Below are 102,215 nucleotides of genomic sequence, written 5' to 3' on the forward strand. Positions count from 1 at the left end.
AGAATTAGGCCATATCTCTCACTCTCATATACTGTGGCTTCCTCGTGGGCTTGTGAATACCCAGGTTAAGAAATGTATGGTATGAATCAAGATCTACAAAGCATTTTTAGGAACAGGGAGCATGGCTCCCAATCTGCATATTGCAAGCAAAATGAAAGCTTTAATGGATTAATCAACAAAAGGATTAATTGCAGATTAAAGTTTAGGGTCTGCCCCTCCCATCTGCCCTGATTAAACAGTGAGGCTGACAACATGCAGAGTCTGACTTGAATCTCTTAAATAAACTGCCACTGGGCGGGCCACACAGCTGTGCAGTCTGTCCTCCTTGCACTAGATATGATGAAAATAAAGATGATATCCCCTACAATTTTATGTACACAACTCTTCTAAAGCATCTCTCTGTCTCTAGTCTTCTTCAAACCCTAGTTCAAAAAAGTGTTACAGGCTTCATCTTAAAGTGAAACAAAACCTAAGCAGTGTCAATGCATTTGTTCATATTAATCCTTTGGTACCTTAGCCTTTCCCTTAGATCAGGGGTGCCAAACTCAATTGTTACAAGGACGGGGTATGACATAAATGTCACTTCGTCAGGCCGGGCCATGCCTCCCCAGACCAGATCGAGAACGGGGGGGGGGGGAGCTGTCTCAGCTGACTCTCTGGCTGGATAAGAGCTCTCAAGGGGCCGGATCTGGCCCTTGGGCCCTATGATTGATACTCCTGCCTTAGATTCTACCTCCATTGTCATACTGGCGCACACCAACATTGTGATGTGATCCAATGAAGATATTACAAATTGGAAACCAGGGTGAATGTTCCCATAGCATGATCAAGGTTCGAAGTCTCTGCATCAGAAACATCAATGACACATTAACAGTGACACGTTAAGCAATACTGGTATACAGCCACAAAAACAAACATCTCTATTCATATATTTCCTGCCGCTATTTGTAACCTACTTCGCTTTTTAAAGAGACCTATACAGTAAATGAAACATTCCTTTGATTTTTAAACATTTTTAAACATTAAGTGCTAATGGAGGAGAAGGGGGAAACAGGGGGGCAGGAGGAGCAAGGTAAAGAGCAAGAATTACTTCTTCCTTTTGACATTCTATTTTACCGTTCACCTATGCTTCTTTGCCCTTATCCAAACAAGAAGACCACCTGCAAAAGCAGCCTTCCGATTCAGGGACTTCTGAAACAAGGAATCAAAATAAGCATCCCCCAGGATGTAATGGAGTGAAGAAGGATCACATCCACACTCATATATAGGCCTATCCCCTGTTCCTGATCCAGCAAGCAATCCATAGAGGAGGATTTTCTTCCTTGCATCGTGCTACCTTGCTCTATGGATCCAGTGCTAGAAACAGCTCACGCAACAGAACAGCTGTGGCAGATTTTCTCACAAAAAGGGCTTGAGGTTCAGCTGCTACTTCAAGGGCTCCTTTGCCACAGGAAGGTCCTGACTCTAGAAGAGAGCTCTAGCCACAACTATAAAGCGATGGTTTCAGAGGAGAGAGGAAGAGAACTTGAGCCCTCTCTTTCAGGTTTGAAGCCATGACAGAGGAGTGTCTTGATCTCAGCCAAAGATATGTTTATCCCTGAGCACAGGATGCTTATACCCCTGCAATAGGGTCAAGAGGAAGAGAGAGTTCCTCTCTTCCCCCATCAGGCTTGAAGTCACCACACTTGGCCATGGAACACTCACCTACACCAAGGTTAATGCCTTTGCCCATTTTGTTAAACTGCAGAGGTATCGCCCGGCTCACACTGCAAAGGACTCTTTGTGCAGTGTGTGAACAGGACAACGAGCTTCCCCTTCAGTATAACTCCCAGTCCTCACTGGTGGAGAACAGGTTAACAATCCCTAGAAGCAGGAGCAGCCAACAGCCCCCACCCCGGCTACTTTTGGAATGGGAGTCTTTTTTCAAAGCCAGATATCAACAAGGAAGTAGGTTCTACTTCTGTCTTCTCCCTCGGCCATTTGCACATCTTTTCCTTTTACAGTTTTACCCTTCCCTTCTGCCAAACAGTTCAGCACAGCAGACACTGTTCTCTCTGCTTCAATTTTAACCACACAACAAGCCAGGGTGATAGGTTAGAGAGAATATTTAAGCCAAAGATCATCGAGACAGATGTGAATCCACAGTCCTCCTAACCCATCACTCCAACAACTATACTGTACTGGAATATCAATTTATTAATAGGAGAAACAAACAATTTCTTCCTAGACACTAGGGATATTGCTTTAAAAATGAATGTCTGACATGCTGCAATATAACATACATAAAATATATACCAATATAAGTTAATTCTACTGACTATAATTAGTAGAATGAAGTTTATTTCTTTATTTTTACTGCTGCATACTGATGGAGATTTTCTCAGGTTTGTACAGTATTTTAAAGACCCATCACATTGCACAAAAAAACTGCAGATTTATTTTCTCTCCTCAAAAAGGTTTCTAGTTAAATTATCATATTGTACGGGGCAAATTCCCTTATAAATTCTGCATGTTATTATTATGAATGACAAAATTAGAATGATGCAAAGTATCACCATCTTATTATGAAGCTCTTTTACATGACAAACAATACCCTAGACACATCAAAGCCCTATTAAATGTAAACATTCAGGGCCACTGAACACACAACAAACAGATCCTCTCTTCAAGGGTGTCTTGAGGCCTAGGCAGCAAAGCAAACAGGATGCTCCACAGCCAGCATTTTTATAAGGGCAGAAAGAGAATCATTCAATTCTTGGCCAAGGCCAAAACCGCCCGGCTTTCCCGGAAGCAAATAAAAATGTATACATAAAATGAGCATGCTCTGTATTACACTTAGTTAAATAGCAGGAAACTAATTAATCCTTTTTGAACAGCAAATAGTGCTTTACAACAGATCACAGTTAAATGGCACTAAAACAGATCACAAAGCAATTAAAGAAGCCAAGTTAAATGGCATAATAGTATCCTTAATTATAAACCCTATCTGGAGTATTTCCTACATTTGATAGATGCAGGAGCCATGCGTGTTACTTGTGGGACAAACTTGTCTTGCCCAATAAATTAATCACATATAGTGGCTGACAGCCCAAAGGCTGCACTGGAGGACCAGCTTTGCACATTTAAGCTGTTTACTTAAGGCCATTAAAGATAAATATTTCTTTTCGAATTAGATAGCAATAGACAATATTCCAAACTTGATTGTTAAATATATTATCACCCTCTCAATACAAACAATTCTTCCTTTTAAATTCACTGGGCATGTTTCCTAAAATGTTGCTGTGGAATTTTCATTCTCTGAGCATTTATTAGACTAGCAAAGCAAGCATGAATGGAATCAAAAGGTTGTTACAAAGTAAGGCACAACTAATGTATTGATAACAAGAGGAAAAACATGAAAGCGTGAAGCTGGGACATCACCACATCGTTCTGCTCATGTTTCATCAGGTATTAAATAAGATTAGACACAGTTTTCAAACATCTGAGCAAGATGTCTTGAGATTTCTTATTCCAAGGAATCTCAGCACGCTATCTGTCCATAGTGGAAAGGTTAGGAAGAAGTTAAAAAAGGGGGGGGGGACAACTCGAGAATAAAGATTTGAAAATAATCTGGTGACATCCTCCTAAAAGAACCGCAAACTATCATTCTCAAAAAAGCGCTTCTTGCATCCACACATAAGCACACCATTTCAACTTATTACAACGCTGAGATGACCTGTGAACAGATGCGGAGAGCTGTAAAGGTTATCCTGGGGTTTCCGGGTCAGAGAATAAAGCAGGCAGAAAAGCAAGCATAAACCCTTTTTCCAAGAGACAGCAGTCATGTTAAAGCATGACTAGGTCCCTAATTTACAGGTCTACAACTGACCCTTTTCACTACTAAGGAAATGCCCTGCCTATTTATTTATTTTTAAGAGTAATTACCAGTTTATTTGCTAGTTCTGAAGGTCTTCCCTAGTGGCCGCATCTTTCCTGCAAAGATGTTACATTTTCCCAACACTTGGCTCACAATATTTTGACAGGAAAATGGGTTATTCTCTCCTCCCCCATCCCAATAGCATAAAAACAGAGAGTGAGTTGCAGAGCCTGGTTGAGGGACACAACTGGCATTTATTGGTTGAATGCCTGAAACATTAACGTAATTCATATTCCTAGAGATTCTGCTATCTCTTTCCAAGACCTGGTGGGGTACAGTGATAAGAGAACCATAGGATTAAGGGAAATGGAGGGGTTAAAGTTCCCCCTTTGCCTGGAAGCCTTTGGTCAGCCATTCTCCCTCCACCTAACAGACATTACAGGGTGGGTGTGAGGATAACATGGGGAGGAAAGACCCACATCTGTCACCCTGAACTCTTAAGATTTATGACACAAAAAAAATGCATGGCACATAATCCTATCAAGCTTGCCCTGTCGTGTCAGACAAAACAATGGCTTCTCTAAATTCAACCCTCCTTTGATATGCCATTATATGTAGATGACAGTTCTCTCCTGGGCTTCAAGCAGATCCCAGGGAGGCCGTGGAAACTATGAACAGGCTTTCCTGCCTAGAGGCAGTTTTGGGATGGATGATGGTTAACGAGCTGAAATTTCATCTTGACAAAACAGAGGTACTACTCTGGGAGGGGGGAGAAGCTATGATCCAGGAAATAGGATGTCACCTGTTCTAGATGGGGCTGCACTCCCCCTAAAGGAGTAGGTTTGTAGCTTGAAGGAGCTGCTGGATTTCCTGTAAGATAGCCACCTTTCACCATCTTTGCCAAGTGAACCAGCTGCGGCCCTTCATGTGAAGCTGCCTTATACTAAAGCAGACCCTTGGTCCATCAAAGTCACTATTGTCTACTCAGACTGGAAGCGGCTCACCAGGGTCTCAGGCAGGGGTCTTTCTCATCACATACCTGCCTAGGCCCTTTCACTGGAGATGGCAGAAATTGAACCTGGGACCTTCTGCATGCCAAGCAGATGATCTACCACTGAGCCACAGCCTCTCCCATCCTGGACAGGAAAGGTCTTGCCACTGTGCTGTATGCCCTGGTAACATCTAGACAGGATTACTGCACTGTGCTCTATGTTGGGCTGCCCTTGAAGACTGTCCAGAAGCTACAGTTGGTATACAATGCTGTGATCAGAATGCTGACTGCAGTGGGTTGTATGGACCATATCTTGTCCCACCTACACTGACTCCAAATTTGCTTCTGGGCCCAATTCAAGGCACTCATATTGACTTTTAAAGCCCTACACTGCTTGAGGCCAGCACACCTTAACGACCACTCATTACCAACCTACCTGACCTTTCTGGTCATCTTTGGAGGCTCTGGTTTGGGTGGCCCTGCCATCTAAGGCTGCAACCTGAGAAAGGGCCTTTTCAGTCTTTGGTACAAAAACTTTGGAACTCCCTTCCCAGCTAGATTAGTCTGTGTCCCTCCATCATTGTCTTCTAACAGCACGTGAAGACTTTTTTTGTGTTGTTTGGCAGACCCCCACTAACTCTCATTAGCCCCCTCCCTGGTTGTGTGTTTGTGTTTTTTTTTAAACTGTTTTAAATATTCTACAAATATTGATTTTACACAATTTCAATACTTTCATCGTTTGCTGCCTTGGGGACCCTACACTTTGCAAAAAGATGACATAATACTGAAACATGGCAAGTTAAAGACTGCATGATAAAATGGATGCAAAACTTTGGAGGAAGTATAAATATGAGTCAGTGGGAGAATCTACACGCTAAAGAAATTAAATACACAGAATGTCAAATATTAAGAGAGAATTGGTATAAAATGTTTTTCAGATGGTATATCACACCTAAAGATGTAGCAAAAGCTAACAAAGACTTGAATGGGAAATGATGGAATAGTCAGAACACAGACGCAAGATTTTATCATATGTGTGGACATGTATTATCCAACATTTTCTTGCTTTCTTACATGATGAAATGCAAACGATAATTTTGCGTTGGATCAAAAAAATGTTACTAAATATCTTGCCAAGCAACATTTCAAAAATACATAATGAGTTATTGAAGTACATGGTGACAGCTGCAAGAACAATATACACAGCAAAATGGAAAGCAGAGAAATACCCAGATATGACTGAATGGATGAGTAAACTAACAGAATATGCAACTATGGCAAAACTAACATACATACAAAACTAAGATACATAACTGATTTCAGAATTTCAAGAAAAATGTAATGGTTTTTTAAAATTATATAACTAAAAATTAAGAATATAATTAAATCAAAACAGAATATAAAAATCTAGGTAATACATGTTTAAGAATAACTATATTATCAGATATGAAAACATATTGAGAACATAGAAGTGTAATTCAAAGAAGTTAATAATTGAAATGTAATTTCAAAGTTCCATACATAATGTAATAACTTGATTGTTTTTGTGTTTAAAAATAAAATTCTATTAAAAAAGCAAAGGCGGCATAAAATGTTTTAAACAAATAAAATATGTAGCACAATGAATATTAATAACTGAGACAGAAAGATCAGAAATGTCCTCATTCAGTTAACAGAAATCCTTAAAGACAACTTGTAAACAGCTTCATTTTGACTGTAAGATGAAAAACTTGAAACTATCTGTTTAAAAGGCAAAATCATTTATATCAAATGGTATGGTTGTTTTCATGATTCCATTATCCTTTCCACTGTTTCATGATATAATTCCTTGTCTTTCCTTTTACCAGAGTCTCATAAGAATTGCCTTGCCCTGCACTTTGGTCAGGATTTAACTGCAGATCATCTTCAAGGTAAAGTTCAGTGGAGAATGTTGCTTAAGTACCTGTCTGAGTCCAACATAAGGTAATGGTTAACAAAATGGATTACCACCAGGAGTAAGCCAACTGAGTGTATCGTGACAAATGGCTCCCTTTACAAAGGGAAGAAACTTTGTCCGACTAAGCACAAATGCAAAAATTACCAAGGGTATGCAATTGTGAAACTCACTTTAAAAGATTAAAAATGAAACATTCAAGTCAGATTGCATAACAATCCTCAAGCATAAGCACTAAAAAAAAGAGAACAGAAGTACTGCTGAGTTAGCTCTCTGAACATCCTTCCTCACAGTGGATTTTAGTACTGGAGACCAGGGCAGATCATTTCTCCACAGCATCTTACAGAGATCTAAAAGGACAACATATACCAGGGCTCTCTAGTACTAGAGGGGGATGACAACACATTACTCATTACTCAGGAGCACTGAGCATTTTTTGCAGGTTACTGTATATAGCAAGGGTCCTCAGTGTGTCACCTGCTGATATCTTTCCTGGCACCCACCAAATATTTTTAGAAAGTGGGTAGGTCCAGGTGAAAGCTTTTGCCCAGCAGGGCTTCTGATTAACTCCACAGATTTTTAAAAAGTTACTTCAGCAGCAGCTCCCACCATGGAACATGGATCTTCACTGTGTGTATATGCAAGGAAATATTTTAAAATATGTTCTTTTTTCAACGCATCCAGTTAAACAGTAACTTCTGCCTGAAATGTTGAAGAGTTACTATTAGAGTTAAGCACTTTCTAAGCACATGTAAAAGGCCTTTTTCTCACCACTAAATAAGCACAGCTTGTCCATGCACACTCAATATTATGGGAGGACTTGCAAGGGAGGTGTTATCATTCTCTGTAGGCTTGGGCCCTTGTATCTCTCTAAATATGCATATATAGTGCTCATTGTCTACTTTAGACTATTTTATTACCAACTAGTTGCTCAAATGTTCCTGATCATAGACTAAAAAGATCTCCACTGGCAAAGCATGTTACTGGGCAAGCCCCCTTGAATGGTCTACTGACCAGTTGAAGACACAATAATCAGGTACTATTAGGTGAAGTGATGAGCACAGAAAACTACTTTCTTCCCTTTTCTCATAATACACTATAGTACAGAAAATGGCTGCTGTCAACTGATATATTAACGACTGCTAACTCTGATGTAGTCACAGCCATGACTAAATGACCACAGCCATCTGACAATGACAGGAATGGAACATATGAGAGAAAACAGTAGCAAACTAACCCCCCTACCTCCCCTCAAAAAGGAACTGAATTATACAAGACTTTTCTGCCATATATATTCTCATTTAAAATGGTTTTGGCATAAGAAACGTTTGCATACATCTATATCCTAATCATCACAATTTTAGTCATTATTACCAATGTATTTTGTTCATTCCACAATGTGGCATTGTCTGTAAAGGTCTCTAAAAGTCCAAAGAGTTATGTCAGTCTAAACCCACTGAAATCAACAAGTAATTCTTCACAGGCTTGTACTGTAAGAAACTGTCACCTCTTGTGATATTAACCAACATGGAAATAATTACATCTTTGTGGAATGTTCCATGCTCCATTTCACTTCTATTTTCCAAGGAAAATTTTGAAGGAAAATGAACTTTGATTACATCAAAGTTAACACAGTCATTGCCTAGGAAAAAGTAGTATTAGCAGCTTACAGCCCATTCCTGAAGAGGGGGCAGTTAGGCAGCGGCTGGAAGCAGCGCAGCCACTCCGGCTCCATAGAGGCTTCCTGACCCCAAAAAGAAAATAAAAGGAATTTTAAATTTAAAGGAAGGAAAATGCTCCCCATTGAAAACAGTGAGGCATGGCACATAATCTCGGGGCGAAAGGGGTTAGGAAGCTGTAGCTCCGTATCCAGGAATACCCCACCCTCCATGCTGGCACAGGCTTTCCCTGCAGGCGTGGCTGCGCTGGCGGTGGAGGCCAACACAGCTCCACGGCTCCCTGACACTGGCGTGTTTGCCCCCTGGGTGGTGTAAGTGCCCCTTATCCTGGGTTAAAGGGCACTTATACCAGTGCGGGGCCATGCCAGCTCCTAAGGAGCTTCACACCCTCCCTTCAGGATTGCATCCTTAGAAAACCAAGCAAAGGCACAACCTATACCACAAGCGGTTTAACAGCAATGGTAATGAGAAGCAATACACTAACTGAACTACTGAAATGTTCTTTGTGTGGGATCATCCTTGATGACAGCTGATAATCCTAAACAGGTGAAAAATGTTATTTTTGTGTGTGTTTTACAGATGCAAATGCCATCTGATGGAATTTCCTCTCCTTAGAAATTTGCTATAAGTTTAGTCTCAGTATCTTCCATAAACTATGTGAGTAATTTTTGTTCATTCACTTTTGGTGGCCAGGGACAGGGGTGAGACATGGACTTATTAACTGCAATTGGGATTTTAGAATGAACTAGGGTGGATAAAAATCAATTATTATTTTTAAACCAAAATTAATTTTTAAATTTAAATCAGATTTTTTAAAATAAAAAGCTTTTTGATAAAAAAAAATCTATCTAAATATAAATAGTTTAAAATACATTATGCTCCAAAGGTTATTCACCATGAAATAAGGATTCATTTTTAATTATGTAGCATGAGGCTGTATATTCATGTCTAATTTTTTTGGTAAATGAATTCTATTAATCCATTCACAATGTCATGCTCTACCAGAGGTTTTTGTAAGATTATTTTGGGCAACTTTTCCTATCTAGAAGATATTATCACAGATGCCTGGTTCTGTACTTCTCAAAACTGTGAATTTGTGTCTGCAGAGATAACATGCCTCTTCTTTACAGAAAAATGTTGTAAAATAAACATACAGAGTTGAGAAAAAGACCTTAATCCCATTGTTCCTTTGCAAATCTGTGTACACAGAATCAACTCCTTACCTCTTAAGTGCTAAGTTTCAAGAAGTCAATGAATGGAAGATTGTTTGGAGTGGAATAGATCTGCACAAGAAGCTATGTGTGAGGAGGGAGGGGAAAGCAGTAAAACTGAAAGTGAAACCTTTTGAGCAAGATACTCCACAAGTCTTGGAAACATTGTGTCTATAGCCTGAGGTTTATCATGTCAAGCAGGCTGTCAAACAAACCCGGGTAAGGCAAGCATGTGTGCACAATGCAAACACTGCAACAAAGAAATGCACGGTCTGGTGGCATGAATAAAACTGGAGATAAATAATTATGAAATTATTGCAAGGTGAACGATTTATGTATTTCTAATAGTATAACCAAATCTGTAATTTTGATATAACTGTAGAACTAACCTGAAAAGTTATTATTCTAAAAAATAAAACCTTCATCTGGTTGTAAATATTAAGATTATATCAGCAATAATGAGTCTTTATTTAGAAAACCATAATTTAAATCTAGTCTTAATGACTAGTGATTTAAATCAACGAATGATTTAAATCAAATCCACCCTGTGATGAACATACCATTACATACACTTAGCTCCTGGGATAATAAAGGAAGCACTTGTGCTGGCAATACTATTGACACCAAGTCAGATAATAGACATAAGGTATGGGAAAGGGGGAACCCAGTAGAAAACTGAAGAACAAATGCATTATCAGAAACTATTTTGACCTATCTAGCTATTTTTCCAATCAACTCTGCCTTTTTCAAGAGATTTATGACTCAGGGTTGAAATCCTATGTATTACTGAAACAGCACAGTTAGGAGGTAGCACGCAGATGTAACCCTAAAATGAATCATAAGCACAAATACAGAGTTCGCTAACTAAAATATTACATCCCATGCAATCATTGAACACACACTACTTCCTGCATCTGACACTGTACAGTGACTCAATGACTCAAAAAAGTTACTCTCCATCATCTAGTTCAGTGGTTTCCAAACTTTTCGGGCCACTGCCCCGTTGGTTCCACAAACTCAACTCCAGTGCCCCCTATCCAACAACACAGTTGAAGGGGCCCACCTCTAGCGCCCCCCTGCTGCCCCCTTACCTCTTAGTGCCCGCCTAGGTAATCCCACCGCCCCCCAGCGGGTGGTGCTCTCTTTGAGTCAAGTTCCTACACATACATTGAGAATTACAGCAGTATATAAAACAAGTCGATTACAGCAAAAGCTGTCAAAACATACTAAAAGGAGCTAATGTGTTTGGGGGCCCTAACCTGGTGAACCCCACGATTACCACCTCACCCACTCCAGTCTCGGGGGACAACTTCATACACTTTGTGTATAAGTGTATAAGACTGAACCTTAGCAGCAGCATCCTAAAATAGTAATCTTTTCTCTATTAGCTGTCAAGTCAGTTACAACCCTGCTGGAATTACTGTATAAGTACAAGTGGGACACCCATAAGGACTTGCAGGGGACACAACCTTTTCCCATACTCTGCTATTTCCTCTACCCCTTCCCTGAAAGCCCCCAAATCCTCTCTCCCTTTTCCTGCTTCCTTCTCTCCTTCCCACCCACCAGGCAACCTACCTTTATCTGCTCCCCTGACTTCAGTGTTCCCTACTTCCCTCCCCCTGGCAGCCTTTACCTGGGAAAAGTATAGCCCAGTTGCATGGTAGGGAAACCACAAGAATTTGTGGGGAGCACCCCACTTTCCTCTGTATCCCCCTCCCCACACTATTTCCTCTTTCCCTTCTATTGACAACACCCAGATTATCTCCCCTCTCTTTCCCACCCACTAATCAATCTTTTATCTGCTACCCTTCTTTAGCTATTTTGATATTTATTTACTCATTTATACCCCACCTTTCTCCATAGTGAGGACCCAAAGCAGTATACATAACTCTCTTCTCCATTTTATTTTCACAACAACCCTGTGAAGTAGGTTACGCTGCATGTGACTGGCCCAAGGCCACCCAGTGAGCACTATGTAGGGTTGCCAGCCACCAGATGGGGCCTGGTAATCTCCCAGAATTACAACTGATCTCCCAATGACAGAGATCAGCCTCCCTGAAGAAAATGGCTGCTTCAGAGGGTGGACTCTGTGGCATCATTCCCTTTTGAGGTCCATTCCACAACCCTGCCGTCTCCAGCCTCCACCCCTGAATCTCCAAATATTTGCCAACCAAGAACTGACAACCTCTGCATCATGGCAGAATGAAAATTCAAACCTGGGTCTCCCAGATCATAGTCTGAAACTCTAACCACTGCACCACACTGGCTTTTGTATGGAGGCTGCTGTTGACCAGTAGCAAGCAGCTGGAACTGGGTGAATTATGCAAGCTGTTTGGTAACAAGTCACTTTGTGGTTGTTGCCAAGACATGATCCCAATGAGTCCTCCCTCAAAGGCTGAAGCAACACAAGAAAGGGCCCTGCCACCCCTGCCTTTTACTGACAGAAACCAAAGCTTGAGGGCTGACAATACTGTTATGGCTTGCTAGCAATGGCCACTGAGGGTGCACATTTCTTAAAGCTACAAGGGCTGCTTCTATCATTTCAGAGAGTTTTAAACCTCTCCAATGTACTTCTAAAAAAGATTTCAAATTTTTCTGCAAACCTGGGGCTTTTCAGGTTTGTAGAAAGCTCTGTCTTGTCCATTGATGGCTCCAATCTCTGAATTTAGGCATCCATAGATTGGGCCCTGTTAAGAATTAGACATATATGCCAAGTATATAGAAAACAGCTTTGAATTCCAACAGAGCGTTTCAGGTCATAGCACTGAACTGGTGCAGCAGATACTGTGTCAGTCTCATTCTATGAGGCACAATCTAAAAACCTTTCTGTTCTAGTTTTGAGGCAAACTGATTATTCTGCCATTTCAGTTATTAATGGTACTGAATGTTAACATTTTACATATTCTTGGAATACAAAAAAACCTCTGCTTTTATAAATTGCCTTGAACCCCTCTTTTGTCCAGAATGTTGGAACGTAAGATTTTAAATAAATCAACTGGCTAATAACAACTCATACCATCTGGCCTTATTATCTCATCACTGGACAGCGCAAGCCTTTCTGCAAATACTACTTCCTTTGTTCATATCCACCACAACAATTATCAGGTGCACAGACCAAATTTAAATTATAGACCACTTTAAACCATGTGGGTACAATACACCCATAGTTATTAACTTCTATCTACCCCCAAGAAAGATAATTAAAACAACCAAACAGATGAAATAAGGCACTCTGAGAGGCCATGGAGCTGTGAAAACCCAAACCTACCAATTTTAACAAGATTGTAAAGTTAAATATACAGATTTTTAAATGCCAGTAAGTCCAGGGAGACCGTTATGGCAGTATCAAAGAGAGAAAATGTGGAAATGGCTCTGTGAACAAATGGCTTTCTGGGACCTGGGCCATAATGTAAGTGACTTTGGTCCATGATATACCAGCAATGAGTCCTCCAGGTTGTCAAACACAGAAGCCAGTCAGACCCTTTGTACACAGTTCTAAATCCAGGATAATCACAAAGGCTGCAGTCCTGTGCCTACTTACTTGAAAGTAAGCTCCATTGGACCCAGTGGGCTTTACTTCTGAGTCAACATATATAGGATGATCAGTTTGGAAATCTTGGCAGGGTTATAGGAAAGCTATTTGCTATGCAGTATCCAAAAGCTACCTACTGGTAATACATGAAAGAAGTGCCACTATACAGAGCAAGGAAAGCATTTCTACTCTGTTTGCTTTTGATGCACTGCAAATTCTAATTAACATTTTCCATTCAGAAAAAAACATCAAAAGTGAAAACAGAGAACAGTAGAGGCACACAGGACATCTAGCTGAGCCAGAAAGAGGTAGAAAGCCACTCAGTTAGGACTTGAATCTTAACAGAAAATCATTACTAACAAGACAAGATTTGCAACAACACTGACACCTGCACACCTGTACAAAGGCATTCCTAAAATGCTAACCAACAAGATAGGTGAGATTGTATTCTTCAATCATTCTGCGTACGACCTTGAGGGCAAGGCACTCACCTTTGCTTGTTGTACCTGTTTTACCAGGAAGTAAATTAAGCTCACCTAATTCTCATAAATAATTCACAGTGGGTCGCCGTGTTAGTCTGTCTGCAGTAGTAGAAAAGGGCCAGAGTCCAGTAGCACCTTAAAGACTAACAAAAATATTTTCTGGTAGGGTATGAGCTTTCGTGAGCCACAGCTGAAGAAGTGAGCTGTGGCTCACGAAAGCTCACACCCTACCAGAAAATATTGTTGTTAGTCTTTAAGGTGCTACTGGACTCTGGCCCTTTTCTACTAATTCTCATAGAGAGACTTCACCTTTTTTCGTGACAGTCAGGGGGGGGATTGTGTGTTAGGGTGGATTAAGGCATATCACCATCAAGGCATCGCAGAGCCTACAAAATTATAGACTCGATGGTGAGAAGTGAAAGCAATGAGGAAGAGGAGCAGAAACCCACTTGCAACTTACTGCATGCGACACTGAAAACATAGCAAGACTTAAAAAGAAAAAAGCATCGATAACAATACATGTAAGATAATTCACAGTGGGTCGCCGTGTTAGCCTGTCTGAAGTAGTAGAAAAGAGCAAGAGGTCCAGTAGCACCTTAAAGACTAACAAGAATATTTGCTGGCAGGGTGTGAGCTTTCGTGAGCCACAGCTCTGTTAGCCTGTCTGCAGTTGTAGAAAAGAGCAAGAGTCCAGTAGCCCCTTAAAGACTACCAAGAATATTTGCTGGCAGGGTGTGAGCTTTCGTGAGCCACAGCTCACTTCTTCAGATACAGATATGAGAAAGCTCCTACCCTGCCAGAAAATATTTTTGTTAGTCTTTAAGGGGCTACTGGACCCTTGCTCTTTTCTACTAGTACATGTAAGAAAAGAAGCCATTGAGACAAAATCCGCTGAGCGAGACCAGCGTTTTCTGCCTAGTAACAGGTCCCCCTCGCGCCTCTCTCAGCCTACTCCAGGCATTAAATCGACATTCCTCGAGGTGAAAAACCACCAGAGCCGTACCTTTTCCTGACCCGGGAAGCTCTTACCAGTGTATGAGGAAGCTGGGAGCCAGAGCATCAGTTGCGGTAGCAGCTACTCCCCATCGCTTACAGCGACCAGAGCGAGCGACGGGCATCGCTCTCCAGCCTCTCTCCTGCTCCCGCAGCAAAACCCCTCAAGAGGGATTGAAAGCTGACACATCAACAAAGATGGCCGCCGCAGACACCACAGCGGTTTCAACTCGGAGGAGGAGGAGCCGAGGCGGAGCTAGACCTGACGACCAGCCCGCAAGGGAGCGGGGGAGAGCAGGCTGGGGTGATTCTCCAGCGCGAGGGGGGGGGGGGAGGTGGCTCCCTCGCTCACCTTTGCGTCGCATCGCCCAGCGCTTCGAGTCACAAGCCCTCACCTTTATTGTTCATCGTTATGACTCATATAAGAGCCGTAGTCAACCAGAAGAAGGGGGGGGTGCCTCCTTGCGGTAATGCCTGGGTATGGAGAGTCAGGATCTTTACCACATAGAAAAGGGCCAGAGTCCAGTAGCACCTTAAAGACTAACAAAAATATTTTCTGGTAGGGTAGGAGCTTTTGTGAGCCACAGGGGGGTGCTACTGGACTCTGGCCCTTTTCTATGTGGTAAAGATCCTGACTCACGAAAGCTCCTACCCTACCAGAAAATATTTTTGTGAGTCTTTAAGGTGCTACTGGACTCTGGCCCTTTTCTACTACTGCAGGCAGTAGTAGTACTTAAGACGGACAGTGGAAGTACTTAATATTGACTTTAGAAAAGTGCCAGTTGATAGATTTCATAGACTTTAGAATATGCGCTAATACACATTTCATATGGCCTGAAAATGCCCCTGTAATTGGTCAGTTTTCAAAATTTCCTCGGGGGTTTGCAGCGCTCGAACCCCCAGCTGTAAGGGCTCGCTGAGCTCGCCAGAATCGTTCGGGCAGCTGGATCCTCGAATCCTTTGTTGGTGCACAGCTTAATAGTTCTGTGGTTTCATTTCATCACTGTATGGCCCATTTTCAAGGACTCCACCCCACCACCCTGTTCTCCACCATTTGGGCCTCCAAGTCCTTGCAAGGGCATCAAGGCCCTTTGGACCTTGTTGGATGTTGCCCTATTGTTGTTGGTTGCGAAGGGGCCCCCATAACAGTTCAAGCTTCAAGCCCCAAAAATGTAGGTCCGCCACTGGTTACTATTACTATTTGGAAAACCAATCAGTAAACTGTTCCCTGCTTTATCGGCGAAGGCTTTCACGGTCAGAGTTCATTGGTTCTTGTAGGTTATCCGGGCTGTGTAACCGTGGCCTTGGTATTTTCTTTCCTGACGTTTCGCCAGCAGCTGTGGCAGGCATCTTCAGAGGAGTAACACTGAAGGACAGTGTCTCTCAGTGTCAAGTGTGTAGGAAGAGTAATATATAGTCAGAAAGGGGTTGGGTTTGAGCTGAATCATTTTCCTGCAAAAAGTAACAAAGGTAATGTACTAACCATTGTCCTGTAAGTATCCAGATAATGTGCTAATGAGGGTGTGGTATGTTAATAGGGAACCATTGTATCCTGAAGTGATCTGTTAATGTGTGATATCCAAAGCTAATCTGCATGGCTATTGTTGACTGTAGTCTTTGTTAGTCTGGAGGTTTTCTGACTATATATTACTCTTCCTACACACTTGACACTGAGAGACACTGTCCTTCAGTGTTACTCCTCTGAAGATGCCTGCCACAGCTGCTGGCGAAATGTCAGGAAAGAAAATACCAAGACCACGGTTACACAGCCCGGATAACCTACAAGAACCAATGTTCCCTGCTTTGCACCGCTTTTGGGGCGGGGGTAGCCTTGAAATCATCTGTTTAATTTCACAGGGTTGATGCAGTGACAAACTACCGCTCTGAGCCTTATAGAAGGTAAAAAGCAAGAGAGACCAAATGTGCCACAGCCTTCCACATTTCAGCCACTATCTGAAACATGCCCATGTGTCGAAGGTAGCACTAGTTGGTTTCTCCAACAGTTAAGAAAACTGGGGCTGGCGGGGGCTGGAGCCCGCATGATCCCTAACCAAATTAAGCATTGACGAGGTCACGAGAACCAGCAATTCACATCTCACACAGGATGGTGAAAGTCTTGCGACTAGGATGTGGGAGACCCAGGTTCAAATCCCCACTGAACCACGATGACGCTTATTGTGTGACCACGGGGTAGTCATTCTCACACCAAACAAATCCTAACCTACCTCACAGGGTTGTTGCGATGGCAAAATTGAGGGGAAACCGATCCCTGGAGAAAGGATGGGGAAAATGAACTAAATAAATTACAAGGAGATGCATCGGGGTTCCCAGGTTTTGATGGGTCTCTGGATGCTTTGTATTCTATGGGTACGTTCGATGGATAACGTGTTTTCAATGCATCCTCGAAAACATGTTGTTGCTATACAACACCTTGCAAGCGCCGGCATGCACACAAACTTGTGTTATCACACGGGTATATAATTGCAGTAGGTGTGGTAAAATGCAGTTCGACCACTCGAAGAGAGCATCTCCTGCAACATACAGGCACGCAACGCCGATCCCTACTATGCATATACCAGCATATCCTGAACACTGTGCCCACCTATCCGGAAAACAGAATGGGCTACAAACAGGGTATGCGCGCACGTATTTGTGCGTGCGGAAGGCACCATAATTACGCATTTCTCCTCGTTCAATGTTTCTGAACAGCCCACCCGGACGCCAAGACTAGCGGGCGCATGCGTGCTTACAGATACGCGGTTTCACGGGGGGGGAGGAGGAAGGAGCCCTAGAGCGCGCATGCGCGGCACGAGGAAGTGGCGCGGGAGTTAAGTGAACAGAGCGGTTGAAGGCAGTCGCGTGGCTCTCGTTCGTTGGGGTGGTGGTGGAGAAAGTGGGCTTCCGGTTAAGCCGCTGGTGGGTGAGAAGCACGGTTGTAAAGTACCCGGCTCTCAGTTTTCCTTTCCTGTATCCCTCCGCCCTAGGTGTTTGGGTGGCGTATGTAGGCTGTTGGGGGGGGGTCCACTGAGGCAAGCGCTCTTCCGCGAGAAAGTGGGACGGGCTCGCCTGCGGGTTGCTAAGTACGGCGCAGGGCCCGTGTAAACCTCTGTATGCTTACTCGAGAGGAAGTCCTCTGCAGTCCCGGGGGCGGGGGGACTGTTTTCTGTGTAAACCGTACTTCGGTTTGGGCTGTAAACTCTTGGTGTGGATTTTCGTAGCCCACCAGGGGAAAGCACAGTTTGGGCTGGGGTTTCTAAGTGGGGTGGGGGGAGGAAGCTCGTGTGGCTTCAACGGTAACTTGATGTGCAGGAATTGACAGGTCAGTGATGTGGAGGAAACCATTATCACCTGTTAATGGTTGCAGATTAAATGACTTAAAAGAGAACTAGTCGGTGTTATGGAGGAGAGGTTTATCAGTGACCAACAGCTGCCAGAACAAAATGAGATCTGCTAGTTGATGGGTTCAGTAGTGCACTCTTATGGGTCTTCTGGGGCAACTGGTTGGTTGCTGTGGGAAAGAGAATGCTAAACTAGATGCACCTTTGGGCTGATCCAGTAGGGTTTCTTTTGTGCTTTTTAAAGCCTTGCTATAGGCGCTATTTAGAAGTTGGCAGTCCTAGTTTGTCTACATGTGATCAAATGCAGATCAGCCTAATTCTCTTCTCCGAAGAGCTCTCTCTTGCGTTTTCATTTGTCATACAGTTGTTTCAGGTACATGAGCCTTACAAGAAAAACAAGTGGCTCCTGTCGAGGCTTTAATATACTTTAATCAGTGCATCCCACCTCCTGGAATCCACGCAACTACTCTATTGGCCCCTCCTTAGCCCACGTAGTAAGAGACAGTAAAAGCTGGTTTAGTAGGTGAGATGGTGGCAATGTTGACAACATACTGCAGTACCTCCTTTTTATATTGTGTTCCTTATGCTTAGCTGAGTTAGTACATGATCAACACATGAACCTCTTTCAGTGTTCAAGGTCATGAGGCGTGATTGTTTTGTTGATGTAAACAAGGCTAGTGGTTGTATTTCTAATGTTCTTTGAAGCTGGTGGGAATTACTAGTAGCATCTTCACTAAATTACACATTCCAGGGTTCTTTGGAGGAAGACCTGTCTTTTTAAGTTGGTTGACGATCAGTATCTGTAGAATGACTTTCCAGTTTTCTTTTTAATACTAAGGAATGCAGGAAACTGAACAACATTAGATTGATTTAAATATTTGTATCCTGTATTTTTGCAGGGTTCAGTGAGTAACAAAATGCCAACCTGAAAAAATACAATAACAATATATAAAATAACAATAATACAGCTCACAGAAAATAGGTTTTCCCATTCAGCTTGTCAACTGGCATAGTGTGGATTGAACAGTACTGAATCTCTGTTTTCATTTTTCCCCAAATCATATTTTTCTGCATATGAAGGGATTCCTGTTGGTATATAGAACATTCCCTCTCTCTTGTGTTTGGGTCTGTTGTGTTGCTTTCATTACTTGTCATGGGGGTTAGGCATTTTATTGTTAGAAGGAAAAATGGGGGTCTGGGGAAGAACACTAATGAAGAACCTAATGATAGCACATTATAAAAGAGTACGGTGTTTTAGTGTTATAAAGTTTACCTTAATATCCAGCTATGCAACCTGTTGTGAGTATATGAGAGTGTTTCAGTTTAATAATATATTTTTGTCTGTTACATAATTTGTTTTCTAGCTTCAATTTTAATTTTTCAACCACTCAGACGGCCAAAATTAAGGTACGTGTGCTGTGGTAGCATAGATTGCAGCAGTTTGCAAGTCTTGAAATTTTTCTTTCAGAAAATTAAAATATTTATACCCTTAAATTCCATAAATATATCAAATAATACAATTTATAATCTAACCAAGTTATAAATGATCCACTGTATGTTGTTAAAGAAGTTTAGGTTTGATGGGAATATAAATATTGCATATATTTCAGTCCCCCCCCCCAAATTTCCATTTAAAAAACCTGTGGAAAATGCTCTTTTCCATGGCTTCAGAATTTCAAGAAATATTAGTTTTATCTAAAACCATCCAAATTCTTAATTTAATGAATGAAAAAATTAAATGGAATTGTTACAACTATAAAAGTGGATTGTATTAATACAATCTTACGTAAAAGTACAGATCTAGTAATGTTTAGAGTCTGGTTAGTTGACTGACAGCCTGTGGTCTAGCATTGAATGAATTTTGTTTTGCACAATCTTTTTTCAGCTGTTATTTTTTTTTTCCTGTTTGTGCTTGGTGAGCAATAGCCTTAAAAGTGGCAGGAAATGGTTCTGATCTGAATATTTACATGATGGCACGAAGATTTCATATAAAGTATAATGAATCATTGAGAAGCCCGTACACAATTCCCACAGTCAGAAGCTCTTCATTTGAAGATAAAACAACAACACTATCCAAGAACTTCTTATTTTGTGAGCAGACTAAAGAATTCTTTACAAATCGTGACAATGGTTCAAGTGGAAGTAGTCATGTTGGGTACTGTGGTGGCTTTACCAAGCAAGCGATTGGATCAAGTGTGAATGTTCAGGAGCTGACAGGTGAGGAAAAGGCACCTCATTTTAAAATACTTTGTGTTAATGTTATGTAACTGTGCCACAAAAACAAATAAGTGGGTTCTAGATCAAATCAAGCTTTAACTGTCCCTAGAAGCTAAAATGGCTAAACTGAGGCCATCATACTTTGGTCACATTATGAGAAGACAAGAGTCACTAGAAAAGACAATCATGCTAGGAAAAGTCGAAGGCAGCAGGAAAAGAGGAAGTCCCAATGTGAGATGGATTGACTCTATAAAGGAAGCCACTGCTCTCAGTTTGCAAGACCAGAGCAAGGCTGTTAATGTTAGGATGTTTTGGAGGATATTGATTCATAGGGTCGCCATGAACCAAAGTGACTTGACAGCACTTCACAAACACACACACATACAACTGTTGCCTTTCTATGCTGTCTTATGAGCCAACTCAGGGTCCCCAAGGCGGCAGACATTAAAACATGTCAAACATTAAGATATTTCAAATATTTAAAATACAAATATATATAAAATGTTCAGAACAGTTAAACTAAACACAGTGGCTAGGGTGTCAGGCTGGGATCTGGGAGACCCAGGTTCGAATCCCCACTCCCCCATGAAAGCTTGCTGGGTGACCTTGGGCCAGTCACGCACTTTCAACCCAACCTACCTCACAAGGATAGAATGGAGGAGAGGAGACTGATATAAGACACTTTGGGTCCCCAATGGGGAGAAAGACAGGATATAAATGAAACAAATAATATAAAGATGCAAACAGGGAGGAGGGCTAATAATACTTAATGAGGGAATACCAACCAAAAAATCTTCACCTGGGGGCAACAAAAACAAGATACAGATTAATTTCCCTTGGGTGGAAATTCCAAAGTTTTGGCACCACAACCAAGAAGGCCCTTTTTCTGGATACCACCCATCTAGCCTCAGATTGCAGGTGCACCTGAACCATGGCCTCTGATGATGGAGAGGTTGGATAGATTCATATAGAAGTAGGTAGTCCTTAAGGTATTCTGGTACTAGGTTGTATAGGGCTTTAATGGTCAACACCAGTACCTGGAATTGGGCCTGGAAGCAAACTGGGATCTAGGGTAAACAGAACAAGATGAGCGATATGGTCCCTATGACCCACTCCAGCTAACATTCTGGCTGCATCATTCTTTACTGTCTAAGGCTTCCGGACAGTCTTTAAGGGCAGACCTATGCAGAGCACATTGCTGTAATGCAGTCTAGATGTTAGTAGGGCATACAACACCATCACAAGTTGTTTCCTGCTCAGGAGGGGGTGCAGCTTCCTCACCAGCTGAAATTGGAAAAAGGCACCTCTGGCCACTGTTACCACCTGTTTTCTCACAGGAGACCTGGACCTGCATGTACCCCCAAGCTATTAATGTCCTTTGTGGGGGGAGTGCAACCCCATCCAGAACAGGAGACATCCCAGTTCCTGGCTCAGACCTTGTTAGGATTGAGTTTCAGCTTGTTAGCTCTCATTCATCCCAAAAATGCCTGCAGACATCTGCTCACAGTTTACCCAGCCTCCCTGGGAGCTGCTGGAAGCACAACATAGAGCTGAGTGGTGTAGTGGTTAAGAGCAGTGGTTTGGAGCGGTGGACTCTGATCTGGAGAACCGGGTTTGATTCCCTACTCCTCCACATGAGCTGCAGAGGCTAATCTGGTGAACTCGATGTGTTTTTGCACTCCTACACACAAAGCTAGCTGAGTGACCTTGGGCATGTTACAGCTCTGTTAGAGCTCTCTCAGCCTCACCTACCTCACAGGGGAGGGGAAGGTAAGGTGATTGTTGTGGGGAGGGGAAGGTGATTGTAAGCCGGTTTGAGTCTCACTTAAGTGGTAGAGGAAGTCGGCATATAAAAACCAACTCTTCTTCTTTTTCTGAGTGTTGTCAACAGTGAGTGTCATCGATGGCAGCTCAGTGCAAATCTCCAGAAGTTTTCTGGTAACTTCACATAGATTTTAAAAAGCATTTTGAAAGAATGGGAAAGCAGAGTTTTAAAAATGCATCATTATGTATTGTGGTGTGCGAATAGACATATTTTAGAAATGGACATATTTTCATTTTAATTAAAATTATAGGCTTGTTTTTGTTTTACAGGTATTGTATCGTATGAACAACCTAGATCAGATTCTCAACCACTTGCTACTCACTGCCAACCCAGCCAGTTACCACTGATGAAGTGCAGCAATCCAAAAAGTAAGTTGTGTTTGTTTGGAAAATCAGCTCATCTGTAGAAAAACTGAAATATTGTGAATCATATTATGGCCCCGTGATGTAGTAGTTAAGAGAACCAGCATGGTGTTGTGGTTAAGAGTGGTGGACTCTAATCTGGAGAATTGGGTTTGATTCCCCTCTCTACATGAGTGGCGGACTCTAATCTGGTGAACTGGGTTGGTTTCCCTACACACGAAGCCAGCTGAGTGACCTTGGGCTAGTCACAGTTCTCTCCAAACTCTCAGCCCCATTTACCTCACAAGGTGTCTATTGTGGGAAGAAGGGAAGGACATTGTAAGGTGGTTTGATTCTCCTTAAAAGGTAGAGAAAGTTGGCATACCAACTCTTCTTTTTCCCTTTCATGTGTCAAGATGAATGTGAGTAGAAAGAAAATGTTCTATGTTTTACAATCCATTTAGAATCTTAGATTTTTATTTTAATCCTAAACAAATCTCTTTTATTTCAGTGGGATTTACTCACAAGAAAGTGCACATAGGATTTCAGCTCCAGTTTATTATCTAGAACCAAAGATAATAAATTGTGTTCATGATTAAAAATGTGTTACAGTGTTAATATCTTTTATATCGTTAATATTTTTATATCTTTTATATCTTTAAACTTTTTTATATCTTTAAATATTTCCATTTTGTATTCTAGTGAATCCGGAACATTTGAAAGGAGCAAGCAACTTGTTATCAACCTCAGTAAAGGAAACAAATGCTGTGAGTTACAAAGATTTTTCCCCCCTTCCCTTCCATCATAAAAACAATGGTGATTGTTTTCTGCTTTCTGTTAGCAGCAGGCTGTACTTAATAAACTTGCATTTTAAAATTAAATTAAAATGTAGAAGTTTTAACATGGTATTTTTTCATTTTTGAGCTCCTTATTATATGAAATCTTTAGATTAACTCAGTCTGGTCACCACTGTTCATATTGACCTTAATTGTTGTATGTTGAGTGTGTTGTTTCTTTCGGTGTGTGTGTCAAGAAAAGCTGGTGCAGTGTGCCCGACACCAAACGGGGTGATGTCCCTGGTTAAGGGTCCACTTTTGTGACTTGTTGCTAGGAAATGAATACATTAATGAAGTTGTGATTACCCCTGCAATGTTCACATTTTTTGAACAAGTGTTGTCTTCTGTAAGCTTTCTCCTTAAAGTCTGTGTTGGGGGGAGTATTAATAGGAAGATCTGTTTGAGCTGTAGCCTGTTTCATGGCTGCTACTCCTTTAAGAGTGGAGTTTCTGGTGCATGTATTGATTCCTGTATGTTGGAATTATGAAGTCCAAATCTGTCACAGCTTTCATTAGAATTTGATAGAATTAAGAATGTCCTAAGGTGTTGCTCCCCCCTCTCCCCCCCACCCCGGGTTTTGTCCAGTCTACAATATGTATTTTAAGATACAAGTATGTTTAAACCTGTCAAAATATGTATTATAGGTGTCAGATTCAGCTTTGGTCCATGTAAAGCAAAAAAAGTTCCAGAATTCTCCTGAGCATGTTTTATCTATGGGCTGTGAACCACAGTTGTTTAATTCAGTAAATTCTTTCCATCAGCCCACATGCCATTTCTGTGGATTGTCTGGTAAGTTTCTATTACCCCTTCTGGGGTGGGGGCTGTTATGTGCTGACAAGTCGCTTTCAACTCATCGTGACCCTATAAATCAGTGTCCTCCAAAATGTCCTATCGTTAACAGCCTTGTTCAGGTCTTGCAAACTGAGGTCTGTGGCTTCCTTTATAGAGTCGATCAATCGCGTATTGGGACTTCCTCTTTTCCTACTGCCTTCACCTAGCATTATTGTCTCTTTCAGTGACTCTTGCCATCTCACAATGTGACCAAAGTATGATAGCCTCAGTTCAGTCATTTTAGCTTCTAGAGACAGTTCAGGCTTGATTTGATCTTTGTCTTTTTGGTGGTCCACGGTATATGTAACACTTTCCTCAACACCACATTTCAAAGGATACTTTCTTCCTGTCAGCTTTCTTCATTGTCCAACTTTCATACCCATACATGGTAATAGGGAATACTACTTCATGAATTGACTTGATCTTGGTTTCCAGTGAGACATCCTTACACTTAAGAATCTTTTCTAGCTCCTTTATGGCTGCGCTTCCCAATCTCAATCTCCTTCTGATTTCTTGGTTGCAGTCTCCCTTTTGGTTGATGATGGAGCCAAGTAATAGAAAATCTTAAACAATTTCAATTTCTTCATTGTCCATCTTAAAGTTGAGTAATTCCCCAGTTCCTTCTGTGGTAGGACAACATAAGCATTAAATTGTAACTGAAGAAAATCAGATCACATGAACCCCTACACATGCCTTACCCTGATGGTCTGTTAAGGTCGGTATTATCGGTCTGACTAGCAGCAGCTCTTCAGGATCTTAAGTAGAGGTCTTTCACATCACATGCAGCCTGATCCTAACTGGAGGTGCCAGGTACCTTTTACATGGAAAGCTGGCACTCTACTGCTGAACTGTGATCCATCCCCAAAAGATCAAAGTATTATTTCTTGCCTCACTTAACTCTGAAGGAAATTAGTACAGTGCGAGCCAGGAAGCTCCTGACGCATATCTTACTTGCATTAAGAATTGAAGGCCTCAGGCAAGCTGCTATCTCCTGACTTCCATCTCATCACAACATGAGGAAAAGGAAATACTGGTGTATTTTATTGTTACAGTAGGGCTGCTGGAGTGCTTTCAGTTTGAGCTGTAGGAATGTTTAGATTACTTACATTTTCTTTCAGAGACCAGTGTAAGGCTGCCTCCTACATTTTGAATAAATTATTGCCATGAACAACAAAGGTTTTATTTGAATCATCCTCTAGGATTCAAAAAGGTATTAAAAACTGGATGTTCGATAGTATCACAAAATATATTTGAAGTTGTATGAGGAATTACGTATTTAATGTTAAAAGGTGGTATTAGATGTTTCTTATAGTCAGAAAAGAAACTAAAATACTGAGTAATACTGTAGATTAATAAAACCTTTTTTTACCTCTTCAGGGTCCTTGAGATGTACACAATGTAAGCATGTATATTATTGTTCTGTGGACTGTCAGAGGAAAGACTGGCAAGAACATAGTGTTGGGTGTAAACCATTTAATCGCAAGTAAGTTAATAGGTAACACAGTTGATTTTTTTTAAATCCACATCCAGAAAATCCTTTTAATTTAGTTTTTTTGCCTTACTTGGCTGATGGTTAATTGATGTGTTGGAATATGTAATGGAATAATATTTTGGTATGGCAGGCCCTAGTAGAATTTCCTTAATGCCTAATGATTGCTTTGCTCCAGCATAATGAATCTGTGTAATCCCTATAAATACCCTTTCATTAGTGTTAGGATGTACTCTTAGATGCACATGTGTAACATGATGTGGATGAGCATGCACATAAATTCTGGGCGGAAAGGTATTGGCTGGATATTAGGAATTTTTTCTTACAGTAAGAATAGTTCAGCAGTGGACAGTCTTCAAGCAGCAGTTGGACAAACACTTGTCAGGGATGCTTTAGACTGATTCTGCATTGAGCAGGGGATTGGACTAGATGGCCTGTATGACCTTTTCTAACTCTATGATTCTGTGCAGCCAGCAGTTATGTGTGATCAGTTGTCTGTGACCACAAAACTATCTCATAACCAGCTAGTGTGGTAGGTTGGTTTGAAAGGGGGGAAATGATAATTCTTGTCTAGACTATCTTATTTATTTATTTTAAAAAAATATATGCTGCCTTTCTACCTCGATGGATTCCCCACACAAAACCGCAACCAGGGAATAGGGCCAATAACAGTAATTGGGGATATGCCAAACAAAACAAAAATGTCTTCACCAGCTGTTGGAAGACAACAATAGAGGGAGACAAATGAGTGTCCCCGGGGAGGCAGTTCCAAAGTTTTGGCACCACGACCAAGAAGGCCCTTCTTTGGGTTGCCACCTGTCTAGCACCAGATGGCAAGGGAATCCAAAGACCGACCTCCAAAGATGACCAGAGTGGACAAGCAGCTTTATATGGGAGAAGGTGATCCTTCAAGTATACTAGCCACAAACCCCATAGCTCTTTAAAGATCAATAATAACACCTTGAATTGGGCTTTGAAGCAGATTGAGAGCCAGTATAGATGCAACAAGACTGGAGTGACACGCTCCCTATGACCCATTCCAATCTGTATTCTGGCTGCAGCATTCTGTACCATCTGTAGTTTCTGGACAGTCTTCAGTGGCAGTCCCACATAGAGTGCATTGCAATAATCTAATCTAAACATTACCCAGCATGTGCCACAGTGGCAAAATCTTACCCACCCAGGAAGGGCCATAGCTGGCTCACCAGCCAAAGCTGGTGAAAGGCACTGCTGCCACCTGTTTATCCATGGGGGAAGAAGGCAGCATTGTGGGTGGGAAAGGAAGTGAGAATGAGAGGGTGGGGGGAAAGGGTAGTGGTGGAGCCAGCAGGTGGGTGCAATTTCCCCTTCCTTGCAGGTCTCCCACTTGTACATTCTGTTTTTCATAGGTTGTTGCCTCCGGTTGTAGTTACATATGTAGTATTTAAAATTTATGAATTTCATTGAATCTCTGACTTAGATTTTTCAGCAAGGAAGAGTGGTCCTTCTGGAGACAATTTTTTTTTAACCAATCAGAAGAAAAGGATTTAAAATCGGTATTAGTTTAGACCATTTCTTAAAGGGTGTAAATATTTGTTTTTCAGAGGTCAGATGATGGCCAGTTTTGTGTATATGTTCAAAACAGGTGCTTTATAGACCAGTTAGGCTAATAGCCAACCATTGTTTTTAGTACAGATATAGCTGAAGATAATGAAAAATCGTCGGATGAAATCATGATAAAGGTATGGTTAGAGTTTCATGGCAAAATAAAACATTATGTGCCAATGGTAGTGTTTATCAAATTATCTATTAGTATGTACAGTGAATTATTGGAAGTTCCCTTGCTGATAATATAGCACTGGGAAATATTTCAAGTGTTCAGTATCCTGGAATAAGCTGAGATCTGTTGCCCCTTTGCATGTAAGGGTTGTTTCAGCATTCATAGCAACATTTGAGGAGGTTCACAGGGCTGGATGAGGAAGTTAAGTATTTTTGTTATTTATTTATTTAGTTTTATGCTCCGCCCTCACTCCCCAGCAACAGATTATTTTATTAAGTTCAAATTCTGGACTTTTGAAGATCAGTTAATGCTCTCCAAACTTAAAGTTCTATGACACAATGCAGCCTGCTTATCCAGCAGAGGAAAATTGTTATCTTCAATGACTGACAAATACCACTTACGTTGTTGTAGCTCAATACCATTTGCTTGTACCATAGTGCTGCATTTCTGATTTTTTTTTCCGATGATGGTCCACTATACCATCAAAGTTAGGGATGAGCAACATGACCTTCAGGGCAAAAAGGGGTTTACAGTATTACTCAGCCCTCAGATAGCCCACCCTAATTTGGACCTTTCTTTCATTTAGCATGAGAGTATTTTGAATAGTACTGCACAATGAAGTTATGAATAAGTAAATATTAGGTTGGATCCCATCTAAAATTTCCATTAACAGAATGTCTTCCATGCGTAGAAGTGCATCTTTCTTGCCTTTCCCCTTCCATTACACTCTGAAATGCTGCTGTTGGGGGAGTTGTATGGCTGCTGAAGAAGGGGGGAGTGATTGATAAAAATTGCCTCCTAACTGCATGGTTGGGTCTTTTGGCAGAATCCTACCACTTCTGGAAGTTAGCCTGTGAAATGTTTAAATGTCTCAGTGAGAACTTCCTCTTTTGCATTCTGTTCTTTAGTTATAGATTGCTTTAAGTGGCTAAAAAAAGCAGGTATAACTCAAGTTACAGTAATTATTATATGTTTGATTAAAATGGGAATCAACATATTTTAAGTGATGTTCATCTTTGCATATATGGGATTTGTGATAATAGTTTATTATCCATGGGTAAAATCGCATTGAGTCATATATGTATACATATGTGTATGTTAAACCTGGTGGTCTAAAGCAAATAGACCATAAAAATCTAAACAAAATAAATATCCTTTATATACAGAAAAGATCAAAAATATTTCAGGTGTCATAACATCTATAAAATTTTCCTTTCTTTGCAAACTTAAATCAGATCTACATGTTGGTTTTATGTTCCCTTTTTTGATGCCATACATTAAAAAGGAATTGTTAATGGGAACACCACCATGATTTCCTTAACTTGCGACTAAAAATCTGGCTGCGGATGAACTTTCTTTTAAATTTCATATATAAAATAAATATAATTTGCATAATCCAACTGCTTGCTTATGGCAATGTGAAATAGTCCAGTTGTGTACTTGGCGCTTGAAAAGGACCCTTTTGAACTGGGAACTACTGTGCAAGTAAATATTGGGAATATGTATGAGTTACTATAGCAGACTGGTACAGTCATAGAAGCATGGTATTGCATGCAGTAAATAAACTCCAAAGAAATACATTCCAAAAAGGAAAAACTTGCATTTGAGCTAGATTCATTTCACATCCATGTTGCAGTCAAAAGGAAACAGAGAAGCCTATTCTAAATCTTATTACAAGTGGCCAGCTACTGTGACATGTAGGGTTGCCAGCCCTGAGTTGGGAAATACCTGGAGATTTTGGTGGTGAAGCCAGAGGAGGGTGGGGTTTAGGGAAGGGAGGGACTTCAGTGGGGTATAATGCCGTAGAGTCCACCTTCCAAAGCAGCCATTTTCTCCAGGTGAACTGATGCCTGTTGCCTGGAGATCAGTTGTAACAGCTGGAGATCTTCAGCCACCACCTGGAAGTTGGCAACCTTAGTGACGTGTATGCAAGTAAGATGGCATACTTTCTACAAAAGAGACCTGTAGATGCATCCTGTTCTTTGCAGAGCCAGGCAGGGAGAGAGACAACACAAAGTGCACAGGAAGAGAAGGAAGAGTCAGAGAGAAGCTCCCAGGTTAAGACAAAGAGAGTAATCTCATTAAGCAAATAATATGCATATCTAAAGCAATGTCATGCCCCCCCTCCCAATGTCCAGGCATGCTGTGTCACCGTACTCCGACAGTAAATTAAAACATAAGCTCTATTCCCCAGCGTGTCTGAATCAATCCTAAAAGTACATGTGATGACGGTACATGTAAATTTTGAAATCAAGTTGGAGTAATTAAAGGCTGCACTTCTGGTCACTCTTCTCTGGAAGTATGTTCCAGTTAATGCAGTGGGTCTTCTGAGTAAACATGCAAACAATTTATAAATTTGAATTAATAAACTAGCTTTAATCATCTATGTTCTAATAGGAAAATTTATTATCTATGGATAATAGTGCAGCAGAAGATGAAGGCAAGAAAATAACATTCCTTGAGTTAAGTACATTGGGACTCAAGAAAAACATGAAAATAGAGGTAAGGTCATTCTTGAATTTCTCAACTCACCATGCTGCTAAATAATGCTGTGGGGTTTGCTTTCATTGGTTACATTGTTTTTTCTGATTTGAAAAAGATGTTCCATTGTGATATCTTTGTTTCCTTCTCTGCCTAATTAGAGTGTAAACAAAGGAGCTCTGTGCTGTAGTTACTGTATGCCTAGCAATATCAAAGATTATTGCTGCCAGAAATAATGTGTATCTAATTCTATGAATAAAAAAGTTTACAATATTCATTGTTTTATACACTAAGCTAGGGGTCCCCAACCTTTTCGAGCTACTGCAGCTTACCTTCAGTCACACAGTAAAGATCCTTGTGCTGTGGTGGCAAAGCAAAATTTTTAAAAATCTGCACAGCCAATCAGATGCTTTGCTGGGGCAAAATCCCCACCTAGCCCTGCCCACTTTCTAAAAACACTTGATGGGCACCAGGAAAGGTATTAGCAAGCACCACGTTGGGGACCCCTGCACTAAGCAGTACTGATCACATCTGTTATTGGAGACAAACCTTCTACAGTATGACTTTCTTTCTAGGGTACAGTAACTGTGTTCAACAATCCTAATGATTTCTATGTACAAGTAAACTCACCAGAGGTTCTGAGTAATATTAACAAACTTAGTGTGAAGTTGAAAGACTACGATGGAGTCACTCAAGAGGAATACATTCCTTCCAAAGGAGAAGTTTGTGTTGCAAAATATTCCTTGGATCAGGTGACCAATTTTCTATTTGTGTGTTCAAAAAAATTCCAGTGCTAGTTGATTTTCTTGGTAGTCAGTCAAGCATATGTTAGCATGACAGAGGGAGCTATTTAAAATAATAAAATGGTCAGATATTTGGCACTCGATAGGCTTTTTGAAATACAACTTTAAAATAGTTTTATTTGTCTCTTTTTGTGGGGTTTTAAAAGTCAGATTAGCAATTCTTCATAACAGAAATGTAGACTATAACAAAATAATAGAATTAAGAAGTTTGAGATGGTTTAGTTTGAGTATTATGTTGTACTTCCAAATGTATCAAGGTAGTTCACATACAAGTGTTTAAACTTTTATTTCTACTGAGCGTGATTTTTTTCGTAGCAGTCACTGGTATGTTGCTTAAGCTTCTTTTACACTGAACCACTGTGTAAAAGAAAGAAGCTTAAGTTGATTTAGTTGTAGAAGTTAGGAACATTAACACACTTACCCAATTTCTCAAAGTGGCCTGAGATCACTTGTATCACAAGAGATATTTCCCATTAAACTATTAGGAATCGTTCTATAAACCTTTGGGCTATTTTCCCTAGATAACTGTTTATGTCCTTATCCAAACCCCTAAAATATGTTCCTTTTCACTCCTGAGAAGAATCCTCCACCAGACATCTTATAACTCACACAGCTGTTTCCAAGCTCTCTATTAACTTCTTCCACAGTCAGCTCTTAACTGTTAGTTTTCTGGCACTCTCAGAATTCTGTTCAAAATCTGTTAATCATGGGGTTTTATGTTTGGGGCAACTCTTTAGAATGCAGCTGTTCATCACAGTTAGCAACAGCATTGTTGTCTTACAGAAAACATTGACTTTAGCAGACAAAGGAAATTGCATATTTGTCCCATTTACAATTTGTGAGATTTAAGCATATATAGCTATAGAATAGACGGAGGCCTGTAACTTAGCCAAGGTTAGAAATGGCTTGAAATATAATTTTCTGTGCTTGTTTGCTCTGGACATCTTCACTAGATAAACTTGGAGGGAAGTGTTAGGACACTTAGAACAATTTAATTATTTATGCCTGAGAATTTCCATCTGGACAGTATAGTTGCCTAGTACATTGATTAATTTTTTAAAAACGAATTGTGTTGGCTAAAATCTAATAAGTGTCTGTAAGCTTTGTTTGCCTTCAGTAAATCTTTACTACAAATAAAAGTGCAGTTCAATGCTGTAGGATTGTGCAGTAACTTTCAAACTAAAATTCTTACAAACATCACTAAAGACAAGATGGAAAGGATAGAGACGCAAAAGGAGTAGCTTGCAATGACCTTTTATTTATTTATTTAATTTATGTTATTTATAGTTTGCCTTTCTCACAGGGTCTTAAGGTAGATTACACATAGTGAGTCAGTGCAGTCAACAAAATAGGACGTTCAATAAACAATGCGTTAGGATTGTAGAAGTTTGGAACCAACCAGAAAGAACTGAAGCATAGCATGAGTATTAACATGACACATTAAGTGGTGCAAAATTTTCAGGCTGTAATAAGTTGCAGGGTTAGTGAGGGCACAGTAGATTACTTCAGCTCAAGAGAGAGCTTCTCAAAGCAGAAGGCTGCATTCAGACAGTGGCAACTTTTACAAGACCAAACCTTGGATACCTTTGGACTTGACTACTCTGTGCTCCCTGCTCTTCGTTCCTTCTTGTGTAGCTTGGAGACCAAAGATTTCTGGTTTCTAATAAACCATAGTTTGTTTCATCTGCTGTAGTTGTCACAACAAACTCTTTAGGAATCTGAAAATCTTCAGTCATGTACAAGGAGACAAGGGAAATTAATGATGCAAACCCAAGGACTTCCAAAGCTCAGCCATGTTTTTGTGTGTTTGGATAGAGCCAGTGTTTGAATAGTTAGTGGCTGAACGAGAAGTTATCAGTGTGGTGATTTGCCTTGAGTTCTGAATGTTGTTACTAATTTAAGCACTAAAAGTGTCACTGGAGATTCTGGAATAAAACTTGTCATTATAATTTCTAATATCTAAACCAAAAATGCATTTTTAGTTTTTAGAAAAGTTACAATTTATGTTTACAAAAATTCACCTGAAATAATTTGTTCTCATCCAGACCTGGCACAGAGTGCTAATAAAAGATGTGGATATCCTTAAGAAGAGAGCTCAAGTGCTATACATAGACTATGGAAATGGAGAAAACACACCATTTTGTAGAATTAAACGTTTGCACAAAGATATTGCTGTCTTTCCACCCTGTGTAAGTATATACTTTAATATCTAAAGAACTAGTAAAAAAGCTAACTGTGAAAGAACAGAAAGGAATGTACAAATATGCCCTTTGATTTTTTTACTTCATTAATATCCCACTTTTCTCTCCAATGGGGACAGACCCAAATGGGCTTGCATCATTCTCCCCTCCTGCACTGTATCCTCACAGCAGCCCTAGGCTGAGATTATGTGACTAGCCCAAGGTGACCCAGCAAACTTCCATGACACAGTGGGTATTTGAACCTTGGTCTCTCAGATCATAATTCATCACTGTAACCACTAAACCAGTTGGATAGTCTCTACTATACCTAGAGGTAGCAGTGCCAGTGGGAAACTCAGAAATCATGCCTCATGGAATTATACCTGCTCTACAGGGTGAAACACTTCCTTTTATACCTTGTGTTTCTAAAAGAGCATGTTTGGTTAAATGCATAATTGTTTAGTTGCTGACACATAGCAGTCATACTTCTGATGTTATTACCAGTGCAGTCCTATTTAGAGTTAAGTCCAATCCGAAGGCATTGATTTCAGTGGGCTTAGATGAGTAAGGATTGCACGATCCTTGACTTAAATGTTTGCCATTTGAAAACCTTTTACTATTGACATTTTAAGCACTCTTAATAGCTAGTAATACTGACTTATTATGAAGGATACTTTGATTTGGTTTTAGGCCGTTAAGTGCTGTGTAGCTACTGTCATCACAGCTACTAAAGAATGGGATGCAAATTGCAGCAGTGCCGTTGCTGCATTTCTTATGGGCAAATGTTGTTCATTGACCATTGTCAATGTTCTGATGGGTGAGATGACATCGTTTGGTGTAGATGTTGTCCTACTTGATTCTGGTAAGTTTAATTGTTCAGTCTTAATCATTTTCTAGTGGTTTTTGTTGAAGAAATTTTCTATTCAGTTAACATGAGCGTCATACCTGTAAAATTACTAGTAAACTCACTGCTAGTGAGATATGAAACTTAGGGATGGATGTCTTGTTAGACAGAGGGCTTAGTTTTGTGATAGATTTGCATGTAGAAGGTGCCAGATCATTTTTGGTTAAAGATGTTCACAATTTCCTTCTAGGCTTTTCGTCAACTTGATAGCTATATTATTACTTAATGTATCTCGTAATTCCCCCCCCCCCCCCAATCAGGTGGATGCACAGAATTATTGCACACAGGCATGTGATTAGGCTGCTTCTGTGTGTAAGACTGTATGAACTGGGGCATTAATTCAACACTGGTATTAGAAAACTACAGAAGGGCATTCTGATTTCCTCCTTTAAAAATTAAGAAGGGGTAGAGTTATTGGGGCCAGAAGTTCTCAGATTTCATGCTACTTTGACGCCTCCATAGTTAGCATAGTAGTTATAGTGGCTACGACACTGAACTTCAAGAAAAATGCTTCTTAATCTTTCTGCTGCAGGGAGTCTCTTCTCTCCCTTCCCCAGAGGTGGTAGAGCTGGTGCGCAGGTTGAGGACTAGTGCATTAGAAATGCAGATTAGTATAACACTGGCTGCCATGACTCATGTAAAACAAAGAGGTTGTCTTCCTTAAAAAAACCTATTTTGATATAATATTACGCATTTATACCTATCTATTTTGATTCCTAAAGTAACATGTTTTATGAAAGCTGTGCATTTCAAGTAGTGCTGATCTGGAAAAAATAAAAATTGCCATTTTAAATCAATTATTTTGTTGCTGCCTATGTATGAATATTCATGAATATATCTTTTAGGTAAGCACTTAATTGAAATACTGTTGGAAATGGGACAAAGTTCAATGGATTCGAATAACAAAGAAAGTTCAGCTGCTGGTGGGTATTTAAGTGGTTGTTGCTGTTTTGTTCCTTTTTGGTTTTATTAGGGCTTGTATGAAAGCAGACAGTTACCCCTAAGAAGTATGCCCTTATCTATTGTAATAGATTTAATTCTTGATGCCGCATTGACTGCTAGACTTGCAGTAGTATCCATGCAAACACTAGAACAAGTTATAATGTAAATGACGACTTTGCTATAATCAGGAGAGTTGAGTTGCCAGAATCCTGGTTGCACACTGGCATAAATGTTTGGGGAGCCGTCTTTTCTTGTCAGAAATGCAGCCACTGAGTGATTTGGAAGAATTAACTGGTTTATTTCGACTATCTTATGAGTTTCTAGCTTTGGCTTAGTATGAGAATCTAGTAAGATTGACTTATACTTGTCAGCCCATAATCCACTCTTTCCCACTATTTCCTTAACCTTTGCATGCTCCTTTTCTCTAGGCCATTCGGGCACTAGTATCATAACTCAGTTCCCTCAAGGGGGATTATTGGTTCTGGGCTCTTTTATGCTTGTCAGCTGTTGTCTGTACCATGCTTGTGAATTCCACTGAGCATTGTGTTCTAACACAAGTATAACAAGTGGGAACGCACAAGAACTTGAGGGAGGTCTCTCATTTCCCCCTCCTCCACTATTTCCTCTTTCCTGAAAGCCCCCATAGCTCTCCCCCATTTTCTTGCTTCCTTTTTAGGATTGCCAGCTCCAGGTTGAGAAATTCCTAGAGATTTGGGCAGTTAAGAATTGGGAAGAAACGTTGTGGGGTGGGGGAAGCTTCCTTGGTAGGATATAATTCCATAGAACATCCTCCAAAGCAGCCATTATATCCAGGGGAAGTGATCTCTGTCATCTAGAGATAAATTGTAATTCTGCGTGATCTCCCGCTCCAATCTGGAGGTTGGGAACCCCTTTTCCCATGGAGGAAATGGCTGCTTTGGAGGGTGGACTCCATGGCATTGTATCCCACTGAGGCCCTTGTCCTCCCCAGGCTCCATCCCCAAGTCTCCAGGAATATCGCAACCTGGATCTGGCATCCCTACTCCCCACCCCTTGCCAGGGGAACCAGGCAACACGAGAGCCTGTGGCATTATATCCTTCCGAGGTGCCTCTCCTCAAACCTCACTCACCCCATGCTCCCCTCCAAATCTCCAGGTGTTGGAATTGGTAACCCTGCCTCCCACCCACTAGCCAACCTACCTTTATCTGCCCCTCTGTCTTTCTGCTCCCCCCCCAGCAGTCTCTACTTAGGAAAACTGTGGCCCAGTTATGTGGAGCTGGCCATTGAGCTAGGCCCACTTGCATGGTAGGGAACCCTCAATGACTTGCGGGGTAGCTCCTCACTTTCTCCTCTATCCTGCTCCCCACATTATTTCTTCCTTCCCCTGCCTCATTCTTTCCTCAGCCGTTTACCAATCTACCTTTTATCTACCTCCCATCTGCAGTTATATTTATTATTTATTTACTTCATTTTTACCCCACTTTTCTTCACAGTGGAGATCTCCCCAGAATTACAACTGAACTCCAGACAACAGAGAACTGTCTATTCCATGCACAGGGCCTTCTGGACAGGTGCAGGATTAGGGTTCTCAATCATGGATGAGATGATGGTGGGATGACAGTTTTAGATTGGTTCAGCACTGGTGAATATCTTGGGAAAAACTGACCCTGCACAAAAAAGTTGGTTTCCAGTTAAACTCAAATGGACCGAGACTGCTGGTCCTTAACTATCAGTCTCAGAGCAGTGCTTAAATTGGATGGGGGATGGTGGTGTCAGAAATGTGGGGAACATCCTAAACATCTGGGGAACTCATTCCTAAAGGATGATAGATCGACTGATCCAGGGCACCTAAATAGAAGTGGGCTTAGAATTTGACCATGAGTGTGTGTCAGGAAATGGTAGCCATGTTAAGTAGGTGAAAGGGCAGCAGGGGGACCTGTTCATGCTGTATAGAGAAGGAAACAAATAGGTATTTATTTGCAAATACTAAAAGATTCTGAGCTAAGGTGGGAGAGCTGGAATACTTGGTGTTAATTTTTATAATTCACATATAGTGGGCATTTCAGAAACCTGATGGGACATGGATAGTCCTGCCTATCAGTTAGAAGCAGTACAGGAAGGAGGAGGAGACCTATGTGTTAGAGCATTGAGTTCAATACACTAGAAAACTTCAGCGGAGTAGCTGCCCTTGACGAACTGCTTCATTTGTTATGGATAGAAATGCAAGGCTCTAAAGGTAACAATTCTGGAACATGCTACTGCCTGCCTGACCACAACTGAAAGGGATCTTGAAATGAAAAAAGAAATAACGAATGCAACCAAAGGGCAAAGTAGTCATAATGGGTAACTTCAACTGCCCTCATATTGATTGGGTGAAAACGTGTTCAGCATGAAAGAGACTATCTTCTAGATATTGTAAATGATTGGAGTTACTCCACAGAACTGATTAGAGGAGAGGTGATCAAGGGCTTGATCTGGGTTATCACTCAGGGACTGGTGTGAGACGCATGTGTTGTTGCACTAGCTGTGAAGAGTGATCAGAGTACTCTTAAATTCAATATTTATGTAAATGGAAGGAGCCCAGAAAGTGCAGCTCAACCAAATTTGATTTCAGAAGAGGAAACATGGGGAAATGATGGGATTGGTCAAAAGAAACCTGCTAGGAAGTGTGAAGTGGATCCGATCATCTCAGGATGCTTGGAAATGAAGTATACTTGAGGCTAGGTAAGGTGCAGCCAGATCTAAGAGGATCCCAACATGATTAATCAGTAAAGTCAAAAAATAAAGAGAAGACCAGAAAACTTGTCTTTAAAAGTGCCCAAACAAGTGAACAAGAAGGAGCACAGCTTCTGGCTAAACAAATGTAAATTGACAATAAGGTAGATAAAGAAAATATAAAGAGTATATTGCTAAAAAATTAGGACAAACCAGAATTTCTTTAACGTCATCAGAATCAGGAAACTCACCAGGAAGGTGAAAAGGATCACTGAAGAAGACAGATTGCAGAAAAGCAGAATAACTGGTCTAATCTAGCATGGATACTTTTTGCATATTCTTATGAGGTTGGAGACAGTAGACTACTGCTTGCTCATTAGCAGAGCCTTTCAACTTTAATTGCTATTAAAAACCAATAGAATCTACAAATTGAATTTGCTACAGATTCTTTTGTTATCTTTTTTAAAAATTAGGTCCAACCAAGGAGAAAAGCTCCACTCAGGAAAAGACAGAAGAGGGTAGAGATGTGGTTCATAATGGTTGTCTAATCCCACAGATTAATTCACTGTCTGTAGGAGATGCATTCTTTGGTATGGTTGCCCATATACAGACTCCAGGATACTTTTTTTGTCAACTCCTAGAAAATGGCCGTAAGTCCTCATTGATTTATTTATGATGTAGACATTTTGTGTATAGTGGTAACAAGGCAGGAAGTCCTAGAACGTCTAGACAAACTGCAAACTAACTAGTCACAGGGACCAGATGGTATTCATCCTAGAATTGTTCAAGAACTCAAATGGGAAATCGCTGAACTTCTAACAAAGATATGTAATATGTCCCTTCGATCAGCCTCTGTACCAGAGGACTGGAGAATGGCCAATGTAACACCCATTTATAAAAAAGGTTCCAGGGGGGTCCCAGGAAATTACAGGCCAGTTAGCTTAATGTCTGTTCTGTGTAAATTAGTGGAAAGCATAGTGGAAAGTGGGGTATAATGATAATGAAACTAAGACTCAAGTCTTTATTGATAGAGACATTTCTGTATGATAAAATCTTAGCTGATACATGAATTGTACTATGCTTTTAATATATAACATTTTCATATAAGTACCTGTGTTGTAAGCAGACAAACTTGCTGAGCTTCAAACATCCCTAAGGGAATACTGTGACAAAATCTCTGCTGACCCTGACTTCCGTCCAGCAGTAGGAGACCCATGCTGTGCCCAGTTCACAGGTACGGGAGAAAATGTCTGTCTTGTAGATGTAGACAAGTGCCTGCATAAAATTAATTTCTCAAATACTAAAGCAGTTAGACATCGCTAGCCTTTGATTGTGTGTGTGCGCTTGCACGTGTACACTATGGATGGCAGGTTGGATCTGAGGAGCTAAATGCAAGAGCAGGATCAATTATTAGAAGGCTCTCTACCTTATCCCTGATAATCCGGCAGTGCTGAGCTATCTGTCTGCTTTAGCCCTGAACCTCATTCTAGCGTTACTCTAGAGTACTACTTTCCATGCAGGAAGCTGCTCATCTGGCCCTGAATCCAAGCTGTACAATACAGAAAGGGAAGGTATTTTAACCTTGCTGCTTCTCCTTGCATACTGTATGGGATAGTTGAGGAAAGAGGGAATAGAATTCAGGAATGCACATATGGGCCCTAATTTCACCCCTTCAAAGGAAACTATGATGTTAGGAGTTGTACTCCCTATGCACTTGGAGTTGGGGACGAGGGCTTTGCCTAAGTATAATACTACTGTCTAGCTGCTTAATTAAAATACGATCTAAGATGCCAATTTCAAAGGTAAACCTTGCTCTTCTGGAGTGTTCTTATCTCAATTTGGGGGGAGGGTCTGTGGCTCAGTAATTAAGTACCTGTTCTGCATGCCAACAAATTCTGACCCCATCTCTAGCTAAGGGATTTTGGGTAACAGATATTGGAGCAGAGAATATGCTTATCTTGATTTTTGCTTCTACTCGTTTTCCAACTGTGGCCCAGCCCATGAGGTGATCTCCATTCACAAGGAAGAAGGCTCTGTTTTTCATGTGAGGTCCCTCCCATATCCTCTTCAGAGCTAGTCATTACTACTGAAGGTCCTTGAATGAAGTTGCCTTATACTGAATCAGACCAGTGGTCCATCAAGTTCAGTATTGTCTAGTCAGATTGTCATCGGCTTTCTGGAGTCTAAGGTAGAGGTCTTGCACATCACCTTGCTACCAGAATCTTTCAACTGGAACCTGGGACATTCTGCATGCGAAGCAAATGCTCTACTATTGAGCCACAGCCCTTTAGAGAAGGTTTTGGAGGCCCATTAACTTTTATATGATGCTCAAAACCTTAGTTACATGGCCATTGCTCCTGTTGATCCAAACAACTGTTTCTGCCCTTCCTGCTGTGAAATTGTTCATCCTAGGACAGTTAAAATTTCTTATAAGGAAACAGTAGGGTTCTCGTCTTCTAGCGGAGCAACCCATCGTACCAAAGAGGCCAGTGAAGATCTACATTGATGGCATGGTTTGGATTTTTGTGTGTTATATAGACGTATAAATTAGAACTGTCTAGCTCTATTCTGCTTGACTAGTGGTGAATCAGACTTGGTGGAAATAGCTTGTATTATTCTAATAAAAGGTGGTTTATGCAGTTGTAATGTTAGTAAGAATAATCACTAAACTGCAGGCTTTATTTTTATTTTCCAGAAGACAATCAGTGGTATCGTGCATCTGTTTTGTCTAATGAATCTGAGAAAACTGTTCTGGTGGGTTATATAGATTTTGGGAACTTTGAAGTCCTTCATTTAAGTAGACTTCGTCCAATAATTCCCAAATTAGTGGAGTTACCGATGCAGGCTATGAAGTGTACATTAGCAGGTATGAGACAGAATGAATATCCACATAAATAAATAGCTTTCATGTGCTTCTCATTTGGATTTGTGGCTCATTTTTAATTGTATGGAGTATGTGTAGTCCCACTCAAGGGGGAACCCCTCCTCTTTGCATTAGGTAACAAGAATGGGTTCTACCTCTTAAATGTATGTGTTTTTATTTCATTCTTCAGATAAATTTGGCTTCCTGAATAAGTCTCAGAAATATAAAACCTTTAAGTTGTAATTAAAATTCAGCAAAAATGTTTATTGGAAAGTAGATTTTTAGCTGAATTGATTCTAAGAGTGATGGAGGGGTGTTTGCCTGTCGAGTTCCTTCCTTCTGATGTTCCCATTGATGTTTGCTTGGTTGGAGACAATATCTCACTGCAAAACTGCCCTGCCACCAGCAAAGGCAGAGCCGGAAAAATCCCTTGATAATTAATGTTTAATTGTCAAGCTATGTATGTTTCTAGTGGGAGGTAAAAATCATGTGGTTATATTTTTGTGATTTGTGTACTTGCCATTTGCTTTTCTAAAATCATTGCGCAAAGTGGCATTATAAAAGAAACTAAACAGGCAATAATACACTTAACAAGATAAGACCCTTAAGTAACTTAATTAAAACAAAAGCAGCAGTAAAAATTAGCTGCTTTGGGTTTCCATTGGGGAGGAAGGAGGGGAGTATAAATGAAGTAAATAAATACATTACTGTGTGAACTTTCTAACAAACCGACCATTAAAGGATTGGGCTTTTTTTATAGAAGAACAATCTGAACAAAATCATGTATTAATCTGAGGGTAAAATAGGGCAGTGAAAAAAGTCAAAGCCCTGCCTCAAGTCTTAGCGGATAAAACAACTGAGAGAGCATCTGTGGACTTCAAGGAACAGAAAGCAATATATGGAGGAGATTCCTGAAATACATTGGGCCCAGTTGTCAAGGGCTTGAAATGTAATCAGCTGCATCTTCATTTGGGGCCCAGAAACAGGTGAAAAGCTAAGCCAAGGTGGGGATTAGTCACCAAGTTTGAACCATATGGCATTAGCTGCAACTTCCAGACTTAGGATTTCAAGGTGCCATGCTGTATTTTGTGCATATGAAAATCTATATGTGATCTAAATGTTGGGGAAACACTGTAGCTTTGTATAAGGAAAATGCCCAGAATGTACCATCTGGCTGTGGAAAAGCATAGCTTTTAAAGGGTGTGTGTGTTGTTTTCCTGTTTTCCAGGTGTAAAACCAATATCTGAAACTTGGTCCACAGAAGCAACTACTTCCATGAAATCACTGGTACAAAATAAAGTGGTCACCATAACAGTAATGGATAAAAATGAGAACACTTTTGCAGTAGAACTTATAGATGCATCAGTGACTCCAACTATAAATGTGCGTGAAAGCCTTTTAGAGTCTGGATGTGCAGTGAAAGTAGATGCCGCCATCTTGACAGTGCTTGAGAGAAGCACTGGAATATTGCAAGAGGTGAATGGTAAGTGGAAAATTGCTGAAGAACATATTACGTATGCAGAGAGCATAAAAGCTGCCAATTTAACTGTGTACTAGCTTTAGCCATATGTGTTGTTAAGGGGGAAGGAGAGTGTCTTTGGGGTGTTTTTGAGGAAATTTAAGAATGTTTTGATTAGGAATATATCATACTGCAATGTGGTTTACAACTATAAAAATATTTTTAAAAGACACACACCAGTGAAGCTCATGCAGTGAGCTCAAGCCATTCCTCGCAGATGTAGTTGCTGAGCGGCTTCTGCAGCTGATGTCAGCAGTAATGCGGAGGGCATAATGAGGCTTCTCTGGACACAGTTGAGCATCACTGTCTGTCAGACTCCTGCTGCATTATCACAAAGATGACAAAGTTCCTCAATCCACCCTTTAATGTACCATTTACACAATGGTGGACTTTTTTTTGTCTTTGCCTATAGATCAAAAGCCGAACAAAGTTGATTGGGCCTGGGTCACATTAACACCTAAAGAGGTGGTAGATGTCATGGTGTGTATGCTATACAGCCCTGGAGAGTTCTATTGCCAGATATTAAGCAACCACGGTACATTTTATTACTAAGTTTTTAAGGGTGGTTTTGGTGGGGGGGATGATTCCTCTCTGTATGTTGGTATCACATTGAGAAGATGCATGGCACCACTTCAGGCATTCATTTAACTGAAGCCTGTCATTTTTCATGCCTAGACAGCTGGTTCAGTTATGATTGATCCAGGAACCTAACAGGTATCCAATGTTTGCTTTTTAGTCACATCCATTTATGCAAATAATGGACATGGACCAGAATGCTTCTGACTTGTTGTGAGGCGTGTATTTTCCGCAGAAGAGAATTGAAAGTGTGTGCATGCTTCTATTTGTTGCATTAAAAATTAGGGATTATTTATTTAGCAAATTTATGCCATCTGTTTGAGGCAGCTTGCAATTAAAACAATAAAGAAAACCCATTAAAACAAAGCAATTAAGGAACAAGCCAGGCCATAAACCCGACATAACACACACATCGGGCAGCCTAAAAGGATATAAATAACCGTTCTCAGCACAAAAGCAGACCATAAGAGAGAGAAAAGGATGACTTTAAAATCTGACTAGATCAGGTTTTGCAGTTGACTCGGAGTCCCCACACTGCGCTGCTCAGCAGTCTGACCAGTGTTCAGATGTGAGGCTCAGAACTGAACTAAATGTGACATCTGCAGATGACCACCATGGGGACTGGCAGTCAAATTGAAGTCCACCCTAGGGGTCTGATACGGATTGGGACCATGGCGTGGCATGGAGATGCTTCAGCCTCCCCCCTCTTGTCATTTTCCTGAGCTGAAAATGGCCCTTGGGGCTGTTACCCCACTAGGGGGCTGCACATGTTATATTACCCAGTGAGGCAAGAAAAGCACCCCAGAGCCCTTTATTCTCAGGGAAAGAGTGTGAGGGTGGGGAGGATAACCTCCTTCCCCCATGTCACAGCCCCAGTGTGAATCAGAATCCTGTGGTGCTTTGGAATGGAGTTCCTAGAGGGAACTTGCAGAGACGGTGTGACTGCCAGTCCCTGTGGCAATAACACAGTAGATGTCATGCCCTCAGTCCTGGCATTTAAATTAAGGTACTGCTCTCTCAGAATTAATCTAGGCACTTGGAGAACCACACTTAATTTCCTGGATTACCTCTGTGAGCCCAGAAATTTCATTGTGTCTAAAGAAGCATTCTGGCAGTTATGGAACCATCTCTCAGGTACCAGGGTAGGGTTTTTTCCCATTGTGATGCCAGCCACCACAGACACTAGAGGGTGTGTGTATGAGTTAAGCAATATAGACAATTCCCCATCTGCTTCAAGAGGTATGCTTCATCAACATGGTACACTTTGGAAGATCTTCAGATTGAATCTCCAGGAATGGGGAGAGATTGAACTCTTAATGAAACAGAACTGCAGAAATCTGCTTATCCCTATTAAAAACTTAGGAAAATAAAGTAAATAAATAATAGAAAGGGTGGTTTAAAGTAGAAAAAGTGTGTATATAACTCGAGTTACAGAAACTAACAGTAACTCTAGTTGCCTACAGGCTTTTTCTTCTTTGCAGCTGTATATTTATAAACAGTTTTCAAATTCTCCAGTTATTGAATTACTTTGAACAGCCCTTTCTATGGTTATTGTAATAATGCAGTGACATTGCTGCTTCATAACATTCTTCATATTGGCTGAATGAACAATAAATTGGAGTAACTGAGGAGCAATACTGTTCTGTTGAAAATGTTTATCCTATATAACTACCATAAATTATGGGTAAAGAATTTTATGTGCTAATCTTACTATTACAGACCTGAAGGTTCTAGAAGAACTCAATATATCCTTAGCAGAATATTGCCAGAAAACAGCTCCTAGTGTTTCTAAAATAGCAAAGGGAAAGCCATGCTGTGCATATTTCTCTGGTAAGTGAGTTTGCTTCCTGTTCTTTCTTGTACAGACCATATTCACCTGCTATTTCCAGAGACTTGGGGGTGCAGTTACAGAACTCAGCTGTGAATCAACTCTGTAAGAAGTCACACAATGTTTTCTGGATTGTGCATGAAAAAAGGGTATGCTAGCAGGGAAGTTTGAGGGGGAGCAAGAGAGAATTCCAGAGACCAACTGAAAAAGGACATCCAAGTAGATTCTGAATTGGTTCAGCATCTGGAGAGGAAAGTAGGGGTGCTATGCATTATTCTCAGTACAGGAATCTGTATAATTTCAGGTATACATACTGTCTTTAGCGTTAACAGCCTTAAACAGCAAAAATAGTCGTAAAGATAGAAAAACTGGGGGCAGGGAGTTGCTGTTCAGTGTTGTTCAGAGAGAGTATTTATCTGCCCGTTGGACAGAGGTTGTGGGTGTTTGTTTGATGCATTTTAACTTTTGGCTCTTAAAGAGAAGGTCCTCTTATGGATTGAGAACTGGCTGAAAAATAGGAAGCAGAGAGTAGTAATCAATGGTCAGTTCTCCCAATGGCGGGATGTGAGCAGTGGGGTGCCTCAGGGATCTGTGTTGGGACCGGTGCTTTTCAACCTGTTCATCAATGACATGGAGTTGGGGTTAAACAGTGAAGTAGCCAAGTTTGCAGATGACACCAAATTATTTAGGGTGGTTAAAACAAAATCGGACTGTGAAGAGCTCCAGAAGGATCTCTGCATACTGGAAGAATGGGCATTAAAATGGCAAATGAGATTCAATGTGAGTAAGTGTAAAGTGATGCATATTGGGACAAAAAATCGCAACTTCACATATACACTGATGGGATCTGTGTTGGCAGCAACAGACCAAGAAAGGGATCTTGGGATGGTAGTGGATAGCTCAACGAAGATGTCAACCCAGTGTGCGGCTGCTGTAAAAAAGGCAGATTCCATGCTGGCCATAATTAGACGAGGAATAGAGAATAAAACTGCTGATATCATACTGCCCTTGTACAAATCTATGGTGAGACCACACTTGGAATACTGTGTACAGTTCTGGTCACCACATCTAAAAAAGGATATTACAGAGCTTGAGAAGGTGCAGAAAAGAGCAACCAAAATGATTAGGGGACTAGAGCAACTGTCCTATGGGGAGCTGTTAAGACGCTTAGAACTGTTTAGCTTGGAAAGTAGGCTGCTAAGGGGAGACATGATAGAGGTCTATAAAATTATGCATGGTTTGGAGAGAGTGGACAGGGAGAAACTTTTCTCCCTCTCCCATAATACTAGAACACGGGGTCATCTGCTAAAGCTGGAGGGTGAGAGATTCAAAACAGATAAAAGTGTTTTTTCACACAACGCATAGTTAAATTGTGGAACTCCCTGCCCCAGGATGTGGTGATGGCTGCCAGCTTGGAAGGCTTTAAGAGGGGAGTGGACATATTCATGGAGGAGAGGGGTATTCATGGCTGTTAGTTAGAATGGATACTAGTCATGCTGCATACCTATTCTCTCTAGTATCAGAGGAGCATGCCTATTATTTTGGGTGCGGTGGAACACAGGCAGGATGGTGCTGCTAAACTAGTCTTGTTTGTGGCTTCCTAGAGGCACCTGGTTGGCCACTGTGTGAACAGACTGCTGGACTTGATGGGCCTTGGTCTGATCCAGCAGGGCCTTTCTTATGTTCTTTTGTAAGGTTCATTCCCTCAAGGCTGTGGTTAATCTGGCGAAGCTAGAAGAGACAGAGAGGTAGCTGGGTGAGGCCTTCAGGGACCTGCTAGAACTATCCTGCCTTTGTGTTGATGGCTCCTCTGCTATTGTGGAGATTGAGGATCTTGAGCTAGGAGGCAGCAAGTTGAAGAAGGGAAAATTATGCCTTAGAAGGGGTTATTAGGAAAGGGATTGAAAATACAATGGCAGATCCTGTAACACTCTTGTATAGATCTGTGGTGTGACTTCATTTGGAATACCGTGTACAGTTTTGATTTCTGTATCTCAAAAAAAGATATTGCAGAACTGGCAAAAGAAATGACCCAAGGTGATTAAGGGGTTGAAGTATCTTTCCTGTGAGGCAATGCAAGAGTCTGGGGCTTTCCAGTTTAGAAAAAACACTAAGAAGGGGACATGGTAGACATTTAAAAGATTATGCATGGGGTGGAGAAAGTGGATAACACTAGAATGTTGAGGTACCCAATGAAGTGGATGAGCAATAGGTTCAGGACGGACAGAAGGAAGGACTGATTTACTTAATGAGTAACTGAATTGTGGATTTCACTGCCAGTACATGTAGTGATGGCCACAAGCATAGGGGGCTTTAAAAGGGAGTTAGACGGATTCATGGATGGTAGGTCTATCATTGGCTATTAGCCATGGTGACTAGAAGGAAGCTCCCACATCCAGAAGCAGTAAACTCAAATACCTAGGAAACAACATCAAGAGAAGGCCTTGGCCTGTATGCCCTGTATGTTGGCATGCCAGGATGATCAGTTGGCCACTCTGCGGAACGGTGTTGGGTTTGATGGACCACCAATCTGATCAATCAGGGCTGCTCTTCTGTAAGAATCATGTATCTCTCTCTACCCAACAGCACATTCAATGTTGGTTGTATGACTTCGTAAAGGTTCTTTTGTAGAAAGATTCCTAAATGAATTCTAGATTTCAGTATATTGCTGAAAGCACCTGAATCCAGATAGTTTCATTAAAACAGCAGTAAAATAGTCCCACGATATCTGCTTTCACAATACTAAGATTAATAATGTATGGAAAGTACTGTTTCACCATTTTCTGTAGGATATTAGTATGTTACTTGCATTACTACAGATTAATTTTAATTTGTTTTAAAATGCCTTCACTGTGAAATGGAATGGCATGCATTTATTTAATTGCATTATTTAGTTTGCCTTAAGAACAATGCAACAATAATGTATCAGTGGTGTTGTGTACACCTAACATAGAGATGAAGCAAAAAGTCTAATTCTTATTTGTACACTGAATATATAATAATTTTTGTATGTGTGTTTTAGGTGATGGTAGATGGTATCGTGCTTTGGTAGAAGAGTCCACTTCAGATCAGACCTGTAAAGTTCAATTTGTGGATTATGGAAACATTGAAGTGGTTACTCTGGATAAACTGAGACAGATTTCATCCAAATTTTTGAAACTTCCATTTCAAGCAATCAGATGTTGGTTGTCAGGTGAAACTTTTCCTTTTTCAATAATGACAGGATCAAATGACAAATAAGATAGGAAGTCAAAGTGTAAATAACCATCTCTGGTCTTTAGATTGAATGAAAATTTGATGTGGAAAGAGCTTAAACTATGAGCTTAAACTTTACAAAGTTAACTTTGCTGTTAAATCATATTTCCAAACCAGAACTCCAAAATATTTCGATGCTGCTCCTCTCATTCTACGTTATTTTTCTAGAGCACATGTTTTGGGAAAGAAGCAAGTTTCTGCAAGACTGCTAGTTTATTGTAAAGATCAGTGCCCAAGATAAGAGACCGAAAGCTAAACTACATATTACTCTTTTCACAAGTTAGCCTTGGGGACTTGCAGTCCTGACTGCTGCAGCAAGTCCCCATGACAACTTCCTGATAATTAATAAGTCAGTTCCAGAACTTAATACTGCTACCATTCAGAGGGATGAGATCGTTGATCATGGCTTATTGTCATTAAGATCAGTCACACACACGCACAGAAGACACAAGTTGTCTGTCTTAGTTTAAAAACAATCTTTGCTACATTAAACTCAAGGGTAGGGTTCACTGGGAGATAAAACAAATAATCCTTTCTACATAGCTAAATTACCTATCCTTGCCAGAAGCCTCTGGCAGGTGCTAAGCTTTCTCTCGAGTAGGCATTCTTAAAAGACAAGATTGCCTTTCCATCCTTCTAGGCTGGCATCGAAACTCAAACCGGGTACTGCTTTCACTTCTAAACAAAGGAAAGCAGTAAACATGCAGATTGCTTGTGTACGTGACTAACAAACACGTTTGCAGTGGATACTGTGCTGACCACATGGTTAATTAACACATTACATCATTTCCTTGAACTGGTCAGTATCTATACATTCAATATTAACTCTTGACTGTCTGACATGAAACGAAAGCTCGCCACTAAATACCCAACACTTCCACCTCCCCCCACCCCAACACTTGTGATTTTGGCTGCTGAAAGTGTTGTGGGGAGAAAGACAGGAGCTCCTCTTCCCCCTATGTTAGGTAGAGTGACTGAAGGTTTCTTAAATGTTGTTTTTCCTTAGGTGTCAGGCCCATAAACAAGGAATGGACCACAGAAGCTGTATTGGCGCTTCAGATGTGCACAGCTGGGAAGAAGCTTCAAGCCAGAGTAGTTTCTCTAACCACAGATGGTGCTGAAGTAGAGCTTATTGACAATTCTGCTGGCAGTCCCATAATGTTCAGTGAAGTTTTAATTAATGAATGTTTGGCTTTAAAAATGGAAACACTGTCAAATCGGAATATGCTGCTGGGTGAATTGCCAGCCACTGATTTCCAAGGTGACTAATACTTTCAGTGACATGAGGCTTATATGACAGTTATGTGCTAACGGGGTTGTACTTCAGGAAATGTCTTGAAAATTCTTGTGATTTAGTAGTAAATGTCAGGAAATACTGCTTCATGGGTATGCCTTGGTAAATGATGGAAATAAGAATGCAATTATGTATTTCTTGATAAGCTGAAGACATGAGACCAATAATGCATTTCAGTAATAATACAAAATCAGAATGGAAAGCAAATGTTACAGAACTCCTTAAGAGTTGCCACACTCATGAGACTATATTGCTTTGTACAGAATTACACTGATTTTTGGCCAAAGCATCTATAATTGGGCAACTTTAAAAAGTAATTTTCATGTCTGCAATACTCACTACACATCCAATATTATATATCCCAATGTAGCATGAGACAGCGGGAAAAAAAATCCCTCAGCTTCTTAAAAGTAATATTGCAATACATAACGCAGTAAATGTTTGGAACGATTGGCTCCACAAATAGCCTGAACGTGCTTTACAATTGAAAGGAGCCATACAGGCCATCCATTCTAGCTTGTGCAGTACAGGAATTCCTAAACTAAAACATTCCTGACCGATGGCTACTAAGCCTTTGCTTGAAGACCCTTAGCAAGGGAGATCCCCCTCTGTTGGTTCCATTGTTGAACTGCTCTTACCAAAATTTCCCATCCTTTAACATAAACCCATCTGATCTAATCTTAACTTCTAGAGGAGCAGAGAATAAGTCTTTGTCCCTTTTCATGTAGCTGAAGAGCATAATCATGGGTACCATTAGTCTGCTTTGAGCCAGGTTGAACATATCTCGTTCCCCCAGCCTTGTATCATAACTTGTTTTCCAGACTCCTTGTCATCTTCGTTGCCCTCTTCTGTAACTTGTATTTTCAAGTGAATGCTTGCTACGCATATAACCGTGGCAAATGTTTTTAAACTTTTTACTTGTCTAATATTTCAGAAATGTCTATATACACACAGTGGACAACAGAAGAATTTCCAGTTAATGAAACCGTGTCTGTCCGTGTGTTAGAAGTGATCAACCCTGGCTTATTTTATGTAGTACCAATGAAAGCCAAAGGTAGGATCCCAAGTATACTATGTTGACAAAGGCATTATCTTCATAATGTGATTGTCTTCAGTTTCAAGACCCAAGCAGTTCTGCATCTGTGCTGAATTTGAGCAAATCTCTTCCCCAAAGGTCCTGGGCCTTTCAGCAGCTTCTGATATGTCAGCTGAGGTATCCTTCTGAATTGGTTGGCTGATATGTGGGTTGGAGCTTCATGCTCTGGTTCAGAAGCTGTGTGGTGACCCAGAAGGTGGTACTGAAAGACTGCTTCTTAGTCTTTTATTAAAAGTTTCCTGCTGGGTTCCATCTTGTCCCCCATGCTGTTTAACTTTTATGTCAAACTGCCGGAGGGCTTTTCTGGAGAACTGGAGTGATCTACCCTCATTATGCAGAGAACCACCCAACTCTTATTATTTTCAGAAGCGTGGGGTGAGGTAAGAGACACTAACAGTTGTCTGGAGGTGGTAATGGGTTGGATAAAGGCCAACAAACTGAAGATGGGTTGAGATAAGGCTGAGATGCTCTTGGTGAATAATTGGACCAGTTGAACTGCTGGAATTGAACATTGTGCTACACCAAAAGTAGCAAAAGTAGCTTGTGGGTGTCTTGATGGACACTTAAGTCTCATCTATGAGCTTTGGCTGGTATGCCAGTTGCATCCTTTCCTTGAAGGGCATGCTTTGTCCACAGCTATCCCTACTTTCATTGCATCCGCTTTAGATCATTGCAATGCACTCTATGTGGGGTTGCCCTTGAAACAATTTGGAAATTTCAGTTGGTGCTAAATATCACAGCAAGACAACTAGCTGGCATTAATTATGGGGGACACATCCTACTAATGTTGAAAGAGCTGCAGTGGTTTGTTTCTGAGCCCACATTAAAGTGCTTGTCTCTGCTCAGCAATTAAGATCTACATTGCTCTGTGTTCTCTAGCCCTTAGAAGCAAGGAGGATCGCCACTAAAGAGAAATGCCTCTTCCATTGTTACACCTTGCTCATGGAATACCTTCCTCATAATCATCTGCCTGGCACTGAATTTGATGAGCTTGTGGTATTTACAAATGGGGTGGGGTGGCCTAGGTTTTCTGTTGATTTTTTAATTTTTTGTAGCTGTTCTTTTGTTTTGACTTTCTAGCTTTAAAACTGGCTGTAGTTTTTAATTTTTCATGCTGTTACTTTTATACTGTTTCATTATTGCTGATGTTTTAAAATGTATTATACTTGCTGATCCCCTCAGAAATGTATTGGCAGCGTACAAATGTATTAAGATCCTTTAGGAATACAGTGTGCTTCATTATGTATGTGTTTCTAAAACAATACGGTTGGTTGGTTGGTTTGTTGCTTCTGAATGCTGTAAAAGTGTATTTTGTCATAGAAGGCCTTGATAGGGGTGTGCAGTGGAATGTGTAAAATTTCAAACATTGCTCCCATTTTAGTAGATCCACAGAAGCTGCATGGACTAATGCTTCAACTTGCTGATTACTGCACCTCTCAAAACAATCATGTCTTCAAACCAAAAGCTGGTGAAGCCTGTTGTGCCAAATTCTCAGGTAAGAAATGAAACTTAAATCTATTAAGAAAAATAATTGTGTTGAACTTGTGGCCTGTCAATGGGAGTATGAGCCAGTAGGAAGACATGGCTCAGTCAAAAGCTAAGTCATTATCTGCTAGTGGAGAATGGTATTCTCCCATTTGTTTTACATGTGTGTTTGATTTTGCCATCAAGCCACAGCTGACTTATGGTGATCCTGTAGGGTTTTTCAAGGCAAGAAATGTTCAGAGGTTGTTTGCCATTGCCTGCCTCAACGTGGGCTTAGAGAGTTCTGAGAGAACTGTGACTGGCCCAAGGTCACCCAGCAAGCTTCATGTGGAGGAGTGGGGAATCGAACACAATTCTCCAGATCAGAGTCCGCCGCTCTTAACCACTACACCATGCTGGCATGTAGACCTATATACAGTAGAAATGCTTTCCATCTCTTATATCAGGAGGAGCCCTCTTCCCTCAGCCCCAGGCATGCTTGCTTCTGTCAGGGGAATAATTTCTCAACAATCTACATAATCTCTCTCTCTCTCTTTCTCTCCCCACTTCAGCTTTCCAAAGCCACATCTAGTATTGTTCTAGGTTCCCACATCACCTGGTCAGTTTTTTCCTAAAAAGCCATAAATTGCCTATTTCTTCCAGTTAAAACTCTTCCCCCTGTAGTATCGGTTGTTTCATCCGTGCCAATGATCAAACCCTTGGAACCACTTGACACATGCAATTTCAGACTCTTAACCTGCGAAACAGCAGTCTTAGTTGTTTTTGTTTTTATGTACTTCAGTTATGCCCCACCTTTTTGCCCAGTGCGGACCTAAGGCAGCTTACATTGCTCTCCTGCTGTTTATCCTCACAACAGCCCTGTGAGGTAGACTGGGCTGAGAGAGAGCGCCTGGCTCAGGGTCACTCAACAAGCTTCCAAAGCAAAGTGGGAATTCAAGCCTGGGCTTCCCAGATCCTAGTCTGCCACTCCAACCACTACACCACATTGGCCCTCAGTACATATTGTACCCTGAGGCTTGGTCCTCCTTTCAGTGTTTTCCATCAAAATAAAGTTGTTCTCCCCTCTGACCTCACCATTCTACCTAAAATTGTTGCCTTGCTTCTCCTTCAGGAAGTTATATTACGCGTGTTTCACCCACAGCCAAAAGACAAGACTCAACAAATGCTGTAAATCCTTTATGTTAAGAGAGCACCTTTGTTCTGCATTGCTCAAACGAAAGACTTTTGTAAGGAGTATATTCTGTTCCATTGTCAACAGTAGTTCTCAAAAAGGCAAAAAAAAGTGTCACCTAAAAGATTTGCAAAGTGGATAGCTTCCAACTTCTTTAAGTGCTACCAGCTGGGAATGCAGCTGCTTCCACCATGTATCAATATGACGTACAGGTTAGAATGTTGGATTAGGATCAGGAAGATGGGAGTTGAAACCACTGCTTCCAAGAAAACTTAACGAGTGACCTTTGGCTCGTCATTCTCAGCCTAACCCATCCCACAGGGATGTTAGGAGATTATAATGTAATTACATCATCCTGATGTCTTGCCCGGCCTTACTCCATCGTCAGTAAGAAGAACCATTCATGGTAAGTCCAACATTCCTTTTCATGCGGTCCTATTTATCCAGACCTCCTGTTGGATAAATAGGTGGCAGTGGTGGCCAGGGACGCCTGTCACCAGTTTCGGCTGGTGAGCCAGATATTACCCTTCCTGGGTGGAAAGGATCTTGCCACTATGGTGCATTCCCTGGTAACATCAAGATTAGATTACTACAGTGTGCTCTGCATAGGGTTGCCCTTGAAGACTGTCCTTGAAGCTACAGTTGGTACAGAATGCGGCCAGAGTGTTCACTGGAGTGGGTCATGGGGGCCATATCGCTCCAGTCTTGTTCCACCTACACTGACTTCCAGTTTGCTTCCTGGCTCAATTCAAGGCACTGGTATTGATTCTGTATGGTCTGGGACCAATATATCTTGAGGACCATCTTCCCCATACAAACCTACCCTGCTCACTCCAGTCATCTTCGGAGTTACTTTGGTTGCCACTGTCATCTAAGGCTAGAAGGGTGGTGACCTGAGAAAGGCTTTCTCAGTAGTGGCTTCAAAACTTAGGAATTCCTTCCCCAGGGAGATTCTTTTGCCTCCCTCTATCAGTGTTTTCTGCCAGTGGGTAAAGACTTTTTGTTTCATTTGACATACCCCAATGACAGGTATTGGCCTTCCTCTACATTGTTTAAGTGATTTTATTGAATTATTTTATAATTTTAAATGTTTTTAGTTGGTCAGATGTTTTAATGTTTTTTACGTGCACCACCTCAAGGACCCTGATCGGGTGGAAAGGCAACATAAAAACGGTTTAAATAAAATAATCAAATATGACAACTGCAAGTTTTGTATGGTAGCTTCATTATTATGTACATGGTATTTTTTGATTCTTGTACAGATTCTCTTCTCAGGCCATAAAGTCATTTAACATTGATTTTATTTTATTGGAGCATTTCTGTGGTACATTTCTCCCTGGAGGGACTCAAACCAGCCTACAGAAAATCCCAAATTACAAAACTGTTCATAAGACAAATTGAGCAGGCTGGTCCTGGTCCACCAAGCTGCCTATTGCAGTCTCACAGTGGAGAGCCAAGATCTCTTTGGCTTTTGTCCTTTGGTTCGCACTTCTGCCTCCACCAGGTCCTAGGGTAAGCATTTGAAAGAAGAGAACGAACTCACCCCAGATGGACCTCAGCTGCTGTTAACTTGCTGCAAGCAAACAAGCCGGATACTTACTTCTTTTTCATAGTTGAATATACCCAGCTGCTGCTTATGGACCCACTGATCTGATTGCTTCCTTAACAGGAAGAGAGCTTAGACCCTGGACCACTTGGTTCTATTGGCACACAAGTAGGGTCTCTTTCAGTAGCTGTGATACGGCATCTGTTTCATCCTGATGGTGTTGGCCCAGGGGTACAACCTATAAGAAGAGTGACAACTTTTTCCTCACTGTGGTCTCTGTTGACAGTGCCTGTCTTTTTTAATCTGAATAGCAGCTCCCACAGATATTGCAGTCTAGCTTGTGTCAGTGGCTCTAACAGTTCTGTGTTCCAGTGATGCTTGCCTGCTTCTGACTGGGTCTGGGAGAATGGGTTATACATTTAGCAGTCTCTTAATTCTGCTTCAGTCAAGTGGTGTAAGGTTCTGCAGGTAAATTCAGCAGATGTATCAACCAAAACAGTTGCCAAAAGGTAGGAGTCAAGTGGTGATATAATACCTAAGGAAAGTTTATTGAGCTACATATTCTACTATAGTTGTGAATGTAGCTTATTAGGGAAAATATTGGTTGAGGAGTTCATCGCTTACTAGTTGGAGGACATTTAAGAGGTTTCAAATAGCAAGGAAAGTCAATTGGGTACTTTTATACATATGGTGAGATGCTCAAATTGAACATTGACAGTTTTTAAATTCCTTTTCAGGTGATGACCGTTGGTACCGTGCTGTTGTTTTGGAAGTTTTTGTGTCAGAAGTGAAAGTGGCATATGCAGATTATGGAAATGTGGAGATATTACCGCTTTCTAGGCTGCTACCTATAACTGCCCCCTACTTGGAACTACCTTTTCAAATATTTAAGTGCTCCCTTGCAGGTAGTAAACTACCCAGTGCAATTCCTCAAATAACAAGATTCTATATGTACATGCCTATGTAGTTTTCTAGGTATGTTAATACTAAGCCTCAGTGTGCTAATATGTAGTGTTATCCTTATCTCTTGAACAAAAGTAATAGCTAGTAAGGTTTTTTTAATACATGTGGGCAATCTTGCAGAAATATTAAATTTTCTTAGTGTTTACTAAAATAAATTGAATTACGTTTGAGTGCATTTTCCAGATTGCCGTGCTTAAAGCATCATTGTAATAGCCCACTGTAATTTTTCAGAGGCAGGAGACTAGAGAACTAAAATGTCCTTAGGTACACCCAGTTGCTTAATCATGATATTGTTCCCAATTTTCCTTTGAAAGCAATTTTCATTCACGTTTCTAAAGCTTGAGGCCATCAGATATTTATTTACTGATTTATTACATTTATATTGCCCCTCCTTTTCTTCATGGATCACAAGGGGGCATACGTAACATCCCCTGGAAATCTCCCTCCTTTTCCTCTAGAACAAGCCAAAGAAATCCCCTCTTTCTGAAAATGGGACCTTGGTATAATAATGACTACAGATCCACAAGCTATATGCCTCTAGAGATAATAAAAACATTTCAGTTACACATTGGATACATTTTAACACAAAGGACTTAGAACAGGTTTTTTGTATAATGTAAACAGGACAAGTTGCTCAATAGCTAGTGATTGGCACCTGGCCAGGAGCTGTGGGATCTTACCTAAAAAGGGGGGCGGGGGTTGCAGTTTGGCTGAGAACAATGACAAATGGATATAAAGGATATCTATGAGATAGGGACAAAGAAAGCTGGGTAAAGTCCTCACAGGCTAGAGATAATATGAATTTGTGCTGTTGGTTGGCAGGGCGGGAAGAGGTCAGGTAAGAGCTCTGATACATGTGATCAGCAGACCAAAATATGCAGAGAGGTGGGAACTTGGATTTGAAATGACCAGTCCTTTGGGTTGGACCCAATCTCATAAGAACATAAGAAAAGCCATGCTGGATCAGACCAAGGTCCATCAAGTCCAGCAGTCTGTTCACACAGTGGCCAACCAGGTGCCTCTAGGAAGCCCACAAACAAGACGACTGCAGCAGCATTCTCCTGCCTGTGTTCCAAAGCACCTCATATAATAGGCATGCTGCTCTGATACTGAAGATAACAAGTATGCATCATGACCAGTAGCCATGGATAGCCCTATCCTCCATGACAAAGTAAAGGTACATACAGTTGTCTGTATCTCTGCTATCCGTACCCCTGAGTGTTGTTCTGGGATAGCCTATTCACACTTAAAGTTAACAGAAAAACATATACACACACACCATTTCTACACTTGAAAAGGCATTGGTGGGGGAGCTCCTGGGGCCCCCACTCCGGATCAGGACTTTGCAGCAATTTTAAAAAAACTACAGACGCCTTTAAAATGTCATTAGTGGTCATGGGATGGACCTGTGGCCTCTGTCCTTTGCATTTTGGCCCTCAGTCGGTTTCAGATAGGATGTTCTAGAAACAACTCATGAACAGAAACCTAGAGCTGCGGCAGTCACTACTTCAGTCCACCTTCCACATTTTCCACTGTAGTTTTAAATTAAGAGCATGGTAAACAGTTCCAATAATTCAGTAAGCCAAAGTGGAATTATCTGTTTTCTAGGAATTATGGAACTGGATGGAAAGTGGTCTATATCTGCGACAGAGAGGCTAAAGGCTGTCATACTGAATGAGTGTGTGATTGTAATGGTGACAGGAGTTGCTGAAAATATTCATGCAGTAACAGTGAATAAACATTGTGAAAATAATATTCTGAATGTCGCTGACCAGCTGGTAATTGAAAACCTGGCAAAACATAGCAACAGTGAGAATCGTAAGTACTTGTGCAGTGTCGTTTATGAATTCATCATAAACATTTATGTATTTCCTGTTTAGATTGGAATGTTACCTGTTAAAATACACGCGCATGCTGCCAATATTGTGATTCATAAAACTGGACACTTGTCCCAGTGTTTATCCTCAGTGCTTCTCACTGGAGCAGTAAGAATCTAGATATATTAACCTAATTACATTTGTTTCTTTGTAGAGTGTGCAAAGAAGACCAAATGTTGTTGTACAGAATTAAAGAAGCAAGTAAGTTTCAGTCCAGAGCAAGTCCAGTTTGTTTCCTTATTGATTGATTGCTTAGCCAGTGAAGATGGTTTTAACAGTGCACGCATCTGCAAAATGTACATTCATGTTTATACTTTATAACTTATTGCTGCAAAATGAGACATTGCGGTAGAAAAAATAACTATCTTGTCTAGCTCACCTCCATTTGCCCAAGCGAAGCTTGAATGTTACATTGTCTCCTTGAGTACCAATTTGCTGGTGTGAGAGGTAAGGCCCTGCTTGTGAATTTTCTGGAGGCATCTTGTTGGACACTGAAAACCAGGTCCTGGACAATTAGTCTGAGCCAACTGGGCTCTCAAGTTCTTAATACTGCTTCGAGTTTTGTGGGAACAAAACAAGCCCTTAGTGATCTCTGTGCAGGCATACAGCTGAGTCCTGTGCTTGTACAAAGCTACATTCAGAATCCTTGGTAGCGAAGCCAGAAACAATTTTGGTGGTCATCTCCACCCCTTAAAAAGAAAAGGTGCCACTCCGTATGCCTCAGTAAGTAGGGCCATACCTTCACTCTCATTTCTTGATGGTGGAGGCTGAAATTCTGCTGCTCAGCTAAATCTGGCCTTGCGGCCTACTACCAATATTAGCTGTGGAAAAAGATCTTCTGCTGGATCATATTGAAGACAGGAAGGTCGTTGCTACTGTTTCCTAAAGTAAGGCTGTTTGGCTCAGAAAATAATGTCTAAACACATCACTGACTATGGCATAAAGGTCCTGTGCAGGTATACCTAGCATTGCTCTACTGTCTTAACCTCCAAGAGAAATAATAGTGAGGGTTTATTTCACATCAAAATGGATGATACAGGACCAGAAATTAATCTGATGCATGTAGGAATGACTCCAGGCAGTAGTTGCATCAGGACCGTATTTCAAAGCTTACATCAGCCATTCTGCACCTCAAAACCATCCGTGAGCATATTCTATACTTCCTGTTTCTGCAAATCAATTTATCTAATTCTAAACATGACCCCAGAATGTGTATCAAAAAGTCCACATGATGGGGACAGTGTACAGAGAAGGGATTTTCAGCAAACCCTAGGGTACCCCCCAGGTTTGCACAAAAATCTAAAATAAAAAAGTTAAGGGGAACGAATGTTACGGGGGGGAAGGGTTCTTGTGACGTCATGAGATCTCTGCCACCATGCTGTCAGCAGTGCTGCAGCATGTTGCAGAAGTAGCTGGAGGGCACTGAAGCAGGACAGGTGAGGAGAGAGACACTGGTGGCAAGGAGTCAGGTGGTGATGGGGAGGGTTCGGAAAGAAGTCTATTATCCTCTCCGTAGTTCCTGCCTTCTCTCTGTCTGCCCCCCCATGCCCCAGTCTTCCAGCCTCTTGCTACCCCACCCACTTCTTGGGATGTCTGGGGCTTGAGGGTCTTTCCTTCTCAACCACAACCCAATCAGCTGGCCTACAACAGTGGCAGCCTGGAGCACAGAGCTTCCAGGACAAACTTCTCACTCTGCGTCTTGTGCCCTCTCTGTCCCAAGTCTTTGTCTACCAAGGAAGAGTGAGAAAGCAGCGACAAGGGAGGGGAAACAGAGAAAGCAGAGAGGGCAAGAAATGAGGGTGGAATGGAATCGGAGGCTCCCATCTCTCTGCTGAGACTCCTAGCAGACATCAAAGCTCTTTGGACTTTGACACAAGTCCATTTGGCACAAACGATATGTCTACAAAATATTACATAAACATGGAGGAAAGGATTCACAGATACCGTCACCTGTCCTGTTGTGTGTATGTGTGGGTGATGCATGTAATGTTCCTCCATTGTTTGCAACAGTTGTATCTTTGGACAACTGTGTTCTAGGGTATACTGAGTAGGAAGGCATGGCTCTGCCTATTGAGGTATGCATGGTGGCACTCTCTGCCTCAAAGTGGGTGAAGCCACTATAAACATGTTTAGCTTAGATGTTTAGCTTAGAAGGTTCTGAACAGTACTCTGATGTGCGGAACCCAGTAGTATGCCTGAACAAATAACTGTTCTCATAACACCAGTTATAGATTCTTACTCTGTGTGTTCCATCAACTAATTCGAAAATAGCTTGTACTACTTGTGAAGTAGTTGGATTGGGCTGTTGATAAAAAAAATTAGCATGATGTCTGTGATGAATGGGTGAAGTAACTTAGCTTAAAGAAGTAAACCTCCAAAATGGAACAGAGATTTCTGTCTGTGAGTCTAGAAGAGTTTGTATGCACCAAAAGGGAAGGTGCATACAGTGATAAAACAAAATACAGTGTAAGTTTGCCACCACCACATGTGACTTTTCTGTAGTGGAATGTGTGAAAAACTGTTGATCTGAGCATATCTTAAAGTACCATTATAACTGCTAGAATTCTTTGTCCTCCCCTAGGTTGCAAGGCTTGAAGGGATCCTCTCTTTTCTTCTGAAAGATCATTTTGGTGAAGATAAAGTTCCTGAGATTACTCTGTTGGGGAGCTAGAACTCTGCTGCAAAGCATGACATTATAGACTTTTTAACATTCATAGTATCACAGAAGTCACTGACTTAAGCCGTTGCAAATAATCACTGCAATCAATAAAGCAGCATTTGATCGTCATGAATAAACTTGATTTTATTCATGGCATGGTTTATTTTCAGGCTTATGCACTCTTTTCTGTTTTGTGCAGTGCTGATATTGAAGATGACTTGGTTTAGGAGGACTTGGATCTAACCAGATTTTATGGTGGGCTCTGTATTCAGGCAATTCAGCAAATTCAAGTTTTCTGGCCCACAAAAAGACTCTGAACTATGATTTAATCTTTGTGTTCAGTCCCAGTTTGTGGACTAGAAAACTTCGTTTTGTTGAAGTGCCCCAATTAGATGTTGCCACAAACTGGTTTCATCAGAGTTTCCCTTAACCATAAAGTCATCTATCAGTACTCCATGCATGACGGCGAGGAATTGTCTACACCAGCTAAACAAAATAAGGTTTTTTGTTACAGTGAACAAACTTTAGCTTGTTCATGTCAACTAAAGGCAGCCTCCAGTTAAAAAAAATATGTTTAGGGCAAATGCCAGAGACATATCAAAGCCACTGAAATGTGAGAGTTTTGCCATTGACTTCAATAGAATATTTAAGGCTGTTAGAAAATTGAAGTGCTTAACATTTAGTTTCCACAAAAGAAGAACTGTACAGAGCAGGGTCTGGTTATAAAAGTGTCAGAACATGATGACTTCTTGATTTTACTATCTGTTATAAAGTAAGTTCTTATATATATATATAGAGAGAGAGAGAGAGAGAGAGCACTTTGAAGCACAACAGTAGCTTTCAGAAGTCAGTCAATGCAAGTGATTTTTCCTAATTTCTTATTGTAATCCTTTCAACAGCTTGTTACAAAATCAGCTATATCAGTGTTCATATGCTGAGCAAAACTGAAAGATGTGATGACTTCTAGATGTAAGGAATTATATTCTGTACTGTAGCAAAATGGCAATTAACGTGAAGCTGCTTTTTCTGTTTTTGTTAAAATGCATGAGGCCATAAAGATTTGATTTCAGATTCTGTATTTAAGTCCTGTAGTGTATCTGTCTAATTTGGAACTTTGAATGGTTACTTTTTTGTATAGTAGTGGAACTTGTTGAAAGCAATACTGCAATTTGATCACCATAGCTAATAAAACAATTTCCTGCAAATTTGCCTTTTTGTGGAACTGCAAATTAAACCTCTTATGTATTTTAAATTATCTTTACAAGTTTTACTCTTGAAATTGTTTACACACATCCTTTGGTCACAACTAGAATTTGGCACTTGGATGAAAATGTGTGAAAATGTGTGAAAATGTCATACAGTGCATATTATAGAGAGGTTATTAGCAAATATTAGATTTTAAATGAGATTAATAGAGGTATACTTCAGAATTGATAGAATAGAGACCCAAAGGGTAAGCTTACCATGCCACCTCTTAAAATGTCACCCAAGCACAAGTTTAGACTTGTTGGCTAGAGAAGACGATAATCTTAGCATACCCTCGCTAGCAGATTTATTGTGATACAGGCTTTTATAGACTAGAGCCCACTTTGTCACAAGCATTAAGTAATTAGCAGGTTTGTCGGCTCAAAGGAAACATTTAAAAAATAGAGTGGACTAAAAGACAGTGGAATTCAGTAGATCGCAGAAGTTTAGACTCCTATACAGAGTCCAAACGAGCACAAGAAAAGAACAGGATGACAGTTTGCAACCTGGTGTTCATTGGTGTTAATACTGTCTTTCTATACTAATTTATCACCTTTAGTAAGGAAGAAACTTCGGGCCTGGATTAAGTCCAAAGTAAATATAATCAGTTTACTGCTAAGCACTAGTTATGAAACTTAGCATATTTCCAGTGGCAGGCTTCTGCAATGGAGGCTTCCCCCTGAAATGAACATGACAGAGACAGTAGGCAAGAAGATATCAAGAGAGGAATAAGCAGCCACTAATCAAGCCCAAATACATTGCGGGGTCTGTTCTGTTCTTCGCCTTTGACAAAGAAATAGCATGTTTAGTATTCTTGTCACTGAAACAAGTAACTACCCTGGACATCAGTGTGTAAGTATACATGGTTAGGAGTTTAGATCAGCAATAGCAAAATGGCTCCAGATTTGTCGTCTTGTAGCGGTTCTACAGTATTATTAAATAGACGTGGGTTGAAAGGGCTCCTGTGGAATGTGGTATGATGGTGATCGTCACTTTGTGCAAATACTAAGCATATGAGATTGCACAAAACATGAGGCTTCCTGAAACAGGACTTGCATTCCTATTGTGTGTGTTAAGTGACAGATACCAATAGGTGAGGCTATTAGGAGCTGGGAAGCTTTACCAGCAATTCTTGGCTCTTAATGCAGCATATGCAGTGTACTGTACCTTGGGGCTTTCTCATCCATAGAGAGAAATAGAGGGCCTTGTTGAAAACAGGGCAACAGACAATGTAAAGGTGGTTGTGGGAAGAAACAACTATATTACTTGCTGTGGCTAGAGTGGTGGTGTCAGCAGCAAATACAAATAAAGTGTTCAGACTCATACATGTGTTCCTGTGAACCATATTTTTGTCACAGACATGTGCATGATATTCACACTATGCAGAGCAATAACAGTGGTGTGGCGTAATGGCCTGATCAGTGCTTGAGGTGTGGACTTGCTATATGGAACAATGGGTCAGTTATATCAGAGACCTCCAGCAACTAATTATATAGGGGCATAGGTGATGGATGAGGTCTATTAAACACAGCCAAACCAAAAGGTGTATGCTTTCACTGGGGGAAATACCTAAACCTAGCCTTGCTGAAGAGTAAGAAGGATGGTTTTGTCACAAAAACAGCCTCCTCTGCCCTTCGCTCTGACCCCAGTGTGTAATTGCTTGTTGACATTCCTTTCTTGCATTCCACACTTTAAAGGTACATACCTCTGGATTGAAAAGCTCCCCGCCTGCTTGGGAGTGTCTCCTGAATTTAATTGGAGCTGTTTGCATTTTCAAATAGTGGCTTAAGTTCTGTCTTGCAGAACTTAAGGCTGGCTGGGAAGATCAAAGTGGTTTGATGGGCAAGGTACCAACTTTGCTGGCACCTTCTCAAATGTTTATATAATGGAGGAGGTGAAGCAGTGGTTATTTTGGGAAGGGATTTATTTGCGGGTGTTTTGCTTCACCCTCCAGATTCAGAATTGGTTGCAACCCAGTGATGAGAAGGGTTAAAAGTACTTTTGACTTGGGAGCAGCTCTCTGAATGCCTCATGGGAGGAGGTAATGTCCCTCACTGTCCTGGGGCAACCCACCAGTACAAGAGCTGTCTACGCTGCAGCTCCTTTTGTGCCTCTGAAAGAAAATGGGATAGGCAAAGGGAGCAGAAGGAAACTATTGCCACTGCCTTCCCGCTTCCCCTCCCTCCCTCCTCTTCCTTCTCCTCCTCCTGCTGGAAATATTATTCCACATTTCACTTGCTCTCTACCATTAAGCCTGGCAAAGAGTCTGGGGATCTGCAAAAGAATTGGACTTGGTAAGTCACAAATGCTTCATTTGCAATTTTCTCCCTTAAGTCAAAGCAGCATGACGTGTTTCAGAGCAGGAAAGCTGTTGGGGGCAAGAAAGAGAAGAGCCCCAAGAAAGCTAGAAACGGCAGTCTTGGCTAATAGCTGGCTGCAGGAACAGAGCAACTTCACAGCTTTGCATGTTTGGACTTACTGCAGTTTTATCACCTTGCAGAGGATCTCTGTTGTAATTTTTGCCAGAAACACAGCGGACAGGGCTTTCTGCCAAAGATAAAATCCCCAAACCTATTTTATGTTCAGTACTAAGCATCTCCCTGTATGTTTCTATGCGCCAACTACATTCTTCAGACAGCATTCTTTTGATGGTGCCCTCTCTTTGGACCTCTCTTTGGACTATCTTTACAGCAGCACCTAGGTCATCGACTTTGTTCAAGGTAACATGGCTTTCCAGAGGGGTGAGGTGGGTGCTTACAGTCACTTCATTTAAAAAAGGCAGTTTATGCAGATTTGGCTCTGTGTTTTTTGTTTTGTTTAATCTGCAATTTTTAATCATATTAATGCACTGTTATGTTTTGAGTCCTTACAACTTTGTGTTGTACAAGTGAGGAGATAAGGCAGAATGTAACTTTTAAATAAGCAAGCCCAGGCAGAAGAGGTTTTTTTCTTTAATTGCCAAAGAGATATACTTGGGGTTAGGAAACAGGTTTTCTTTCAGGGTTTCATGTTTGAGTTGTGGTATCTTTCATTTTAATCTGTTTGGATATGGACCATTTGGGGGCACAGAATGACTTTTTGCAATGAAGATGTGGAGTATTTCTGAATTTCACAGTAATCAAAACAACAGCAGTTCCAAAATGTGTGAATTTGGGGAAAAAATAATGGGAATGTAGTCTTTAATTTTCACTCTGCGGGATATCTATCTGCCACAGAATTAATTACTTGTCCCTTCCATCCCCATGCTTCTGTAGCCTTGGGGGATCTTACTGCACACACCAGCATATATTAATGGTATTTTCCATAGCACTGCCACACTTCATTAACTAGTATTTTTCAGTACTGAGTAAACTGCCAGTGATTACAACTTCCTTAGTTACCTTCTTGTGCAGTTACTGAAAGAAGGCAACTGCAGTGTATAAAAATCAAAGGGGTTTTATATGTACTTGCATGGTTGTTTGAAAACAGTCTTCATTCGGCGCTGCAAGACTGAGAGATAGCTCTCTCTTTGTCTAAGTACCTTTGGAACCATGCCAGCTTCCTGGAATCATACCTGTGTACTTGAGATGTTAAGTAAAATGGATAGTTTTTCTGAGTTCAGCTGCTGCCTCATCTAGTCACTGACATGAGCTCATCTGCTTTCCTGAGAGAATTGCAGAAGTAGTTTCCCTGAAATGCTGAAGAACTCGGTTCCAGTTTTTAAAAGTAGCAATGAATGAGGAGGAAAAAGCAAACAAAAACACTGCTGCTGCAAACGAGGACTGTAGCTCAATTGCGTGCGTAAAATCCCAGATTCAACCGGTGACAATTTCTTTTAAAGGATCTCAGGCAGGGCTATGGGAGGCTGCCTTGAGATGGTGGAATGCTGCTGTCTGTCAGAGAAGATAGTATTGGACTAAATGGGACAATCATCTGTCTGTATATCAGGCACTTCCATGTATTCAAGGATGGCTCTTTTCTCTTGACCATTAGGGGAGACTATAATAAACCTATATGCCAGCCCTACCAAATGCAAACTTTACTTTTTAATGAAGGGAAAAGTAAATGTAGCACATTCTCCTACCTACCAAGACAGAAGGTATCCAGCTTTCTATTATTGTCTAGCTCACTTTATTTTCTCTGTTAGCCTTTGATCTACTTGAAGATTGCTGATTTGATATAATGTTGTAATAATACACATTTCAGAATTCTGTGGCATAAGCTTTCAAGGACAAATGCATGAAGTGTGTCCCCAGTTGGTTGGGAGGGGGCATAGACAAAAAAAAGTCAATGGATGTTTAAGAAATAATCTGTTAAAGGCAGACTAGACTAGATGGAGAGCATGGCACAGGGCAAAGCAAGTTAATCCATTATCTCACACAGCTACCACTTTCTGGATGCAAATTAGCCTCACTTCCATGCTGTTTGTACCAACAGAAACAGATGTTTCCCACCACCAGCACAGCCATGCCGGTAGGGCTTTCCCAAAAGAGAGAGCCCACGCTGGTGTGTGTGTGTGGGGGGGGGCGTTCCACAGCCCTTTCGCCCCAGGAACGCCCCCTTGAGCAGCCTCGCTGTTTTCAATGGGGCATTTCCTCCATTTTCTCCATTTTTTTAATTTTAAAAACTGCTTTTTTAGGCTCCTCGGCGGCCGGGAAGCCTCTGAGAAGGTGGCACAGCTCTGGCCTTCCAAGCCACGGCAGATCTACCCCCTATTCAGGATTGCACTTTTACTATATCGTATGGTTAGAGTGTCAGACTAGGATCTGGGAGACCCAGGTTCAAATCCCCACTCTGTCATGGCAGTTTGCTGGGTAACTTTGGGCCAGTCATACACTCAGCCTAACCTACCTCACAGGGTTGTTGTGAGGATGAAATGGAGAATAATGTAAGCCACTTTGGGTCCCAGAGTTTCATGTGTCAAATACCAAATGTACAGTAGTAGAAGAACCCCTTCAGAGATACTGATCCCAGCTCTGGTATTGATTAACAAGAGCTGACTAATAACTTGTGAATTCATCAGTAAATTATTTTCTGTTTTTGCTTTCTTTTGCAAGAGCAAAGCTGGACTGCTAGTTGAAAACTTTTCATAAATCAATACTTGATTTATAGTGGAGATAAGACACTTTCATGAAAATATCTTAATCTCTCAATACTTTGTACTATCGCATCTTGGAGAATTACCTCTCCTTACAACAGGAAATCTGACAAGTGGGGTCTTGCTAAGGATTTTTCCCTTTTTGAAAGTGTGCTGTCAAGTAGTTGTAAAGTTAATCGAATGCCCCTTTGAGGAATAACTTTACTTCACAGTGGAGTAGAGGAGAAATCAAAGATATTGAGGAGGTTCTTTGATAATGTGTTTTCATGTACCGGTGGTTTGGTTAAACAGAATGATCTGGCTGAGAATGCTTTAGAGGTAAGTATCATCACTCTTACTACTTGCTGAAATATTAGAAACTGAATGTGTTTATGCTAATGACAGCACAATGCCCATCTAATAAAGGGTAAAATGGTGACACTCAAATGTTCCTAGAAGCCATGTCCTCTGGCCTGAAATAGAAGCGGGGAAAGGGTTAATTGTGGTTGGGGTAAGGAAGACGGCCTTCTCAAAGGCACTTCTCTGTAACAATCTGTCTGAAAAGGCAAAGATGTCTTACCTATTGTATAGTTTGAGAGGATAAGATTCCAGGCCTTCCTGATAACTTCTGAAAGATTTGCGGTAGCAAATGGTCATGAACTCTAGCTGAAAATTGCACCATAGGCTTGCTCTTTCATTGCTGTAGCTCTGACGTTTGCTTGGCTAAATAAATCTACCTGGGAGATTATTCATTTGTCATGTCTATCTTGGCCTTCCTCCAATGAGCTCAGTGCATTGAGTTCACACCTGGTCTGCCATCCAAGATAATGGCCAGGCTCAGGCCTGTTTGCACTCCAGGATGCAACTGTGTGCGTGTTAAGTGCCGTCAAGTCGCTTCCGACTCACGGCAACCCTATGAATGAAAGTCCTCCAAAATGTCCTATCTTTGACAGCCTTGTTCAGATCTTGCAAATTGAAGGCTGTGGCTTCCTTTATGGAGTCAATCCATAAACAAGACTCTTGTTGGGTCTTCCTCTTTTCCTGCTGCCCTCAACTTTTCCTAGCATGACTGTCTTTTCCAGAGGATAGAGCTACATACCGTAGGTCTTTTATGCATGGCTGTTTCACTTGCCCTCGCTCCTCTGACAACTTTGGGTCTTTATATTGATTATGCATGCTGTTTTCGACCATCAGAGGTTGCCTCGCTCTCTCCCACGTTTTGCCCGAGTTTTCAGAGACCTGTTTTATATCAAATTTGAAGACGCAGGCAGAATGTGGGGAAATGCAGGGGGAGAGCAAGGTGACCTCTGATGGTTGGAAACGGCATGCATAATCAACACAAAGACCTGAAGTCATTGGAGGGGTGAAGGCGAGGGAAACAGCCATGCATAAAAGACCCTGGAGATGCAGTTCTTTATCTAGCCATTATGTCCCAGGGCAACAGGAGCAGTAGTACTCGGAACAGCTGCTAGCAGACTTTAATATACCACTTCCCAGGATTCTTGGCAAAAGCTTGCAGTGAGTCAAACCTGAAACACTCAGCCCCGAACAAAGCTCTAAGATGGTAGTGAAGGATTGTGAATATATTGCATTGTATGAGTTCCAGCTGAGCACTACTAAAATTTTACTTTGACCTTAAATGCAAAACCTGAATCCTGATTACACTGATGGTAGGCAATTGTAAATAAGAAACATACATTCTTCAGCCCAAAGTGTTTATGAGTAGAAGGTCAGGGCACGCATTTTAATTAATTAAAATTCCCTTTTTATTACTATTTTATTTATTTCAATTTATATCCCACTCTCGTTCCCGGCCAAGCCGGGCTCAGGGCGGTTCACATCAACCAACACATAAAATACAATAGAGTTACAGGATGCTTTCCTTTGGGATATACCCTGGGGTTGACCACCGTGGTATTCTAGGAGCTCTGTGCTTCCCAGGTGTGAGATCCCCCAGATTTGGATCTGGACCATAGCGTACAGGGAGAATAGGTCCTGGAGAGAATAGGTATGCATCATGACTACTATCCATTTTGACTAGTAGCCATGAATACCCCTCTCCTCCATGAACATGTTTACTCCCCTCTTCAAGCCTTCCAAGTTGGCAGCCATCACCACATCCTGGCAGCTTCTCTTTTGAGAGAGGGGCACAGTCTGAAGCTCCACTGTCTTCAGCTGTGAACTGAAGGAATCCCCCGCTCACCAACGCTTGGCAAGGTACAAGGGGCTCTACCTTAGGCTCCACTCCTCCCCATGGGGTAGATTCCCTCGGATCCCAACATACCAATAGAAGCATCATTCAATAACCTGCAGTCTTGGCACTGAGCTTCTGCTCCCCGCCTTCACATACAGGAAACTGACAGTGCACATTTCTGAACCTTGGCTATTTGACAGGGCAGAGACTAGGTGCCATGTACGCAGTCTACCTGCCTGCTGCCACAGAAGGCAAGTTGAGGCAGGGCCCCGTCTGACAGGAAATCTGGAAGCAGGTTGAAAGAAGAGGGAAGCTTCCAACACAGTTCAGCGCTCCAGTGAAATATAGCAAGATTCAAGGGATCCCCCCGCTGTGATATTTTCCTGACCTGAAGTGGCCAAAAGGTGTCTATTTAGGACGTTTTCAGTAATGTTTCTCTTTTTCTCCCCCCAGTGTTGTCAAGTATGAACCTCTGGCTATTGTTTGACTCAATTTGCATTTTTCTGATTTCCCAAGGTAAACACTTTATTTGCAATTGTGAAATTTTTATTTGCAAAGGTGAATTTTTAGTGGGCCGTAGACTGCAGAATTAGGTGACACATAATGCAGGAGGGACATAACACGATTCCTGTTGGACAAGGAATAAGGCCGTTATCCACCTGGGTGTTAAATCTGGATGCCACTTGGGCATCATTCTTTGCCACAGACATCTGACCAGGCACTCCGCTAGGCATGTCATGAGTTGGATGCTTGCTGATGTGCATCAGGCCACTCTATTAGGACACCAACAGTGCCACCCTAATCAGAGGGACACCCTTCTAAGCCCTTTGACTTGAACTCTGTTTAGGGTTGTGGCACTGTTAGTGTTTATGCTACGCCAGCACAGAGTGGTGTGGATATACTTGGTGATCTTGTTCTTCGTTCTTCTCGCTTTGAATTACACAGCATGCCTTACAACCCTTTCTCCTGCTGAGTCACAGCAGTGAGAATCCGAGGCTTAGTTTAACGAGGGGTGCTAGATGGATCAAGTAAAGCCTGCCACAATCAGCGAGAGCAACAGGACCCTGCAAAGAATACCCACAAAGAGAATTTTCTAGTGCTTTCCACTAATTCGAGGAAGCACCGCCTCATAAGAGCATAAGAAAAGCCATGCTGGATCAGACCAAGGCCCATCACGTCCAGCTCTCTGTTCACACAGTGGCCAACCGGGTGCCCCTAGGAAGCTCACAAACAAGATGACTGCAGCAGCATTGTCCTGCCTGTGTTCCACAGTCATAAAGCTTTAAAATCCTTACAAAATACATTGGAACTGCTGGGGTAAAACACATGAAGGCTTTTATAGTGATGCATTACAGAGTAAGACATATTTCAGTTTATTTCATCCACCAACATTATTGACTATAGCAAGATATTTTTAACCTTGAATCTCTGCAGTTTGCTGGTATTCTGCTGTGATTGTATGGCTTCTAAAATTAAATTTTGAGCTGCAGTACGGTACGTTTAGGATGCTAGATTGTAGTACACGTTGAGTATCCCTTATCCGGACATCCAATATCCGGACTGACCCCAAAACCAGACTTTTTGAGCCGACATGCAGGCATTACTCACAGGCGCTCGGCATCACACCAGTTTGCTTTCTGATGGCTCAATGTACACAAAATTTTTAAAAATATTGTTTAGAATTATATTCAGGCTATGTGTATAAAGTGTATATAAAACATATATAAAACATAAATGTGTTTAGACTTGGGTCCCATCCCCAAGTTATCTCATTATGTATATGCAAATGTTCCAAAATATGGAAAGATCTGAAATACAGACCACTTCTGGTTCCTAGCAGTCAGGAAAAGGGATCCTCAACCTGTAATTGTTTGTATGGCTATTTAAATTGATGCATTTTATTTTTTAAAAGCAAACAAACCATCCTATTCCATTCCTTGTTTTCATTTGATGTTTTCTAACCATCGTCTGGCAGAGCAATTCTTTGCAGGGTATGCCTTGCCGTTGGTACGTGTATCACCTTAGCCTTGTATACGCAGCATAGGCAGATTCCTGCTCCCAAAGAGCTTGCAGTCTAAAATAAACAGTGGTTTTCTTAACATGAAGCGGTGGCAATTGACTGACAATGTTGAAAACCATTTGATCCTGCAGCATTTGTGTCATGGAGTATACAAGAACTGCACGTCAGTCCGGAAATGGTGGAGAAAATTTCAGCAGCTGGCCAGTGTAAGTTTTGTTTCTTGTACTAAAATGGTTCTAATGCCATTTTTTCCCCAGCTGTATATTGGTGTGAGGGTGTGTATGACTCAGTCCCCTCTTCCGTTCTTTTCTTAAATCTCCTATTGTTAGTTCTGTACATAGGCGAAGTCTGGATTTTAATTAGAACTTGATCTGTCTCTTCCAATGTTCAGGGTCTCTGCTTTGTAATAAGGCAGGATGAAGTTAAATGTATGGCTCCTCATGAATCCTGCATAGGCATGCCATTTTTCAGGCAGTGCACTGTCCTCCTGAGTAGTTGTGCGCATCACTATGTTTTGATATGGCTCTGGAGTTACTGAATTGAGAACACAATAATATGGTGATAAGTTCTAAGTAGAATAGAGCTTGAAGAATGATGCAAATTAAAACAAAAACAAAAATCTGGCTTCCAATGATTGCCTTAACCTTCTGCAGCTATAGTTGTCCATCCTTAGCCATTTCCTGCCTGTGCAGATCTTGCAAGACCAGCCGCTTCTCATTCAATCACCTCGATCAAGAATGGTACATTTGAGACTGGATTGTTGAGACTGCTTTTGTTTCCCTCTCAATTATGGTTTGTGCGGTAAGAACAACTTCGGGAACACACCGTTTTTGTTGCAACCGAAACTTGGTTATCCAAATTTCTAAAGGCATGTTTATGCTCTGCATACTTTCACAGGGCCCTCCCTGTACTGAGAGAGGACAGGTTTAGCTTAATCTGACTCCGTGAAAGCATGAAGGCTCCACTTTGGCACATATGCGGTCACAACAGCTAGTAATTATTATGCAGGCAAGTCTGAGCGCGCTCAGGTAACACCAGGACATAGTCCCAAGAAAACCTGATGCTAGTATGAAACTGACTATGTGAAACTTGCTTCAGTCAAACCGCAGACGTCTTTGATCTGATGACTTTAATAGAATCACAGGGCTTTGTGATACTTTAACAGTCATTAACTCCAGCCTTGAGGAGGGTGCACGGCTCCTAACTTATACCCAAAGCTGGATGAAGTTTTGCAACATCCCTTGACTGTGTTTTTTAAAAGGTAGCATGTGTTGGGAGATTATCCTTTCTGCACATGTCGCAATGAAATAATGTCTGTGGACGCTACTGCACTCTCAGGGAGGCTATGCAACGTTTTTACAGTATGGAGGTTAACTGATACAATTTGGAATTATCCATTCCATGCACCTGAAATTTGTTGACAGCTCCAGAGATTCACATGGTTGCTTGGGCTAGCATTAGGGTTGCCAACCCCCAGGTACTAGCTGGAGATCTCCTGCTATTACAACTGATCTCCAGTCGATAGAAATCAGTTAACCTGGAGAAAATGGCTTCTTTGGCAATTGGCCTTTATGGCATTGAAGTCCCTCCCCTCCCCAAACCCCACCCTCCTCAGGCTCTGCCCCCAAAACCTCCTGCCGGTGGCGAAGAGGGACCTGGCAACCCTAGCTAGCGTCTATAACTGCATGGAGGAAAAAAAAAGTTAATCGCCTCCTATGACCACATGGTTATGTTCTGCATTAGAGTATTCAGCAGTTTATAGATGCATGATGTAAGAAATCCACTTTTATGGATATTGGTGGTAGTAAAGCTGGGCTGAACCATGTGGCTAAATAATACACATGATAGATTTGCTTGGTCATAAGTACTATGCCATTTCTTCAAAGCAGCTAGCACACAGCTCCTAGTCTTTTGAATCTCATCATTAATCATTTATATGTTTCGTTTATTTAGAAGAGTTATATCCTTTTGTCATCATATAAATGGTACACAAGGTGGCTTCTAACATGAAATTAAAACATTATACAATTATATAGGTATTTAAAATCTAAAAGGTCTGATAGCAGAAGAATAAAAGCAAGAACTGTAATAAAACTTTCAAAACCCAAAGGGAAAAGGGGGGAAGTCAATCTTGCTGGGGCAAAGAATTCCACAGGCCATGAAAATGCTCAGATTTACAAACCTGGCAATCTTATCTCTGTCAGCACAGGACTGCAGAGCACAAATAGCTGTTTTTAGATCAAAGGGGAGGCTTGTAGGTTGAATATAAATGTTAGCAATCAGGCAAAACATATTTTGTTGTTTAATGGATGAAGCATATTTGCAAGATGTGAACTTAAATTATTGCAATTATTTGCCCCTGAACCTTCCTTTATTTATTATAACGGTTGAGCAAATGTAAGCCTTTGTTTATGTTCAGCCTGCATGCTGCTTCTTTCTCTCCTTATTGGCCAATGCCATCTGGCTGCTTAACATTGCTGCACTTTGTTGTGACAGAAATGCCTCTGTCTTTTCCCAGTAATGAATTGCTCCGCCCCAGTGGATATCTTGTTTCTGTTTGATGGCTCCTATAGTATTGGCAAAGGAAGCTTTGAAAGGTCAAAATACTTTGCAATGAAGCTTTGCGACGCCTTGGACATCAGTCCAGAAAAGGTGAGTCTACATCTTATGTACATCGAGAATGACTTGACCAAAAGCAGTCAGTCCTCCTTTTCTCTCTCTCTCTGCATATAAGCCTTCCATATTTATAACGATGGCACAGAATTGTTGCAACAACATGCAACAGTTACATCTTTGATATGTAGCCATATGTGGAGTTGAAATAATGAATCAAAAACATTTTAGTTAATTCATCAATTAATCATGCAGCTTATTTTTGAAAAGCTTTTAACGTAAGTGGTTAAGAGCAGCGGACGCTAATCTGGAGAACCAGGTTTGGGTCCCCGCTCCTCCACATGAAGCCTGCTGGGTGACCTTGGGCCGCAGTTCTGTCCAAACTCTCTCAGCCCATGCGGAAGCAGGCAGTGGCAACCCACCTCTGAACATCTCTTGTCTTGAAAACCCTACAGGGTCGCCATAAGTCATCTGTGACTTGCCAGCACACACACACTTCTTAAAAACTGCTGATTGCAGGTGATTTATAAGAGGAATTCTCCTTTCCCTCTCGAAGGGAGTGCTCTTTCTTGCTGTGACACATACACGTGTTGTCTAAGATTTCAGACACGGATCCCACAGAAGGATCCTGCAGATGGAAAGGACTTCCGTCCGCAGAGCTTCTCTCTTCCCACTGCAACCCAAAATGACCCCTGAAATGGTGCTCATGGGGGATTGAGGGAGCCTCAGAAACAGCATGAGAGCAGAATTAGTGATACTCAACCATAGGAGTCCTCTGTGGAATCCAAGCCTGAACAACGCAAAATTACTTACAAAATGGAATGTATGGTTGGGTTGATTCAGATTTTTTCAACTGGGTGACAAACTTGTTAAGAAGCTCTCTACAATCCTTGTGCTTTCTAATACTAAAATCTAAATTATTTTATGTTGTAAAATCTTTCTTTCCTTCCAAGTTTTAAAAGGCCCAATAATGGCCTTGTAAACTAGTAAATGTAAACTAGTTTTACCAGACTTACATGTTGCCTTCTAGGCACCTGTAATTATATGCATGCCGTTTTCTTCCCTTTGTTTATGATGCAGTACACTAAATCTGGATGTTCAGAAAAGGTGTAATTTGAGTATGTGGGTATACAAAATCCTTCCCTGGGTGTGAGGGACTGGCCTGAACGGTCTTCAGGTTATTTCCAAGCCAAAAACCTATGGCAGGTTTGCATAGCATGCATCTGCCAGGCCCACTAAAGGTAAAGGTCCCCTGTGCAAGCACCGGGTCATTCCTGACCCATGGGGACTAGATAGCTAATAAACTTTATGTTGTTGTGGCAAGAATTACCAGGTCCCTAGCAAAGCAAGCCTTGATCAGGCTTCCAAGTTACTTGGGCCAAGCAGGGAATATCCTGTCCTCAGCCCCAATCTCTAGCACTCAAGAAATTGAGGAGCAGTAGAAAAAATGCCCCCCATAATCATGCTCCTTGGTCTTTATGGTCTTAACCATGGAGATCTGAGGAAATCTCTAGAGCATCACATAGAAGTGACATCTCATTCTCCTCAAACGCTAGGGTTGCCAGGTCCCTCTTCACCACCGGCGGGAGATTTTGGGGGCAGAGCCTGAGGAGGGCCGGACTTCAATGCCATAGACTTCAATTGCCAAAGCGGCCATTTTTCTCCTGGTGATCTGATCTCTATCGGCTGGAGATTAGTTGAATTAGCAGGAGATCTCCTGCTACTACCTGGCAGTTGGCAACCCTATCAAACGCCATCCTCCAGATCTCCAAGCATTTGCCTAGGCAGTGTTGGGAATTCTAGCCCTTAGATTCATTGGGTGGGGCCAGGTGATACCATATTGAATAGCAATATTAATGGTAGCAATCACGCACACATCCTCTGTGAATGTGAGTAGCACTAAACATTAAACATTATTTAGCAGTTAGTGCCAGAGTATTTCCTCCTATCTCCAAAGTATGTGTTAATAATTACTACAGGTAGGTATGCACAGACATCTTAGAAGAAGCCATCAAGGGTCTGAGCTAGCTAATAGCATTGACGTTTCAACCTACTGCCATGAGGCACTGAATAAAATTAAAAGTTAAGTCTCAGGGCCAAAGCCTGAGATCTAGCAATTCTAATTGTGGCCCACCTGGTATGCTATGTAAAAATTGGAAGATACTTGTTTATGTGTGTTCTATAGAGATGTGAAAATACAGGAAACCTGAATATTTTTGGTAAGTAGTTACTGGAGGGGTTTAGCTAGTTCCATCTCCATTTTCTCCTATTTACACCTGTAAAAACAGTGTACAATTAAACCAGTGTTAAGGATCTTCTTCTGTGCTTTCAGGTCAGAGTGGGAGCCATACAGTTCAGCAATACTCCTCACTTAGAATTTCCCTTGGATGTGTACTTCACCAAGCAGGAGATAAAAGGCAGACTCAAGAAGATTATGTTCAAGTAAGATTATTATGCCCTGAGCTGGATGGCCCAGGCTAGCCCAATCTTTCAGATCTGCTTTGTACTTGAGTGGGAGACCACCAAGGAAGTCCATGGATCCTGTGCAGAGGCAGGCAATGGCAAACCTCCTCTGTACATCTCTTGCCTTGAAAACCCTATGGGGTCGCCATAAGTCAGCTGCAACTGAAAAGTCCCAGTCTCTTTAGTTTTCCTGAAAAGAAAGGTGCTCCAACCCCAGCACTGTGGTTGTCCACTTTTTCCAACTCTGCAAAATCTTTATTTTTAGATATGATGACCAGGACTGTACACAGTATTTCTTTATGTGATGTTTCCATGTACTTCAACAACAGGACTCTTATCATTTAGGCCAATCATTCATTTATATTTCAAGGGAATCTACCTATAGCTGGGGGGTTTTTAGCTGAAGCCGTAAATGTTACAAACTGGCCTTGGCAACCTCTTGTTTTACAAACATTGTCCTACCAGCTGAGGCCATTTTAGGCTAACTTCTGAGTAGCAGCAGAATTCAATTCATACTTGTTTTCCCCACAGTTGTTAATTTTACACAGGGTACCTGTGCGATGATATCTTAATTCACCAGGCGATCTCTCCGTATGCAGATACTAAGCCTGTGTCTGGACTGGGGTAGTTTTTGATCTTCCAAGAGAAGTCAGGATATGAAAAGTATAGTCTTTACTGTTGTTGAAATGTAACTGAAAGTAGGCTATCAAACAGTAGTGAATAACTGAAACCTAGACATGTGCTGAAATTCCTTTAATGATGATAAGAGAATGTTGACAGCTCTAAAAGAGATAACGTCCTTCATTTTAGCCATTTATCTTGGATTTAGATGAAAAGCATAAATATATAAATGGCCAACATACCTAGGATGCCAGCTAGCACTTCAAGAAAAGCAAGTGCTCAGAATGGGAGTTCCTGATGACTTGTGCACATTACATCCCTGCTCATTTTATCTTTCTTTGCCCAAGGCAGGTTTTGGTCCCTGCAAAAGGTTATATTACTCTTTCTTTTCCCCCATGAACAGAAGGTGTACTTTTGCATCCTACTGCAAACCACCTAAAATGTGGGTTGAGTTGTATCATGCAAAATTGCTCATAAAAAAGGAGTCGGGATCTGTTGATCATGAGTAAAATAACAACAACAACAAAACACACAATCCAATCAGCTATCTTGCATTAACTCTAAAATCCAGCTTTTTATTTCATTTTAACACTCTGTGTCATCCTCCATGGAGCTATGCCCATGTAAGAATGGACTTAGGTATAACTGTTCTTAGTATGACAGTCAAATACATTCCTGTTTTGAATGACATTTTTTCAGACAGTTTGATATTTTGCAGTCTTCATCCCAGTGGCCCTCTGCAACAAATCTTTTACAATCATTAGATCAAGAACCGAGGTACTGACTTTCCCAAGATCATCCAATGAGGCTACAGCTAGGAGACAATTTGAAATTAAGTCTTCTAAATCTGTAATGCTAGCCATACGATCATTGTGGATGTTGTAGAATACTGATTTCAAGCTCATTGTGGTAGATGCCGTGTAATTTTTTTGTCTTTGTAAAAAAAAAAAAAAAAAGTGCCAGTACTGATATATAAAGCTGTGTCAATTTCCACCAATTCCCCCAACCCTCCTCAGATCCTCACTAGGCTGTCCCCCCACCCCCACCGCGACATTTCTGAGGACTCGGTAAGCTGCAGAAGAAGGGTGGGGGTTGCAGCTGCCCTCTCTTAAGAAAAGGGTACTTATTTTTTCTTTATGGTGTGGTTGGATACAGGCTATTATTTGGTAATCCTTCCAACAACCTTGTAAAGTAGATCAGAATTATTATCTGAGAGACTGGGGTTTGCCTATCCTAAGGCTACCTGTGAGTTCAAAGCAGTGGTGAGAGTGGATCTTGGACATTCTGATTTTATTTGTATTTGCCTTTCCAAATGTGCACTAAACTCTTTTATTGTTGATTTGCTGGCAAAGCTGCCAACTGGCCAGGAAAAACCCTGACCTAATAAAAGGCTGATCCACAGAAAGCAGGCAATGTCTTTTTACAGGGTGGAAAAAAACAGCATTAATGCCTACAGAGCAAGCTGTTCTGAAAGACATAGGAGCAGGGCTTGTTGAAAAATTAGCAAGCCTGCTTGCAAAAGTCACCTTGGGAAGGAGCTTTGAAGTGTAACTCAAGCACTAATCTTTTGCTTTAGAAATCTTCCTTCTCCTACCCAGACGGGGAGGGGGGAGGGAGGGAGAACAGGTAACCCACCACCACTTCCTCCTTCTCAACCTGGGCTCTTCCCTCGCCACCTCCTCTGCCCAGCCTCTTCCCCCACCAGCTCTATCCCTGGGCCCCGTATCCACCCAGTTGATGGGGCAGCAGCAGCCTGCATGCCTGGGGCTATGGCAGCTCATCCTGTTGCCCACCTGCCTTTTCCCATGTGGACAGCTTGCCCACTTGGCTTTCTCCTTCCACCCCCCACCCCCCAGGGAGAATGAGCAGGCAACTGCCAGCTACTTCTCCACCACGGACTTCCCCCACCAGCCTTGACCATGGTATAGTTCTGTACTTTTCTGAGGTGGTTATCGGGCCTTTCACGCTGATGATTCCATTCTTACTAGGGTTGCCAACCTCCAGGTACTAGCTGGAGATCTCCTGCTATTATAACTGATCTCCAGCCGATAGAGATCAGTTCACCTGGAGAAAATGCCCACTTTGGCAATTGGACTCTATGGCATTGAAGCCCCTCCACTCTCCAAACCCCGCTCTCCTCAGGCTCTGCTCCCAGACTCACCAGGTATTTCCTAACCCGGAGCTGGCAACCCTAGTAATAGCCCAGTGTACAGAGTGGAGGGAAAAAAACTTAGATTGAATCAATGCCACCAAATCCAAGAGCCTGCTAATTCACAGCCTGGGAGAAGTTCTACCTCCTAAATCAATAAGCAGACCCGGCTGCACACAAGTCAAGATGTTAAATATCAGAAAGTGTAGGTTTTTAAACCGAAACTTTCAGCTAGTTTTGAGTCACTTTATGTACAAACAAACCAATGACAAAATGCAGCTGGCCGGGGAAGATATGACGGCTACTGGGAAATTGTTGATACATTCCTGACATTTAGATTGAGACAGACAACATTGGAGGGTAGAATAGAGGAGGCTCCTAAAAAGATCAAAGGAAGTCTGGCAGGAGTTTAGAGCACTGAGAATGATGGGGTGATACAAAGAGAAGTATATAGATAAAAGAACTAAGGAGCACAAAGTGTGAATGTGATCAAATACTTAATACAGCAGGAACTAAAGAAATGACTGCAGTGAGTCATTTTAGAACTGAATAAATGTGGCCCAGAATCAAAAGAGGATGCTTGTGACAATAAATAACAATGTACTCTAAAGACAAAGTAGACTTTTACAATCCTGCCTTTCCCAAGTCCCTTTTAATTGTAATGGACAAGGCAGTAATTGGAAATGGGATATATTAAGAATTCCCAGGGCAGGATGAGGAAAACAGATGGAGAAGTCCCTTTTCAGTCCAAAGTCAAATTATAAAATTGATTGGAACAGTGTAAGTAAAGTTTTGCCTTTGTTCTGCAATAAACTGTAAAACCAAAGATAACTGTTCCAGAACTACCACTTTAAGTAGACTACAGCAAAGGTGGCTGAGGATGATAGGAAGCAAAATATAAAGCTCAAGATCCTATAAGAAAATGCTAGAGATACCAACTGCTGAGGTCATTCAGTATGAATTAGAACACAGTTTGGGGTATAATTGTGCAGACTTTCTTTTCCCTAAGAAAGCATCAGTTGTCTGCTGTATCGAACAAAACTCCAGGCAAATAACAATATGGGCAGCCGAACCTATTATTTACCGTAGTTGCTGAAACTATCCTCCTAATTTTCTGCTGATATAGATATTAGTATGTTTTACATTTTATTCTGATCGCCATCCACTGTTCTCAACCTTCTTTATGGTAACATCTTTTGTGTATGAAGAATGTTAGCACTTTTGGTCTTTTTACTTTGTCCTTTAACTTAACTGACGTTTAACATCTGTTATTGTTAGTTCTTGAAGTTAAAATGCTCTGTGCGGCAAGTATGTGTTTCCGTACTGCAATCAAACTGTGTGATGGCCAAAATGTTTTATAATAGTCCCAAGGATTTGCTAATAAAATCCATGAGTTTCCAAGAACTGCAATTAGCATCTTTTTAGCAGATGTTAGTGTAGAGGTTTTGCACCTGAGGTAGATTCTAGATCTTTTAATTTTTTCTTTTCACAACAATCCTTACAGGCAAGACATCTCACTGAATGTCTGATCACTTGGTGACTTAATGAAAACATTGGCAACTGGCCAATGAAAAATATTGTCTCTGGTATTTCTTCTGTTTCCCATATACAAGCCATCTCTTGATTTGGTGATCACCAAGAGATGACCATTTATTGATTTACTTACTTCATGCATAGTCCACCTTTCACACTGGGACTCCAGGGAGATTACAGTTCAATGCAATAAAACAGTACAAACAGGATAATACATATAGTAAACAATGCTAGGAATAAAACTGCCTAGCATTTTCAGACATTATTGTTACAATCCTGCTCTCTTTATAAAAATGTCCTCTGAACAATTCATTTTCACTACAACCCAATTCTTGATATTAAAAATGACATTCTGACCAGTTATGTTTTGCTACAACCTTCTTCCCTGTATAAAGATGCCCTCCTGAATAAATCTGTTTTCCACATTCTGTGGAATGATAGAGTGCAGAAGCCTTCCTGACTCTGTCAGGCAGGCTATTCCACCAAGGTTCTGCTGACTTGCCCATTTTCAGGGTGGCGCCTTCAGGAGGATGGGTGAAGTTGCTGCAGCAGGTCAGATCCCAAGAGATGGTCCTGCAGATATGTGGGTTCCAGGCCATGAAGAGCTTTGGGAGTAATAAGCAGCACCTTGAACTGAACCCAGAAACTAATTGGTAACCATGGAGTGACACAGTAGGTGTAATATGCACATCCCATCTCTGGATAGCAATCAAGGTGAGGCTTCCCGTACCAGCTGGAGTTTCTGAATTGTCTTCAAGGCCAGATCCATGTACAGCGTATTCTAATAATCCATCCATCGCCCTCAAAATCTGCCAGGCTACAAATGAGGTGTTTTCTACTGTTCCTTTAAGGTCTCCCTGGCTTGGGAGTTAAAGCGGCAGCAACTGGCCCTGTCTCCTCCCTGCCTCAATGTTTTTGTCTACTTTTCTGCCATCTGCTGTGTACTACACCTGAAGTCTAGTTCACTATGGTAAAAAATAAAATAAAAAAAAAAGCAAGTGGGCAAAAGGACCAAAGAAACTGGGTGGAAGAAACTGCTGCGAAACATGTATTTGAAACCTAGCTCAGGATTGGGAAACACCTGGAGATTTTTTGGGTGGAGCCTGAGGAAGACGGAGTTTGAGGATGGGAGGGACTTCAATGCCATAGAGTGCAATTGTCAAAGTGGTCATTTTCTCCACGTGAACTGGTCTTTATCGGCTGGAGATCAGTTGTAATAGCAGGAGATCTCTATCTAGTACCTGGAGGTTGGCAACCCTGTTGAAACCCAATGTGTGGAAAGGGGAGACAAGTATTAGAATGTAACAGGTAGTTGGGTCCTAAATCAGGGGTAAGAAGCCCCAGCGTGCATGCCAAACACTGGTGCATCCGGCTGTTTTGCTTGACATATTGGGCCAATTCTCTGCTCAAGGACAGGAGGTGAGATGCTGGAGTTTGGCTTATTTCCAGGACACAATCGTTGCTTTTCCTCGCCTTCTTTTGTTTCCCAGCACACCAGCATCTTCCCAGGGAGACATTGCAGGTTTTTTGGGCTACCAGGCCAACCAGGTTGCCTACCCTTGTCCTAAATGGTGGTAATGGCTTGTTAGATAGGGCCATTAAATTATTGCTATGCTTCTGTGCTTTACTCATTTGGCATATTTTTTGTGTGGAAATTATATATGTCTGTAGCTGTCAGCAAGTGGGCAGAAAAGAAGAAAACAACCGAAATGATGTTGAAGAGGAAATCAATGCCACCTCCAAAGTATTTTTGCTTCCTCTTCCATAGCCCCATTCACTGGCCAAGTATGACGAGTCTTTCCGTCTTGCCATTAAACTATAGTTTTAGGTTATGGCAGAACTATGAAGTATAGTTTATCCTACACAAATTTCATATAAGGTCCTCTCTCTCTCTCTCTCTCTCTCTCTCTCTCCTTCCATGTGCTCTACTACGCTTACTTTATTTTCACCTATGAAGTGCGTAAAACAAAATCCTTGTTTTTCTCAGTACTGGTCTTCACCACCTCTTTACTTTTCAAATGAGCTAAATCCTCAGTTCATCTCTGGGAGAGGGAGACATTCTTGTGAAAACTAAATGGAGCAATATTAATACTTTTATCTCTCTGTGTTCTTTTCCTGCTTGTGCTTCAGAGGTGGGAGAACAGAAACTAGCCTCGCTCTGAAGTTTATTCTTCACAAAGGATTCCGCGGGGGCAGGAACCTGTCAGTACCCCAAATCCTCATCACCCTGACTGATGGGAGATCTCAGGGCAGTGCAGCAATACCAGCCAAGCAGCTGAAAGAAAAGGGGATTGTTGTCTTTGCAGTAGGAATCAGCTTCCCAAGGTAAATTATTTTCTAGCGTGAGAAGAGATATTAAATGTTCCATTGCTATTGTCACTGAACCAATGACTAAAGAACAAACTGACAATAGAGGTGAGATTTGGGTTGCTTGCCTGTGATGGAGATAAGAGTGTGTGAATTGTGTCTGTGACTGGGGAGTTGAGTGCTGGCTGGGGACCATTTGAAGTACTTGAGCAGGAAAGAAAAGCTGGAGAAGGATGCGTGTGTAGGGAGTGAATGTCAGAAGGTACTTGACAGAAACAATATTGTAAGCAGATTTTAACAACTGGAAAGCTGTGCCTATATTAAGTTGTAGCATGCCTTGCTTTAGTTCTGTATGTGTATGAGAGAAATGCTCTATTAAATGGCTCCCAACTCTTTACTAATTATGAAATTAGCTGCCGTTAAATTATTGCTGTGCTTCTGTGCTTTACCTATTAACCTACACATTTCTGTGCAGATGGGAAGAACTACACGCACTAGCCAGTGAGCCAACAGACTGGCACGTGCTCTTTGCCGAAGAGCCGGAAGATGGTGCCAATGGCCTCTATACCACCCTGACCGGTTCCGCAATTTGCAATGCTGCATTTCCAGGTAAGCTTGGCAGGATTCTTTGTGCAGTCTTATTAAGCAAGCCTTGCCTCCTGCTTTTGGGGGGCACCTGTGGTCATGTTGGCCTTTTCCACATTCAAGTCTTCATATTTCTTTGCAGGCTCCATTTTTAATGTGGCCCAGTTTTCTCTCTTTCTTCTAAGACAGGAAGAAAAAGTTTTTGGAGAGTGGAGTTACAAAGTCTAGACCTTTAAGGACAGAGCCGCACTTCCTCAAAAGGTGTTGTTTCTGTTTAAGGGGTTTTGCTAAGTGCTAAATCAAAGACTTTACCTTATCTCTTCAGGAGCTTGTAGGCAGGAAGAGAGTGATGCTTCAGACACTGCCAACTTCAACAGGACATTCACCCACCTTTTTGCTTTCTGTTACAGCATTCCAGTTTACAGGCTATACCATGCAGTATGGAAGGTTTGACAAAGAGTCCACTGGAGCAGCAGTGTGGGAGGCATCAGTATTACATAGGGTTGCCCAGTTTTGGGGGCGGAGCCTGAGGAGGGTGGGTTTGGGGAGGAGAGGGACTTCAATGCCATAGAGTCCAATTGCCAAAGCAGCCATTTTTTCCAGGTAAGCTGATCTCTATCAGCTGGAGATCAGTTGTATTAGCAGGAGATCGCCAGTTAGTACCTGGAGGCTGGCATCCCTAGTGTTACATGCTGTCACTGCTTGCCTCTGACCTCCTGCCAGACTCCAGGATAGCACTTTATTTTATTTATTTATTTTTTTATTTTCTTTATATCATTGGGGATACAGGAAAGGAAAAAGGGAAAAGGGTAAATGTTAGCATAATAAAAACAAAACAGTATTGTAAAATGATTTCTAAATAAAATATAGTTACAAAATGGCTTTGATTTGTCGTTCTTGCTTCTAAATAATCTCTGGTATTTTAAAGGTTCTTATTCTTTTTTATCAATTAACTAAAGTAAAAAAGTTTAAAACAAGATTAGTTATAATATTTTAACATCCATTATTCGTAATAATTGGACTTCATATATACATAAAAAGATGCCCACTTCTCCTGAAATTGTTCGGTGGATTCACTGAATTTGGGATTTAGTTCATGAGTCATTTTTGCCATGGCTGCGTATTCTAAAAGTTTTTCTTTCCAATCATCAATATTAGGTATGTGGATTTGTTTCCATGTCCTTGCTAGGATTGTTCTGGCAGCTGTTGTGGCATATTTGAAGACGTCATGCAGTTTTTGTGGTAGGCTTGACGGTACTATACTGAGTAAATATGATTTTGGGTCAAGTGTAAATTTCGTATCTACCATCAATTGTAGTTCGCGATGAATTCTTTTCCAGTATATTTGTAGCTTAGGACAAGTCCACCAAACATGGAAATAAGAACCGTCTGACTCTTGACATTTCCAACATGCACCTTTTTTCCCTGGAGTTACCATCTGAGAGAGCATGTTTGGAGTCAGGTACCATCTATAGAAGGTCTTGTACCAATTTTCTTTCACTTCTTGAGAAACTGTATATTTCATTTCGGAGGAACAAAGTTTTTCCCATGAATCCATATTGATCATTTCTCCAAAATTTTGCATCCACTTTATCATGTTTGTCTTCACTTGTTCTTCTTCTGTATCATATTTCAGGAGAAGCTTATATATTTTTCCTAATATGTGTGAGTCATTTTTGGATATTAACTGCTCAAATTCAGTTGGTTCACGAAATGGTTGTGGATATAAGCAATCTTTTTGCAGGTTAGACCTCAATTGTAAGAAAGTTAACCAATTCAACTTTTGAAATTTTTCTTGAAGTTTGATCATATCCTTGATTTCTCCCGTAGGTTCTATCATATCTCTGTAAGTAAAATGAATACCCGGTTTTAGTTTAACATTGTCGTGATAAGCTTCAATTGGTGACATTATAGAAGGTGGAGAGGGACTTATTCTCTTCAGGATAGCACTTTACAATCCTAGCAACTTCCACAATATTTCCCGAGTTGTGTTCTTACAATCCATGAAGAGAAGTAGACAGAAAATGCCTCTTTGTAATGTTGGAATCATCAGATGTGAATTACTGAAGTACTTACAATGTCACATAGTGTCTAAATCACAATAGAAATAGTAATTTATCAGTTTTAGAACCCTCCTAAGAACTTTGCGACATGTGGAGCTTGTATTTGTGTCTATACTCATATACATATATTTGCCATTTGGTGGCTACTTCTGCAGATACAAAACACAGACGGGAAACTCACTACATCTGGCTGCGTAGCCACTGTCCAAGGGAGAAGAAACCTGCAGAGAAGACAGGAGTTTCCTAATACTAGCTAGGCTTTTTTGAGGTTTTTCCCATAGGTTTGTAACTGTGGCATGATGGCAGAGGAGACCATAAGGAATCTGATTCTAATCATACCTCCCCAACTTTTTAACAGTCAGCCACACCATCTTCAGGTAGCTGTTCCGGGTTCTACGGTCTTTCTTGGGGGCCAAGAGGGCAGGATTTCCCTGACCATTAAACAACTATTTTACCAGAAGATGTAAAGTAATAGTATTGCTAGTAGTAATACCATCTTCCATTTTATAAGTTGCACTGAGAACTTTTCATACTGAAAAGCAATTGGTTGATAGTTGGCTGGACAACAGTACATGTGAAAGAGATCTGGGAGTCTTAGTGGACCACAAACTGAATATGAGGCAACAGTGTGATATGGTGGCTAAGAAGGCCAATGCAATTCTGGGCTGCATCAAAAGGAGTATTATGTCTAGATCAAGGGAAGTAATACTACCACTGTAGGAGCCGGGGGTTTGGGGTCCCGGGTCCTCCGCTCCTCTGCCGCCCGCACTGGTTGAGCCCAAGGAGCCTCCTCGGCCTCAGACCAGTCGGAGGGAGAGTCCGAGTCAACTTCTCCCTCCGACGTAGCCAGAGTCTCGCTGCTGTCAGCCTTCAGCAAGGAGCCCTCTGCCTGCTCTCCTCCCTGGCCTCCGCTCCAATGGCCTTTATAAAGGCCAGGCTCCACCCTTCCCTCCCCCTATGCCCGCATTCTCCACCACTGTAGGAGCCGGGGGTTCGGGGTCCCGGGTCCTCCGCTCCTCTGCCGCCCGCACTGGTTGAGCCCAAGGAGCCTCCTCGGCCTCAGACCAGTCGGAGGGAGAGTCCGAGTCAACTTCTCCCTCCAACGTAGCCAGAGTCTCGCTGCTGTCAGCCTTCAGCAAGGAGCCCTCTGCCTGCTCTCCTCCCTGGCCTCCGCTCCAATGGCCTTTATAAAGGCCAGGCTCCACCCTTCCCTCCCCCTATGCCCGCATTCTCCACCACTGTAGGAGCCGGGGGTTCGGGGTCCCGGGTTCTCCGCTCCTCTGCCGCCCGCACTGGTTGAGCCCAAGGAGCCTCCTCGGCCTCAGACCAGTCGGAGGGAGAGTCCGAGTCAACTTCTCCCTCCGACGTAGCCAGAGTCTCGCTGCTGTCAGCCTTCAGCAAGGAGCCCTCTGCCTGCTCTCCTCCCTGGCCTCCGCTCCAATGGCCTTTATAAAGGCCAGGCTCCACCCTTCCCTTCCTCTGGCCCCTCCCTCTTGAGCCCTAATGAGGGCTTGCGAGCTCCTCCCCCGGAAGCAGGCCGTGCCCCTTTGGCCCCGCCTCTCTGCAGGGGCCAAGCCTCCTAGCCCGCGCCTCCTCCCCACCGGCTTCTCAGGGGGCAGGGGAAAAACCGCCGACGCCGGGCGGCGTAGGGCCTCCGCGTCCTCGCCCGGGGCGCGCCCGCCCGCCTGTCAGCTGGGCCACGGGGAGGCTCGTAAGGCCGCCCGTGGAGGCGGCCGGGCGGCCGAGTCCGCCGTGGCTGGACGCCACGTAGGCGCCGTCTCCGGGTCCTCGGCCCCGCCCTCCCTCTCTGAGGGGCCGGCCATCTTCCCCTTCCCCGCCCGAACCCCTGGCCTCATCCTCCTCCCCGGCCGCTCCGTCTCCTGCTGCAGCGTCTGCGGGGAGAAAAAGAGAGGTAAGTAAGGGTTCGGCCTCCTGAATCCCCTGGGTTCCCTCCCGGGGTCGCCCCTTTTCCTGTGCTCCCCTGGGGCCGGTAGGGTCCTGTAGTCCCAGACGGGCTGACTCTGGGCCCGTCTCGGGACAACCACTGTATTCTGCATTGGTCAGGCCTCACTTGGAATACTGTGTCCAGTTTTGGGGTCCACAATTTAAGAAGGATGTTGACAAGTTGGAGCATGTCCACAGGAGAGCAACCAGAATGGTCAAAGGTCTGGAATCTGTTCCCTATGAGGAGAGACTTAAGGAGCTGGGTTTGTTTAGTCTGGAGAAGAGAATGTTAAGGGGTGACATGATAGCCATGTTTAAATATTTAAAGGGATGTCATATTAATGAGGGAACTAGCTTGTTCTTGGTTGCTTCAGAGACTAGGACATGGAGTAATGGATTTAAACTAAGAGAAAAGCGATTCCACCTAAACATTAGGAAGACGGTGAGGGCTGTTCGACGGTAGAATGCCCTGCCTCAGTGGGGTGGGGTGTGTGAAGTCCCCGTCTTTGGAGGTCTTAAGCAGAGGTTGGATGGCCATATGTTGGGAGCACTTTGATTGCGGGATCCTGCATGGCAGGGGGTTGGACTGGATGGCCCTTGAGGTCTCTTCCAACCTTGTGTGATTTTGTGATTTTGTGATAACTGTAACCTTGTGTGATCTATCAATAAGTAACTTGTTCATTTGCTGCTGTTTGTTGTAGGTTTCCCAGTGGTCTTGTTTGAGTTCAAAATTGCAAAGTCACTTGTTGGCATGGTAATGAATTTGTTTAAGGCAGCAAATGCTACTTATGAGATTATTCTCATTTTGCAACAGGCTGCAAGATTGAATCTTATTCTTGTGAGCGCAAAACACTTGAAAGAGAAAAGGTGCTGATTGGAAACTATTTCTGTTGGAAGGGATCAAAGAACGGTATTACTGTTCATGCATCGCTCTGCCCTTTTTACAAGTGAGTCAACAATTTTATCCCTTAAAACTTTAGTGGGTATAGGTGGAAGATACAGCATGAAAATGTTGCACAGATAAATAGTTCAACAAATTAATGAACATCATTGCCATAAACATATTGCGCATATTCCTTGCCAGGAAAGAATGAGGTAAACATGATTGAACTATTTGGGAGTGTACTAGGAAACAATGACTGCAGGGCTATCAAGTTCAACATATAGTAAAGTTCCTGGAAAGTCCAGCACCACCACAGTTAACTTCAGAAGAGGCAAGTTTTCAATGAAGACATTACTTAAAACAAAATTGAAAGGAAAGGAACAGTCAGGAGAGTCAAGTCGCTTCAGATTTCTTGAAAATTATTTAAACCTTTAATAGTAAAATCTCAATGAGAATGTACACCACTGACTATGAAGGGTAGACTAATGCTAAGAAGAGGCTGGCATGGTTGAGGAATGGAATCAAGGAAGCCATAAAAAATAAGAAAGGCCTCTTTTAGAAAGTGGAGGTCTAGCCCAAAGGGGGTGGGGAGTTGATGGAGCACAAACTCTTGCAAAAGAAATGCAAGATAGTAGTAAGACAAGCAAAAAAAGAATTTGAGGAGCACATCACTAGACAACTAGGACCAACAATAGAACTTCTTTAAATACATCAGAAACAGAAAAGCAGCCAGTAAACTGTTGGACATAAAACTATGAAAGGTATTCTGAAGGGGATTAGGGAGAGTGTGGAATGAATGAAATATTTTGCATCTGCCTTCTCTGCATGAGGTGTAGGATAGATACTTGTCCCTCAACCTCATTTTAAAGGGTAGGTGCAAGAGGAATAGAGGCAAATAGAAGTGTCCAAAGAAGTTCTACGGTTAATTGACAACTTTAAAAATAACAGACCATGAATCTTGATGCTGTGTATCCAAATGTTCCTGAAGAACTCGAAGAGTAAACAGTGACTCATCAAAGGTCATGCTGGAATAAATTTTGGGAAACCACTAGATTTCTGTTATTTTTTTCTGCTACTGACTAACATAGCTACCCGTATGTCATTTGCCATGAACATCAGCTTCTTCCCCAGAAGACTGGAAAACAGCCAATGTCATGCCTGTTTTAAAAAAGAGATCCAGAACAGACTGGTTGGTTTAATGTCTGTCCCAGGTAAAGTGGTAGAAAGTGTATTGAAGTCTTTCTGAAGAGAGACTGGCATGGCTTTTGTAAAAATGTGTCCTGCCTGCCAACTCATACAATTTTTAAATGTGTCAGTTAGCTTGTAGACAAGGGTGACCCAATAGGTACTTATTGGATTTATGCATGACTTGGACTGATTTGTGAAGGATAGATCTATCATTGGCTATTAGCCATTATAGCTGAATAGAGCCTCTGGATTCAGAGTGCCTTTGATGGTTGTATATTTGGGGGCAGTTAGCAGTTGAGGGCTCTGTTAATGGGCTTCCTAGTGGCATCTACAGGCCACTGTTGCAAACAGAATACTGGACATGATCGTCAAATGGTCTGATCCAGCATGACTACTCTTACATTCTTCCTCTGACCACTTTTCCAACTATTTTTGGTGGAATGCTAAATATTGAAATCTGCATGATGATACATAGGATACCTGACTTGGCCACATAGCAAAGAATTCTGTATGTAAACCCTGAGGAATGGATATTAGTTATTGCTTTGCAGATCTGAAGGGTAGAGAAAACATATATGAGATGTTGGGGGCAGCATAGGTGAGGATACAGTGTTCAGTATCCGCAGGCCTGGGGCATCTTTTCTACATTTCTGAGGATAGGTATGCAGTATGAACCATTTCTGGCAAGAAAGGCACTCAAACACAAACAGCAACAACTACAGATGTGAGACTGGGAAAGAAAAAGTAGGGGCAAAGGGATCTGACATGTCACTGTCAAAACGAGAAAGATAGCACAGTATCTCAGCTCCAGTGCCTTTTTATTATTGCCATTTATTGATTTAGATGAAAGACTTGCAGACTCACAATGGATTGTTTTCCGTGGGATGGGAAAATATCCAGACTCTGAACTCACTGCTGGCCCTCGTATGGAGGTCTCTTCATATATTTTTTTCATGACTTTTGGCTGGAAGAAATACTTCCTCTCTATCTTGCCTATTTTGACAGTGCTATAAGATTGTCACTGATATAGGGCAAAGCCTCAATCATTGGCAGGAAATGGTCCCTGCTCATATTGCAGTCAATGTTCAACCTGAAAACCGCAAACACTGAGGTATATTGTCAGCTCAATGGCTGCAGGTTAGGCAAGAAAGTTCCCCTCATGCTGAGATAAGGATATATTTGAATAATATGAAAAATGTCAAAGGCCTTTAAAATAATTGGAGACTTGTTAAAATCTTTGTAATGGAGACTTGTACAACGAGTAAAATATTTTCAAGAAGGACACAGAAGGGAAAATGGATCTTTGTATCCTTTTTATTTTGGTTTCCTTTCTGCATCTAAAGAGGGTCTGAAAGGATCTAGTATTTCCTTTCATATTTTTTGTCAGTTTCACACAAGATTTGCATTTCTGTTGTGTATCTTGAAGGACCAGCTCAGACTGTTGGCAACTACGATAGGACACACCAGGCAAAAGCCCAGTCCGCAATAGGTGTAAAGTGATCAGATGTGGAGAAGGAAAAAAGTGTTCTGACCAGGCCAACAAAATTCCGAAGTTACAATATAATACATCAACAACAGATTTGCATACGACTAATAGTGTTTGGGTTGGAAAATGTGTTGATTTTGGAGTTGTGGCAAAGTTTTTATCCGCGATTATATGTAATATGTTTTGCCTTTGCAAGCATACATTTGAGATCCTACAGGGAAAAATATGATGGGGAGAAGCTGCAATGGAAAAGGTGCAGGCAGAGAAAGGGTCTCGGCTTCTCCCCTTTGCCACTTCTCTATGCCAAATTGAAGGCCTTTTTTAAAGGTCCAAGTGACGTGTTATGCCAGGAGCTGCTAATTTGACTAGGGAAGCAGCATATTCCTCCACAGCTGTATTCTTGATCAAAATCTCTTCCCCTAACACCCCCCCACCCCCGGCCACCATTTACATGTGGGAGAAAACAGCAGGCAAGATACCTGCTCCTTTCTTTTTATTAAGCAAATAGCAGCTTGAGGGGACAATTAAGACAGGGAAATCTTCATGGGGAAAAGCGCAAAATGTGCCATGCTCCTTCCTCAGTCAAATCAGCAGCCCTCGGGCTATGTTTAGTGTTAAAAAAAACACACATCAAAAATTAGGAAATTAGTCATGGATTCCCCTGTTTAATTTGTAGTTTATCCCAAGAGAAGGTGCCAGGATTACATCGTAAGCATTGCCCTTCACATTTAGGTTGCTCCCATTTGGAGTCTGTTCCCTGTTTTGCTCTTATTGCCTCTGTGAAATCAAAGGTGAATACAAAGGTATTGTTTTCCACCTGTAATATATATCTGAATTATTGGGGTCTGCTTGTATTGTATAGCTTTCAAATACGAGACAAAATGACGTTTTATACTGTGTTTTCTTTTGTAAGGTGGAGGAACATTTTCATTAAGCATCCATCTAAATGTTATCGTACCCTGTGCCCAGGTAAGATACGGTCATTGTAAATCTTAATTAGATGTACAAGTTTCCCAAAATAAAAATAACAGGAAAATTAAGGTAATACACCACCAATTGGACATTCTTTTTCTCCACAGGAAGACCCCAGACAGTCTCCGTTCAGCAGGGTCAAACTAGTTGAGATGGGTGGGACTCTCAGGAACACCGTTGAGGGCAAATGGGAGTCTGTGGTGGGAGGGGGTTTATCTATGGAAATTGCCATGCCTTCTTCTGCAAATGGAAATGCGATTCCATCCAAGGAACTGCAGCATTGTATATGTGCCAATATAATTAGGCAAGTAGTCCCCATGGCTTGTTAATGTTTTCCCCTCTTTCCAAGCAACTTAATTAGGACCTGAAGAATGTTAAGTCTTTTGCTCTTTTTTGTAATCTTAAGCCACTGGCAGCTGACCTCTTCCAGAGTTTTATTTTGCTTATCTATGTGGCAAGATAATATCTTGCTGGACACAAATCAAGTACTCTGACGACATGTAGCACGAAGTGTGGTTGGGTTCTCCCGGAGCTCAGCCCTGCTTACACCTCAAATATTGGCAGAATGCTTATCTCACATCCCCTTTTCTTTCTATTTCCTGGTTTCTAGATCCTTGTGGTTCCCATCCTTGCCAGAATGGAGGGACATGCATTCAACAGGGGTTAGAAGGCTACCAATGTGTTTGCCCAACAGGATTTGGAGGAGATGTCAATTGCGGTATGTGTGGTCTTATGTACCAGCACTTCAGTCCTATGGTTCTGGCTATCAGTGTCATGTTTGTTCTATAATGGGGAAGAAGGGAGACAGACATAGGGGTTGGTAATCATAACAAATATTTTTAAGTAAGAGGGAGAAGGGTTATTTTGTACTTCTTGCTTTAGAGCCAAACTTATATTAAACTTACCGAGGCTCATTACTAAATAAATATATTTAGGATCAAGTTGTGAGGCTTTAACCTAAGCCCAAAGGCTTGCTGGGAAGTAAGCACTCGCTGGGAAGTAATGTTAGGTTAAGTCAAATAGATTTGCTTCTGGGTCAGTACACTTAGGAACAAGATATACAATTCCTGAAAAATATATTGACTTCAAGACGTGTTTACTGCCTAGTGTGCAAATCACCATTGTTTTATTCTCCATGGCAAAAAAGGCTGTACCTCTTAAAGAGCAACAACAAAGAAAATAATTTCGAAGGCTTTTGAACAGGGAGTGCTAAAACCACTGTATCCCTTCTGAAGCATCTTAGCCCTCTACATAAAAGGGATTTGTGATAGAGGACCAAGGTGCTTTTTGCTAGGAATTTCTATCAGGACATGCATCAAGCAATTTGTTTCTAATTATACATCTTGGGACCTGACCCGCCCCCAGGATTCTATTCATAGCAAGACAGTCAGCAGGCTCTAGCTGGCATTCCTCCTTCCCTGCTCTTTTGACCATAAATAGAAGTGAATGACTGAACCAAAGAGATCCCATGTTTATATGAAGTGGGGCAAGGATCATTGAAGATATAATTTCACTATTAATCTTTCCTGCCGGGCCTACTAGTTTCCACAACTGGGCTCTGTCCTGGCTCCGGCTCCCTTCAGGAGAAACTTATTTTTGAAAGGCAAGATGACCTCAGTGATGTGAATAGGCTAAAGTGCCCCAAAAGCTTTTAACCGGTTTTCATTTGGACTTCTTGGATGCTTTTATTTTTCCAGCCCCCAAGCTGAGTCTAGAATGCAGCGTGGATCTTCTTTTCCTGGTGGACAGTTCATCCAGCATCACCCTTGAAGGATTCTTGCGCTATAAAGCTTTCCTGAAAAGGTTTCTCCAAGCAGTGTGGAGTAAAGAAATTCCAGGAAATGTGGGTGTGGCCCAGTACAGCAGTGATGTCATGGTGGCTGTCAGAGTTGGGGACTACACAGACGTGCTCAGTTTGGTGAAGGGCATTGATTCCATGCAATTCAGTGGAGGGAGCACCTTGACTGGCAAAGCTTTACGGTACATTGCGCAACATGGATTTAGGAGCGCACCGATCTTTGCTGATGTTCCCGATGACCTCCCACGGGTGGTTGTCTTGCTCACTGATTCAAATGCTCAGGATTCAGTGGTGGAGGCAGCTGAGTATGCCAGAGGGCAAGTGACTTCTCTCATTGCAGTTGGCAGTGAATTTCTGAGAGCTGAGCTAGACGAAGTAACAGGGAATCCAAAACAGACAATTGTCTATACAACCCCACAAGATCTGTTCAACAAGATTCCTGATCTCCAGAAAAAAATCTGCAGCATTGATAGACAAGGTAAGGTTGTAGTGCTAATCAGTATTTCTGCAGCAGCTATTGGCTGGCAGTATTATTTGGATAGACCAGGGGTCTCAAAACTGCGGCTGCAGAGCCGCAGGCAGTTCTTTGGCCTGTTGAGTGCGGCTCACCGAACTTGGTTTGGAGCCCCTGCTCTTGCGCCCGCTTGCGCCGGCAGCCGGGCTGCGGAGCCGCACGCCTGAGAGAGAGCGAGAGAGCGGGCGAGTGGGCGTGCTGTCTCTCCCCCCCCCCCGCCATGGAGAATGGCCGGGTCCCCCTTTCCCTTGCCCTCAATAGTTGGGAGGCTAAAGCCTCCCCTCCCCTCTAGCCGCACGATTGCTGGGCGGGCAGCTCGGCAGTTCCTGGCCCCCCGCCTATCAGCTGTTGGGCGGGGCGGGCTTCCTTTGGTAGACCTGGCCTCCGGCTGAGTCCCATTGGGAGGCCATGCCTACCCACTGGCTTTCTTGGTGGTAGACCTGGACTCCGAGGAGGGGGAAAAGTCCCCCTTCAGAGGCCAAGTCTACCAATTGGCTTCTATGGGCCTCCGGAGGCCAGGTCTACTGCCAAGAAAGCCAATGGGTAGACCTGGCCTCCCAATGGAACTCAGCCGGAGGCCAGGTCCACCAATAGGCTTTTATGGCGGTAGACCAGGCTTCCAGATGAGGACTCCAGACGGGGAGGGGGAAATGGCAGGGACTTACAATTTAATTTTTATCAATAAATAAGATCACTATTAAGTATGATATCAAGTTTTATTCAGTGTACCTATAGTTTAATTAAGACTTAAAACTTTAATTAAAGTTTATTAAGTTAATAAACAGTGTACCTACCTATATAGTTTAAGTTTAAGAAATTTGGCTCTCAAAAGAAATCTCAATCGTTGTACTGTTGATATTTGGCTCTTTTGACTAATGAGTTTGCTGACCCCTGGGATAGACCATTGCAGATGTATATTCCTGATGTGTTGTTGAAGATGTGTAATAGAACTCAGGAGCAAAGACACCACCTCATAACAAGGTTCGTGAAGTCTAGTAGTCTGCAGTGAAACATTTCCTAAACATCCATGATGTTTCTTCGATCTGTTGTTTGGGGGAGGGGGAGAAACTATTGAAGTAATGCTAGAACTTTCTTTGGAAACCTGTTGCCAGTTAGAAGTCCAGGCTTATTCAGAACTGAATCTGACTCGATTTCCAAAGTTGTTGTCTCTGGGCCAAAGCATGGAGTTACAAAATTATTTTTCCTTTCAATTGAAATTTTTAGGGACCTACTGACCCCATAGGGTTGCAGCTCTGGGTTGGGAAATACCTGGAGATTTTGGGGGTGGAGCCTGAGGAGGGCGGGGTTTGGAGAGGGGAGGGACTTCAATGTCATAGAGTCCAATTGCCAGAGCAGCCATTTTCTCCAGGGGAACTGATTTCTATCACCTGGAGATCAGTTGTAATAGCGGGAGATCTCCAGCTACCACCAGGAGGTTGGCAACCCTATGTCCCCATCTATTCTGTTAAATGGTCAGTGTTCTAGAAAGCCTTATGTCTGTTTCTCCCTCCCTAGGTTGCTCATCTCAGTCCCTGGATTTGGTGTTTACTTTAGATTCCTCAGCATCTGTTGGAAGAGAGAACTTTGTACAGCTGAAAAACTTTGTAAGTAGCCTCTCACTCCAGTTTGATATCAATCGGGATCTGACCCAAGTAGGCCTTGTTATCTATGGGAAAAGGCCCCACACCGCATTTGGCTTGGACACACACACGACGAATCCAACCCTTTTTGAAGCCATCAACCAAGCTACCTTTGTGGGTGGCTCAGCCTCTGTAGGCAGCTCTTTGCTGCATATTTATGAAGACGTCATGACCATCCAAAAAGGGGCGAGGCCTGGTGTGAAAAAGATTGTGGCGTTGATCTCCAGCGGGGCTGGAGTGGAGGATGCCCTAGTCCCAGCCCAGCAGCTGCGTAACAATGATATATCACTACTTGTCATTGGGATAGGGCATGTCCAAACAAGCTCACTGCTGAGGATCGCAGGTTCTCACAATAATCTGCTACAGATTCCGTCTTATGAAAATCTAATGAAAAATGAAGACCAGATCATTGAAAGACTATGTGATGGTAAGATTTTTCTTTTAAACTCTCTGGGGGTGTTGGTATCTGATTACTGCAGTAAATGTGATGGGTAATTGATGCAGTTGCACTTGAGTCCTGTCTTAATCAGTTATTAACTTGTAGTCAGTTGGCAACTCCCAAAAAATTTGAGTTAGGTGGCCAAGTGTAAAAGGGAGCAGGTGCCTTTAATGGTTGTGTGGAAGAGTGTATTCCATCAGTGCTACTTGACGTTCAGGGTGGGATAAAGCTGTATCTGCTGACCATCTCTCTTCTATGCAGCTACTAAAGGTGCATCATCTGATGCTACTTCCTACAGTACGAGGAGATGTGTTGTTGGATGTGTTTTTGTTGAAGATGACAAGAAACAGGATTCAACTTTCAATTTTTATCCAGCTTTAACCACACTTACAAGTTATTCAAACCTTCTGAAAGTGCCTGAGAGCAAGGAATCCCAGTGAACTATTCCGTTCCTCAGATTAGTAATATACCATAAAGCTGACATAATTATTTGAGGCTACAGGCCAAATGGCTTGACTGCTCTTTGAAGGGTTAATGTGTTCTGTTTACAAAAGAGAAACCCATAGGAATGAGCTGGTGGTCCTTAAACTGATGTACTATAACAATGTATTTAATGCTTGGGAGGTATTGTACTGTCAATCCTCTCTAGCTATGTGTAGGAAAGAAGGACATGAAATCACATAAGTCCTGAGCTTTAGAACAGGAAAAATAATTGCTGGTTGAGGAGGTACGCTATAAATAAGGCACAAAGTAGCACACTGAGTTCCCTGACACAACACTGAAAAAAGTTATTTTCGTTGTATGTGTTCAAATTGGAAGGTTCTTTGAGGAAGATCTGATTTGTCATATGAATAAAACCCAGGGTAATGTTTCAAAGTCATTGTAATCTTAACCATGTATACTCAGAAGTCTCAATAAGTTTGGTTAGTAGTGAAGCACTATTATATCAGAATCTGGAACAAGTCTAACCCATGCTTTAATTGTGGCTCACATTGTCTTCTCCCCTCCTCTGAAAGCTGACTGAATAGCCATGAATAGGGTTGCCAGGTCTCTCTTCGCCACTGGCAGGGTTTTTTTGGGCATAGCCTGAGGAGGGCAGGGTTTGGGGAGGGATTTCAATGCCATAGAGTCCAATTGCCAAAGCGGCCATTTTCTCCAGGTGAACTGACCTCTATCAGCTGGAGATCAGCTGTAATAGCAGGAGATTTCCAGCTAGTACCTGGAGGTTGGCAACCCTAGCCATGAAAGACTTCGGTGGGCCTCATCAAACATAGCTGTTTGAACTAAAGGTTTTCTTAATAAAACCAAGCTTTACCTTGAATGCCTCCCCTATTTCCTCCAAGCAGTTTCTGCCATATAAGGAGAGATGTTCATGGACTTCTGCTTCTCCACAATAATAAAATGGCCATCCCTGTAGCATTAGGAAGAACGAGACTGGTTTAGATTTGTAGCTTGACAGTCAGTGTGGATTGCTGAGCTGTTTGTGTTCTGTCTCTTTCAGAGGCTAAGATGCCAGCGAGCCTCTGCAAACCCAACCCCTGCATGAATGGTGGAATCTGCATTCCTGGAAATGGCAGCTACCAGTGTCAATGCCAAGGCTGGGAAGGACCTCACTGTGAAACGAGTAAGGCTCTTGGGGGAGTAACCAAAAGGCGTTTTTCGTAGCTTGCTTCCACAAGGTGTTTTGGGTCTCAAACTGGAGTGGTGGTAGAGCATCCACATGATATGTCCCCCAGTCGTTCCCCAGTTGTTCACTTCCACTGTTTTCCCCACTTTATTCCATTTCTTCCAACCCCTGCGTTGGTTTGATCATTCCAACAAGATCGTTCCAACAAGATCGTGGTCAAAACAGGTTTGTCGCCATGTCAACAAAAAGGTGAGGGGTTTGGAACCTCCCCATTCACATCACTGCCACCACCGCCCGTGTCGCCGACAGGCTTTTTGCTGTTTTTTTTGTTTTTTAAAAAACAGTGGTAACTCTTTATAAACTGGTACTAATTTATTTAGAGCTGTCCCGCAGTGTGGGGTTGGGTGCAATGGTGGGTGCCAGGGAAAAGAGAGGGAGGGCACAGAGAATTTTACCATGTGGAAGCTGAAATGTTCCCAGACGTTTTCCCCTGCCACACTGCTCAAAGGCTTTTTGAGGCTTATTACCATTTATCTGTTTTAAATCTTAATGGAAATGTTCTGTATGGAGGAAAGAACAAAGGGGGGGGCACAAGTCACCTGGAGTCGCCATGGAAAATGTGTGGCAGGGAACAATTCAAAAAGGAGGCAAGTGTACAGAAAACTGCCTGCGCTTTCACAGCAGCATTAAAAGCAGTAAAGAGAATCCTCACCATGAGGACACAGCATAACACTAACAAAAACAAACAAACAAAAATCCCCTGAGTAGTGTAGGTGTAGGTTTATTGTACACGGCCATAGGCCTTTACAATCTAAAACATTACAAGTAGTGTAGGTAAAACATATTCTTCTGATCTGTGCAAAGTTCTCAGTGGATTCGAGATAACAATGTACAATTTGCTCTGACAATAAGATATTTCATTGGCTATGAAAGACCAAGCATGGATTGTTGCCTTGATAAACAATAATCCTCTTTATGTTTTATTATAGGAATTCAGAGGGGTGACACTTCTCAAACATGGCTGCATTCAGGAAGACTCCGTGCTCAGCAAAACCATTATGGTGGGCAGCAGCTATACAGAACTCACCAACGTTCAAAAAGGCACATACAACAGACTCGCTGAGGAGGTCAGAGAATGACTTCTACCTTCAGCTACTGAAAACATTTGTATGGAGGCACTAAGATCTAGGCAATCCTTGCAAGCAATAATGCTGATTCAAAGCACAAGATGTTTGCGCGGGATCACATCTGTTACACGAGATGAAATTTGCAATGGCTAGCATTTTTTATGTTAAATATTTATTATTGATGTACTGACTTTCATAATAAGATCGGTATCTCTTCTACACATTGAGCTTTATAGCTCTGAATATTTTGTTTTTCATATCTGACTGAAAAATTTAGAGGACTTTAAGTTGGATCAAACCATCAAAAGTAATACGTAATACACAGAATTTATATAGCATGTTCAAAGGGGTTCAGACACAGTATGAAGAAGAAGAGTTAGTTTTTATATGCGCCGACTTTCTCTACCACTTAAGGGAAACTCAAACTGGCTTACAAGCACCTTCCCTTCCCCTCCCCACAACAGACACCCTGTGAGGTAGGTGGGGCTGAGAGAGTGTGACTGGCCCAGGGTCACCCAGCTGGCTTCATGTGTAGGAGTGGGGAAACAAATCCACTTCACCAGATTAGCCTCTGCCGCTCATGTGGAGGAGTGGGGAATCAAACCTGGTTCTCCAGATCAGACTCACCGCTCCAAACCACCACTCTTAACCACTACACCACGCTGGCTGTCATGAGAGACCATGGTTTATTTTAGTTTGCATGCAAGCTGAATTCTAGTTTCATAGTCATTTAAGTGGCTTTATCACCTGCACTCTGAGATCTGGCTGCCATCCCAGCCTGCATTGTGGTGAGGGTAGTGCTGGCCAACAAGTTAGGAGGTCCACATTTGTATGTCTCACAAAGCCATGGTTAAGACTATGGTTACCAAATCAATGTCAAGCCATGGTTTCACATCCATAGTTAGTGGAAATTCTTCCCTTTGGGCAAGCACACTATTTATAGTTTAATTACACTGATGGACAATCTTCATTCACAGTTGGACAAGGGACAGTCATCCCTGTTGATATTGCCAGAGCTTATCAGCAAGGTTTTCATGCAGTTGACTCCATCCTTATTCAACAGTTGGAAATATGGAGTTGGTGTTAGAAGCTGTTCACTAGTTTTAGGTTTTCTTGTCTGATCAGACTCAAAGAGTTTCCACCAGATGAGTGAAATAAACCGGTTGGGATCTGCCTTGTGGAGTGCCTCAGGATTGCATTGCTCTTCAGTATTTCTATGAGACTGCTGAATGAGACCTAGCTCTGTGTCTCATTATCTAAGCCTCCACATGCCTCTAGTTCAACTCTTCAAGCTGGGAAGGCTGATAGTTTAGAGGGATTGGATCCACTTCTGGCGGATGGAGTGGAGTTGGCATTTGCAAAGCAGGTTAAGAGCTTGGCGGGTGCTCACGGACCTAGCCTTGCTGTTTGAAAAGCAAGCCAGTGTGGTGGGCGAGAGTGAGGTGCATTTGGCTAAGCAGGTGTTTCCTTTCAGCTGATCTGGCCACACTGATTCATGCTTTGGTAACCTTGCAATTGGATTACTGTAACAAGATCTATGTTGGGTTGCCCCTAAAAAACCCCCAGAAACTGCAGCTGTCTCAGAATGTGGCAGCCCAATTGTTGTCAGGGGCTAGCCAATAGGGACGTATCTTGCCCATCTTTAAAAAAACTACATTCGCTGACACTTTGAGCTTTTCCACATGGTTTTCCCCCCATCGATTCTGGCCCCATTCTGCTTTGGTTTATACCCTGATTTCCACACGTTTTTGTACCTTTAGTTTTCACTTCTTTTTCCCCCACTAGGTTTTTCCTGTTCCTTTGAGACCACTTTTACTGCAGGCAAGATAATGCTGCTGCAGTTGTCTTGTTTGTGGGCATCCTAGAGGCACCTGGTTGGCCACTGTGTGAACAGACTGCTGGACCTGATGCACCTTGGTCTGATCCAGCATGGCCTTTCATATGTTCTTTGTCTTTTTCTGGAAGCTGATTTTGAGTTGGCTTGTACCTTGTGCATAATGTTTCTGTCGGTTTTCTTTGCCCTGCCCACTCCACCCACCTCCAGCACATGTTTTGATGAGTGGATTTTCATCGTCATCAAACCACTCCCTTTCCTCTCCTCCCCACCCTGAAGATGAGTGGTTTCATTTTTGTTTTTTACAGGCCATTGTAATGATAGTTTAATTAGCACATATCCTATATGAGTGACTTCATAGATCACTTGTAACTGACATTGATCAGGTTAACAAGCTATATATCCTGATTGGCTTATTGCTTGCAGGTATAAGGATTCCAGTGTACACCATAGCCTTGTTTCCCACGCATACAAGCACCTCTCCTTACATTTCAGTGGAAGAGGCCATTCCAGATATACACGTTTTGCTTCTCTCCTCACCCCCTGAAACAAATAGGACCATCTGCTCTTGCATCACCTCTAGAAAGAGCTCAATGGTCCAATGTGTGAACTTCATCCTCATTTTAAATTTCTGGCTTTCACAGAATCCCTGAACCCACAGAGCAATAACTTTCTGTCTTGGTCATTTAAAGGCCTAAAATTTGAGGCTAGACTCTGATCTATGATGTACCTTCTGTTCCAAACACAGCAGAGAGGATGATTGACTACCACAGTATGAATGGCATTGAATGGATGCACTGCAGGCCACCTTTCAGCTGTACAAACTATCCTGGCTTTTTGGATCTCATTTTCATCCTTTATTGAGATCTTGTTCAGACGTAGCAAACGAACCACAATTTGTTCATGACCGTGCCCGAAATCCTCTGGCTCAGGCACATCCTCCTCCTCTCGTTCTTTCACATCCTGCACGCAGATTAAAAACTTTCTGGTCTAGGAAGTCGTCTAGCTAATCCCCAATTCGCTGTGACATCTAAATTTGGGTGCTCTGACTAACTCCAGTTTGCCCTTTGTGCTACTGCCTCTCGTCATATTCTGTGGCAAGAGACTATAAGCTTACGATGCATTGTGTGATGAACTGGGAGGCAAAACAGGCATGACCCTTTCACTTCAGAAATTGCTGTCTTTGTACAACTTCTATCTGTGGTTCTGCAAGCAACTTGTTGGCTTCCTTTGTGCGTTTTTGGTAAAACATGATACCATACCATGCTCAGTTCTCTCTCCTGTATCAGTTCCCAGCTTCATGCCTGTGTGTTTCTTATTAATTACAACCTCTGTGCGTGAGGGGAGAAGGCTGATGTTATTTAAAATGGATAAGTGGTGCAGTTCTCATGTGGCAATATTTAATAAATATCTGGCTTTCTGTACCAGTTAGTTTGCAGTTCAGCTGTGCAGCAACACACACACAAAAAGACTTATAGATAATGCTAATAAATAACTGTAACACTAGGAGGGGAGTTGAAGGATGAGAGAAAGCTGTTTGGTCCGAGGTATCAAACCGGCCTCCCTGAAACTATGCTCTCTCATTTGCCAAATAAGATTGTGTTATATTCAGCTGCACAGCAGCTAGGACCACAGCAATTCTGTCCAGTAACTTAAACATGAAGCTAGTTCGATTCTGTAGCATCCATGCGGCTGTAGCTATGTATAAGGTATCTTGGCAACGAACACTCATGAAGCAGCTTGCCTTCAGGTTAGTGCCATTCACTTTCACTAAGTGCACTTTGCAGCTGGATTTTACTGTATGTAATGGCAAAATCCATTTGCAAACAATTGCTGAAGTGCATCAACAGTGGATTGAAAGTGCATTATTCAGCATGTGTGAAAGTAGTCAAGAGGCATCTATTATGGCGAATACATTTTGTTCTTGATTTATGAATGACATTCCAAAAGTCCAAGACTGCCCAAAATTGTTATACACAAAATTGGAAAGTGCCTCTTTATTGCCCCACAAATCTGGACATATGGTTGAATCCATTGTTACAATGACAGTTGCACTTACCTTTTCTGCTTCCTACTATGCAGCCTGCTTGTTTTGTTTTTTTAGGCTGGATCCCTGAAACTGCCAGTGAGTTTCCGCTACTACCATGACCTGAGGCACCCTGTGTCATCACATTTGTCTCTCTGCTCTTATCCACAAAGCATCTTATAACTCAGCCTTTCTTTGCTGGCTTCCAAGGAGGGAGAATGGATTATGACTGATTCACATGCTATCAGAGAGGGTGTTGAGGAGTTGGCTTTGAACGACTGGCCTTAGGCAAAACGGCCAGCGTATGATCTCATTGTTGATCTGTGTAGTGTAACAGGCAGAGCAGCACCCTCTGTATGTAGAGAATGACTGAGGGATGATTCTCATTCTGATCTGGTGAGCTAAACAACAAAATCCTGCCTGACTTGATAAGCTGAA

At 41.9% G+C, this 102,215-nt stretch overlaps 2 protein-coding genes across 2 annotated transcripts; both read left to right on the forward strand.

The window, feature by feature from the left end:
- Positions 1-19,985: 19,985 nt before the first annotated feature.
- Positions 19,986-59,475, forward strand: TDRD1 (tudor domain containing 1). The gene is made up of 24 exons (XM_056849946.1): positions 19,986-20,232; positions 23,101-23,165; positions 23,879-24,023; positions 25,443-25,548; positions 27,224-27,275; positions 29,711-29,815; positions 30,370-30,546; positions 32,643-32,786; positions 33,468-33,639; positions 34,527-34,604; positions 37,792-37,968; positions 38,445-38,552; positions 40,014-40,184; positions 41,410-41,664; positions 42,113-42,235; positions 43,996-44,106; positions 47,127-47,297; positions 48,366-48,620; positions 49,588-49,707; positions 51,131-51,244; positions 54,689-54,856; positions 56,523-56,732; positions 56,946-56,992; positions 59,373-59,475. Exons 1-24 carry the CDS (start codon positions 19,986-19,988, stop codon positions 59,460-59,462), a joined length of 3,411 nt encoding a protein of 1,136 aa, XP_056705924.1. The 3' UTR covers positions 59,463-59,475.
- Positions 59,476-62,961: 3,486 nt separating this feature from the next.
- Positions 62,962-97,949, forward strand: VWA2 (von Willebrand factor A domain containing 2). The gene is given in 14 exon segments (XM_056850458.1): positions 62,962-62,989; positions 68,399-68,461; positions 70,097-70,171; positions 72,484-72,617; positions 74,911-75,020; positions 81,475-81,669; positions 82,127-82,260; positions 87,058-87,190; positions 90,714-90,769; positions 91,383-91,490; positions 92,470-93,048; positions 94,600-95,151; positions 96,665-96,787; positions 97,780-97,949. Coding segments are annotated over 13 exon segments (2,421 nt in total). The 5' UTR covers positions 62,962-62,989; positions 68,399-68,409.
- The last annotated feature ends 4,266 nt before the right edge of the window (positions 97,950-102,215 follow it).

Source organism: Euleptes europaea, chromosome 5 (genome assembly GCF_029931775.1).
Source record: "Euleptes europaea isolate rEulEur1 chromosome 5, rEulEur1.hap1, whole genome shotgun sequence".
Classification (NCBI taxonomy): Eukaryota; Metazoa; Chordata; class Lepidosauria; order Squamata; family Sphaerodactylidae; genus Euleptes; species Euleptes europaea.

Excerpts from the sequence above, each read along its gene's own strand:
- TDRD1 (XM_056849946.1), top strand. The coding sequence starts at position 19,986 with ATGGCACGAAGATTTCATATAAAGTATAATGAATCATTGAGAAGCCCG. Across the intron at positions 42,236-43,995 it reads CCAGATATTAAGCAACCACG|ACCTGAAGGTTCTAGAAGAA; the intron begins GTACATTTTATT and ends TTACTATTACAG. Across the intron at positions 51,245-54,688 it reads CTGTTGTGCCAAATTCTCAG|GTGATGACCGTTGGTACCGT; the intron begins GTAAGAAATGAA and ends ATTCCTTTTCAG.